Below are 127,686 nucleotides of genomic sequence, written 5' to 3' on the forward strand. Positions count from 1 at the left end.
GAGGCGGCTGAGACCCGCACCCCACCCCCCCACCCCCCACAGAGGAGGGTCTGTTGACTGAACTCTGGGGCTGCACCTATTTATGTCTGCAGAGCCTTTGAAGTCCTCGGGGAGAAGGGCAGGGCCTTTGGATGTGCCTGTGATCGGGAATATCCACCCCCTCTACGGCCAACGATCACCCCGGGAAGGCGGGGGGGCAGCGGGGCATCCCCCTGCACGGGCAGCCCTGGGCGGCAGGAGGGGCACGGCCGGGCTTCCCCGGGGCACGGGGCGCCGGTAGAGTCTGCAGGTTTGGGAGGCAGTGTTTCCTTCTGAACGCGTTCCCTGCCAGCTTCCACCCCACGTCACAAACGCGAGTCCCGCGTTTAGACACGCAGCTCTGTGAGCCGCCAGGCGCACTCGCGGGAGGGGCGCATCGGGGTGCCACGCTCCCTGGGAAGGCAGCCTCCCCGTGCCCTGACACGTCCCCAGGGCCGTGCGTTGGTGGCCGTGTCCCACCTGCGCCCTCCCACTGCCACGAAGTCCATCTGAGCTAGGGTGCGTGGTGTGGGGGTCCCGCGGAGCCACCCTGGCCCAGCCCGGGGCAAACCCATCCCTCGCGGGGGCTGAAGGGCACTTCGGGGGCCCGCAAAGCCCGGAGGACTGCTGGGGGAGGCGGGGAGGTGCCCCCATCCCTTGTCCCGCTTCCTGCCGGGGGAGCCGAGCCGTCCCGTCCATCCCGTCCCGTCCCGTCCCGTCCCGCGGCGCCGGTGCCTCTGTCTGTGCCGTATCCTGCTGAGTAACGCCGAGCCACAGCCATACATGGGGAAGAGCCGGGCGAGAGGCTTGCTCTCCTCCGTCAGACCTCTCCCTCGCTCAGTAAATAACATTCCTGCTAACGCTGGTATGTAGGAAACTTTCCAGCTCCCCGGCTAACGTCACTGCCGCGGCTCCACCGGCGGCTCCGCACCCGGCGGCACCGGGGCCCTGGGGTGCAGCGAGGGTCCCCCCTGGCCCACCGCTCCCGGCTGCGCCTCACGAGTGCCATCTTATCTGGGGGGAATGCGAATCTCTCAGACCACCTGCGGTTCGCCGTGCCCCATCAGCACTGATGAGGAGGTGCCTGAGATGAGCTCTCCAAACGCCTAATGCACCTCGGCTTGCCCTGCCTCCCCCAGCCCAGGCTGCACAGCCACCTCCTGCTGAGCTCCAGCTCCTCCTCTCCTGCTGCACCAGCTCCTGGAGTTATTCATGGAGTGAGAAAGAGCTGAAGAAAAGGTGGTGGGTGCACATGATGACCTGAGCACCCCCTTAGCGTGACCCTCATGTGCCTGCCCAGTGGGTGACTCAGGGATGATTCCCTTCCTCCTGCCCAGCCTGAGCTCATTCACAAATCATCTCCTTTGGTGAAGAGGCTTCCCTGTGTCACTCCAAGCCTTCACTGGACCCCAGCTGTGACCTACAGCTGTGCTACTGCCCTGTCCTGGTGTAAAGCACCCCCAAGGCTCTGCTGGGGTGGCCCTCTGTCACTGTCACCACGTGTGGCTCTTGCCTTTGCTGCTCTGTGCTTCAACGGCTGTGGTAGGCAACAACCATCCAACTTGAGGCTGGTGCAACACTGTCCTGGGACTTTCCATAGTGCTCTTTGCACTGCACTATGGCACTGGGCCAGTGCTGAGGTGTGATTTTGGTTGCTAATTAAGGCTCACAAAAAGAGAGTTTAGGTTTGTCCAAGAATTGCTTGGGATGATTTCGTGGTGCCAATTCAGTGAGTGATCCGTTCTCTGGGGCTGTCTTGAGGACCTGACAAGAGCCAGCTCAGGTTTGGCAGGTAGGCCTGCCTGGGGTTGTTCACCCCATGCATCAGCTGAACAGTGTGGGCAAAGCTCAAAACTGACCCCAGGCCCATGGCAGTGGTTGAGATGGTCTTGGCATGTGGAGCTGGCTTACAAAGTCCATGCAGGATTCATCCATGAGTATCCTCTAACCTTTGGGTTTTGGTTCCAGGTTTACCCCCACCTAGGATGCAAACATGCACAAATGCAAAGCTTTGGATCACCCCCAAATGCCTGGTTCTGAGCATCTGGGCTGATCCCTGGAAGCGAGTGCCAGAGCTTCCCTCCCCACTGCTGGCCCACAATTCAGGCAGGTCCCAGCAGTGCCTGATGCAGCTGTGTGCCCTCCTGTGTGCTCCCATGGTGCTGCTTCCTGCAGTGCCTGGCTGCCAGGAGCCAGGAGGGGAATTCTTCCTCTTGTTCCTCCGCAGCTGTGCGTTCCCCTGCGAGGACCCACCGTGCCAGCCGCCTCCTCTCTCACCAGGCTGCTGGCATGTGCCATCCAGGGAAATCACACCCTCTTCCCAAACTGATGCAATGAGACTTCCAGCTCATTTTATGGCCTCAAAGGGAACTCCAGGCTGTGTACAATTATATCACAGCCTCTTGTTCTTGGAAGAGGAGCCTGCTTGGTTATTCCTGCTGCACATCCAGGCAGAGACAGTAAAAAGGATGCTGGTAGCCCTAGGGAGCTGATGTGCTCCATGCACCACGGTGTGACAAGGTGCAATCTCCATGATGGAAAACAAGGAAAGGAGCCAAAGCCCCACGTCTCAGAGTGGAGATATCCCCACCATCCACCCCAGCCCTTCCCGGCAGCTCGGCAGAGGAAGCATGCTGAGTACTGCTGGGGATGGGCTGTTTCCTCCCCTGGGCTTTTCCTTCTCTTTCTTTGCCCTATTTAGGCATGTAAAGCTCAGTAGAGGAAAGCTTGGCCTGCATGGCACAGGGGCTGTGCAGAGCCGGGGGTGCTGGTGTGGGGCTGGCAGGGCTGTGGGGCCACTCTGCCTGCCCTCTTCTCTCTCCCTTTGGCCAGAGGTGCTGTGACACAGCCCCACACAGGTCTGACCCCACAGCAGCCCCAGGGCCACGGAGCATCCCTGGCTCCACGCTTGGAGCTCGCTTTGCATCCCACAGTGGGCAGGGGCTGGATCCTGTCCCGGTGCTTCTGTGCAGTAGCAGTAGGGATCTGGCCCTCTCCACTGGCCTCTCTGACAGCTTCTCCATGAGTAACAACACAAATGTGCCTCTCGCCTGTCCCTGGCGCTGGGCTGCTCACTGGGGTATCTGCAAGCTCTGCTCTCGCTTCCCTGTCTGTTTTACATCAGAGCAGCTCCCGTCTGTCTGTCTGTCTCCTCTCCCCACCCCCCACCCCATCCCCCCTGCAGCTTCCAGACTGTGTTAAATGCCCAAAAGGAGAAGCAAGCCCTGAAGGCAGGCTGTAGGCAAGTCTGGGGACAGGCAGCCTCCCCAGCACCACATCGCGAGGGCAACCCTGCCTCCCCACCAAGGTGACAATAAGGACATTTGCTAGCTGGCAAGTGCTGAGATCTAATCCAGCCCCTGTGTGCCAGGAAACCACCTGGGGACTTGCCAAGGGGGTGAAAAGTATCCACGGACTCCCCTGAACATGAAGGGGGGTATTATCAGAGAATACCCATGCCAGAGAAGGACTGGCCCTTCTCACAGCCATCCCACAGTGCATCCCCGCCCGGGCAGCTGGTGGGTAATACTGAGCCTGAAATTGAGTGGGAGGAAGGATCCACTTGGGATGAGAAAAAAGAGCTTCTCCCAGAAGGAGCAGAGTGGAGGCGAGAGCCCCTCGTGCTCCCCCCACTGCCAGGCGTTAGGGGACAGATGTTACAGCTGTGGGAATGACAGATGGACACACGGACAGTGGGATCCCAGAAACTTTGCACCAGCAGCCTAATTACATGTTTACTGTGGGTCTCCACAGTGAAATATTTGCCTTAAGAGCAGCTCCTGGAGCTGTGGGATTGTTCCGAGACACACTTGGCTGTTCATGTTGGAGAGGTGGGAGAAGCGCTGGGTTTGCATTGCCCCAGGAATGGAATCGATTGGGCAGAGCAATGCAGCTGGTGAGGGCAGCTGCGGGGGCTGTCTGACCCCACAGTGGGGGCTTCGTGGCTGGGAAGGGGGTTTGTGCTGAACTGCACTTACAACAAAGGGAAATGAAAAGAAAAGTATGGTATTTCCAGCTATCTCCTGAAAACGCAGTGGGCTGGCTGCCTGTGTCAGCACGCCTGCAGAGCCCTCCTGCCCCCCGAGCCCAGGCTGGAGAAGCAGGAAAACAGAGTGTTACCAGCAGGGAGGCGTTTAGAAGAAGTCAGAGATGAGGGTAGATGGTGGAAAATGCCCTGCTGTTTGGGGCCCTGGACCTGCACAACCTTGTGTCAGTGGCTGGTGCGACATGAGGAGCCCTCAGTGCTCTCATGTGGGAGGGCAAAGAGGGACCCCACAGCCTGGGCAACCACATAACCCAGAGTCATCGCTCTTCCCCAGGCTGACTGGCATGTTTGGGGGGCTCTGGAAACACTGGTCACTGGGACAGACCTGATGGGACATGGGACCTAAAGAACCTTTTTTCCAACAGACCCTTTGGGATGCTGGAATGGCTGATGATGCTTATTAGGCTTAATAAGTACTAATTATTAATAAAGATAATACTTTGACCATCTTTGTATAAAATGTGCTTTTTATCAGCTTTAAACTTCAAATCTCTTTAGAAAAAATAATCAGATTCACTAAGGCTGTGCTACAGATGGGGAAGCTGAGGCAAGGAGGGGACTGAGGCCAACACCATGTCTACCAGGCCAGCTGGCAGCACCAGGAGAGGGCTGATTTGCAGGGACAAGGATAGAGGCTTTCCTGGTGGCAGAAACCCTGAGGTTCTTGCCCTGCAGTGGGAACAGCACTGAGCTCAGGTCACAGCCTCTTCTCTTAAGCTCTTGGTCAGTGTGCATTTCAAAAACGCTCTGAAGTGCTGCTGCAGGCCAGCTGCAGGGACAAAGTCTTGGGGGGAAGATGTGGCCAGAGACTGGCTGCGATCCTGCAGAAGCCTGGTGATGCCAGCGAGATAATGAGAGGATATGTTAAACATTACTGCAGTCACAGGACTATTTATCTGACACGAACAGAGGCAGCCAGGAATCCTCCAGGGTGCACAGCTCAACTTAGACTCCATTAAAGTCCCTTTTATTCCCTACATCTTGGCTGACGTTAAAACGGCCCCTGAATTGCTCCTGTGGGACGCGGTTCCAGGCCTGGCATCAGGCTGCAGCTCACCCCAGCAGCAGCCCCAGCTCACAGACCCACTTAGCCCGGCTCCCCTGGACACCCAGGACTCCCCCAGCCTCGAGCAGGACAGCAACGGGCAGCTCCACGGGGCTGGGGGCTGCAGGTGTGGGCAGAGCATGCAGGATAGGGGCTGGTGCTCCCCTCTGATACCAGCCAGCCCTGGGCTTGTAGGGGTCCCAGCCTGACAGGGCTCTGTGGGATGGGGAGAAGGGCCCAAGCCAGGAGGGAGACACCAATGAGGCTGTTTTCACAGGAGCCAGGCTCAGGCTGCCTGTGTGCAGCCATCTTCCCTCCAGTGGAGCTGCCAGGAAAGGATCTTCCTATGCTCTGAGCTATTCTGGGGGATTTTTTTTCCCCCTATCTTGAAGTAGGAAAAAAGCCTGAAAGCTGTCCCAGAGCTCATGCTGTACCTGTGCAGGAGCACAGCAGGCTGAGCAGAGCCTCACACTAAAGAGTTTGTATTTCTGAACAAAGCCTAATGTGAACTCAAAATGTGTTTAGTTTTGGGGGAGAACATGCCAAAATGAGGCAATTCAGAAACTTTCCAAACATTTTTGGACCCCTGAGCTCCTGCTCCACACCTCCCCACCAGCTACTCCTGGATTTGAGGCCACAAAATGACGGTGAGCATTTTGGGAGAGCAGTGGGATGAAGATGCTTTACACTGCCACGATTCATGTGGCTGCGCTGGGTGCTGAGAGGATGCTCAGCGAGTGCAAAGGCCCACCACACCACCATCACCCACCTCTGGCCACTGCCTGCTGCTCACACAGGTGAGCAGGAGCCAGGAGCCATTCCCTGAGGAGGCCAATGAGGCAGGCAGAAGCCAGGGAATTTGGATTCAGAGTGGAACAGACAATTTCCAAGCCGTCACGTTGGTGCGTGGTGATGAGCCGGGGCTGCTTCAAAAGGAACCAGCTTTAAATGGATCAAGCCCCGAGCCAAAAGCGTAAACACAAGGAGGAAGTTTGGCTAAAGTTAAATCATGTTTTATTTAAAAATCTCCCTCTCTCTGTTGTAAGATGGAAACTCTCCATCTGAAAAGTGAAACTAAGATTGGAAACAGTCCGCAGTCATTAAGTTTATGCTGCTTTTTTTTTCCTCTCCGGCTTCTCAAGTAAAATATCAACTGGCTCCACTGTCAGGGACAGGAAACATTAGTAATAAGTTCATAGATTTACATTTTCCTCAGGGAAATACAGGAATATCAGAGATCAAAAGTTGGAGAAAGGAGTTATTTTTATACAGAGTGATTTGCAACCAGCATTCATTGGGGGGAGTAAATAAATTACAGGCTCTTCACTTTGGGGTTGTTTAAGTTCTTTTTCTTGAATGCTGTTCTTTTTAACTACTGTAGAGAGTCTGTCAGGAGACACTTCCCTGCCTGTGAAAAACCAGCAGAACACAGTGGCTGCCATTAGTTGTCACATGTGGATGTCACATAAGGGCCCACGGGCGGGTGGATGTCGGGGTGGCTCAGGGCAGGATGGGGTCAGGCTCGTGAGGACAACGCTGGGGAAATGGCTCTGCGAGTGCATTTTAGGGTGTACTCCCAGGAGCTGACACCGATGGGAGCAGCACTGGGGCCGTTTGGGCCTCATCTCTCACAGGCAATAAGAGGTGCCTGCCAGGAGCCAGGGCTGATTCAATCAGGCGATGGCTGTGGGCTCCCTGCTCCCCAGCCCAGCAGGGATGGCCCCACAGCTTTGCTGCTGCCCAGTCCTTCCTGCAGCCCGGCGGGTGACCTGTGGCATCCCTCCGAGTGCCTGCTCATCCCTGGCTCCTCAGCATGTCTGCTCCCTCCTAAGGATGCCTTAGTCTGGGTACCACTGCTGCTGTGTGCAGGGTCTGCTGCAGCAGCCCCTGCTTCCCTGGGAGCTGCACACCACAGGGACCAGGGCTCCCGCAGCCGTGTCACCCTCCGGGTCACCCGCTGGGGCTGGAGCCAGTCCCACTTGTGGTGGAGACACTGGAAATTTCGACCAGGCGTTTTGTCTGGTGTCATCAATTAAAGGTGAGGCACTCTCTGCCTGGGCAGGATAATGAATGATGGGTTTAAGTACAACTGGAAAAACAATAAAAAACTCTGTTAGGGTGACCCAGCTGTGAACAATGAACATTAAACAACTTCACGGCTAGCAGAGCTGCCGCAGCAACACTCAGCCCAGGCGTGTGATGGATTCCTGTTTGGAGTGCTCCTCGCAAAGCCACTCTCCATCCACCCCAGGCATGGAGGGCTGGGAACTGCTCTCTCCTTCTTCTGCTTAAAAATACATCCACATAAAACGTGCTTTAGGAATCCCTAAAGGTTCATTAATGTCACAAGCAGGGGAGGAGAAAAGAGTTGGAAGGCCTTGAAGTCCATGTCGGAAACACTCCAGAGAAAACTGTAAATGCTGCTGGGATGAACTGCAGGCTCTGGTGGATCAGTCGTGCTGGAAGACTATTTATTTTCCAGTCTATTTTAAACACTGGACTGTTTCAGATAAGAGTTGCCTGTGGTGGCAGACAGGATCGTGGGACTGGTGTACAGGAACTCGTGCCAGATTCATTTCTGGGGAGTATTTCCTCCCTGCCTTGATAAATCTGCCTTGTCTGCTGTACCAGGTTACTTCCTTTGGAGTTCTCTCTCCTTATTATTACTTATTAAAATTGCCTGCAAATAGCACTTGAGCTTCATGCAACATCCTGTATGAACAATTCATCCTTCTTGTTATCTCGAAGCTGGCAATTCCCACCAGGGCCAGAGAGGGTGAGTGGAAAAATGCCTTGAGAAGAAACAGAAACGGCCATCCCTTATTGCGAGGTTGCAGAAACCACACTGGGGGCTGCAGGAGATTAGTAGGGACTTCCCCTCTTCAGAGACAAAATCATGAAAGGAGGAAAGTGAGAATGAAGACGGCCACACCGATGAGCATCCTCCCTTGCTGCACTGGCACTAGGGTCCTGCGCTGGTGTCCAGAGTGGCCAGTGAGCCTCCCGCAACCTGACCTTGCAAACTCTCCCCCCTTTGCCTAGATCTTATCTACAAATTCACTCTCAGGTTACATGTCTTGTTCAGTGCAGGGCTTTTAACTCCCTGGACAGCGTGAGAGGTGACTGCAGACAGCAAACCTGCGTCTCCCCTCTGCGCTTCCCAACACGGCTGTGCAGGAGAGGCCCAGCTGGGGTCATTGGCTCCTAGACTTTGGAACTCCGCTGCATCCCTTTCTGCAGGGGAGAGATACAGTGTTTTGGTGACCCAGGGCTGTGTGGAGGAGGAAGATTTGGGGAGTCAAGCCGCTGGATGCTTGGTTTCTCCAAGCAGGATGCAAATGGCATTGGTGATGGGGTCCCTGCACTGGAGCTGCACTGGGGACAGCTCTCCTTGCTCTCATGACCTCCAGGGCTTTGTTCCAGTGGTACAATCTGTCGGGATGCACTCCCTGGCCCTCATCTCACACAGTCCTCCTGGAGCAGAAAAGTTAAGCTTGGCTCCTGCAAGGGCCAGGTACTGCCATCAGGAGAACTGTGCTTGTATGTAAGACCATTTCCACCCTGAACATCATTCACGAGCAACACAGAAACAGCTCCCCTGGCTCCATCCTGCCAAGGCTTCTCAGTCCTGGCCAGCACCCCCCAGCTCCCAGCCCAAGTCACCCCAGCACAAAGCAGCCTTTAATCCAATATGTGCCCTCCATCCCCGACCAGGGCACCGCAGCCTGGCTGGAGGATGGTGCTGCCCTGCGCATGTGGGCTTAATCACAGAGCATCTGCTTCCCATTGCAGCCGCCCAGGGCAGGTTTCCCCGCCCAGCCTCCTGCGAGGGTGCTAATTTTATACACGCAGCCCTCAGGAGAGCTGCAGGGCTGGGCAGCAGCGCAGGGGGACTGAGGCTCTGCCCCAGGCAGGGGAGCGGGGCGGAGGGGGCCAGAGCAGTGCAGAGGGGGAGAGGCTCCTCTTCCCACTGGGGTTAGGGCTGGAAGGAAGTCTCAGAGACGCTTGGCCTGGCCCAGCAGCGTGGAGTGGTGCCAGGGACTATTTTCAGAAATCTCACTTGTGGTAACATCCCAAACCCAGGGTAACGTTAGCCCAGTATTGCTGACACATGCTGACCTGTCTGAAAGCCAGAGAGCTTTGGGAGATGAGTGCTCACTGCTCAGAGGTGGGCAGTCCCAGCGCCAGGCAGGCAGCTTAACCAGCAGCTCCCAGCCACAGCTCGCAGGAACAGCAAAAGCTACTGGTGCCAAATGGTGGATGACTCCTCCAGACGTTTTGGAGAAGCCTCTGGAAAACAGCCTCTTCAAGGGAGCTCAATTTTGGCTTTCTAAATTGAGGCTCCCCACATTACTTTTGGAAGCATTGGCCGTTATTATTTTCCTTCTTTCTGTCTAATCACAGTATTTTCCTCAACACTCGGTGATAACAGGCACTTAGGAGGGCCCACACCACACCACACCACACCTCACCACACCACACCACATCACACCACAGCACACCACAGCACACCACAGCACACCACACCACACCGCACCACACCACACCACACCGCACCTCACCACCCTCTCCAGCTCCCACACTGCGAGGATCACCACTGCCACACCAAGCACTGGCACCACGCTCTACCCACAGACACACACAAGTGATGCCAAGCAGGAGGAAACCCTGCAGCGCCTTAGCAAGGGCAGGGGAGCGTGGCAAAGCCCGGCACAGTGGCAGGCAGCTGGTGTGGGAGCTCAGAGCCGCATGGTGCCGCGGGCTGCAGAGCAGCCAAGCGCCTGCCCGAGGGATGAGCACTGAGCAGGAGGTGGCTGTGGTGGTGTGGGAATAACCCCATCCCCACAGCCAGGGGCTGCTGACAGCAGCATGTTGCCTCCTGAGAGCACTTTGGGCTGTGCAAGGGAAACCTCAGAGTGCTTTGATCTGCACTGGGGCTCCTTGATGTAAAGCAGGGACCCAATGAAGGCAGCTGCTAATGGAAGAGGATAGGGACTGGCTGCCCCAGCAGACTGAGCAGCAAGGCAGGGCTGGTCTCATCAATAGGCACTGTGAGGGCACTCAAAATGCATATCCAGGCAGGGCTGGGCTGCACGGGGATCATGAGTCCCAGGGCTGTCTGGTTTAGGGGGTGCTTTTCCTCTGCCTCTGCCCTCGTAGAGCTGCCAAAGGCCATGGCAGACCTTCGTTATGTGAGGTTGGGGCCAGATCCTGCTTGGCAACACACCCCAGACTCAGCACTGGGAGCCTGGCTGGGGGCTGACAGACCTTGCAGTGTCTGCACCCCACTTAATGGGGGAAAATGAGTCATGGGAAGCGAAGCAGCCAAGCCTGGCACAGCTAAGGCAGCTCAAGCCTCTGCCTTAGTTAGAATGAAACCATGTTAGCAAGACCCCACACAGCACAACAGCAAAGGGGACCCTTGTGAGGAATCCTTCACAATACACTGGAAATCCTCCCTGCAGTGTTGCGCCCAGAAGACAGTTTAAATACCCATCAGCAGCAGCTCCCTGGGTTAGCAACTAGCTCTTCTCCACCCTGCACCAAGAGACAGCTAAACCCTGGACAAAAGACACCCAGCAAGCTTGTGGGCAAAACTCAGTCTGCAAACCCAGTCAGGTTTGGGCACTGCAAACCACCCCTGCAGAAAGTTTTCACACTAGAGCAGAGCGTCATGTGCAGGGCAGGTGATCCATGCCACCAGCTTGGGGTGGGATTGGAGCACTGCAAGTGAGAGCATCTTTGTGAGGTGCCTCTCACTGGCATGGTGCATATGGTCCCTATTTGTTTGACTTCTTTGCTTACTGGAACCATTTCAGCATATTTTACTGCAATTACTTTAAGTTTCCCCAGTGCAGATTGGGAGTGAAGCTCATGCTTCGGGAGATAAACTGCAGACCATTTGGCATCAAGGGAAGCTGTTAATTTGCCAGCAGCAGAGACAGGGGGAAAACGAAAATGAAGAGATAATTCATTCCCATCACAGCTTGGTTTTGAAATAAAATAGGGGCTGCAGGCTGGAGAGATGTAACTAGAGCTGGTTCAGTTCTGAGGCCAGGCCAGCAGAGAGAAACTCAGAGCCAGCAGAGCCCTGACCTGCAGTCTGCAGGGCCAGTGGGTGCTGTGGAGCTGCCGGTGAGGGTCCCCTGGGAAGGTGCTGGTCCTGCTGCCCCATCTCGTGTCTTGTCTTATCTGCTGAGCACCTCTGCTTCCTGTCCTGTGGAGAGCTTCTTACAGCTGCAGCTATGGCATGGTACTCCCCATTGTGCATGGAAAAGGTGCCTGTGGAGATGATGCGCCACAACTGAGGATGCAGAGTGGGTGCTGGAGCCAGAATGCTCCCAGTACTCTGTCCTGCCCTTGCTCAGTGCCAGGAAGTGTTTGTGCAGGTCCTCCCTCCTCCAAGACTCCTCCTGCAGGAGGGAAACAGCCCTGGGTACCCAGGAACTTGGGCTCAGGGCTCAGTACACTGGACTCACCATGCAGATCCCATCAAGATCCCTTGTCACCGGTGTGCACTGCAGCCCCTCTCTGTTCTGCTTATTGATGTTATCCTCCAGCCCTGAGCTGGAGCATATCGGGAAAACCTTTCTGCATCTGCCTTGCCTGTGCTCACAGCCTCCCCCATGCTCCCTCCCACCTTCCTTTATTTATTGGACAGCTATTTCCTTTCAGAGAGAGGTAGCCAGTATTATGAAATGGCAAAAGGGTTTGAATGAAAACAAGGTGTTTGCTTAAATTGTGGAAGATTTGGACTTTCCGATGGGTGATGGTGTGTCATGCCCCAGCCTTCCCTTCCTCCCCTGCAGCTGATGAGAACTGCAGTTCCTGTCCCTCAGACGTGTACCAGCCCGTTTTGGCTCCCTGGATACTCTGAAGGCTGTGAGAGAAACCAGTTGGCATCCACCACAGTGTCTGCATTTAAAACTATCCTTCAGGTCCTTGCCTGAGTCACAAGTACTAATAATTGTTAATTTTTCCAGTACATGGGAGCCCCACGTTGCTGCCCTCCAGCCCAGTGGAAGTGGTGATAGAAAGCTATTGCTGTGAACTGAGGTTTTGGGGGGGAAATTTGGATGATATTGATCACAGACAACAGCTGCCGTAACCAGGGCAGTAAACTTTCCTACCTCAGTACTTCTTTTGATCTAAAATAACTTGTGTGCTTAGGCTGCATCTTTCTGAAGTCTGAGCAATGGTTATTTTTTTATGGGGGAGGGAAAACTCCCAAGCCCAGGTCCTCCTGCAGCAACAAGGCACGAAAGGGGCATCTGGCTGATGGGTGTGCCAGGGAAGGAGGATGTGGGGTGGCCAAGGTGCCTGTGGCTGGTGCCCCACGGGGGCTGCAGTGGGATGAGGCGCCAAGCCCTAGTTGGAACTGAGGATGCTCTGACTGTCGTGGTAGAGGGATCTGGGGCATTGCGTCCCTGTGGGGTGCAGGACCCCACCGCCTTTGAAGCCAACAGAGTGGGCAGGATATGGGGAACACTTCCAAGTTCTGTGGTTCTACCCCAACCCGGCAGCTCTGCGCTGGCTGGGAGCTCCCTGCACCTCCAGGTTTGCTCTGCCACCACCTCGAATGGAAGCAGACACATTTCTGTATAGAGGAAGGGCTCCGTTTTGCTTCCTGCCCCTCTCACCGGTGAGTTGCCAGCGGGGGGGTGAGTAGGTGGGGGTGGAGGGGCAGGTCCCAGGCCGGCTCTTGGCCCCTCAGTCCCACACCAGCACTGACATCCTTCCCTGACACACATCGGTTTCCTGCACACGGCTCTCGCGCCACTTCCTACCCCGCTTCGGTTTCCACCGAGCCCTGCGTGTCACTGAGCGGAGGAGGGGGCAGGAAAAAGAGAACAACAGAAAAAGAAAAAAAAGGATAAAAATAGTAACTTTTCTTTCTGCCCCCACTGTGGACTGAAGCACAGGCTGGGCAGATGGTGTCTGTCTCTGCAGCTAGTCCCCCAGGAGCATCCCTGTCACCAGCTCACCCATCATGTCCAGTTGTGTGATGACGGGTCACATCCCTAGTTGTGGTTGTCTACGGTTTGACACCAAAACTCTTGTGTTCCCCTGATGAGCAACCTTGATTTCTGAGGTTGGTGAGAAGGGCAGGTGCTCTGCACCCCTGCACAGCCTCGAGCTGCTAGGACTGGGTGCTGCCAGCCCTGCCTTGGCTGTAGGGTGTCAGGGGGCCGTCCTGGCACAGCAGTGGGACCGCTCCCACGTCTTGCCCACCAAACCCTCTTTCTGCCTCATCGTGAAAGCGGGAAAAGCCATCAATGGCTCCAGCCCTGTCTTTAGAAAGTGGATTAGGGCCAGTGAATAGGAACTGTCTCTCTAATGAAGTGCTATTACCAACAGGCTAATTGAGTAATGACATAATGCAGGCCCTTGAAGCTCTTTATAACAGGCCATGACTCTGTGCTGCGACACGCCGCCACTTCCTCGCCTTGCCCCGCTCTGCCTCCAGCACATCGCCGGCAAAGGAGGTTTAATGTGCAGCACCGTCCTCCCTGGAGCTGCCACAGACAAAGTGTCGCCAGCATAACCCTGCGTGGAAAATGCGGAGGTGGAGGGGAACCCAGATTAATTAGCTCGGGAGACGCCAATCTCCTCACATGTGAAACGTGAGCTTTTTTATTGAGACAAGTAAAACAGGCCTCGCATTGCTTTCAGGGAGCCCAGTAAAACAGAAGGTGATCCATAAATATGTATGTTATGCTGGGTTTAAAATACTTTCTGATGATTTTCTAGGCAGATCTCCAACAAGTTACAGCACAGCATTGCTATTGTAAAGCCGTGGCACAGGCAGCTACCGCCGGCGCTTCGCATTGTGAGCAGGCGGCCGGTCGCTGCTCTGGGTGTGTGTTCGTCCCCAGGTGAAGGAACGAAGCGTAACGGCTTTATGGCTTTCCTTGGTAACTCGGTGCTGTGAGGCACTCAGGCTGTGGTGAGGGTGTCTCTGCAGAGGGGCTCATGGCTGCTTTGAGCTCTTTGCTCAGGGTCCCATCTGCCTGCACTGGCTGGGGACAGACTCCCACCCCATGACCTTGCACCCCCTGAGGGGACAGCACCAATGACCCCCAAACTTTTCCCCACAGTTGGGATGGGCTGGGAGTGAAAGAGGAGAAACAACTGTGTAACCCACAACACTGTCAAGCGTGTCCATTCCTCTGCAGTCTCCCACACCCCCATGGCTGCAGTCGGCCACTGCCATGACCTTTGTGCAGGGGACATCAATAGTTGTAGGGTGAAGCAGCCCTGGGAAGATGTTTCTCAACCCTATGGGGTTTCTCCTTGGCCCAGGAGAAGGCCAGCCTCTGCAGGGAAGATTTACAGCAGATGCAGGTGGCTGATGCTTTGCTGGGACATTGCCCCTTGTCTGGCCAGCATAGGGATAGGCAGGGAGATGCTCGTGGGCACCGTGGCTGGGGAGAGACAATGCCCTCAGAAAGCCAAGTGCAGCCATCAACAGACCCAGAGTGATGCTGCAATCCAGTGTGCCTGCATCTGCAGGCAGAAATCATCTTCATTTGAACCCTCCAGCCTCACATCCCTTCCCAGGGCTCCCTCTCTCCACATTAGCCATGCTTTGTCTCCATGGGAAGACTCGCACCTCCTCAGCTCCATGCTGTGAGTTCATCATCTGATTAAAGATTAATTTGAGATTATTGCTCCTGTCAATAGCCCAGAGCTGGAAAAACAATAGCTACACCTGCAGCTTGTTTGTGAACCCCCTCCTTATGGTGAGCTGTTAATGGACAGAGGCTTTCACCAGAACTGCCTGTTGACAGGGGCTCACTCAGCCCTGCACCAGCACCTGCTGCCCTTCTCCAGGCAAGGGTAAACACACCCATCTTCCAAGGCCTCCCACAGTCACAGGTATCTCTGTATTGTCCCTGCTGATAATCCATGAGCCATCCCAGCTTCTGCTGTGAAGCTCCAGTCATTCCCTTCCCCAAATCAGAAACAGCCGTCCAGCAACTGACTTTAATAATGGGCCTTTCCCTGGATCCTGCCTGGTTTCTGTTTGTTTATTCAGCTTTTTCTAGGTAAGGTAAGAGCCAAAAAAAGAATTAGGCTGCTACACTTTGTAGGGGCTGAGCTTTGGCTGCCTTCTCCAGGGGCTGCATGCTCAGATGCTGGAAACTCTCCTCTGGAGGCTGTGGGGGATCCAGGAGATCATGAAAAGAACGTTTCTATCAAACAGTTTTGTTGTGACAGGAGAAGAAAGAGGAAAAATTTTCCTACCTTATGGCCTGGAGGTTGGAGGAGGCAGTGGCAGGACTCTCCCCCACTCACAGCCAGCTCCCTGCCTCAGGGTGAGCTCTGCAGGAAGACCCCAGCTCAGCTGAGTGCGAGATGAGCTCAGCATATTCCTTGTGTTTAAGCTTTCCAGGCCTTCTTCTTTTTCCCTCTTTCCTCTTCCCAATACTGGGATGCCCCATGAGGAGTTTGTCAGGGACTTTGCACCCGGGCCAGGTATGCCTTGTGCCTATCCTCAAGGGAGATGGGGACAGAAAGGGGTAAAAAAAGGCAGCTTTTGGAACTGCAGCTTCCAAATCACCAAGCAGATGAAGCCTCTGCAAAGGTGGCTGTAATCCATCTGCTTCCCTTCTTGTCCCCTCTAGGATGCTCTAGATGTCCACAGGATGATTTCAAACAGTGGTGTAGAAGCCTTAAAGCTTTTTTTCAGCCCGTTATCTCCACGTGGGTCTGCCCCAGCTCTCTGCCCGGGGGGAACCCACAGCAGGGTGGGTTTCCAAACACCCTTAATTCGACATTAGGTCAGAGAGAGGGGGTGAAAGAAAAAAAAAAGCCCTAGTCCTCTCTGGGAAGAAAAGGCACTTTGTGGTTTTCTCAGAGCCTTTGAAAAGGCTCCAGGAGCCGAGGGGACGTACGTGCTTGTTTAAAGGTCCTGCGGAGGTCCGTGGAAATTAACCGGCAGAGTTCAAACGCGGGATGCCGTGTCCGCGCCGCCCGGGGAGCGCGGCAGCGCGGAGCCGGCACCGCCCGCACCCCGGCACCGCCGCCCCTGCCAGCGGGGGGGACCCCGCTACCTGCCGGGCGCTTGATTGAATCCCGGCTTTTACGAGCGCTGACACCGTAATCTGTTACAGATGGTCACACAAGGTGGTCACCAAATGGTTCCTCCTGTTAATCGCTGGCTGCACCGCTCCCCCCCCAACCGCACCTTCCCCCACGCAAAACTGCAGCCCGTGCTACCTGGATGAAACAGCCGGGCTGCGGGCAGTTGCTTTACAGTGTGTTTAGTTCCTGTGGCATTAAAACAGACTGGAGAAAATACTGGTGAGGTTTCACCACAAACCCTCTGGATCTATTGAGCAGCACTCGCTGCCCGGGCACGGGACCATGGCACTGTTGCCAGGGATGTCGTTCTGGAAGGAGGATTTCCTTCTAAAAATGGAATGAAAAAGCAGTTGCAACTCATCCTCAGGCCCAGCTGCTGAGTGCCGTTCTCCATCACAGAGCCCCAAAGGTGTGTGAGGGCAGAGAAAGGACAGAGGGGACTGCCAGCATCTGCAGCAGGTTTGAGCTGAACGAGAGGCTGTGCTTGTCGTTGGTCCCTGTCCTCTGCTCACTCCAACAGCCCTCAGTGTAGAAATAAGAACTATTTTTTGCAGGATGAAAGTGAGCAGCCAAGTTAGAAGAGGAACTGGGCCACATCCATCACCCTGCAGTGGGGCAGCAGCTGGTCCAGAGCTGGGCATGACAGGGAGGTCAGAGGCACTGCCCCACGCTGCAGCATGAGGCAGTGGGTCCCCCAGGCACAGGGTGCTTGGGCAGGGAAGGGAGCAGATGCACTGGCAGCCCAAGTGCCAGTGGGCTGTGCTTTTGTGATTCAGAACAGGCAGCATTTCTTTTTTCCAGTGTTTTAAGGCTGCATTTGTGTTTGAATGCCAGTGGGATTTGTCAGTGGAGCCTAGTCTGTCCTCCACCCGTTTTATACCTTCTCTCTGAAAGCCTTGCATCCCAGCCAGGCTCTGGACAAAGCCAGGAACACAACGGAGAGCAGGAAAGATTGCTAAGGAGGAGGTTTCTCACAACTCTCCTTGCCTGCCTAACCAATATCAGTGGAAGCCCATTGAGAGGGAGCTGGCAGGGTTCCCCGGTGGGTGCCAGTGCAGGGACGAAGCAACACTCTGAATAATGCAGGGAAGGTTCCCCAGGCAGTCAGGAGCCGGGATAGCACAGCCCCTGCGGCAGGGCACTAACGCTGAGCAGTAACCCAGAGATCTTGCATATCAGAGACACAAAGCCATGTGCTGGGCTGGTGGGAAGCCTGGGCTGGTGGGAAGCCTGCGCAGCCTCCCCGACAAGCAGGGCTCAGCGAGCTGCTGCTCCTTGCTTTACCCACTCCTCGACCCGTCTTTCCAACTCCTGCAGGTGGTCCCTTCTCAAAATTGGTCTCTTTTTTTTCCCTTTTTAACTATTTAGCTGCTTTTGCGGCTCCAGGATTTTATGGATGGAAAGCTGAAAGTAATTAGTGCCCCTCCCCCGCTTCCTGTTGGGAAAAGGAAGAAAAAAGCACACAAGAGCAAACCCAAAACTTCCTGCCCTGCTTAATAATCAAGTAATGAGTCCAACTCGGCTGGGAAAGTCAGTTTATACTGGGAGAGCTCTTAATTAAAGAAGGGCTGAGTAGGAGCTCTGCTCCCTTTTACAGCCACACACATCTTCCTGCTCCTATCAGCCCCTGGGAAGAGGCACAGGAGCCGAGCAGCAGTGGGCTGGTGCAGGGGGATGTGTACTGGAAGGGAAAGAGTGCTGGGAGGTGCACACTTTTATTCCCTCGTTAATGTACTGGAGATGGCATCGAGGAAATGTGGGGAGGGAGGGGAGAGAGACGCAATCCCAGCCCCTGGACAAGGCAGACAGCACGGGCAGCTGCACTGTCCCCAAAGCACTCAAGTTTGGAGGTGTCTAGGAAGGTGACAGGCAGGTGTTTTGGGGCTTCAGTATGGTAATGCTGGAGGCAGGTACCTGGGGTATCCCAGAGCACCTGCTCCCCCCTCCCCAGGCTGTGGGTGTGCAGGGGACAGCCCCACCTGCGCTTGATGGCTCTGCAGTGACAAGAGGATGTGTCACCGGTGCTGCCACACCACCCACCCCCAGGCTCAGCTCATTGAGGCACCCGGGGCTTTAGCATGGACCTGTTTCCCAGGGAGTGCCGAGGGACACAATCAGGTTACAGGTGCCCCCGTAGCCTTTTGGGGGAGTCAGCAGCCACTCGGGCAGGTTGAGAGGGAAAGGGTAAACCCTTACACTTCCTCACGTGAAGCCAGGGATACTCACTGCACCCCCAGCAGCCTGACCCCACACCCCCACCCTGCATCATTCACAGCCACCCCTTCCCCAGGAACTGACTCAGTCGGCCTTCCCCTGCATGAATATCACTTGCCCTTCATCTACAGCCAGGAGAGCAGAGCCCAGCAGCCTAACCCCACAGCACTCCACCCCACCAGCTGCAGGTTCACCCTAAGCACCCACAGAACCCTATTATAAATTAATCCTTTTATTGAATATCAATAAACTGTATATAATTATATAAAAAGTTTCATCAGTACAAAAATTGTGGCACAAAAATATAAATACCAGTGTACCTTTGAAATGTAAACATCCTCTTTGTAATGATTCCATGAAAACAATGTCCAAAGAAAGATGCATTCAGGAGGCACCTGTCAATACCCATAAATAGGGCTTTTGGCACACACCTGTCGATGGGCAGCCTTGGGACAGGCCACCATTGTATCGGCTGACAAGTGCCCGCTATTAGTCACAGTTCTCTTGAAAAGCAGTTGTTAAGAGTCATATTAACAGGTGCTTGAGTGCATAGCTGCTCTGTAAACAGGGTTGGTGTTTGAAATGGCTACCCATGCCTTTTATGGACACTGTTAATCTCGCAGGCATTGCAAATTGTCATTGTGCTGGGGAGAGGCAGCTGCTTCACAACTACTGGGATACTGTATTATTGCATAGTTACACCTTCTACAGGCGGCGTATATACACTCGGCCGGGTTAACATTTTGTCCTTCATTAAAAACAAAGATTGGTTCTTAAAAGTTACCAAGTGGTTATGGTAAGAAAACAAACAAACAAATCAAATGAAAAGCCACAAACCCCCCCCCCCCCAAGCTACATGGTGGCAACATTTGATCCCAGCAGCCAGGGTGCACATCCCACCCTGTGAGGGGCCAAGTGCCTCCAGCAAGAGGGGGGACTTGTATGGGGCTGTGTCCCATGAATTTCATACACTCATTTTGCCACCTCCACTCTGCAAAGGAGTCCGGTCCTGCACCCTTTCAGACACCGGGATGAGAGAAGGATGAGGCCTTCGCATTGCACAGGAGGCACCAAGCGAGGAGTGCGAGGGTCTCCAGGGCCAGAGGAGCTGCATCCGGCCCGGTGCACACTGCGATGGATGGAGGAAACTAACTCCTACAGAAACTAGTTATAATATAGGTATTTGTGTGGCGAGAGGCCTGGGGGAGCGAGTCCTCAGCGAGAGCCGGAGCAGCCTGTCTCCTCATGCTTGTGGAGCAGTGACATACGGGAGAAAGTCCGGGAGCAGGTTTTGCATTGGTACTTCTTTACATCTGAATGGGTCTGCAGGTGGGCTCGGAGATTAGAGCGATCAGCAAAGGCCCGGTTGCAGTGTGTACAGGAAAAGGGCTTTTCACCTATGGGACAAAGAGAAACGCTCCCAATTAACCAGTGCATCAACACATGGGGAATATCAAAGGAGGAGCCATTCATTAGCCCAAGTTTGTGAAGAGCACAGTGAAAAGAAGTGCTGGCTGTTTTTGTTTGGAGGGAAAGCCCAGGGAGGTACAGCCTGCACCTCGGCAAAGCCAGGGACTTGGGAATTTCCTACTCCCCGAAAAAAAACTCCTCTGTTATGAACCATGGAAAATGAATGCTGGAAACATCTGCAAGCAGCAAGGCAGTTGCACGTAGAGACGAAGACACGATACTCGTGTCTCCTGCCTGGAGCCAAGCAAACGGTTTGCAGAGAGGGAGGAAAGCCAAGCACTATGTGTTAATTATATCATAGCAGGCAGCGGCTGAAAGGCGCCAGCGCCAGGGCGAGTATAGCTATTTCCTCCGCCGATCCCCGCGCTCCCCCTTCTCCCGCCCGGCTCACATTGAAAAGCCTGGCCAGGGCAAATTCCTCCCAGAAAGACTCTTTTGGAGGAAACAAATGCGTATGCTCAATTTGGAAAGCACAATTAAGTCTTCCCAGCTTCCTTCAGCCATCATAAGAGGGTGTGAAATCAGTGCCAAGTAACAATTACACTGTCCCCACGGCCCCACAAAGGATGCTCCGGAGATGCATTGTACAGCGGGGTGGGCTGCAGCTGCGGCACCTGGACCCACACCAACAGGTGCAGGGGGTGCCCAGCCCTGCGCTCCCAGCACCTGCCCACGGGCCTGACCGAGCCTCCCCGGGGTGCTTTCAGCCCAGCCTAACGCTACTGAGCGGAGTGGCAGGTTGGAGGCCACGTGAGCCTGGGACCTGCCTGGGAGCCCTCGGTGCGGGCAGGGGAGGGAGGGATGCTTTGGGCATGGCATGGCATAGCCAGTGCTCCAGCAGTTTCCTAGCCCCAGCTTATGAAATTGAGCTGCAACGTGAGCTGTCACACTGCGGCCAGTGGGCCAGCTCTTGGGCAGGCACAGCACTAACAGCAGCAGCACAGATTTACGAGCTGAGCCTTGACCCCATGCTCAGTTCCAGACAAGAGGATATTTAAAGGACATTTTAGAGAGATGTGCCAAGTCGGGTTTGGGAAGCCCTTATCTTCCCAGATAACATCCAGCCCACCGATTTGCTGGGGGCTGTAGAGCTGGGAAGCTGGAGGTGATAAAGGAAGGGAGGGAGGGAGAGGGGCAAGAGCCAGCATTACCGGTGTGCGTCCGGATGTGGCCCTGCAGCAGCCAGGGCCGGGAGAAGGCCTTGCCGCACATCTTGCAGACGCAGGGCAGTGTGTGGCTCCGGATGTGCATCTTGAGAGCCCCCAGGCTCACATACTCCTTCTCACAGTACTTGCAGCTGAAGGATTTCCTGGCCTGGGCGTCGCAGTGCAATTGCTTATGCTTGGAGAGCCCGGCAAAGGTGGAGTAAGCCTTGGCACACTGGGCACAGCGGAAACGCTCGGCAGCTGCGGGGGCCGAGGCTGGGCTGGGGGGCCCCGAGCTCTTGCCTTCATCCTCCTCACTGGAGAGCGCAGTCAGGTCCAGGGCAGGGGCCGCACCAGCCGCTGCCTCACTGCCCGGGCCGCCCGGGAAGAGGCTGGAGAGAAGCCCCGCATCCCACACCAGCGGTGGGTAGTAAGCGCCGGGGCCGAGCACCTCGGGTGTGGGGATGACAGGCAGCGGGCAGGTCTCGTACAGCAGCGGAGTGGCCAGCACTGCGGGAGACAGCAACGCTCAGAGCGGGTCCGATACTTCCCGTGGGAACGGGGGTGAGGGGTCCCCGACCCACCCCCACCGGGCTCTGCATCTAAAACAGTGGGGTGCCCAGCCCCGACGGGCTTCACGCGACCTCCAGGGCCATGAGAACCAATCGCAGGCCACCCCACTCCCCACCCCAGAGCCAGAGGGGCAAAGGGACTCCAGCCCACCCCACAGGGGTCCAGAGCCCCAGCTCACCCCGAAGGATCCTACTCCATGGGGGCTCAGCACCCCTGTCCACCCTGCCGCGAGGGACGGAGCAAAGCGGGCCCGCGACCCTGCCCGCCCCCGTCACGGGGAGCTCCTCGCACACCCTTACCCACCCCGTGGGGCAGCCCCCGGCGCCTCTGCCCGCCCCAGGGTACCGGGAGCGGCCCCACATCCCGGGACACGGGGCGTCCTGCGCCCCGCCCCACCCGACGTGCACGGAATTGAAAAGAAAAATCGGTAGAACCCCTACAAAAAGTTACCCACCCGCTCCCGCGTGGGGACAGAGACGGATCTCCTGCCCGCACCGGAGCCCCCGCACCACCCCGCGGAGCGCCCACGTGCGTGGCCTGTCCCGCCGCACCCCGGCCCGTCCACGCACCGGCCTGGCTCTCCAGCTCGCTGTAGTTGGGCTTCTTGCTGGCCGAGAAGTGCTTCTTCACCAGAAAGGACCGCGGCATGGTGCAGCCTCGGTGCCGCCGCCTGCTGCGGGGCCGCCGCGCCGCGCCCGCTCATATGGGCCCGGGGCCGGGGCGGGGCCGTCCCGGGCGCCGGAGCCAATGGGCGGGGAGGGGCGGGGCGGGCGCGGGCGCCGCAGCCAATGGGCGTGCGGGGGCGGGGCGGGGCGGGCGCGCGGCAGGTGCCGGTGCCGCGGCGGGATGAACGCGTCCCGTGGGGCGGCCGCGATGCCCGCCCGGGCACCACCGCATCGCCTGCCCGGGCACCACCGCATCGCCTGGCCGGGCACCTCCTGCCCGAGCACCGCCTGTCCGGGCACCTCCGCACCGCCTGTCCGGGCACCACCGTACCTCCTGCCCGGGCACCTCCGCACCGCCTGTCCGGGCACCACCGCATCGCCCGCCCGGGCACCACCGCACCGCCTGTCCGGGCACCACTGCATCGCCTGCCCGGGCACCTCCTGCCCGAGCACCGCCTGTCCGGGCACCTCCGCACCGCCTGTCCGGGCACCACCGCACCGCCTGCCCGAGCACCTCTGCACCGCCTGCCCGGGCAACTCTGCACCGCCTGCCCGGGCACCACCGCACCGCCTGCCCGGGCACCTCCTGCCCAAGCACCGCCTGTCCGGGCACCTCCGCACCGCCTGTCCGGGCACCACCGCACCGCCTGCCCGAGCACCTCCGCACCGCCTGCCCGGGCACCACCGCATCGCCTGCCCGGGCACCACCGCACCGCCTGTCCGGGCACCACCGCATCGCCTGCCCGGGCACCTCCTGCCCGAGCACCGCCTGTCCGGGCACCACCGCACCGCCTGCCCGAGCACCTCCGCACCGCCTGCCCGGGCACCACCGCATCTCCTGCCCGGGCACCGCCTGCCCGGACACCGCCTGGCCGGGCACCGCCTGCCCGGGCACCGCCGCACCAGCCGCCGCCGATGATGATGAACGAGGCATTTCTGGAGCGTTTCCCAGTGCCGCGCTCCCCACGGGGACCAGCCGATGCTCCGGCGGGACGTAGGGCAGGGAGCCGTGCGACAGACCCTTGGCCGCACAGCCCGAGCCGGGGAGATCTACAGCAGCGCCCTGCCGTGATGGGTATCCCCGGTTTCCCCACGCGGGGCTGTCTTTCTCCTGCTCCAGCTCTGGGGACGGCGGGGCAGGTTTGGACAAGCCTCCACCTTGCCCCGCGGGCCCGAAGCCGTGCTGGGACACAGCCCCGCGCCGGGAGCACGCTTCGCCGCAGGTCATGGATCTTCTGAGAAGGGGCAACGACTTGCGAGGGAGGGGAATGGACTCAGCATAGCCCCTGCTGGCCCCAGGCAGGGGTCAGGAGCACCTGCCCGGACATGCTTCTCCCTTCTGCTGGGCAGGTTTCAGGCTGCAAACTGCCCTCTGTTTTTCCTCCCTCTTGTCTTCTCCTAACTCCTTCCCCATAGGTATGACACTGTGGGTCAAACAGCCCCAGTGAGGCACATGCTCCTTTTGGCTTTCTGCTCCCCACGGGACACGTACTGATAGGGAGGTGCCCAGGTCTTGTTAGTGGGTGTTGGGGGAGAGATTGTGCAGAGCTGGAGCGATCCTCTCCTCCTGGCAGTTAAAAAGACCAACGCAGTCTTCCAGCTCGCCTCATCCCTCCAGCTCATGCAGGGATTTCCCCACTGGAAGGGCTCAGGGCATGGATCCAGCCACCTGCTGCAGGAGCTGCCTCAGCTCTGGGCCAAGACAGCTGTCTGCAGCGGGCGGCTGTGGGAGAAGGAGGAACAGGACCTGCTGGGAATGCCTCTTTGCTCCCAGCCAGAGCCCAGCCCTGCCACTTGAAAAAGGGCCCGTGGTGCTGGGCCGTGCGTGACTCAGCCGTCACACAGCACTCCACCAGCCCCCACTGACCACAGGTTACTGTTTAGCCACAACCCGCATGAAATGCAGAAGTGGGGAGCAAAGCTTTACACTGCCACAGCTGCAGTGCTTGGGACTGAGCTCACTCTCAGTCTTTCCCCAGGGCAGGAACAGCTTGGAAAGGTTGTCCTGCCAGCCACACACAGTCCTGCAGAGTCCTGACACGTTTGCAAAGTCTTCCCCTGCAGCCACGTGCTCTGGAGCTGGGTCCATCCCTCCTTTGCTGCTGGACTGCTGCTGGCTTTCAGCAGGTGTTTATCTGCACAAGTCACCTCTGATCAGCCTGAAGTTCAGGGGGATATATACCCCCAAAGGCTCTGGGGGGTTGCAAATCCCAGTGGCCAGGTCCACCCCGTTTCTGACAGGAGCCTGGAGGCACAGGACCCCGCAGCACTGGGGCTGGCAGCCTGGGTGCTGCCGCAGGTGCCTTGCCAGTGCCCCCCCTGCACTCCTCCACCTGCCGCGGATGTGGTTGCACTGGGGACACTGGTACGAGGAACCCGACTAGGTGGTTTTCTGTCAAGAAGCAAAGCCTGCTCCTCTGTTCATTCTCAGATGTTAGTAATCAGATCGGTTCCAACCACTGAGCGTGGAAAAACCGTGCATGTGCTAAAGGAAAAACTAAGATCAGGGAGGGAGTGACCTGAGCTGCCTGTGCCCGTGAGCCAGCAAGCTACGGGACAGACAGCAGGAGACCAGAGGGGAGAGGAAGTTCTGCAATGATTCACAGACTGGAAATGGCAGTGGTTTCTCAGTCCTCCCATCCTGCACCAGGGCACTGGGCTCTGACAGCTGATGAGCCTCAGAGTGGTCAGGACAGCCCTGCCACCAGCTGGTGGCACAGCTCCAGCCCCAACCCACGTGGACAGGCCCAAGGAGCTCACAGGCACATGTTCACCACCTGCAGAGCAGTAAATCTGCCACAAATTCTTCTTTTTACCTTCTTTGGCCTTATGGCTACACGAGGCATTTCAAACATCCTCTTGCAGAGCAAAGCTCCTGCTGCTGAGACTGTGACAGGGCGAAGGGAAGTTCTGGCCGTGAGGTGTGGGGATGAGGTGTACACCTTCTCTGCAAGACCAGGTAAGCTCCCTGAACACCCCTGCAGGCCCCTGAGCCCTGTGGAGGAGAACTGGGACGAGCAGGGGGCCAGGAGGTTTGAGCTCCATTCTCACCAAAATGCAAGACCTCCCTCTGGTGTTGGCACACCCAGGACAGCCACTGCTCCAGCTGCTGCAGTGCCCTGGGGGGGTTATTCCCCCCATGCTCAGGTTATGGAAATGAACTTCATTTCATAGGGGTTTGAAAACAGCTTCCAGACACTCCACTGTATTATTTTTTTAAAGGTCATTGACGTACTAAGTAAGAACAGAACAAACATGAGAACTAGAAGAGAGAGTCAGGGTTGTAGTGATGACACTTGTTTTCACTAACCATTGAGTATTTTCTGGAGTTTTGGGGAAGGAAAAGGAAGTTTTCACAGTGGTTTCGACAGTCCTCGCTTGTATCACCTGGAGAGTAGTGTAGTTTATCCCTGAAAAATGAGTTCCTTTTGAAGAACAAAGCACACGGACCAATATAACTCTGACATGAGGCTTTGCAGAAGGAAAACAAACAAAAACCCACCCCCAAAACAAGCAAATGCCCCGTTGTCTCTTTTAGTACATTTAAACCAAAGAAAAGCTTTAGGACTGTGAGCACGTCCCTCATTTGCTGTTCCTGACTTAACATAGCTGTGGCTTTGTGTGAGAGGTTAATCCTTCTTACGCCTGTCTTACCAGTGAACATCCGTGAATCTGCCCAAAGGCCTCCAAGCAAATTTGCTGTGCCTTTGTCGACTAGGCGGCATGAGGACCCTGAACATACAATTAATGCTTTATTATAGACAAGATCCTTTGCAGAATCTCATCCTCCCAGTGCAAGGAGACCAGAGGGGATTTATTGCTGTAATTCCAGATGAAGGGTTGGCTTTGTGTTAGGCAGTTCTTGCTGCCAACAATTTATCAGACCTATTAAGCCCAGGTTTTGACTGCAGTGACATCGATTTTAAAAAAATAGCTTAGCTGAATGTTTGTCTCTTCCCATTCTGTCCCTCTGTGCTAATCATCCTCCTGAGGTGACTCCCTGTGCCAGACACTGGGAATTTCACAGGTCCGAGGTGGCTCAATTGCATTATCACCAACAATGGGCACTTGAGATCTGCTGAAGCTACAAGATCAGCTGCTGATGAGGCGAGAGCACCTCTGGCAGAGTACTGCACTCTTCTGCAGTAACATGCCACTGGACTCAGAAGCCCAAACAAGCTTGCTCTGTAAAAAAGCTTCTACTCTAGGAGGTCCTATCCCTTGGACTAGATGATCTTTTGAGGTCCTTTCCAACATTTGAGATTCTTGAGATTCCTGAGATTGAGATTCATCGTGAGTCTCTACACAAAAACATGACAAATCAAGGTGTGCCAGTCAGCAACTAAGCACCACCAGCCACTCACCCACTGTGCCCCTCAGAAGGATGGGGGAGAGTCAGGGAAAAAAATGTGAAACTTGTGGGTTGAAATAAGAATAGCTTAGTAAGTGAAATAAAACAGGATACAGTAATAATACTAACTGTAATGACAATAAAGACAGGAAAAAGAGAGAGAAATAAAACCCAAGGACAAGTGATGTCCAAGGCAATTGCTCCGCACCTGCTGACTGATGCCCCAGCAGTGATCTGGCCCACTTCAGTCAGCTCCCCCGTTTCTGTACTGGGCATAACATCCTATGGTATAGAATAGCTCTGTGGCTGGTTGGGGTCAGCTGTCCTGGCCATGCTCCCTCCCAGCTGCTTCTGCACCTCCTCACTTCCAGAGCATGGGAAATTTAAAAGTCCTTCACTTAGAATAAACTCTACTTAGCAACAACTAAACCATCAGTGTGTTACCAACATTATTCTCACAGGAACTCCAAAAAGACAGCCCTGTACCACCTACTGGGGAGAAAATTAACTCTGTCCCATCTAAAAACCACGACACAAAAAACGTTCCACTTAAGGAAAAACTTCTTTACTGTAGGGGTAAAAGCTACAGGCTGCCCAGGGAGGGTGTGGAGGCTCCTTCTCTGGAGGTTTTCAAAACCCATCAGGACACGTTGCTGTGTGACCTGATCTAGGTGAACCTGCTTTAGCAGGCGGTGGGACTGGATGATCTCTAGAGGTCCCTTTCAACTCCCATCATTCTGTGATAAGGCTGTACACAGAGCACAGGGGCCTCTCAACAAAATGCCTTTCTCAATCACCTGGCAAGTGTCAGTGTGTAAACATGTTTGTGTTTGTTAAGTTGATGAAGTCAGCTGCATAGAGACACAAAGCTGTCTAGCGCTGGAGTAAGTGGAAGCCTAAGGCTATGTTTCACTCCAAGCAGTTCCATAGATGTTCCTCACAGCAGAGAAAGTAGTGCTGGGTCAAGCAGGTGCCAGGACATGGCTTCCATTCACACACCTACACAGGCAAAGTTCAAGAACTCTCATGTGCTTTGCAATTGGTATTTTTGGTCTGTGCCTTCTGTGAAATAGTTGCCAAGTAATAAATTGATGCAACACAAACCCAGGTCATGTAATCAAGGAATGGGCCTGCACAGATAGGGTACAACTGCTTAGCACAAGCCATTTCTGACAGGTGTCTGCTGCCAGCCCACCTTCACCTCCTCCTGTGGAGATAGCTACACTGGGGACAAAACATGGAAACCTGACAGCCAGAGGAGTCAAAGCTATGGGACTTGGAAGGATTTCATCAGAAAAGCCCCCCTGGACAGTCATACTTTTCCAATTTAACAAGAAACTCCAAGAGATTTCTTTCTCTGGCTTATAGGAGCACTCACACACAAGACTGAACCTGCAGAGGATTCTGTCCAGCTCTCCAGAACTTGCTCTGAACTTGATCCAAACCACTTTTCATAACCTTCAGGGTCCAGTGTTTGAATATAAGGCTGCAACCCACACATACAAGATATTTAATGGAAGCCAAAAGTCAAAGTGTTTGCATTTCTCAATGTCTACTGTGCTCCCTGCAGTGTTGCACATGAAGTGTTGTCAGGGAGGTGCTGAAATAAAACATCTGGAGCACAAGGAAGAAATGACACAAGCTGACACAAAGATGGGATTTTATAAATTAAATGAACTTTATTTCTAACTTGTCTCCAAAAGTCAGAAACATGACAAAGTAATTGCTCAGAAGCTTCTAACTGCTCCTTAAAGATTTCATCAGAATTGCATGGAAGTGCACTTAGAACAGTAGCAGAAATCTAGATTCCGGTCAGTGGGTGTCACCAAACTGCATTCTAGCCAGAACCCAGCAATCCCCATCCAATCACTTATGCATTGTAATCTCTTTGCAGATCAAACATTAAAAAACAACCACCCCCAAACACAGTACTTTTTCCCACACTACCATGAGATCTCTTTTATTTCGCCCCTCAAGACTGAGCTTCCAGTCACCAAGCAGATCCTTACAGATCCATAACAGCCCAACACAAGTCAGGGAAAACATACTAAAACCAAGTTCAACTGAAATATGGTAGAAGTCTGGCTGGACACAAAGTTTAATCAAGAGGTTTTAGCTGAGGTGTGTTTCCCTGTTTTAAGGGTAAGGCTATGCTGCAGTCTGCAGAGTGCAACGATATTGAGTTCAGTGGTCAAGTAAATTACTTAGTACTCAATTCAGTGGTGGTGCAGGTCCACTGCTCCAATTCAGCATGCTTAAATTAGACTAAACATCTCAACACTACTGTGATTTACAAGTTCTCTCTTGGATCATTAGATCTCAGCATCTTGACTGTGCAGTTGATGAAAACATTCAACTAAAAGTGAAGCTCTCTAGTAAAAGTGAATATAGAGAATCCCTTCACCACATACTGGAATTGTCACCCTGCTTTCTGGGTTGCATTTTACTGTTTCTTTGAAAGCTATACCTGCATACTATACATAGTAATATTATCTGGAAAACAATCTAAGTACAGCATCAGCTACTTAAGTAACATTTAAATGAAGAACAGGAAACCAAAGCACTCATTAAAATCTGTAATGCTATGCAAGTGCTAGGAATTACTGGTAAGTTTTCACAGCAGCTTGCCTTGAGAGATGGAAAAACCAGGAATATATATGATCATTTTAGTTTAAATGGAAAGCAGAGGTACTGAAAAAAACCCCTTCTGAACTCCCCTATCAGCATAAGGCTTAAAATCACTAAAAAACTAGTTTCAAACCCACCAATTTAATCATACACCCAGCAAACAGAATTTATATTTGCCAAGATAGTTTAAAAAACAATGATTTTTAACTAAGACCAATTATGGACAAAGTATGTAAGAAAACAATAATCATGCAGAAAACTAAAATATTTTGAACTAGCTGCTTACCCAGGTGCAAAGACTTGCTAAGGAAGCTTGCAGTTTGCAGACTCATACTGAAGACATGTTTTCCATTGAGCTGAGAGGCTGCCTATAAGAATTTAAACACTGGGAAACATTATGAAGTCACAGGCATCATAAGTCACTTGAAATGAGAGCTGGTTTGACAACTACAGTTAGCACCTAGAGATCTCACTAAAGGAAAACAGCTACAAATACATCTCTCCTATTATCATTCTAAATATGTAAATGAGACTGGGAAGGTATTTATTAACTAGTTCAGGCCATTCCATTTGGAATGTTTTTGTTTTTGGACAGTCTAAACAAACACAACTGCAAAAGAAATCAAGAAATAGGCATAGGGAAAACAGAATTGTCTCTTCCATCTCAACCTACAACTAAGCTTTGTGTGAAGCAAGGCTGACAGGGTTGAATGGCACAGACCATGTTAACAAAGGACTGAGTGGTACAGAAATATCAAACCAGGATTGGAAACCGAGACAGGGATTAAAGTGTTCCATATTTCTGGATGCCTGAGTTCATCTTGGGATGTACAGGGAGAAGTGGGAGGATGCTGGGCATTTCCCCCTCATGGAAGCTTGGTTTTACAGTTAATCTTCTAGTTGGTTCATTTATCCCGCAAAGAACGCATCAAAACCTGTGCCATCATATCATCTTCATCAGCATCATAATCCTATGAACAGAGGGTACAGAAGTTCTTTTAGTGCCAAGTTGGTTAACACAACACCAAACAAGAACAGAAAGAAAAGGCTGCTTTGTCCTTTGACTTCTCAGTAATCCAGTTTCTCTCACGACACCACGTGCGTGGACGAGATTTCACCGCAGTGGCTACATCAAGAGCTGGGGTTCAGGAGTCCCCAGGCTGTGCTCTAAGGGTCAGGAAACACCTACCACAAAAGTATCATATGAAAAGCGATGTCGTCTTTGGAGGTGCTCCATGAAGTTAGCACTCCTGTAATTTGGATCTCCCCATGGCATTGAGGCACAAATTGGGCAAACCTTCAAGAAAAACAACAAAAAAAAGCCAATTAAAGCCCAAGTTAACGAGCTTCAAGCTTTACAGTAGGAAGGGCAGGACAGAGACAGCACGTGAGATCAAAGCCTGAGGTTTGTGACAATCACTGTTCTATTTGCAAAGTCATGTCAAATGGTTTGCTGGGATGTTTAATACAGTAACAGCCTCAGATAACCCTGAATTTCATTTATGTCTTACAGCAGCTCTGCAGAGAGAGACTTGGGAGTGCTGGTTGATAAACATGAGCCAGCAACGTGCCCTCGTGGCCAAGTAGGCCAATGGTATTCTGGGATGCATCAAGAAGAGTGTGGGCAGCAGGTCGAGGGAGGTTCTGCTTCCCCTCTCCTCTGCCCTGGTGAGGCCTCATCTGGAGCCCCGTGTCCAGTTCTGGGCTCCCCAGCTCAAGAGGGACAGGGAACTGCTGGAGAGAGTCCAGTGCAGGGCCACCAAGATGATCAGGGGATGGAACATCTTCCTTATGAGGAAAGGCTGTAGGACCTGGGGCTGTTTAGTCTGGATGAGACTGTGGGGGATCTTATTAATATTTACAAATATCTAAAGGGTGGGTGTCAGGAGGTTGGGGCAGCACTTGTTTTCTGTTGTATCTAGTGACAGGACAAAGGGTAATTGAAAGAAGCTGGAAAACAAAAAGTTCCATTTAAACATAAAAGGAAAAACTATTTCCCTGTGAGGTGAGGGTGCCCTGGCCCAGGCTGCCCAGGGAGGGTGTGGAGGCTCCTTCTTTGGAGGTCTCCAAAACCCGCCTGGACATGTTCCTGTGCGACCTGATCTAGGTGGGACCTGCTTCAGCAGGGGGGTTGGGCTGGATGATCTCCTTTCCAATCCCTACCATTCTGTTATTCTATGATCTCTGAGATGGCATGGCTTACTCTTTTCCATACATTCTGAAAATCACAAATGACTACAGCTGTTTGCTTTATAAGGTTTCAGCCTTTAGTTTTCTGTAACAGAAGTTTCCTTGACCTCTTTTGCAAAGATCACTTTTCTCCAGGAAGCAAAAAAGGAACTTTTTTCCTCAACAATTGGAACTCCACAAAACTTTCCAGAAAAAAACCCTGAAGTTTCAAATTCAGTTCCATGTTTTGCAGTTCCTCTTATATGAGAGAGGGTACCAGCAGATAAAGATTACTAGAACGTTATACTATCTTTTCAGAAGCACTGGTCCCAATGGTTTATGGCATTTTCTTGCTGGAAACAGGAGAGGGGGGAAATTAGAGGTCTGACACATTTATTTTGAATTTGTATGTTATTAATTTGGTTTGTTTCTGTGACTAATTAACTTTGAATGTCTGTCATTTGTCAAACATGAAAGGAGGATGTGACTTGCAGCAGGAATGTAAACTAGTTACCTCCAGAGAATGTACTGAAAACCAACACCAACATTATGTAAAAGTTAAATGCATGAACAGCATACTCACATTTGACTTGAACAGGAATAGTTATAAACATGTACTTAACTTCAAGAGTCTAATTCATTGTTTCAAAGGGATTTAAGACTAGACTTCATTGCAATTCTTGCACCAAGACTTTTTATTACCACTTGTTTTGCATCCATGCTGTGAAATGTTTTGCAGTGCTCAACTAGTCCTTCTTGGTCAAAGTTTTTCTCGCTGCAATATGGACAAGGAAAAGTGAAGCGATTTGGGAAGTTCCTGGTTGAGGAGAGACAAAAAAAAAGATCATTTATCACTGTAAGAAAGTTGAATCCTGAAGTTCTTATTTTTAATACTCAAAGTTTCCCTACCAGCTTTTAAAAATACAAGTTGTTCAAAGCAATGATCTTAGTCTATGCAGTTAAGCCAGCTCATTTCAACAAGCTTGTAAATTCTGATGACAGCTTAAGAAACTGTTGATATCATCTCTGTTTACACACAAGATATTCCTTCAGATGTTACAGAGGCCAGTTATCACCTTTATTTTTTAACTCACCACCCAGTATGCTACAATGCAGATGAGTGCACTGCAGTCAATTCCCTTTGCTGTAAGTTACTACAATAAGAGAAGGAAAGAGAATGGCTTTATTCAACACAAAAAAATCACTACTCTTTCTGAGTACCCTGATCTTAAAGGTGTCCTCTGCATGGACTAAGTAGAAGCAGAACATCCTTCCTGTGCTTAGTTAGGTGTAGGATTAGGCTTAGTTTTCAACTCTGTAAAACGATTAGAACAATAAACACCCAAACTGAGCAAAGCAGTAATGTCAGCTCTTACTTCAGCTTTTGTTTTGTGATTAAAAAGGCAAGTATTTCCAGAGGAGAGGTAGTTACCTGGTGTTGTGAAGTGGCTCTTTAGTTACAGCTTTTACCCCTTCCATTATATAATTCTGGTACTTTGAACAGGAAGCCGCGTGGCTCCGCATCTTGGAGAGATACATCTGTGCAGGCAACAATTGCGAGGTTACTTTAAGCTACTTGCAATTACTTGTACACTTGCAAGCAGAAAGAGTAAACATGTAAAACAAAGTAGCTTTACGCAGACAGTTTTAAAGGAGGAAAAGCCAAACACTTCAGCTGGTGAGGTGAGAAAGTCTCTAAGTATAAATTAATTAACCTGTAACTTTCCTGCATGTAGCATTTTACAAACACAACACTGCTCAGGACAGCTCACTTTCCTTAGCCTATCCTATAGTATAAAGCCACTTTACCTACTCACTGAGGGGAAGAGAGTGAACAGAAGAGAATCTGGCTTTTAGTACAGATCTTGGAGTGGACTATTAATTGTTCAATCCAATTAATGAAAATGCATATTTACAGTAGGAAAACCAGCTATTCAAGGCACTACAGCTCCCTGTCAGCTAGAATGAAGACTGAACAGTCAGTCTATGGAATGCACCACATATACAAGATAACTTCCACTCAGAACTATTCCAAATGAAGCAAATAATTCTATGTCTAAGAGCAAAAGTCATTGTCTAAACCCCACATCCAGTGTTTCACTCCAGTGTTCCTTCCACAGAGACATGCTCACAAAGCAACTTCAGAAGCATCCTTTTACTATAATCCTAAAGTTAGTATATTTCCTTTAAAATTCACTTCCCAAAGAGGTAACAAAAAAAAGTGGAAAGCATATCAACATTCAGGTGCTGCCTGTATTTTGTCTCTTCAGCACTTATCAGACCAAATACTCTGACCTGATTCTGCAGAAAGTCAAAGACCAAGCACTTTCTTTCCCTCTAAGCAGTATGGCCAAGCAGGTACACCTCATGCACTTAATTGCCAAGTACTTTCATACTTTTTTATTGCAGCCATTGCAAGTGGTTTCGGTCGTTTCAATTTGCTTTTCCAAGTCCAGGGCTCTGCTGCCAGGTGACAGAGTGCTGCGGCAGACCCCACAAACTGGCTTTTTCAGCTTCAGACATTCCTGCAGGCATGGAGTGCAAAAGCTAGTGGGGAGCAGGGGCGGGGGAGAAAGAAAAACAGTAGGTAGTGAGCACAGCCCTCCTGGTCACCCAGTATAAACATCCAGAGCCCTTCCATGCCTTCTGCCCTAAGTGATAACTGAGTCTCAAGAACTGATATCTAATAAAACAGTTGCCTGTTGGCATCTGCGCGTGAAGGGAGGAGTAGGATTCGCGTTTGTCATGCTCAGTGTCACTGGCTTTTGGACAGTGCTCTGCTGCCTCCCCTTACACTGGTTTCCAGAGGGAAAGGAAACGAAAGTGAAAGAATATCATCTGCTTTTCTTTTTTGGCTGCGGATCTTTTGTTTTCCGGTGTGAAAGCCCCAGACCACCTGTGAAATGCTGCTGAAGAGCAGAGCTGCCTGTGAGGCACCTTTATCCCTCAGGGAGCGCCGGCCGACAGCATCACTGCCCAACGGCAACCACCCCTCACCGCTGCCGGCCCGCTCCCGAGGGGAAGGGGACGGCGAGGCTCAACCGAGCCGCGTTTCCCTCCCAAGGCCTCGCAGCCCCCGGCACCCGCGGGCCTGAGCGCGGCTCCAGCTCCGCTCCCGCCGCCAGGGCCCCAAACCCTCCCGTCACCGCCGCCTCAGGCCCCGCAGCCTGCCCGGCCCGCGCCGCGCCGCCGGCAGCCGCTCACACGTGTCCGCAGGGCACGCGCACCGGGCTCTCGTACACCTCCAGGCACACGGGGCAGGTGAAGCGCGACAGCGGGTCGAGCCGCCGCTCCGGGGAGCGCGAGGAGCCGCCGGTGCCGCCGGCCACCGCCATCTTCCCAGCGCCGCGCCCGCCCCGCCCCGCGCGCAGCCGCAGCCCCGCCGCGCGGCCCCGCCCCCAGCGCCGCCTCCGCCGGGCCGGCGGGCGCAGGGTGGCCGGGCCGGGGCTGCGGGCGGCGGGAGCGGCCGTGCCGGGACGCGGGCAGCGGGCAGCGGGCGGCGCGGCCGCCCCGGGCACCCAACGCGGCGGGAGGCGGCCGCCCCTCGTCCCCCCGTGACGTCACGCGAGGAAGCGGTCCCGGCGGCAGGAGGCGGGGCCTCGCCCTCGCCCCGCCCCCCCGCCATCTACTTCCGGGGCGCCGCTGTCAGCCGCTTCTCCCGCTGGCCACCGGCAGCCGCCGGGCCGGTGCCGGGAGGCCGAGCCGTGGTGCGGGCGAGCCCCGCGCTGCCCGGCCGCCCGCCCTTCGGGGCCCGTAGCGCCTGACTGGGACGCCGCGGCTGCGTGTGGAGGGCCGAGGGGGTCGGCGGTCCGCATCCGGGTCACCGGACGCTTCCGGCGGAGCGGCGGCGGGTCCCGGGTGCGGCCCGGCGCGGAGCGGTGAGGGACGGGCCGGGGACTCACGGCGGGGGCGGGCCCCGGCGCAGCGCGGAGGGCGCAAGGCAGGGGGCGGCGGGTTGGCCGGGGGCGGCGGCTGCGGCGGGCGCCGCGTGCCTGGAGCGGAGTGAGGCTGGAGGAAGCCCCAGAGGGGCCGGCCTGGGCTCGGCGGTCAGCGGGGGCCGCTCAGGCCGGGAAGGCGGAGGCGGGCCCGGGGCCGTGCCCACGGCTCCTCGCGCCGGCTGGTCTGGTCTCGCTCTCTCGGCCGGGCCGGTCGTTTCGGCAACAAGTGTCTCCGTGAGAACCGAGGAGCCAAATGGCTTCAGGCGGCTGTTAATTTGTGTGCTGCTCCGTCTTACTCTCTGTTTTATGGGCTGAAATTCCTCAGCGATGCGATGTGCTCATGTGCTGTTAAATAGTCTTTTGTGTTCGCGATAATTTTTCCTTCAGCCTGGCGTTTCTGCTTTTGAGCGTGGGTTAGGTGGAGGTTGTGCCTGTCCCGTGTCTCTCCCTTGCTGCTGTAAAGGTTTTTCTGTCGCTATGCCCAGCCAAGCAGGCCAGGGGAGGCAGAGTGAGCAGTTGATGCTCTCAGCTGAAGTTGTAACCCAGGAGATGGATAGAAACGTGTTCTAAAACGAGTTTTATCTGTGTGAAGGTTTTCATGGAGCCTTGTAAACCACGGCTGTTGCTGTTGGGAGCCTGCCTCGCTTCTGCAAGCTCAGTATGCAGGGGAACAACTCTGTCCAGGCTTCCTGGGGTGTTTGGTTTGATGTATTTTGCATTTCAGCTGCATGAGCTCTGACTTGTGTACAAACCACAAGTCAGAGTTGGAGCTGGCGGTAGCTTTGAGTGTCACCGGCCTTGATGAAGGACTTTCCTTTCATGTGGGGACTTTCCTAATCCTGATGACTTATACGTGTCACCAGGCGCTTTTATTTAGCAGTTACTAGCAGTGGAGATGGAAGAACTGTAATGCTTAATCCAAGTCTTTGTCAGCACGAGATTTTTACCTTGTCCTGGGAGTGTATTAGTGATGTGTCAGACAAAGACCTTTCTCTTTCTCGTGGAGCCCTTCTTGCTAAGGAACAGGCATTCTGTTGGGTGTGTCTGTAAGCTTCATCTTGCTTAATTTATGGAGGAAAGATCTCGGGGAGAGAGAAGGGTTTACTCCTGCCCCTTATGCTGAGATGTTAATTTAGAACTCCACATTTCCTGTCATTCACAGCTTGTCTCTTGACATCAGTGCAATTTCTGGTTGTGGAAAAACTGAGAGCAGTGTGCCTTTGGGCAGAAACTGAACTGCTAGTTAACTTCTCCCACACCATATTGACATCAAGTGCAGCCTTTCATCAAGCAATACTAACTACTAGGGGTGTTTGTTTGTTTGTTTTCCTGCCCTCTTGGTTGTTGGTTTGTGGATTGGGGTTTTTTTCCGCTGTGTTTCTTCATTGTGGCTCCCTTCCTTTGGTTAATTTTGCTCTTAACAGTGATTTTCATTTTACCAAGACTGTGTGGGGTCATTGATCAATCTTCTAGCAGCTGCAATTAACATTGAGTGGAAAGTCTTTTCTGAAGTGCTGTTTCAGACTGACTATAACCTAAACAGTGCATAGATTTGCCCTCCCCTTGCTTCACAGTTGGAAAGTCCTTAAGGGCTGGACTGTGTTTTTATGTAAAAACCAAAGGCTATGATCTGCTTTTTTTATCTTTCTTGCAAATTCCTCAAGCAGTTGAGATAGAGTCCCTTGGCCTGTTAATTACCTTGGGCTTTTTGAAGTAGCATTATGAGGCTTCTCTTGTCCCCAGCATTTTCTCTGCAGCGTGTGAGCTCAGTGAGGTGAAAATGTAGATCAGTATATGCATAAAAGCAACTATCCCCACAAACCAAAGCGTGTTTGATGTAAATACAGGAAGATTTTGCTCTCTTCTAATAAAGCAGCTAAAAATGGCAGGTGTAGCTTCTTTTTTCTGTATTTTAATGGAAAGATTACAATCTTGTCTGCAGCTGCCAGCGTTCACCTGAAACTTTGGCTGTAGCTTGCAGTGATCAGAGGAGCGTGCTCTGTCCCGGCCCAGGGATGGCCTGGGTATGTCCTCAGGTGGAATGAGAGCAGCAGTCAAAAGCCTAGAAAATATTACAAATAGAAAGGTGAAGTTAATTAATTTGCTTGGTCTGGGGGCAGTCCTGTGCCACTAAGGGGGGAGAAAAAAAGGATTCTAGAGGCTTTCCCAAGTTGAGCAAAATGAAACTTCTTTGTGGTTTTATTTTAATGTATTTATGTCTCTGTGCAGGGCAAAAAAAAAAACCCCAACCTGCCAGAGATTGAAACAGTGTTTGTGTGAGTTGTTCAAACTGAAAGGGCAAAAGAAAATGCAGAGAAGAGACTCTAAAAACTTCTGCTTCTCCTTTCAGTCTTTTGCTGTGAGGTGCTTTTGTCTTGGTTCCTTAAGCTAGGGAACTGTTAGTCTGGGCTTCAGCCTACACCAGCTTTTTCCTATCAAGCTGCCCGTGCCTGGCTCGATGTAGGTTTGTTGTGCTGTTTTAGGTGGCTAACTGGCAGCGGAGTGCAGAATGAGGATGAAAAGCAGGACAGCAGCTTTTCGATAGACTCTTGTGCTTTTTAAGAAACCTAAAGAAGTTGTTCTGGGAGCTGCTGCTCTGTGAACCATTTTATAGACTCCTGTGAAGCAGATAGATGCTGTGGACATCTGGGATTTATGCAACTGTGATGACTTGTCTGTGTTTTCAATTTCTATTCCAGAAGAGTTGCCATTACTGAAGATTCTTAATGCCAGATAATCAACCTACTCCCGAATAACCATGACAGAGACGAGGTAGCTGCTCAAGTGTGAGAGAAAAAACTGATTTCAATGGATACAAAATACAAAGACGATTTATTTAGGAAGTATGTACAGTTTCACGAATGCAAACTGAGTGCCTCTGACAACAAGCAGCGTCCTATTAATGATGAGTATTTGCGGGTGGCAGCGGCAGCCTTACTTTGCCTTCCCAAAATTGATCCCTTTTATAGATTCCGGTTGATAAAATTTTACGAGATGGCTGAAAGCTCCCTGAGATCTGTGAAATCCTCAAGTTTACATTCTCTCCATAATGCGTTCAGCATGCTCGAGACAGTTGGAATTAACCTCTTCCTTTACCCCTGGAAAAAGGAGTTCAAAATTATTAAGGTAAGACGTTTTATCCCTGGTCCTAGTGAGAGCATGAGTTGGTTTTCTTTATTGTAACACATTTCATGTATTTCTTTTAAAGACTTCTTGTTTTTGTTCCACCCATTAGCATGGTGTACATATTTGTCTATACACAGAAGCCATAGGAAAGTTTCTGTGCAAAACAGGTGAAGTTTGTGCTGGTGAGAGTATCCTGAGAGCAGAAGTACAAGTACTATTTGCATTTGTAGTGTAATCATAAAAGAGAGGAAGACCTTATTTGAGGTTTTTGTTCAGCCTGCCCTGCTACAGTGACTTCATTTCTACTTGGGAGATGCTTTCGCTGGGGTGAGCAGTCAAGTTGTGTTGCAATGGCTATTAATGGACCACAAGTGCTAACAACCAGAACACGCTTTCAAGTAGATGCTTTGCTGAAGTCCCCACAAATTACATGACAGCGGTAAAGGAACATCTCTGAAAGAACTATTTCTAGGATATTTTTTTAACCTGTTTGTCAGTTCCCAATTCATGAACTTTTGATTTTAATGTGCTTTCAAATTATTTATCTATGCCAGGATCTCAGAGGGAAAAGTAGGAACTTGTCTATTTCCCAGATTGGGTGCTGGAGGTCAGGTAGTGGATTCTCTGCTTTTGATTTTTCTGTTTTATCTTTTCCCTGTTCTTACATGCTTATTCGAAACCACTGCAGCATTTCAGTAATGAGTGCTGCAGGTGACTTACAGGAACAATTTTGAGACTTGAAAGCTGGATAAAGACCCTGCTGCTATAGATGTCTAAAGTCACTTGCAGGTTGTCTGCACTACTGATGGCTATTTGTTTTTCTTAAAAAGACAGTATTTCACGATTTAGCAGAGAATTTGAACATTATTAGAACATTTGAGAGTCCTCTCTTTCTCCAAAGGGAAACTACCCATCTTCAAGATCTCTCCATAAATCGTCTTCATCATCACCTTTAAGTTCTGGCCTTTGAAATGTTGTCTGATCCATCGAGGATATCTCTTGATGCACTGCCAATATTGACTTTGGTTGTGCACTGTGGATGCAGTGTCTGTTCTATACAAAGGTGTGATGCAGGCAGGCTACTTTTGCTTGCAATCCAAACCAGTTTGAACTGAGTTGAGAACGTACCTCAGGTATGCCAGATGCTAAAGGATATTTGGACTCGCACAAACTCTTTAGGGTGTTTTTTGTTTTAGTGGAAGTTCTTGACCTAATATAAAATTAAATTAAACAGACATTTGAAACTACATAGTAATAGTGCACAGAAAAGTGTGCACCTCAAGGATATGTAAAGCTGAACTGAAGAGGGCTTTGGTACTCCCACAGTAATTCCAAGTTCCTGTTATCTCTAGCTAACCTCTGTCCAGGGGCAATAGATGAAACCTCTGCCTATTTGTCTTTGCTGGTAGACATGCAAACATGTCTGGAACAGATAAAAGTTAATGTCAGTGTATACCATGGTGATTTAAATCAACAGGGAGGACATTATGCTAATCAGGATTTCAATTTGAACGAAAACTCTCCTACTCTGAATTTGCTTCATGCGGAATTTCCATGTGCTGAACGGGAGGGATGCAGAAATGGAGTTCATCTTGCCATGGGAGTTGCATGTGTTCACTGTTGTTATTACTCTAATTAATTATATAATATCTGTCACTGAATTATCTGAACATCTAGTGCACCACTGAATTTGTAACCCAGTTTTCCTTTTATTTCCCCCCCACCCTCCTTAGACCTACACTGGACCCTTTGTTTATTATGTAAAGTCTGCTCTAACTGAAGATGATGTAAGGCAGATTTTGAACTACATGGGCTATGTCCAAGAACTGGGAACAATGTATAAGCTCAAAGAGCAGGTTGATGCCATTCAAGTGAAAATGGTTTCATTTGAGCTCTTTTTGGCCAAAGTGGAATGTGAGCAGCTTCTTGAAATTCACTTGCAAGTGAAGGATAAAGGTTATTCCGAGATTGATGTCATAAATGAACGAAAAAATAGCAATGAAGATGTTAGAGGCTGCTCAGAAGCCATGAAACAGCGTGCAGAGTGCAAAAACTTAAACACTTCCATGGCACGAATGGTACTCCAGAAATCAGCAAGTGAACGGGCTTCTAAAGATTATTTCAAGCCAAAGGTGAGCAAGCCTTCTAAATCAGTGGACACGTATGATAATTATTGGGAAAGTAAGAAACCACCTTTGATGAGTTCGCTGAGTCTCAGGAAAGAACCAATTTTAGTTGATGCGGAAGATGACATTAAAGATGAAATTATCCGTCCGTCACCCTCTCTCCTGACAATGTCAAGCTCCCCACATGGGTGTTCAGATGAATTCTTACCAACTTCATCTCATCATAATGGCATGCTAAGAACAAATGTCCCTTACAGCTCCTATTTTTCTGCTCAGGAGGACTTAGATTTATATACTGATCCCGATTCTAGAAGTATGTTAAATTTTAAAAGACAAGAAGCTATTAAGCCTGATGTGTGGCTGTTAAAAAATGATGCCAACCCTGTTTACCACAAACGCACCCATCTAGCCAAAGAGACAGCTTCCCTCAAGTGCCAAAACTGTGGCATACCTTGTGGCACTTCTGTTTGCCAAAAGTGTGACAGTCTGTTCACCTCTCGGCAGGAATACCCAGCAGTGAAACAGAGCACCTATTCAATCAAACCACTTCCAAACGATGGCTTGTCTCCTGTGTCTGCTTTAAGGGAGAAGTCTCAGTACACATCACAGACTCAGAGTCAAGAGAGAGCTGCTCAATTCAGTTCAAAGCCCAAACCTTCGGGCACCTCGCGCTGCGGCTTTTGTAACCGATCCGGAGCTGCCAACACTTGCACCTTCTGCTCAAAAGTCTCATGTGACACTTGCCTCAATGCTTACTATTATGATCCCTGCTGCAGAAAGAGTGAGCTCCACAGATTCATGCCTAACAATCAGTTAAACTATAAATCGTCCCAGCTGTCCCACGTAGTTTATAGATAGACTCCATTAGTCTGTTTTGGAGGGGAAGCGAAGGGGGAGGGGAAAGGGCTATCCAAACTAGTGTTCTGACTCCACTGCTAAGAAAATACACTGACCTCTTACCAAAACAACACATCCAAATATTTGGAACCACAGCTCGGTGATCAGGTGCCAGTTCTTGATTATTTTTTGTTTTGTGGCTTCACGGATGCTGCAGATACATTAGATTTCATGCTGCTATAATTTAGGTAACTCCTAAATGATCATCACTTTTCAATTTAAATGGGGGAGAAGAGCACATTTTTCTTTAAAACTGGGCAGCTGCTGTATTTTAGACAAGTGACATCACACCTTTCTATTGCACTGCAGTCATCTCCTTGCCCAAATAAAACCATGCAAGGCTTGAAAATCTAGCAATTAAGATGCTCATTTTCTATGAGTGTTGAAACCACTGCCAGTTTTTGATAAAGTGTGACTTAAAAATGTGCAAGAAATAGGTGAATGGCTTGTTTTGCCAACAAGGACTATTTTTTGAAGCGTGTCTGCATTTCCCAATCTCCAAAATGCAAACACCACAGCATCTCTTCCTTTCATCTTTATGTTTCTTCCTTCTCCCCTTATCTCCTGGTTGTTTATCTCAAGCTTATATAATCTGCATCTGGACAATACGTGCTTTATTTTCTGGTGTTGCCAATATCATCCTACTGGTTTTTACTGTATGGTGTTTGAAAAAGGTGAACCTGTATTCATGCCACTTAAATTATGCCTAGAGTGTTGTCCTTCCAGATGAGTACTGATTTTCTTTACTTTCTGTTGCACATGTATTAAGTACTGTTCTTTGTACTGTAAATAGGTAATTTGGAAACAGTTTATTTTTAATAAATATTTAATATGTTGAGTTCTTAAAGTGGTAGAATCATTATAACTATGAAGTCTCTGGGTTATTTGTTCAGGTGAATTTTTGTTTTTCCTTGTACTGTATTTCATAGCTTATTATAGTCACTGTGGCAGGCTGATGTTCTTGGCTCTGATCGATTCTTGGTTTTTAATCTGACATTTTTCCCCTCTGATAAGGCTGCCATAAGTCTAAGTGGAGTCTTGTCTAAGAACTGCAGGATTTTGGTTGTCGGTGCACGCTTTTCCTTTGTGGTTTTGGAAATTGTAGGTATCAATGTTAGGTTTGCTTCCAAATTCACTGCAAAATCTGTAGTGTAGTCCAGCAAGTAAAGCACTGGCCTGGTTAAAAATCAGAGCTCATTGTGACTCCTGTTAAAGTAAACTCATCAGTTATGGGTGTCAGTCAGCTGATAATGTTTATCTGTATTGCTGTAGCACATAGGAACCCTAGCTGAGAACCAGGACTCTATTGTGCTAGGCTCTGTACAGTTTGACCCCCTCAAACAACACTTGGTTATGAATAGGCTTTAGTTTTTTATTAAAATGGGACCCATGAGAATCCTTCTGACTTCCTTATTCCAACTAGGTGGTTAGAACAAAGTATCAGGCAACCTATTCTGATGTGCAGAATTACATGTGTTTAAAATATCTGTAAAGACCTCTAGCTGAGATGTAAACTATGTAGTCCACTTTGCACTAAAATTACTCACTTAGGGTTTTTTTTTTTAAACACTGTTAGAGTCTAGGCTTCTAAACTTAAATGTCCATTGATCCCTGTGTGACAGAAACATGCATGAATGATCATTTGTCTCACGTTTTTTTGGGTGGGGGGAGGGCTTGAGGTAGGTAGCGGGGGAAACTATATAGGCTAACGTTGTAAAATAGCTGAAATCATTTTAGCCATAAATGGGTGTCAGAAGTATAATGGAAATAAGATGAAAACTGAGTCTTACAGAGGGCTGAGAACAATAAGTTACTGTACAGTTTGCACTAAGAAACAAAGTGACTGGTGTGTGTTTAGCAATCAGGGAAGTTTCAGAACAGAGTGACTGCAACTGGCAACTGAAGGCAATGTTAGGGGCGAGTGTTGCCTTGCTGACCCTGAAGGTTGGGGTGGATATTGTTTAGGTGAATGATTTCAAGGTTTTCAAAGTCTTGTATGTTTTTTTTTTTAATATAAATATATATATATATATATAAATATGACACAAATGTAGATACATTCTGTATATAGTGAAGAATTTAAAACCAATTTTACTATGAAAATGCAGTCGAAGGGTGATTTTCAGTTTGGTGGTTATTTTGTTTTTGTTCACCTTCAGAAGTGTCATGCCTGTTTGGCTGCTATACAATGTTACCTTCTAGTTCACTAGTTCAATTTCCATATGGCCACTCACACTACAGTGAATAACTAAAACTGTGATGCCACGTAATTTCTACGGTGAACATAGCAGGGACTAGACTTGCTTTGAAAAAGGAAAGTCCTGTGTATATATGTCATGGAATACTGTAGTACAAAACTGTGTTGAATTGAAGTGATACCATGCTCTATTTTTGTGTATCTTACTGTATGAGGTTGCTGTGATTGATACAGTAAAATATATGCTAATTTAAAATGCAGGTGTTTTGCATCTGATTTGTTTAAATTAATTTATGTTTTGAAGGAATTTAAAAATAAAGTGGCCTTTAAGAAAAGGCTGAACTCTTTTCTTAAAGTTGAGTGCATGTAGCTGTCTGTTTCACCGCTGCCTTTCGCATGCAGAAATGAGTTGGTGCACAAAGGTCACCTTGGGAGCAAAACGGGCAAGAGTGTCTGTATGGTGAGCCTCAGCTTTCTGAAACTGGATGTACTGCCTGCAGAATGCAGAGCTTTGTGAAAAAAAACATTTCTTTTTCAAGTCTTAGCAGCATGACTCAGTTTGTTCCATAAGAGCATGTAAAAGCCAATATGTCAGCAATCTGCAGCAGACAGACTAACGTGGGGTAGGGAGCAGGTTTCGGGTGCGATGTGAAGGTAACCTACAGTGATTTCCAGCTTCAACTCTGTGTCATATGCACTTCTTCTAACTAGCTTCCTGATGTAAGCTGCATCTCGCAGATGTGTGATAATCCAATGTGCTTTTTGGCACCTGGGTTAGCCCTTCTGACTCCTCTTTCATGCTGCCTAGCTCTGGAGTGGGATAATTTCTCCAGTTCCAAACCAGATTATGTTTGTTTTGTTTGTGCTAAAGCATGTTAGGTGAATGCTTAAAACACCCAAAGTGCCATTTCTACAAGTCCTCTAATCTTGCCATCCATTGAGGTCCCCACAGGTGTCAGAAGTGATTACAAAAACCAGACTCAAGGTAACTAAAATATGTCATATACTGCTATGCTTCTTGTGCTGATGTATTTCTTTATGTTGTCTTCTTGTCTGACATTTCTGATTACAGACCTGTATGTGTGTCTGCTGTGTCTTTTGCTCTCAGCAGAAGTGTAAAGGTTCAATACACTGTCAAGTGGTTCAGGTTTGACAGTTGGAACCTACAGCTCCTTAAATGTATTTTTTCTGGAAGGCAACTGTGATTACAAGCATTTAGTGCATGTTGCTAATTATGCTGTAGAATCTTTTTTTTTTTCAGGGGAAAAGATTCACCTTTCCAGTATTTGTTTAGAAACGGGAGCTAATCTGAGCATGGTGATAACTGATATGTTGCCAGAGTGACTGAGAGAAAAGCAGGAGGTGACTGAAAATTAAGGTAACATGTCGATATACCTGTTTTGTCTCTAACTTAGTTACTTCTCTCAAATCAGTGGGAGTTAATTAGGCATTTTAGCAAGGCCATTACTGTGGTATCTAAGCAGCAACTGAGTTGGGCTGCAAATGTTCCTGACTGTTATTTGTGAAGGGTGTATCGTGCTTCCTTCTGAAAGTCATGGGATGTGGTCATGTTTGTCTAAAGACTGTAAGTATGTAAATGTCTTGGGGTTCTTCCATAATATTAAGTAGACTTGGACATTGCAGTTAGTTTTAATTACCTTTTTCTCCGGTTGATCGTATTCCCCTAGATTCGCCTTGCCAGTCTGAAAACGTAGGGGCAGGGAATCTGTAATTAAGTAGCTTTCTCGTTCTGTACTCCTACACCTCTGCTGTGCAAAACAAACTCCCAAGGCAACCTTTTGCATTGAGCCACCATATGAAAATGAAAAGATTAGTGCATCAGCTCTTCCTCAGGACACAGGACAAGAAGGCAAAAGGTTAAAGTGTGTGATATGGCAGCACCTCTTTTAACTCTAAAATCCTGCAGACGTGCCAGATAATTGAAGCTCTTCCATCTGAGGAGAGGTGTAGGAGAGCCAGAGAGCAGCTGCTTTGTTTGACACGCTTGCTGTACAGATTTCAATGTGCTAATGTGTGGAAAGCAAGGCTGTTCCTTGCAATACTGAAAGTTCTCTGCATTGAAAATATCTTAGCATATTTTTTATTGTGTGTAGGGTCCTCTGTTCAGAATCTAAAGCCTTGTGACAAGGAAGCCCATGTAGCCCGAGGCAGACAGTGAGCTGATGGGCAGCTTGCTGCAGCCAGACTCTGCTCAGGTCAGAAAAGGCAGTTGGAATAGCAGGCTGGCCATGTAGAGCTGTGGGGAGGATTGACCCATAACCAGGAATTTACGGCATGTCAGGGTGCCTGAAGTGGAGCAATCCTTGAAATTCCTTGGTTTCACCTCTCCCTGCACTGCTTTTGCTGCTTTCCCAGTGCAAGATAAGCTATGGAAGCTCTGGCATTGCTATGAGTTGTTGTTTATTTGAGAAGAGTTGCTTTGCTGCCCTGAGCATTGCAAAAGAAAGGACCTCATCTCCTTAGGGGTCCCTGCAAGCAGGGGAGACTGACTTGCTCAGAGACAGTGGGATGCTGCCGGTTGGTTTCTGACATTTCATAAGGCAGATTTACTTCAAGTTTTTTTCCAAATTCAGGCAAAATGCTTCCCCCATCTGAGCTGTGCTGCCACAGAAGCCTTCCCAGAGAGCTGGGTTTGCTGTCTCCTTACCCTGGGAAACAGCATTGGCAGAGCCTACGACTACTACTGCACCACCCTGACAATCATCTGCCCCTGCTCCCCATCCTTCCTCAACTGGCAGCAGTGGCTCTGGCAAAGGGGCTATGGAAATCTTCCTGTCACCCAGCAGCTTCCTATGTTGCCTCTGCTAAAAGCCAGGCACGGACTTCCACTGAACTTGGAAAGGCTTTGTGCAGGAAAGAGGTGGGCAGGTGGAACTGTTCCAGATAAAAATGAAACAACCTGCTCTGGTGAGGTTTTTTTTCCTTAGAATCAAGAAGAAATTTCTCTTCCAGCATTCAGAATCTGTGAGGCACTGAAGTCATATTGCAGGGAACTTCAGATGAGATTAGAGATTGGTTTAATTACTGATATTTCTTACTGATGTGATCTTCTCTTAGTGCTCCAGATCCTGAATATAAATAGTGGTGCTCCTGGTGCTTCTATTCAGTCTGGGCTCTATCATAGCAGTTTCTGCTTTGAGATGAGAGTATGAAATACCTTCTGCCTTGGGTGATACCACCCATTTGTTTTTTCCTCTCTTGTACTGAGCTTTTAGTTCATTGTGTGGTTCACTGCATTGAAGACAATGTCAAAACTCCAAGGAGCTTTAAGTAGTGCAGGATCAGACCTGCAGTGTGTGGCTGACAACTTGCATGTAGCAGCTGCTTCTGCTGTGGTGGGTGTGGGGCTGTCATGCTTCCTGCTTTAGAAATCATTCTCATGATAGTCATACTGTTCTGAGATTTTTTTTTTTTTTCATCATCAACCTGCTTTAAAAAAAGGAAAAGAAAAATCAGCCCACAACTGTGCATCAACTCCTGAGTGAAAAAATGTTGCTTTCCCCTCAGAGTAAGTAAAATCTAGCTTGTATCTTTGCATGCAACATGCTCTAATTTAACTGCCTGTCCTGGTTTTGGCCTGGATAGAGTTAAATAATTGCTGTCTGGGGTTAAACCATGACACTGCCTTACCTATATTTTTCACAGACCAGTCTTCTAAAGCATGGCCAGTGGCGGTGAACTCTCTTCACCAAAGCAGTGGTTTCTGCACGTCTCTCCATCATTGCACTTGTGTAAACCCTGCTCTGCACTTTACTTTCCACTTAGGCAAAACTGAGCTTCTGTAGTGACCCAGTTGTGGATCTTTGCCAGTGGCATGTGTAAAACCCCAGATCCTACTAAATGAACTGTTAATCAAAATAGATGCTACTGACAAGTCTGCAAAGGAACAGCCTGTTTACATGTCTTAGTGCACTTACACTAAGTAGTGTATTGGTGGTGAACCTTCCCACAAGGCAGCTCTGTGATGGAGAGGCAAGGCCTCTTCCTCTCCTGTGTGGTCTGCTGTGTGTGTCCTGTGCTCTGCTGGGAGTGCTGGGGGTGTGTGGTCCCACAGTGGAGCCACAGAGGCTGGTGGAAGCTCACCAGCCAAAACCAAGAATCTGTGTGGTCCCTGAAAGGGTACAGAAGAACCCTGTTGAATACCCACGTCAGCACAGGGCTGGAGGATCTGAAGAGTCGAGTCCTGGCACAAAAACTCCCTCTGCATTCCTCAGTGGAGCATGGCAGGGTGGGAATGCTGAATGCAACCCCTAGAAATAGCTGCATCACTGTTTCTCAGCAGTTGCTGAGACTAGAAGCCAACAGACCCCTGACAGCACTTTGCCATCTTGGTTGGGATGTATATGTAGGGTTATCTAACTCTGAAGTCGTGGGCTTTTTGTTTGGCTAGGTTTATTGGACATATTCTCAATTGCAGCCAAGCATGCTGTAATTCATCCCACAGAGAGAGTTGTGTTGTGACCCCAAAGGGAAGGGGGAGGGAATCATCAGAGTGCTGCTGGTGGCTCTCTCCATGCCTGGCAGCACCAGTGCTGGGCTCTGCCCAACCAGGAGGGTGGCTGTACGGATTTACTGGCTGCAGCTAGCACGAATTGACGCGGTGGCAGAAGCAGAAGGGGACAAGGATGCCATCTGCCACATCACCTGTTCCAAGCCTGTTTCCTCAGGCTGTGTTGCTGGGGTTAGCCATAAGCCTTTCTGTCTGGAGGGGTCAGCTCAGCACGACTGTGAAACACCTCCCCAGGAACTCAATTTCCTGTGGAAAGAGCTGATGGGGGTGGCTCATGTATGATCCTGGAATGTGCACCGAGGGGAGAGTGCCATCTCCATCTCTTTTTGCTTTATGCTTGGTTCCTGGCCCTAAAACCACAAACCTGCTCTACCATCTTTTCACACAGTACTAAATGAGGAGATGTATTCTTATCTCTGTAACAAGCCTGTTTTATAAGCTGGCTTTGGGCCACCTCAGCAGAAACCAGTGGGCTGTATGCATATGCTCTGCCTCTCCTTTTTAGGGGAGAGTGGGGAGTGGGGCTTTATCCCCCACGCTCTGCCTCTCACTCCAGGAGAAGTAAAGCCCCTCTTAGGGCAGCTACTGTTATATCTTTTCTTATGATTAAATTCTCTTATTCTCCAGACCTTAATGAGAGAAGTTTCTCTGAGAGATATTCCTAATGCCAGGAAGGGGAATGAGCATGTGTGTGCATTTTCTACTCTGCTTTGCTGTGAAGTCATGTGAAACAGCCATAGATGGCACTCTGGTATTGGTTACTGCTTGTTTTTGTGCTGGGAGGACAGAGAATGTTGAGACTCAGTCTTGAGAGAGTAAGATCAATTTGGCCAGCTTCTCAGAGAAGATATACAGTTAGCTTCTGCATCAAGCACATGGTGTGAACAAGGTAGGAAGGGTAGAAATTCAGTTTACAATGAAGCCTAGTGACAGAACAGCATCATATTATAGGAACACTGTTTCCTGCTCTACAGATTTTTATAGACAGTGCTTCCATGTAGATAATCTGGCATTTGAAGTCTTGCTTTAATAAGGATTTAGGGAATCTTTGGTTGCCCAGATGGATTGTTGAGTCTCCTTCTCTGGAGATGTTCAAAACCTTCCTGTACAAGTTCCCTTGTGACCTACTCTAGGTGATCCTGCTCTGGCAGTGGAGTTGGACTGGATCGTCTTTTGAGGTCCCTTCCAGTCCTTGATATTCTGAGATTCTTTGAATCTCTATACGTCATTTAAGGGGAAGTGTTATTCAGTGTCTGCCCAGGCTTTCTGTGCACTAAGAAGCTACAGGAGGCCACGGTGCCCTACAATACCAAAGGGACAGGCTGCAGTGCCTGGGCTGCTCAGGGGTTTGGCTGCCCTGGTGCTGCTCTAGCACAGGACTGGAGAGGTATTAGCTGAGCAGAGGGTACCTTTAGGCTCTGTGTCCCACTCCTAGGTGGAGCGTTTCAGCCTGAGAGCACAAAACCTCTTCATATAACTCAGTAATAGAGAGATGATTTAGAATGGATGAGTACTTGAGGTTAGGAGGGGTGTCTTGTGTGGCCTCTGTCCTTCTGGGGAGGATTTTGCATCTTCAGACTTCAAACTTCACAGGTGTTTTAAGTGCACTGTGAGTCTCAGGGATCTCTTTCTTTCCTTGTCTTACTGTTGCATTTCACTATTCAGGTGAGAAGCCCTGACTGATATGAAACTGCCAGGCTCTGTGAAGCCTGCCATGCCTAGGTTTTCAAAACTGCCATTCACTTGGACTGTTTTAGTAACTTCTGCCTCTTTGGGGAATCAAAGCCTGATTCACTTTCCACTGCGACTCCTCATGTCTTGGACTATTTAGAGACACGTAAAAAATTAAGTCTCTTCTGGCAGTGTTGAAGCCTTTGGCGTTTGAATCTTTAATATAAGGAGTTCTCTTGCTTAGAGAATAGTTCATTTTAATACTGTGAAACAGAGCATGATAACTGTGCTGCTGTATATGCTACAGTGAGCATTATGTGCTGCTTAATAAAATGATGCTGCTGTCCAAGAACTTTCATAATGAAAGAGGGAATGTGCAGTAGTCAGACATTAGTAACTCACTCCTAAAACCTTTGGCACAAATTTGTCTTTAGTGGGATTCTGTTGCCTGCAGCTGGAGTTAAATTCTTTCTTCCTGGTTCAGTACTGACTCCTTAAAATACAGCCTGTGAATTGGTAAGCAGAAGCAAGGTTGAGGCACAAAGACATGGTGTGTGCCCATCATTGTGCTTGCGTTTAGCTGGAGTACAATGGGAAGCTGAGGAAGCTTCTCCATGAAGTCATTTTTGAGATGTGTTAAAACACCGTGAGATCTACAAACATAATTTGAGGGAAAGAAAGATGAGACACCCTTGGAAGCAACATACAGCTGCAGAAGTGCAAAGTGTCCAGGACTTTGCCACCAAGAGCTCTACCTGTTAGGAATGATCAAAAGCAAACATTCTTTGTTGTAGTACAAGCCTAGGGTATACTCCACTGTGTTTTGGTTCTTAGCTGTTCTGAGTTTGTAGTCTCAGGGCAGGTTGTAGGCATCTTCTGGTACTTTTTAGTGCTTGATTTATAAATCCTGTTTTTCTTTTCATTGCACTACTTTTCAACAGTCTCAAAGCCTGTTGGCAAAATTACTTTTACTGAGCTCAAGTAGGGTGCTCACATGTCTTGGGAGTGAATGTAGGTTTGACACTGATTTAATTCTGCTTTTTCTGCCTGCAGCTTATCACTCGAGCTCTCCAATGAAGGACTTTATTTCCTCAGTCAAATATTTTCCATATGACTAGACACCAGCTAGCGGCAGTGATTTTTCTGTCAGTGCTCAACACTGCAGATTTCCTGTTCAGAAATTGTATGGCCACATGAAAAGCAGTCTTAAAATCAAGCACTGGATTTGTTCAATGACAGAGTAGAATGATGTGATGGGGTATTTTTAATTCCATGGCACTTAAAATTTATCAAAATTTGTCATTTTTCCCCACTGAAGCTTCAAGTCACACCGAGGTTCATTCCCTGTCAGCAGACACCTTCCCTGTCAAACTGAAAGTCATGTCCCAGTTTCTCCATTTGTACTCCCTGGGACATGGTGCTTGTGAGAGGCACCAGCTCAGCTGCTGGGAATATCAAGATTTCACCCACCTCCCTGATGGGCTGTAGCTGAAAGCTTTTCCCTTATGCACCAATGTCATGACAGCAGGCAGCTTTGCCTCAGAAGCAGCTTTGATAAGCAAAGCCCAGTTTCCAGTTCTGTTCATCCAACAGCCCCCCCCCATCACCAGCAAACAAAGAGACTTTTAAATGAGTTTGTGGTTGTGGAAAGTTGTCTGCTAGAAACCTGATTGAGACACCAAACTAGCTTATGCAGCAGTTGCCAAGGGCTCTGCCTGTTAATCATGACTGACACAGTTTTATATTGAAAACAAAGCCTGACACCACAGTCTTGGTGCTGGTTTTGTGCTAGTGGAGGACCACTGAATAAAATATGGTTAAACCTGATCTGTACAACAGGGAAAGGAACTGAAGGTGCAGAATTAATATTAGATAAAACCACAGGTGTGAAAGGCTCATTAAAAACTATCAGGCTACGGAGTAAAGAAATGTGGGAAAGAAATGACACCAGTGCCAAAGAGAAGTATGGGTAGGAAGATAAGGGGAGAAAGTTATTGGCCTGACAGTCCTTGAGAGAAAAAATTGGATTAAAAATTGAGCCTGATAACGAAGTGGTATCTAATGCAAAACTGACTTTTCCTTGAAATGCTAGTTTTACATTCTAATACAGAAAAGCTAGTTGGTAGCAAAGGAAGTTGATAGATTTCAAAGGGAATATTAATTAGGAATAAATTGAAAGATAAAGATGTATTTTAATTGATGCATTTCTAATGGAAATTAATCTGCCATGTGTTTTCCTAAAATAAAATAACTTGAAGGCAGCATGTGTTCAAAGTAGACTTTGAACATCGGAGAAGAGTAAAACAAAAGTTAAAGGAATTCGGAGTGTGAAGTGGCACCTGCTCGGCTGTGCCGTGCCGTCTGGTGTGGGGCTGGTGGCTTCGTCTGCCCCAGAGAGCTCTGCCTGCAGCCCTTCCTAGCACTGCTGCTCTTGGGGCTGGAAACACAAAGGAGAAGTTGATGGAAGTTCTCAGATCTTTCCATGATGTTTTGAGTGACAAGATACTGATTCTTTTGTAGCTTTTCAGGATAGGAGTTAGCACAAGCTGTATGCCAAGGAGAGCGGTACCTCCTAGTGTCTTGGTCAGACTGGGAGCTAGCTTGCAGTTCTTGGGGGAAGAGCTGGTAGGACTGAGATGAACACAAATATGTGGCTTTCAAAGAAGAAAGGAGATGGTACTTGGGGCATCTGTGCATGACATGAGACTGGAAAGGAAGGAGATTAACCAGAAAACTGATTGTTGTTCACATGTTTGCCTCTTTCTTTGATTTCATGTTACAACCCTTTGTCACCTCCTATATATCGTTTCTTTGGTGTCACTTAGAGCTGTGTTTGATTTATGCCAGTTGAAAAATCTATTCCATTATTGTTAAGGATGAAGTCTTATTCACCAGTACAGAGGTTATATTTCTTGTCAGATCATTTTGCATATATGGATCTTTTTACAAAACCACAGCACCCAGGTCTATAAACTGAAGTCTGATGTCCAGCATCCTTGTGCTCCCTTGGTGGCCTCTGGAAGACCTAAAAGGGCTGAGAAAATCAGCACTTTGGAGTTGCTAATGAAGCAGAGAGCTCTGCAGAATAGTTTAGTGAAGTGACAGACCTAAGAGGATTTTAAAGTACTGAATCTTTCCTTTCCTGGACCAAACCTAAATTCTTGACACCAATACACGTTAGTGCCAGTAGAATTCTGCTCCTGTTGCACCCATGTTGAAGACCATGAGGCATGCACTGGTCTGCCAGTGCTAGGTGCATCAATTCCACTTTGCAATGCAAATGTGAGACGTGCTGAATGTGAATGGATCTGTCTGCATGCTTGCAGAGATTTTGCAGAAAATGAGACTTTTGGGCCTAATGGATTCAGTGTATTGTAGGAGCTTAAAAGCCTGCCAGTCTTCTGTTTTGTTGGGAAAGCAGGCAGGTATGTGACATAAAGGAGGCACCACAGTCGAAGGACACAAGGAATGGCTGAGCTAACAAATGCTCTTTGATCTCAGCACTTCTGTTCCCCTTGAAATAACTTCATGAAATACAGGCCCTTTGCAGCCTCCCCACAGGTCAGCACTTATCATTGCTGTGAAACAAGAGCTGGAAGAGTGTTCTCTGAACTGATATTTAAAGGCCACTGTCAGCTCCCCCCTGTTGTGACTGGGGTAACTACAGTCTCTGTGGATGGTTCTTAGTTGTCTGAGTGCTACCTACTGGTATTTGAGTTTTATGCCCTGTCCTTTCCAGGCTTTTGTCTGATTCTAGGCAAGGTCTTTATGGCAGGGAACAGCAGAGAGGGAGCGCTCTGGTTGCTGTGCTGGCTGTTTTCTCCTGGTGGTACTGCCGTCAAGTGGGATCCAGCCCTGAGATGCTCCTGGGGATGCTTTTACAGTGTCCTGTCAAGGTTGTGGAGCTGAGCAAGGCTAGTTTAAGAGAGAGCCTGGGAAAGGATCTTAAGAGTTAAACTCTGGCCAGCTGGACTTCAAGTAGCAGGCAGCATTCAAAGCACACCAGTGGGATGTGAGAAGCCAGAATATGCAGGCACTGGGAATTGTGGGTGGCATTGAAAAGCCAAATACAGGAACAGAAACATAGATTTTAATATATATTTCCATTACAGTCACAAGCACAAATTGTGAGGGGGGGAAGTGCATCTCAGGAGCAACATATGTGTTATCTCATGCCTCCATCTAAGTATACAAGCATGGGATTAATGTCTATTTAACATAAAGCTGAAAGTTTGGTGTACAGATGGTAGGAAGTTGGGCAACAGTATGTGCAGCTTATAGCATAGATCTATCTGAAATGAATGCCATCACCTAACGTTGTTTCTCACAAAATGTTATCCTTCAGATCTGTCCCTAACTCACCTGCAGAGATGCTGAGCTGCCTCATCAGCACAGGCATACTCAGGAAATTGTAGGCCAGGGAGCCTGACCTTGGTCAGGCTAGGTAAGGATCTAGTGATGATAAAATGAGATGATAACACAAAGCAGTGGGAGAAATAGGAGTTGATAGAAATCAGCCAGTGTGGCTAAATCTTGTCAGATGAATGTAATGGGGTTTCTTCCCCCCACTTTTAAAGTGACAATGCAGTGAGCAGAGTTACACACGGGAAGCTGTGGACATAGGCATCTGTAAGACACTTGACACAGCAAAGCACAACAGACTGATGAGTAGAATTAGTAGGTACAAAATGTGCCTGGGAGCTACCAAAGGAGTAAATGTGACTGGCATGCTGAAGATGTCATTGTGTGCAGATTTTAGTCTTGCACAGACAGGTAATAAGCAGAATCTCATACTACACAGTGTGTGAGGGAAATAGTGCTGTTTGCAGGTGGGGACACTGGCCCAGTGAGGTGACACAGTTCACCAGAAGGGAGAGAGCAGAACTGGAAGTAATGCTTTCCAGTTTAGTTTCATTAGTGTGGTTAACTCAGACTGTTCTGGTATATGCCTGCTCTAGCCAAATAATTGTGAGATTCTGAGAGAGGGGATGAGGCTTTACAGAGAGCCTCACTCAACATTCAGGCAATTTTGCTTCAGAATTTTCTTCTTTGCCTGTTTATGGTGTTTTAGTTTGGTTTCATGCGTATGACCAAGCCCATCTTGAAAGAGAACTTACCTTTCAGTCTGCTGTTATTGAGGTCAAATGTTAGGAACATGCTTTTAGGGAAATATCTTTAACCTAATTGATTATCTTGTAGCTCTGCCTTTGCCAAAGCTTAGAATGCTGTCTGCTTTATGAATGCAATTGGAGTCAGGGCTTTTATTCTCTGCCCTGTTTGCTCTCTCAAATTAAATGCTCTTGTGGTCTGAGTGGAAGCCAGGAGTGGTAGTGTGCAACATTTCAGCTGCAGCTGGCTGGCTTGGAGACCTCTCAATTGGTCTTCACACATTTTCTGCCAAGTGGGGACAACAGTGCTTCACTATGATGCCCTGCTCACTCATGGCAGCGGAGCTGGGAAGCAACTTACAAAGTATCTGCTGCATTTAGTCCCTTAGAGCCTCTCTGTAAGGGGCAGCCACTTGAGCAGAATCCAAAGCCCTCTCTTCAGTTCCACACTTTTTTTAGTGGATCAGGTCTGTGTTTTCCATTGTATTTAAAATTACTCTTCCAGTTCCCTGGTTTTTAGCTGAAATCATCCCTATGTTGTCCTTCATGGGCTCTATTACTTCACAAATGATCCTTTTAACTCATCACTGCTTATTTTTGTAGACCTTTATAACAGACTTGGTAATTCTGTGAGATGTTGCTCTGTCACTTACTGAAGACTGTACATTTCTTTCCAAATATTTTTGTTGATTGTCTTCAATGAATCTTTTGTGGCAGCTGCTGATGTTCCTTTAAGATTTCCTGTGGCAGACCTGACTAAAAGATGCCCATAGCTTTGGGGTTTTGCATTCCCAGGCCAGTCATGTCAGTGTTATCCATCCTGTTGAGTGCTTAGCAGTAAAGGAGTTTAATAGTAGGGCTTTCAGAAGGGGTTAAATATCAGCTCTCAGTGAAAGGTTTTATCTCCAATGTAAGGAAGCACAAGTGAGGATTTGTGCTGAGCTAACTTTTCATCTCAATTTTGGCTGCCAAAGCTTCATGTCACCCTGAGAGCTGAAAGAGGTGCATTGTCAGTGTTGCATGATGGAGGTAACAAGGTAGAGTTTCAGTCCCTTGCCTCAAGTTACAGAGCAGTCCAGCAGCAGAGCTTGGAGCTGGCTGTTCTGGTGGATGTGTATAGCAAGGTCTGTAGCTTGCTGTGCAATGGGCAGGACAATGCAAAGGCTGGAAGACACACCTTTGTTCAGGAAAACAACTTCCCAATGCAGGCTGAAGAGTGCTGGGAAAGGGATTTATCAAGTAGTTCTGTGGAGGTGATAAATGTTATTGAGACCTGAGGGAGTGCAACCTCTAACTTTGAGAATGATTAGGGAAATCAATGTCAAGACAATGTTTTCTGATTTTGTAAAGCTCCACCTTGGTTTCGACTGGTGGGCAGTGTTGCCCCCCCATCTGATCTCTGTGGACTTCTGTGCCTTGAAAAATGTGCAACTTTTTTTCTGTCCTTTGAGCAAGTTTTTTTAAGGATGGAATTTATTTAGAGACTGGAAGCAGGGGCTTCCAGAGGTCTAAGCCAGCTGTCTCCATGGGTAGGTCATTAGCCCACTGCCAGACACATTTTCTTTGTGTTTGATCAGTACAGGCATTTACTTCAGTTGCAGCACAGGAACAGTATGTGAGTAGGTAAATAATTGTTTAGAATGGCTTATTTAGTCTCACATGACCTTTTTTGCTCATACAAAGTGCTGACAAAAGAACAAGTCCTCCTAAGGGTTACTGTTTCCTTCAACTCCCACCTGAAGCTTCTCAGTTTGGGCTGAGGTTGTGCTGATGGCTGTGTATGGAGAACACCAACCAAGGACAGGAGTGAATCCCTAGCAAGGATGTTGAGCAAGATGCACCCTTTGGTTCTGAGATTTCGCAGCATTGTGCTCTATCTGTGGCTGGTGAGTGGATAAGCTTGTTCATCTGCACTTCAAGACCTTTCTGCCCTGCTTATGGCTGTTTGGTTGCTGCTCCTCATGCTCAGAATAGGTCTGTCTCTTAGGGAAATCCCCTTCCTCCAGCCGCTGGAGCTGGCCTAAAGGGTGAAGATAGTGTTTGCATCAGGTGCTGAGCCTCTTTCTGCCTGCAGATATCCTCAGTATTGGGCACAGCTGTTTGGACAGTACTCTGAGTCATTAATCCAGGTGAGTACTGAGATAGTTTCCTCCTGATTGTCTCACACTCCCTTATTCCATGAATACATCCATAGACTAATTTTTCATTGGACTGAAGGACAAGGCTCCTTTCAGCTCCTTGACAACACAGGAGGCAGCAGCATTCGGCCTGGGCCGCACCGCTGGCTGACTCCTAATGCTCCTGACTGTCCTGGCACTGAGACCCTTTCATGGGGCTGTGCTATCTCTAGTCCCTCTCACATTCCTTACTCTTCCCCCTTTCACACAGGAGTTTGAATTTTCATCTTCTACTGATATACTGAAGTGACCTGTCAGGGCTTGTCTGTTCCCGTGCATGTTCCCTCTGCCTCCTTGGGCTGTCTCCCTGAGCCTCTTGCTTCACAGGTGAGCAACTGTGGAGCACAACAGTCCTAATCCTCCTCTCCATCCCACTGCCCTGCTGCTCACTTGCCTGGGAGATGATGGAAAGGACTTGTGTCCTAAACACCATGAAGGGCAAGGCCACTCCCAGCATCTCCACCTTCCCTGGCTACATGAAGTGATTATTCAAGCTCCTCTCTCTCTCGTGAATAATTTTGATGTAATGTTTTTTGAGTACAATATCCTCAGAGCTGTTTTGCCGCTTGAGCCCTGGATCCTTGCTCCCTGTCACTTTATTTTTGCCTCTCTTGGCTTGATTATTGATGAGAGTAATTTGTGGTACGTGCTGCTTTATTCAGCAGAAACAAACCAGGGGTACAGGAGAGAAAAATATTCCCATCCTCATTGTAGGAGATTCAGCAACGTGCTTTCAAGTCTCTGCACACATGTACTGTCATTGATTCATGTTTCTGTGGACAGCTCTGTCATTTGCATACAAACAACTGTGATTCTTCCAGGCTTTACTAAGCCTCAGGCTGCAGCTGGGCTTCCTGTTCATGCTATGGAACATGTTCCCAATCTGTATCTGTCACTGCTACTTAATGAAAAAGCAAAGCATCTCTTCACTTGCAAGCTCCTCTAATGGTTCAATTTTAATTTGCCTGTTGCTGACTGATTTTCTGTTTAGGCTGTGATAAATAAAAATTAAACATTCAGAACAGATCTCTAGCTAGTGATGTCAACACATTTTGCAAATCTGAATTATGCCTGACAACATCCCTGCAATCTGCTTGCTTCTGAGAGGGAAAGGGAGGCAACCAGAGGTGACCAAGGAAACTGAGCATCCTAATGCTGGAAGCAAGTATATTGCTGCCAGCACAGGATCACTGGGCATGGTCCAGTTAACATCAGTGTGTACCAGCCAAGGGCTGCTCTGGGTTACTAAGGACATCAATTGAAAGCTCTGGAAAATCTAGTTGTAATGATTTCAGGCAATCCCATCCATGACTGTCTGCTCTGTCCCTCTACCAAATGTGGATGCCACCACAACAGAAACTGCAGGAAGCAGCAGACTCTTGTACCTCTGCCTCTCTAGTCCAAGCCATGGGTTTCAGTATAAACCTCTCACAGCTGAAACACCTGACTTTGCAAAGCAAAGGTTAAGTGTGGCAGAATTTCTTCTTTCTTGTTTTGCACTGAGGGTCCTCTCATTTGACAGATGTCTGTAAGGCTTTGTTCCTAGAAGTCACTGGAATGGAAATGAAATGTTTCACTGGATGTTTAGATGTGCCACTGCTATTGTGGTGTGTGCAAGTGATGCATTTGCAGAGTTATCTATTCCTGACATCAGTGTTCAGTGTGCTGAAAGGGTGTTAATGTTCAAACTCAAGCATTTCATGCTGAAGGAGAATTGTAGTTTCATGTGCTACTCAATACCTGAGTTTCTAACACTTCTGGTGTTACACTTCAATAAGTGTTGTGTCCTTACAGTTTTCTAATAGAAATGACAGTCTCTTTTTAAAACTGAAATGTGTGATTAGGAGAACTGTATGGGTTTAAGTTCAAGCTGTAGGCTGCACCTTTCATTGCCTGTAAAGGTCACTCATGTAAATAGGAATAGCTATTTGTAAGCAGTGTTGTCTGCCTACAATTTGGGTTTCATGGACATTTTGCCTGAGTGTTGATACTGTATTCAGTACTGCCATTGCCAGAGGCCTTTAAAATGGATGTAACCATGTCTGTTTCCATAAAAAAGGAAGATAAACACCATGACTTAACACTGAGGGTGGAAAATCGGGATTCAAGACTCAAACCAAGGAGATGATTAGGGATTAATTAAATGCCATTGCTAATCAGGAACAGGCCACTTACAAACCTCCTCCACCCTTGGAAATCCATGGGTTTCAGGATAGTCTCAGTCTCATGATTGTCTGTCACGATGTAGTCTGTCCTGCCTCTTAGTCCATCAGTGCATTTATCAGCGATGGAAGTGCTCACAGAGGGTACTGGATAACCTCATCTAATTTTAAAATGAAACACTTTTACCACCAGAGCTCTAAAATCCAATAAACTCATAATTAACCTCCCAACTGTAGTGCTGTAAAAGTCCTGCATGGAAATCTGAACTCCACCAGCCCTTTGCTTCTCTAAAACAAAAGACAAACACACTGAAAGGACCAATAGCCTTTGGGAATGTGGGAGGCCTGTGCCATAAAACTGGCACTTGCAGTCCACAGCAATGGAACAAGGAAAAGCCTGACAGCATTTTTTTATGGCTGAAGCAGCTTGTGAATGCATGGAGCATATCCACAGAGGTTTCTGTTCAAAAGACAGAAGCCAAAATCTCAGCCTCAATCATCAGAGCAGCCAGCACAGACTGGAAGAGCTATTTGATTCACTCTCCCAGGAGCACAGCCCGTACAGGAGCCTGTCTGGCCACAGCTCCCTCTCAAACCTTCACCAGTGCCAGCACAACCATCCTGCCATGGGACACAGGCTGGTTTGACCATGAAGGGCAGATGTTCCCACTGAACAGCAGCATCAACCCCAGGAGTCAACTGTGGCCTCTGAGCTGGGGCTGAGTTCCAGGCTGAGGCTGGAGAACTGCCACGAGTTGCTCACTAAATACAGGAGGGGTGAGGCCATAGGGGCACCCAGTGGGGACATAACTTGGGTCCAGTTGAAGGCATCATCCCTGCATGACAGTGACTCTGTTTCACTTTGTTTACATGGTCTGTGATGGAGGAAGAACAAGACAGGAACAAGGGTATAAAAGTTTGAGCTGTAGAGGCAAAGCACACAGTTCTTCCTGCCTTCTTAGCAACCTGGTATAGCTAGGCCTGCCTGGTCATGGCAGGTGTTTGAGACTTTTGTGTTATTGAAGAAATTAATGGCTAATTAAAAAATCTTTAGCTAGATTAGTAGCAGATGTTTCAGAAAGCTCTGTTAAAACATCTGTCCAGCTGCCTCAGCAAAATCCAGTCTGATAATGCAGAATCCTACTGGTCTTCAGTTTGACAAAGTTTTCAAGTGTTCATTTTTGTATCAAGTTGATGTAAATATTTAAAGATTTATCAGATTAATAAGACTTCACAATAACTCCAGAAGCACTCCTTTACTTCACAGTTACAAGCAGTGGTTTTTTATACACAGCAGCAGCAGCGTCTGAAGATGGATGACAGCTCTCACTTTGATTGTCAATTATGTGTTTTTACTATTTGACAGATAATTTTGTCATGGTGATTTACTCTTCCTCATAATTAGATGTAGCAATTAGAATATCTTGTATATTATGCTGGAATTTTCTTCTAATGATGCTGTCACTGGATGGTCTCTCAGACACCTGTTCCACAGCAGAGCAAGCATGGGAATTAACTCTCCACCACACTGATCCTTTTCCTTCCTTTCCCTTTTCACTTTCTTTTCTCCCTCTCTCTTTCCTTTCTCCCTTTCCTCCTTTCCCTCCCATCCTTCCCTCCCATCCCTCTCTTCTTTCCTTCCCCTTTAAATCATTTTAGACTCCTACTATTGGGGAACTTCCACTGTTTTCCAAGGATACCCCCTATCCCCAGTTGATGTTTGTTTGTCTTATCTTTATCTAAGTTCCTGCCTTACAGATCTAATCAGCTGGCTTGCTGCCTTTTGCTGGGCAGCAGCATTCCTCCTCTTTTGTCTCAGAAAGCAGATGCTCTGCCATGTCCTTTTGGTACCCCAAGGAATGCTTTTTCATTTCGCCATCAGTACAAAAAACAAATGGCCAGGGATGGAAGAAACATACAGAGAACTGAGAACCTGGCAACACTGGCAGCACTGCCCATGTATCCTCTTGTCCTTGGCTTCTTAAAAACAGCTTTCCCTGCTGACTATCACAGAGCACACACTGCAGTTAGGAGGACAGGTCCCAGCCAGACCAAATACTGGGTCAGTATTTGGCATCAAGTGTGCAGAAGGGAGTCATGGCTATGTGTCTGTGTAACTGTAAACACACATCTCCATAGTGAATGCTCGTGTGTCCAAGTGCCCAGTTTGCATGGAAAAAGTTGTAGTATGTACATACAAATTAGTTGCACAGTGATGTAGTTGAAATGATTGAATGCACTGGTATGCTTACAAATTCTTGCACTCAGTGTCTTCCAGCACAGGGGCAGAACCATGGGGGAAAGAAGCCCAAACACAACCAGACTAGGGGCTCTCAAAGTCTCATCTCCTCCTTATTGCCAAGACTGTCAGAGTTGTGCTGCCAGCACTTTCATGGGGTGCTCCCAAGAAGGGTCCTGGATCCGGTGGCGAGTAGTTTCTAAAAGGCAGAGAGGTGTAAGTTTCAGGTTACTTCCCACCATCTGGACTGCAGAAATGTGAAGCTGAAGCTGGGCAAAAGACACAGCTCTGTGAAGCACCTCTGATAGATGGCAGCTGGGCTGCACTGTCCCTTCACCTGGTGCAAAAGTGATCCCTGCATCCTCGCTGAGCCGGCTGGGGAGCGGGCCGGCAGCGCCCTGCCCCGAAGGGCTGAGCACCATATAACATTTCACTGGTGCAGCTACAAAACAACTTCCATAGATTTTGTCACTGTGTGTAGAGCTGGTTAAAAGCTTTAGGAGATGAGCTGTCTTGTTCTTCAGCTATAATGTGACTCTTTGGGTTCTCTGGGCAGACAAATGTGGCACATGCACTCAGGTCTGTGCATTTTCCTCCCCTACCACCTTCCCTTGGCTGATAACCATTCTGAAAAGCCACAGTAACTTGATCTCATTTGTTTGTTTCCATTTTCATGTTCTTTGCAGGAAAAAGAGCCCATAAGGTTTCTTTCAAATGTGAAAGCTGGAACACTTGCTCCTAGGTCTGAAGGCTGATGTCCTGGCTCACCAGTGAGCATGTGAGTTCCCTGTCCCTGTGCTCACTGCCATTCCTCTCAGTTTTCTGCAATTATGCTGTAAATTCTGTCATTGTATACTTTAAACCCTAAATATTTAATTACACTGAAAGGCTTGTTTTCTTTGGTTAGCACAGGCTTACAAAAGCATCTAGAGAAAGTATCTTCCCACAGGGAAGCTGTTCTTGATGGAAGAACAGGATTAAACAGGCATTTAGGGAGTTAAACCCTGGTCTCTTTTTGAGGTGTAGCTGGAACCAGACTTTATGCCAACAGGATTTGCTGTAGGAATCCATCTCAACTGGTGTAAATGGGCTCCAGTGGATTAGGAGCAGAAACAAGTATTTACAGTCTTGAGATTTAACACAGGCAGAGTAGACATCATCAGGATGTGACCCAAGAGGAATCAAAAACAAGCCTTCAAATGTGACCCATGGGGCAGAGAGGGAGAGACAGCAAAAAATGAAACAGGATTACAGTCCCAATACTATGATTGATATTGGTGTTGAAAGGGGAGCAGGGCTCTGAGTTGCCTGCCTAATCACAGGCTGTAACCTGCTTGGCAAGTCTTCCCCACTTTAGACTGTCCTGGCTGGCAGCCAGAAATGTTCAGTCTGGGATGTGACACTGTGTAGGTTAGACATACCCCTTCTGTTGTCTTTGTAATGCTGCCAGTGTTCTGTGGTCATTTCTGTTGTTCAGGCTCCTTGTTCCTTTGTAGGGGAACTGGTAGCTTGAATATTCATTCTTTCTTTCTGGAGGATTTTTAAGGGGAGAAGGAGGAAGAAGAGAGAGACTGAAAAGATGGCTGAGATAACGTGGGCTATACCAAAATCTCTAGGATTCACGGCAAAAAATGACCCTTCAGGTCCATTTTGATTTCTAGAATCAATGTGTTGGTTAAATCCCAGTTCAGAAGTACTCCTTTAAGGACTTGCTCTGTGCCTCGAGTGTTGCCATGTTGAAAGGTCCTGGTAGGTCTGGTTTTAAGCACAGCTCACCACGAGCTTAGGCTTTAAGAAAAAACTCTTCCATGAGCAGTTTAGTTTCCTACAGGTTTGCTTTTCTGTCTCATCTACTCTGTACCTCTGGCTCCTCCATCTTGCTTGGGAAATGTCTTGCAGACAAGGAGGGATGCAGCAAGCAAGGGGCTGTGGCTGCTGCTTGATGAGCTGCCTGCCCCATGCATCTCCACTGAGCTTTCTCACCTTCTCAGCCAGCTCCTTTGGGTCTTTCCCCACTGCACAAACCAAGCGGGAACTGAATTATCTGAAAGGCTTAAATCCCTCTGCCAGATCTGTGTGAGAACAGCTGATGAATGAAGTGCTGTTGGGGAGAAGTGATGTTGGTGAGGAAAGACAAACTGACATGGAGGTCTGTTTCCCAAGGAAGCTACTCTGAAAAAGTAAAGCGGTTGTGTGAATGTGTGCACAAAGTTTAGTAACTATTTGCAGTCCCTGAGCACAGCACAGTGTGGAAAGTGATGCTGCTTGAGCTTGTGGCTCTGCTGAGGACTGTCTGTGTCCCTTGGCATGTCGTTGAGTGTTGTGCCTTGGCTCTGTCCTGAAAGGGAGCATATGGGGCACATTCACTGCTGCATGTTGGGCTCTTTGGGTTAACTCTGTCTATGTGGAGGCGACTGCACAATGGGACCTCAAACTTGGCTGAGGCCTTTGTGTTTCTGGAACACAAGCAACTAACTTTTGGTTTATAACAATCTCAGTGTGTATCTATTTACATAGCTGTTTAGTCCATAACTGCTTCCCATGAAGGCTCACTCCAAAGCATGTAGGGCACGTAAGGCTATTGCTGTGCATTTCTCCAGCTTTGGGGTTCCTTTTTTAAGCAATCCTGGCAATGTTTGAAGCTCTAAAGATGAGCACTGGGGTTTTTGAGAGTATTCACATTTCTAACTGGCAGCTAAGGGAAAGCCCTTGCTGTGGAGAGAATTAACAAAATGCGTGGTTAAGTGATGGTCTCGACTCGTGTCTTGTCAAGCAGAGACAGGTCAAATGATTCGGGTGGAAAACAAAGCGCAGCTCCGATTGGCAACAGGCTGAGCAGAACAACCCCCCCTCCTTGTCTCCACCACTGAGCATGTCCTTGGAGCACCTCGCAGCACAGCATGGGCTGATGCCCGGAGCCCACACGGACCCTTGGGGAGAGGTGAGTTACGGGCCTGTGCCCTTGAGGGAGTGAGGGGAGGGAAAACCGAGGCTGCGGGATGCTGCTTTAACCTACACTCTCCGTGCTTTTAGTTTCTCTCGCCATGAAAAGAGCGTCTCGGAGGCCGGTCAGGGGTGTGCGGCTGGGGAGGAGGGAGCCGGCTGCGAGAGGGGAAAGGCAGATGCCCGGGATGGCCGGGAGGGCAGAGCCCGGGAAGCGTGAAGCCCCAGGAGGGCAGAGCCTGGTGAGGGTGAACCGGGTGAGGGTGAGCCAGGTGAGGGCAGAGCCGGGTGAGGGTGAGCCCGGTGAGGGCAGAGCCGGGTGAGGGCAGAGCCGGGTGAGGGTGAGCCGGGTGAGGGCAGAGCCAGGTGAGGGTGAGCCGGGTGAGGGCAGAGCCGGGTGAGGGTGAGCACGGTGAGGGCAGAGCCGGGTGAGGGTGAGCCGGGTGAGGGCAGAGCCGGGTGAGGGTGAACCGGGTGAGGGTGAGCCGGGTGAGGGTGAGCCGGGTGAGGGTGAGCCGGGTGAGGGCAGAGCCGGGTGAGGGTGAGCCCGGTGAGGGCAGAGCCGGGTGAGGGCAGAGCCGGGTGAGGGTGAGCCCGGTGAGGGCAGAGCCGGGTGAGGGTGAGCCCGGTGAGGGCAGAGCCGGGTGAGGGTGAGCCGGGTGAGGGTGAGCCCGGTGAGGGCAGAGCCGGGTGAGGGTGAGCCGGGTGAGGGTGAGCCGGGTGAGGGTGAGCCCGGTGAGGGCAGAGCCGGGTGAGGGCAGAGCCGGGTGAGGGTGAGCCCGGTGAGGGCAGAGCCGGGTGAGGGTGAGCCCGGTGAGGGCAGAGCCGGGTGAGGGTGAGCCGGGTGAGGGTGAGCCCGGTGAGGGTGAGCCGGGTGAGGGCAGAGCCGGGTGAGGGTGAGCCCGGTGAGGGCAGAGCCGGGTGAGGGTGAGCCCGGTGAGGGCAGAGCCGGGTGAGGGTGAGCCGGGTGAGGGCAGAGCCGGGTGAGGGTGAGCCGGGTGAGGGCAGAGCCGGGTGAGGGTGAGCCGGGTGAGGGTGAGCCGGGTGAGGGCAGAGCCGGGTGAGGGTGAGCCCGGTGAGGGTGAGCCCGGTGAGGGTGAGCCGGGTGAGGGTGAGCCGGGTGAGAGTGAGCCGGGTGAGGGTGAGCCGGGTGAGGGTGAGCCGCGTGAGGGTGAGCCCGGTGAGGGCAGAGCCGGGTGAGGGTGAGCCGGGTGAGGGTGAGCCGGGTGAGGGCAGAGCCAGGTGAGGGTGAGCCCGGTGAGGGCAGAGCCGGGTGAGGGTGAGCCGGGTGAGGGTGAGCCGGGTGAGGGCAGAGCCGGGTGAGGGTGAGCCCGGTGAGGGTGAGCCGGGTGAGGGTGAGCCGGGTGAGGGTGAGCCGGGTGAGGGCAGAGCCGGGTGAGGGTGAGCCGGGTGAGGGTGAGCCCGGTGAGGGCAGAGCCGGGTGAGGGCAGAGCCGGGTGAGGGTGAGCCGGGTGAGGGTGAGCCGGGTGAGGGCAGAGCCGGGTGAGGGTGAGCCGGGTGAGGGTGAGCCCGGTGAGGGCAGAGCCGGGTGAGGGCAGAGCCGGGTGAGGGTGAGCCGGGTGAGGGCAGAGCCGGGTGAGGGTGAGCCGGGTGAGGGTGAGCCGGGTGAGGGTGAGCCGGGTGAGGGCAGAGCCGGGTGAGGGTGAGCCGGGTGAGGGTGAGCCGGGTGAGCGCACGGAGCTGTCCGCTGCCGGCGGTGCTGGGCCGCGGTGGCCGCCGCCGTTGCGCTGCCGCGGGCGCGGAACCTGCGCGCCCCGGTCCCCCCTCACGGAGCTGCGCCGGTAAGTTTCTGTCGGCGGAGAGCGGAGCGGGTTCCTTCAGGAAAGGTAAGGGCGGCCCGGGCGCGGGAGAGATGCATCCCGGGGAGCGATACAGTGCCCGCCGGGCAGCCCCGGTCCTGAGTTGGGGAGCACACGGTCCCCGTGGGTGTCCCCGAGTGCAGGGGGACAGGGAGCCCCCGCCGCTAGCTGTGTCCCCGAGTGCAGGGGGACAGCGAGCCCCCGCCACTAGCTGTGTCCCCGAGTGCAGGGGGACAGGGAGCCCCCGCCGCTAGCTGTGTCCCGGGGCTGGGGGAGCATGGCACCGGGGCAGTGCGGGTCCCGAGGCGGGTGCAGGGAGCGGCCGTGCCAGTGCTGGGAGCGACTCTGGGGCACGTGTGCCAGGAACACATCTCCGTGAGGGCTTCAAGGTGCTCCTGTGCGTGGGGCACACCCTCTTCAAGGGGCTTGCAAGAGTCCTGGCTGGCTAGCACAGGGAGGTGGACAGGAGGCTTGTTTTGTCTGTAAGCATTGAGGATTGGCAACCTTGGCTAAGGAGAACTCTGCGATCTACAAAGTGATTTTGGGTCAGGGACCAAGGGCTGCCTTTCCTTACACTGTAGTCTGTCCTCCAGATGCTGAGCAGTCACTCAGCTGTGCTCCTTTGCTCTTCTGTGACTTTTTAAATGCTTGCTTTATTTGCTAGGCAGGCAGCAGTGTCTAAGCTTTCCCTGTGCTAGGAACTGCAGAAATCGATTCCTGCCATTTACTATTGAAAGAGACTGGAGGTCAGCTGAGTTTCCAGGCTCATCAGGTTTCCTTCTCCTCTCCAAGAAAGGCTCTGGCTTTGTGGCACGTCCAAGTCTGGAGATGAAGAGTAAAACTGACACACAAAATGAAATTTGTGGGTTTCAGGTGGAGGGAGCACATGCGATCCAGCCAGCCCAGCCATGCTGGTGCCCTCCCAGGTGCCAGCCATGGACATGGGGTGTAGGTTTAGGTCTGATCCTTCCTGTGAACATAAGGATAGGGTCTGAGATGTAAAACTTGAAGGTGTCCTGGTAATGTACCAGTGACAGCAGCTGCTTGGAAAACTTCATCTCATTTTGAGGTCTGATTAAATTGAGGGGAAAGGAGCTTTCAGTCTGTCTCTTCTCAGAACAGAGTCTGAGCAACGGAGCTTAAATCAAATTCAACAGCAGCCTTTTATGTCCAACGACTACGTGGCCAAGCAGTCTGATTCTAAAGGACTGTGTTGTGCTGACCAGGTAACCCCTGATGAGACATTCTCATCTGAAGTCCCTCCCAGGGCAGTTGTGAATTTATTCTTGATGGAGCATAATCATGTTTAAAAAATGGTTTTGAGTTGGAAGAAAACTTTATCAGCTGTTTCTGTCTGAAACTAGTGTGAAAGTGATTAGTACCTGCATGGATACTGCTGCAGCTTGTGACCCTCCACTAAACACAGCAGCAGAGGGGGAGGCTTGTGCCAGCTCTCCATATTTCTACAAAACTGATTTGCTGCCTGTGTGCCAATGACATCAGCACATCTATCAGTGCAAAAGGTGCCTTTGTATCATTTTCTGTATTACAGTGAGAGGTGTGGTTTACAAATAGCTCAAGCACAACCATAAAAATAAGGCCTACCCCAAGTAACATCAGAAATAGGATTTCCTCACTTTTTACCAGCTTGATCTCACAGGACACCTGAAGCTCCCTTGATGTATTGCAGGATGGAGACCTGCCAGAGGTCTGAAGGAAATAAAGTCCTGCAAGCTTTGCCAGTTCTCTCCTTCCCTTGCTGCGTGTGTGTGTGCACGCTGAGAAGCAGGAACAATTCCTTCCAGACTGTTAGTGCTGAGCTTCACCCTGTCTTGTCACTAGTGCAGCTGTGAGACCACAGGCTCTCCTTTTTCTTAGGCTACATATCCTTCACACGTGTGCTTTGCAGAAGCATCTCAGAGGTGGTAGAGTGCATGTGCTGTGTTGGGGATGTCTACTTCCAAAGGGCTCTTGAGGAAGAATACAATAAGGCCCAGGGGAGAGCTATGTGTTATGAGAATTTCAGGAATGATTTGCTCAGCCCTAAATAAAGGTTGTTTCCAATTAGATTAGTGAAGGATGTCACTTGGTCTGGCATGGGGAGGTACAAATCACCTGCCTCTATACCATGGATGCTCTTTACCCTCCAAAGAGCACAGGGGAGTAAGAGTCACTTTCTCCAGACCTTCTGAAGAGAAACTTAGAAGCTGATGAATATGTAGCAAAATCTCCTCCCTCCTTCCCTTTCCACATCCCCAACGTCATACTGTGCATCTAATAACTTAATTTAACCTTAGCATCAATTAAAATGCTTTGGCACACAAGGAAGGGAGAGGTGGGCTCCTAAGGACATTCATCATAGAAAGCACATTAAGATTGGATTTTTGTTAGCTGTGAAATTAAATACTCTGAAGCAGCTTTGTCACCCTGACAATTATGAATATGCATCAGAGTGATGTTCTTACCCTGCCCTGCCTACTTCTGCATGTGCTGCTGAGGAGGAAAGCCCATTTCCTCACAAACCTTTTAGAGGTTGGCCTGAAAAAGGGAGAAGCTGGGCTCCAACCTTTTCTGCTTCCTTGTGATGGAGAAATCTCCTCAGAGAACTTTTCTACCGTGTCCCATCAGCTCTACCTGCTCCTCTCAGTTAAATCCTTAGATCCCCTAGTTGTCTGTCTTGCAGCAGGATAACTGTCTTCCACTAAAGCCCAGATTTGCCATCAACTGCTTTTTTGCCAAGATAAAATGACTCACAGGATTTTGAACAAAAGCTGAACATAAGCCCCATTTATTTTGCTGCCCTTCATGAGTCACTGCACGGTGTGGTGACACCTGTAAGTGTGAGCAAGTGTGAGCAGGTGGTGAGCTGAGCAACCCCAGTTACTCTGAGATACTATTGGTGTTGTGCAAGTACAAGATTAGGCAGTGAATTGCTTCACTGGGAATCCAGTGCAGGCTGAGGATAGGTGTGCAGCTTCCCGAGTTAGTATTAGCTGGGGTAATTTCCCGCCTAAACCCTATTCCCTCTAAGCAGATCTTGGCTGCTCAGACTCCAGCCCTGCTTGCCCTGATAATGATGTTGTGTAGACACTTACAGGAATGGCCAGGGAGTTTGCACTCTGTCCAGAGCAAATGGAAAGCCCAAGTGAGTGGCTGGTGGTTAGTGACTTACAGCCTAATCCTGAGCAGCATCTGCTGCTGTTGAGCCACACTGACGGGGCTCCCTTCTCTGCACTGCAGCCAGGCAAGAGGCATAGGCAGAGGGTTGGAGGGATGCAAAGCAAGCACCTTGTGAGTTGGGTTTGCTAAGAAAAGCAATTTGTTGCAGCTGAACTATATCCTGCAAATGAGGACATTGCAATGTGTGAGAGTGGTCCAGGGCTACTACCCCAGTACCAAAGCAGAACTGAGCACACAACATCCACCAACCAGGACAGCGTAAGGAAAAGCAGGTGAGGGGAGTGTGCACCTGCAGTGTCTGCTGGGCTGGCAAGGAGAAGTCCTTCAAAGTCAGATCACTGCTCTGACACCAACACCATGTTATTTAAAGTAGGAAGCCTCTAAGATGCAAATGTTAATACTTTCCTTACATAATTTAGCAGGCAGTTACGAAAAGGTAGTGAATTTTTAGGGCTGAGCATCGAAACTGTATGTACATAACTCCAAGCAAGGATGTATGAGAAGCTGCTGGTTTGTACACCAATAGTATCTCAGAGTAACTGGGGTTGCTCAGCTCACCACCTGCTCACACTTGCTCACACTTACAGGTGTCAACAACGTTCTGTTAACAAGACATTTGATCTGCACAAGTAGCAAACTAGCTGTGTGGCTGTCAGCCTGTCTGGGCACAGGTGCTAGCAGGCTCTTCCAAGCTGGTAGGTAAGAGCTGGGGGATAGTTTCCTAGTTAAAGAGCAGGCTGTTGCTAAATGGATGCTTTGTTTTGCACAACAAAAGACTGGAAAAATCCCAGGTGTGGTGATCATTTCTCTGAAGTGAAATATTGTGGCAGGAAACTCCTTTGTGCTGGGAAGCCCAAACAGAAGTGATTAGACCTGTGTGTGTTAGGCTGTGGTTAGGCTGTGTGTGTCTGCCTTCTCAATGTCCATACAGTGCCACAGACCAGACTTTCCACCCCAGGCAAGAGGATGAGACATTTCAGTATCTCTTTGTCATCACCAAAAGCCAATAAATGAGTTGGGGAAGGAGGTAAGTGTGCTGCACAGCTTCCCGAGGGCCTGTCTCTGTTTAGCAGGATGATGTAAATGGAGCTTAATTTAAAATCACATTTGCATCAAGCTGTCAAACTGGTAACCTGGGCAAAACATGTCTCAATTATGTGGGAGTCTGCTAGCAGCCCAAGGGCTTTGGCCATGTCTGCTAGAGCAAGGAGCCAAAACCTGGCTTACTGTTGCTTCCTTCAGTGCATGACACCTTTTTCTGTGCAGCACACACTTGCTGGGACTGTTTTGCACAGACCAGTTCTCTTTCTACCATTTTCTATTCATAAGGGGAGCAGGAACAATCCAGAGAGGCCAGAGGTTTGAGTGAATAGAGAGTCACGGATGACCATTGCAACTGCCATTGGTTAAATTCACCATCATCCTGCCTGGCCTGCAGAGGCAACTCCATCCTACTCACGGGATGTAGGCACCAAATGTAAAAATCTTTGTTTGCTTAACATCAGGCGTTTGAGACAGGCTCACTGAAAAGCAGCAAATGGGCCTAGGTGAGCTGCAAACATCCCATAAGTTGTGTGCCCACCAACCCAAGAACACCATGAAATAGGCCAGAGGAATGCTGGTCTGTTGGTATTTGGCCTCGTGGGCTGGGAAGATAGAGAATGAAGAGCTATTGTCTGCATCTCTTGGCAGTTTAACACTAATTAATGTCTTAAAATCCATTTAGGCTCAAAGCTAATTTGCACATTGCTTCAAGTAATTATCTCCATCCATCCAAGTGCAGCCTGGGACATGAGGAGGGCACTTCCACCTGGGTACAGATAACAAGGGGAGTTGCTCTGTTTGTGAGTCCATGTCAGCAAAACCCAAGGAAAGAAGGGCCCTGTCTCCCACAGCCTCTGCCTGTGCCATAGCTCCTGAGCCCCCTCACACAGGCAGAGGCCAGGCAGGGATCTGTGCTGGGGATATCAGTGTTATTCACCTCCTCCCTGTAATGGCCCCGTGAAGACCAGGCTGAGGGGCAGGAAGGAGCAGCCCTTTGCCCCTCATGAGGCCCCAGCCCCTGACCCCTCCCCAGCCCCTGCTCCCTGGCAGGGCACTGCCTTTGCTTGTCCGGCAGTGTGCAGACAGAGACCTTGGGGAAGGAGGCAGGAATACTGCATGCATTAAACATCCCAGCAAGCAAGCTAACAGCTATTGAAACATATAACTAAATCACTATTTTCTCTCTCCTCTGCCTCTATTTTTTTCCCTTCACCTGAGCAAAATATTTTTGCATTTATTTGTTATCAGCAAAGGGAGTGACTGTACTGAAACACTCTGCTGTTCTGCTCTACTACCCCCTATCAACTTCCTGGGCACTTGAGAGCATTTGCTTCAGCTGCACAAAATAACAGGGAGACTAATTAGGCTGATAAAAGCCAATGACAGAGTCAGGCACCCTGAGAAAGGGAGTGACTTTGTACTACAGTTTCTTTGGGTTTTGTTGACACACGTCTTCACCCTCAGCCTCTTCACTGCCTGCACTGCTGATAGTGTGCATCACATTTAGTTACAGCTGAAGAGGGAAAGTCCCAGCCAGCAGCAAGGATGATCAGGCTGACAACTCCCTTCTGCCTCCAGCTGTGGGGTCTCCTGGGCTGGGTTTTGATGAACAGCTTGTTGCAAGTTCCTTCATCTGCACGGGCCCTTCTCAGCACACACAGCACACGTTGCACAGAGCAGGCAATTGATGTGGGGCCAGGGTGGCACATGAACAGGTCTTGGCTGCATTGCAAAGGGAGTTTAGGCCACATTTCTCTGCTGATGTGGAGATGGGGGGTGGAGGAGCCACGTGACCCTGGGGCAGGTGAAGGACTTTGCAGAACATGAAGCACACAGCTCCCAGCAGCCGGTCCCCATGTGCAACCATGCAGTGCCCACTGCAGCCAGCACGTGGCAAGGTGTGCAGAGACAATACAGACCCAAAGGCTGATGCCAGTCACTCAAATCTATAACTGAAGACACAATAATCAAGTGAGATCAGCAGTCTGATCCCCTCCCAGCCCCCTGCCCTACGGTCAGTTTGAGCTGTACCAGTGTGGGCAAAGCCTCCTCCACCTGGGTGCCACACAGTGTCAGGAGCCTTTCACAGAGCTGCCCTCCCTGGGAACCAAGGGGGCTGAGCATTCCACCAGCAGCCAGAATTCACTCTCACTTGTATTTGTTTCTTGCTCTGCAGATGGGAAATGCATCCAACACCTCAGTGTTTGTCTCCACCTTATCGGAGAGAGAAGACCTGATTTTTGGCACACTGTATTTAGTCTTTGGTAAGGAAAGACAGCATGTTATACCCCTCTCCTTGCTGTGGGCAGCCCAGATCCTTGCCTCCAGAGATGTTCAGGCCTTTTGCCATCACTGATGCTTCCAAAAGTGTTCAGTCATTAGCAGAATCATCAAGCTGGCCTTTTCCACATTAGCCCTCCCCACATTACCCAAAACGATGATGTGGCCAAAGCTTGGTGCCTGCATTCCCCTCTCAGGGAAACTGCAAGTACCACTTACATCTTTTACTCTTTGGAAAGCTGAACAACCTCTGAGGAACATGCTGTAACTCCCACTGCAGCCACCCCATGTGAGATGGACAGGGACTCTCTGGTAGCATTGCTGGTTTCATGAATGCTGAAGTTGATTTAGACCTCCAGCTGGCCTTTGCTTTCAGCAGAAGGTGCTGGTGAATGTCTTGTGATTTGGGGTTAGTGGTACTGAAAGCCAGCAGGCAAATCTGGGGGGCTGGAACATGATCTGAGATGGCTTAGCCCTGTTTGATGGAGGCCATAAGTGAACAATGGGCAAAGAAAAGCCTTCCAACTTTTTGAGTCCTCAGCAAGTTGTCTCCCACATGCTAGAAGAGTTTTTCGTGCCTGCAAAATGGGGAACCCAAGGAATGCTCAGGCCACTGGGAATGGCAGCAGTCCTATAGGCACTTACAGCTCCTGGGAGTCAGTAAAGCTAATAAAGTGTACTTAGAACAGATGTGAGACTGGCTCTGTGGGAAAAAAGCCTCATGAGGCTGGTAAGAAGGACAAACATCTCAATAGTCTACCCTCCAGCGACTCCAGAGCCTCCAAAGCTCGGTATTTGGCCAGATCCCCTTCTGAGGACACTGAAACCTCTTCAATGAAGCACAATTACGTAATTATAAAAAGAGAGAAAGCCCTTGTTATAAAATTTTAATCACCACTGTTGTTTTAAATGCACTAATAGCAAACAAAGAGCCTTCTTTTGTTTAGTCTGCTTTTTCCTTGATCTTCATAATGCCTTTCTTCTTGTTTATTTTGTTACCATGATATTGGACAACACAGAATCACAGGAGTGACATTGCCAGGAAGAAATTAAAAAGGCACAGGGGCCCAGCAGCTTGGCCTCACTTCAGAAGAGCAATCACACAAAGCTCCTGTTATTTATCTAGCTGGAAGGAAGTGCCCCCCTTGCTCTATCCAGCTGGAAGAAGTGGCTCTGGCCAGATCCTGCACCCGGAGCCCATTGCAGTCTCATCCCACCACTGCCCTCCTACCGAACATCTCTGTAGGATCTCAGGAAGGGGAAGAGATCAGATTCGATGTAAAGCAGCTCCAGATGTGCTTACAGAGCTTTGTGGGTCCCACGGGCTCCCCTGCTCGGCCCGCTCCAGAGAGGGAAGCCCAGAGCCCTTTCCACCCTCTGTAGACATCTGCGGTCTTTGCTTCCAAACATCTCAAGATGCTCCTGGCTCCTTTCCCAGCTCTGTCTCACACAGCACTATTCCTCTGCTTTCTCCACAGGCATCATGTCCCTCTCTGGGAACTCACTGCTCTTGCTGGTGGCCTATCAGAAGAGGTCTGTGCTGAAGCCTGCCGAGTTCTTCATTGTCAACTTGGCCGTCAGTGATCTGAGCATGACGGTGACGCTCTTCCCCTTGGCTACCTCCTCCTTCTTTGCACACAGGTACCTGTGGAAGCAGCTCTGCACTGGCTGATGGCCCCAGCTGCAGTTTGCAACCCTTGTCTCGAAGTGAGGAGATCCCTGAGGGAGGTTGTGAGGGACCCAAGAGGTCAGGCTGGTGGTGCTGGGGCACTGTGGAGCCTCACAGACATTGGTCCCTCAGGAGGGTGCTTTGCTGGTCCCTCTCCCTCCAGTTTCTCATGCAGGTCTGCTGCAAAAGGGGTTTGGTGGTGGGTTTCCAAGCTGGCACCCATGCTGTGTGCCTCATGGATCTGGATGCTCAGGGAACAAATGAAGGGCAAGATCATGCCCGTGTTTTCCTGGGCAGTCAGTCAGGTGCTGGTACCTGTGCAGCCCTTCGCAGCCACCCCATGCACAGGCAGCTCTGCTTCTGGTGTGGGACTGGCAGCTGCAGCCCCACTGCCAGGAGAGTGGATGGAAAACACCCGACCTTCTCCCAGAGCAGGGACCACAGGAAACATTCTCTCACAGGGAGATGGCAGGGGCTGGAGCCTGCTGCCCCATGCAGAGGCAAGAGCTGGGCTCAGCACAGGCTTTCCCTTGCAGGTGGCTGTTCACCCAGGCAGTCTGCACCCTCTACGCCTTCTGTGGGGTCCTGTTCGGGCTGGGCAGCCTCACCAGCCTGACGGTGCTCAGCGCCGTTTGCTGCCTGAAGGTCTGTTACCCAGCATATGGTAGGTGCTGGGATGGGTTATCTGATCTGTGCTTCTACTCACTCCGTTAACAGAACCCTTTTTCTTCCTTCTCTTACGGGCCAGGTCCACCTCTTCTGGGAAGGCTCTGCCCAAGGGCAGCATGTTCCCAGTTAACACACCAGTGCAGCAGCAGACTCTGAAGGCTTTTATCGCTTCTGTGTTCCTTTCCCTCCACCTGCACTGGGGGCTCCAGAGTCCCCACACCCTGTGTCCCCGTGCCCATGCCCTGTGCACGTGTCTCAGCCATCCCCTGCCTCACTCCAGGGCTCAGCAGCATCATCCACAAAAGTACCAAGGGGTTGTCCTCCCTCAGAAAAGTCTCAGCTGCTGTATCACAGCAGGACAGAGGGTTTCAAACGTTCATGCAGAGCCTTGAGCTTAGGCCATGGCAGACTCTGCATCTGGGAAGCCACAAGCTGCGGCAGCACAAGGAAGAGACACTTTCCCTGGTGCCCGGTGGGAGAGCCAGGGGCCAAGTGTATTTAATTCACTGAAATAATTAATACAGGAGGGCTGTGTGTGCAGTGTTGTAGCTCGCTTCTGTAGCTCTATTTTCACCTGGACTCATCTTTAGAGCTAATGTGTTGTCAGCTTGGGCACCAGCTCTTTGCACAGGGCACACAGGGCAGACAGCACCTGAGAGAAGCTGAGGGGGCTTCAGGAAAGCCCCCTACACCTTTACAGCTCCTCCTGTTTGGAGCTGCTTCTGCATTTCCTCAGCTCAGCTGCTAGCCCTCCATCTTGCATATATCTCCAGAACAGACATTGTGTTAAAGACCAAAAATAGAAATGCAAAGCCAAAGATCTTGGTTTGATTTGCAGCCCAGCACCCGAGGGTGCACCCTCACCCCTCTCCCCTCTCCCCTGCCCCGAGCCTGCGGCTGCTGCCACCCATGTGCTTTGTCCCCAGCAGCTGTCAGTACCTCAAGGACAATGCAGAGGCAGAGTCTTCTTGGTTGTGTGCCAGCACAACAGCCCGGGAGTCGCTAAAAAGCTGGAAGGAAAGATAAAGATCAAAGTTGGCTGTTAAAAGGCAGCGCAGGTACCGGTGCTTTTGCCTGTGCAGTTCAGCTCTCTGGGTTAGAGACTGTGTGTGGCAGTCTGGCACTTAAATGTGTCTCCTCGTGAGGAAATGCCTAATCTCCATGTGCTTTTAATTGCTCAGTCTCAAGGAAAAATGTTCCTCCTATGTATGGGTGAAGGTTTAGCACTTTCTACTCAGTGCTTAGAAGATCAGGGAGGTTTAGAATTGATGGGGGATGGGAAAAACAGGGGAAAAAAACCACTTCCCTCAGTGCTTCAGTCTGCCAGAGAGGAAAAGGCCCCTGAGAGGACAGTGCTTGGGATGGCTTTGGGCAGTCCCTGCCCCGTGCCCAGTGCTGCAGCCTGGCTGCCTGCGGGGCCGTGCCTGCAGCCGCATCCAGCAGCTCCTCCCGGGGCCACGGGAGGCTGCCCGGCTCCTGCAGCCGCTCGCTGCGAGGGCTGTGGCAGACCCTTACGTGTCTGCGGGCTCGTCGCTGCAGCTGCCCGATGCCCGAGCTCTGCCCGCTCCGTGCTGTGAGCAGCCGCGGCTGCCCTGCCCTGCCCCAGCAGCAGCCAGCCCTGGCCCCGGAGCTGCAGGCAGCTGGGGGTTGGGAGCCCGTCTCCCCGCTCTGCCGTGCCATTGAGAAACCATCCTCACGCCGATCCCTCTGCCACAGGCAACAAGTTCTCGCCGTGCCACGCCGGAGTGCTGCTGCTGTGCGTCTGGGCGTACGCCCTGCTGTTTGCCACGGCGCCGCTAGCCGAGTGGGGCAGCTACGGCCCCGAGCCCTACGGGACGGCCTGCTGCATCGCCTGGAAAGCCTCGAGCAGGGAGGCCACGCTCTACATCCTCGCCCTCTTCATCTTCTGCTACCTCCTCCCCTGCCTGCTCATCCTCGTGTCCTACTCGCTGATCCTCTGGACGGTGCGGGTGTCCCGCAGAGCCGTCAGCCAGCACGTGTCCCCGCAGCGCAGAGCCCGCAGCGTGCACAGCCTCATCGTGAAGGTAAGGCAGGGTCAGGGAGGCCCCGGTGTGTCCCCTGCCCAACCCCTGGGCCGGGGAACACAACCTCTGCCAGGGTGTCTGCCACCCCCAGGGAGTTCTCCAGGAACATAGAAACATAAGATCATAGAATCGCAGAATCATTTTGGTTGGAAAAGACCTTTAAGATCAAGTCCAACCACCAACCTCACTGTTGATAGCAGTGTGGGTAATAACACATTTCTCCTCGTTTAAAGCCATCAGGTGGAGGTGTTTTCACTTTGGAAAAGATCCTAAAAGGAGCTTGCATGAGTCATTGTTCCCCAGACTACAAGCTAATACTATAATTTACCAAGCATATGTCAAAAAAGAGTGGATACCCTTTAAAAAAGAAAAAAGCCAACACAAAGGCAGTTTGCAAGCCTGACCTCGAAGCAAACACTTGTGACTGCTCAGAGGAGGAGGCTCTGAGCACAAGCTATTTCCAGCACCTCTCAGTCAGTCTGCACACCAGCACACAGATGCTGGAGGGTTTCTGGGCTCTGCCAAAAGGCTGCTGGAGTCATTGCTGGCCTAGTCCCAGCTAGGTGCTTTGTTCCTGTTGGCCGTGGTGGGCTGAGGCAGCTCCTGACTTTCCCAGGTGGGCCAGGCTGTGAGTGGCCTGAGGTGAGTGCAGGTTTCTGTGCCCATCAGGGGATGTGCTGAGCTGCTGCTCTGATGTGACCACCCCCCAATGGTCCAGAAGGCTGAGCGCCTTTCCCTGGGGCTGTGACCGACTGCTGGGGTCCTGTGGCACGGCTGAATTCTGGTGGGCACCAGCATCCCATGTGTGCTGCAGGAGGCTCACAGCTCCTCCATCTCCACCCCCTTCTCTTCCAGCTGAGCATCGCTGTGTGCCTGGGCTTTCTGGCTGCCTGGACCCCTTACGCCATCGTTGCCCTGTGGGCAGTCCTGGGCGATGCCAGCCAGATGCCAGCCCTGGCCTTTGTGCTGTCAGCTCTCTTTGCCAAGTCCTCAACGCTCTACAACCCCCTGGTGTACCTGCTCTTCAAGCCCAACTTCCAGCAGTTCCTCTCCAAGGACGTGGTGCTCCTCCAGGCCATCCGCACCCTCCTGTGCTGCGGCTGCCCGAGCGCCACGCTCCAGCCCTTCCCGTCCCCGGGCCCCTGGGACCCCCCTGGGCCTTGCAGGAACTGCAGTGATGCTTTTGAGTGTTTCAGTAAGTACCCCAAGTGCTACGCCCTGCCCCGGGCGCCCGGCAGCTCACCCCGCCGTGCTCCCCTGGCTCTCCTGGCCGATGGAGCCGCTGGCCAGCCGGGGCTGAAGGGGACGGTGCAGGTGATGGTGCTGGTCACACGGAAGAGGTCAGGCCTGGGCACTGCCAGTGTGATGGGGGAAGCTCTGCCACCGGGCATCACAAAAGACCTCCTCTGAGCCCAGCTGTGCCCACTGCGTCCTGCCAGCACGCTGGAAGGCGAACCAAACACAACATTTCTCTCACCTCCATATCTGATGGGTCCCCAGCTTGTTCTGCACGTGAAGTGACAAGAAGACTGAAGACCAGCCTTGCTTCCCGTTTTGGTTTGGCTCTTGCAACTCTGAGCCATCTTTGCACTTGGGGAAAAAAAATATAGATCCTCAGTGCCTAAAATCTGCCCAGAGTGCAAGTCCAGGGCACAGTTTCTCCTGCAGATTTGCTCTTTGGGCCCTTGGCCTTTGTCTTTCCATCCTGGTGCTCTGATGACCAAGTAGGAACTTGGTTGTCTTAAGAAACTGTGCCTGGCAGGGAGGCTCTGAGAGGCATCCCACCTCCAGTGCCTGCTCCTCCAGCCCCTGCTGACCGGGGCCCTCCCTGCTACAGCTACCTCACTTGGGATTATGAAGCATCTCTATATACCTCTCCAGAGACTCCTCTCTGTGCAGATCACATTACCCTACTCCCTCAATCTGAACACAAACACACCACTGCCTATAGATCAAAAGGGGAGCTTGTCTGTAGAGGAAGGATTTGGGGTTAAAACAATCCCAGTGTGAGTACTAGCAGTCCCAGGTTGTGCTGCAGTCCCAGGTTGGGCTCTCCAGGCAGGGAACGGTAAATCTGTGGCTGAGCACCATCCCGAGGATGAGGCTGTGACCACAGGTAGTTTGTACCATCTGCCTGGGCAACAGCGTCCCACGGGCTTGTAGTTGGCATTTGGAAGTCAGTGTGGGCAGGTCACCCACAGGAGGAGTCTGGGATGGGAAGGACCAAGAGGCTGTAAAAGGGCCCAGTGCAAAGCCACCAACAGAATCATCCCATGTTCTGGGCTGTGGCAGGCACAGGGCAGGCCAGGCCTGACGCTGGCAGCCCCACAGCAGAGCTCCCCTGAGGCTGAGCTCAAGGGGTCCTGTCTCACCCCAGCATCAAGGGGCTCAGTGCCCACCCTGAGGCACAGCGGGAGCTGGTTTTGCTTTACAGGGGCTGAAGAGCACAGCCAGGGTGCTGAGAGAGCTTGGCTGTGCCCCAAAAGGTTGAGATGTGTTCAAGATAATGGAGAAGAGTCAGTAGCAGAGGTGTGAAATGCAGGCAACCCATTCCTTGTGGGAGCACTTGGTGGTAATGGCCAAAACCACAGCAAGACCCATCGCCAGAGCTGCAGCATGAGCCCAGGGATGTGCTCCATGGGAACAGTGACCTGTTCTCTGCACCCAGCGCTGGGAAGCAGCCACTGCCCCCGATAACCCCTCTGCCTGTGCTCTGCCAGCCCCACTATCCCCATAAGCCCTGCCTGTAAGCAAAGCCCAGCTCTCCCTCCTCCCTCTGCTCTCCACATGCAGATGGTGCTATTTTTAGCAGCTTCTCCCAGAACCTGGAGGTATTGCTGCCTTCTCTTAGTGCAGATACGGCAGCCGCCTCTCTCCCCAGGACACGGCACTTCACCAGAGCCCCGCGGAGCTGCAGGGGTGGGCAGGAGTGCAGAGGGGCACTTCTGCTCCCAGGGGCTGGTGGCAGATGCTCCCCCCAGTCATTTCAGCTACAAATTGGGTGCTGCTGAGCCTGAGCATTAAGAACATTGAGGTGTTTTGCCTCAGTGCTGTGGCCCACACAGGCAGCCCCTGCCCTCTGCGTGTGCACAGCTCTGATCAGCACAGGAGAGCACGGCAGTCATGGCACTGGCTTTCATCCCCTGGTCATTTCCACTTAGCCACATTAACTCCTTCCCCATGCCAGGAGAGGGTTGTGGGTACCTCAGGGTGCACTCACACCTTCCAGGGAAGGTTCTGCCCAGGTGTGGTACCTCTGGGTGCAGGCAGTTGGGGCAGGGCAGCATTTGTGTACAAAGGCCAAGTGATCATGGAGAGGCTGCTCAGGGACCGACGCTCCTGCCTTCACTCCCTGCTCCTGCTATGCAGAAAACCCCCATCCCACCCAAAGATGTGCAGTATGTGCAAAATGCTGCACACTAAGGCAAATGAGGGCAGCCAGGGAAGAGAGAGGCTGAAGTATCTGAGGTGGGTGCAGGTTTGTAGGAGGGCAGCTCACTGCCTGGCCCAGGGCATGGCTGCTCGGCCCCTTCCCGCCCCACAGCTCGGGACATGCTCCCTGTGTCCCATCCTGGGCACTGTGGCACTCCAGGAAATCACAAGCACTAGGTGTCATTGTGTCCCAGAAACTGCACATCTCAGAAGTAAATTCCCTCGTGCAAAGCCAGCGTTTGACTTGGTTCAGTTCCAGTGGAGCAGCGATGCTCAGGGACAGACGGCACACGGCCGCCAGGGCTTGGGGATGGGGGCCAAGGCCTGCAGAGGGCATGGCCCATGGGCTGAGGCACAGGGACTTGGGGCAGGGAAATCTGTTCTGGGCTGATTTCCCACCAGAGGACACGAGCACGAAGGGCTGCTGCCATCTCCTGGGCACTCTCAGGGCATGGCCACCCCTGGGGCCCAAGGCTGTGACCCTGGCCAGGCTGGGGCTCGGGGCTGCCATGGGCCGTGTGGACACTGACATAGCGCTGGGTCCCTGCTTTGCTTACCACCCTCTTGGCCTGCTGCTTCATCCCCTGCCAGCTAAAAAACACCACAGTCTAAGAACCACCTAAAGAGAGACAGGAAAAAAAGTAACCTGCAAATGGCCCAGGTCCTTTGTTACTGCAGGAAAAGCCCCGACCAGCTCCTTCATCGTTAGTTTGGTGTGAGGACGTGTAACACTGCGAGCAAGTAGTAGTGAGTGTGCTTCAGTCTACATCCATGGAGATGCTCCTGCTGCTGAGCCCAGGCAGCCACTCAGCAAACCCCAATCACCATGCACTAAGGTCAGGTCCAGATCCAGGTAAGCACGTCCCGGGGCTGCCCCTGGTTCAGGTATTCCTATGGACCAGGCTGGACCCACCCCCAGGGCACAGCCCAGCTGGGGCCAGTGTGATCATTGTCTCCAGCTGGGAATGTGCCACCAGCTGCAACCAATTACCCAAGGACAGGAGACACCCTTGAAAGGACAGTTCCCGGGGTGGGATGTGAGTTTGGGCTGTGATGGAGGTGGTGGCTGCTGGTGAGGTGAGTTTGGGGAGGTGGTGGCTGCTGGGGAGGTGAGTTTGGGGAGGTGAGGGCTGCTGGGGAGGTGAGCCTGGGGCTGTGATGGGAATGGTGGCCTTGCCCCCTGGGGCTGAAGTAGGGCTTGTGCTGGCTGTGGTTGGGCAGGGTTTGGGAGGGGGATGCTGGTTATGAGAATTGGTTTCTTCAGCTTTTGGTGCTGCTGCAGTTCTGAGCTGAGGGGGAAGGGGGGGCTGCAGGGCTGTGTGGCTTCTCTGGCAGAGCCTGGTTCTTGTGCAGAGAGCAATGCAGGGCTGCCCTGGGTTGGGTTTGGTGCCTGGGCAGATGTGCCAGGGTTGCTGTGTGTCCTGCTCTGTGCTGGCTGAGTGAGGGTGCTTGTGCCTTTTTCTAGTGATGGCTTCATTTTCAAATAGCCATCATATTCCAAGCTCAATCAACATGAGGCTGAAGATGCTTAGGCACAGATGCATATGCTTTGTTGACCTATTCATAAGCAATGTGTAGTTACCAAAAGACCCAGCCTGAGCTAACAAACCTGCAGCAAGAAATGTTTCTCAAGGAGAGAGAGTCCTTCCCAAGGTAAACTGAGGCCAGTGACTGCCATAAAGCAGTTACAAAAGGTACTGGGTTGATTTTCTGTCCAAATCTCCAACATTTCACATCTATCAGTGTCATAAAATCACTTTGGTACTAACCTGACTGTCTAGGGCAATAGCCCTCAGAGGTCTGTGTTCCCTCTGACAGCACTGCAGGGCCCTGGGCTATGCTGATTGCTCACTGTGACTGTTAATAATCTAAAAAGCAGCAGCACCTCAAGAGTCCTTTTGTGGGGGCACAGGCATGCTCCTCAAATCCCTGCTGTGTCACTCTGGCCAGTAAAATGGGAGTCTTACATAAATGGAGGAGAGAGCAATTGTTCTGCCACTTCCCTCTGCCTGGCTGAGGGCTCAGCTAAAGGTAGCAGCAGAGAGATTGGGAACAAATATGAGCCTTTGGAGAAAAAATAAGCCCTCTGAGTTTAATTTCTGTTAACTCTGGTTAATAAGGAGGTGCCTTGTAGCCAGGGTATGTCAACCCAGACATCCCCAGGGCCCACTGTGAGCTGTGACCCACGGCAACAGGGGATGGCTCAGGAGCCTGAGGGCACAGGAGCACACTCCAAGGTGGCAGGGAGGCCACATCTCCCAGGAAAGGCAAAATGGGGAGTAAGGGCCTGTCAAGGAAAGTCAGCAAAACTATAACTGACTGAAAATCAATCATTGACATAAGGTTAGAAATTTGTTCTGGTGGCTCCAAACTGTGGAGGTTAATGTGTAATTTGAGGGGAAAATGAATTAACTCCAAGTTGTGACAAGTGTCTCAAGTTCGTGCTACTGTAGTTGCTTTCAAACACACACACATCTCCCCTGCCATTCTGCCAGCTTCAGTGCCTCAGAGTGATTTCCTTACCTCTGGCCATGGTGGTGAACTGAGTGTATCCAGATGGTTCTGGCTGCTGTTGGCTCCCTGGGAGCAGGACCGGCCTCTCCAGCAGCTCCATGTTCGGGCAGGTCCCACACATGCTCATCCAACTCTGTTCATATTTAAAGTGCTGAAGATCTCATCAGATTAAATCAGAGCTGCCCTCAGCTGTCACCACTGTTCCAAGTAACAGCCAATGTCTGATCCAATCCAGACCCTTCATACCTCCAAAATCAGCAGTTGAGCAAAGGCCATGGTGCAGCATCCCCTCTGTGTCTGTGCTCTGTCTGTGTCATCTCCTATGGCCCTGTTCTTGAAGGCTGAGCCAACCTCAGCCTGTGCCACTCACCTTTAAACACAACCCCCCAGCTGAAAGCCTCCTCTCTGGCATGGGTGACCTCACCTACAACCTACATCATTGCTGTGCAAAGGCTGTTTAACAATCAAAGTTCAGAGCTCTGGTCTTTCCACAGGTTGTGCTCCTGAAGGGCAGATAATGGTTATTGCTTTCAGGCCTTTTACAGCAGTGTTTAGATCAGGCTGTAGAAACAGCCCATATGTGCTTTAATGTTTAAAATAAATGAGTGTCTCTTGGTGTGGCTGAGTTAAAAATAACATCTTCATGATGATGAAACCACGGCAGGGAAGCCTGGAGGTGTTTGCTGGTGTTTGGCTGGTGACTCATGAGCTGGGGCTGCCTCCTGGGCACCCAGGGCAGCCACGGGCTCAAAGGAGGTGTGTGTTGTGTGTAAAGCAGCCTGTGGTGCAGCTCTGGCTGCCACACGCTGCCTGTGTGCCCACAGACCTGCCAGCTGTGGGGATGGGTGTCTGCAGGGAGGAAGCGCTGCAGCCTCATCCTGCGCTCCCTCTCGTCAGGGTCACCCCCAGCGTCTCTCTGGCTGAGCGGTGGCCGATGGCCCCTGCCCAGGGATGGGGCATTGAGGGAATGACTGTGCTCGGTGCTGTCCCCATGGGGCATGTGAGGGATGGGGGCAGCAGGGGCATCTCCTCCCTGCCTGGCACAAGCTGTCAGGCTGCCCCTAGTTTTAGTAGCCTTGACAATCAAGCAGTTCAGGGGGAGCTTTGCAAGGGGATTTTGGCTCTCAGGGAATCCGAGGCACAGAGCAGGCCAGTGAGCTGGCAGGGCTGCCCGAGCAGAGCCGTTTGCTCTCCTGACAGCACGCTGGGCATCTGCCTCCTCCTTGCACTGCCGGCCCGAGGGAAGGGCTCTGTGCTGGCCCTGTGCTGGCCATGGCAGCAGAGCTGCTGCTGCGGTCGGGAGCGTCTCTGCTGAGCCCGTCCCTTCAGCAGGCAGCGCTGGTGAGCTGGGGAAATGCCCACCCCGGGGCCGGGCCGTGGGGACAGGGGGCTGGGCTCAGCCCTGCCGGGGGCCGCTGCTGTTCCCTGCTGGGGGCGGTGGGTTTGGCTGTCAGCAGCCACGGACCCTTGTCATGTAACACAGGGCTGCGGGATGGAAAAATAACCAAAGCTGTGTGCTGGGTTTCCCCATCTCTCCTCTGGGCGGGCTCCCCCAGCTGAGAGAAACAGCCCCTGGGCTGGCACAGCTCGGGGCTCTGCAGTTAGCAATAGCTGCATTGTCCTTCCTCCTGGTTCCATATTTCAGAGAGCAGGAAAAAAATCAAGTTTACACTTGGTGTCATCTGCAATTGTGCAAGTTGGGATGGTGCTGCTAGAACTTGTGCAACAAGGATTAGGGTTTAATATTGGCCTGATAAAATAGGAAATGAGCTAAAGTAACTGCAGGACGAGTCAATAAGGAGATGGGGCATTTGTCATTGCAAAGCACCTGGCTCAGGTGAAGAAATCCAGACTGAGAACTGTCACTGAAAAGTCAATGTGCTGATAAATGAATATGAGACCTGGTCACTCAAATAACGGTAAAAACTTCTGTTGGTGCCAGAAAAAGTAAGTCAGTACTATGAGAACAAAGCTGTCTTAACTCCAAGCTTTGACGAATGTATTCTTTTCTTAAGCTTCAGGAAAATTGCTTTTAAATGAAACCATCCGAATTTTCTTCAGTGCAATTGCTCCGCAGTGGTTCCGGGTCAGTGTGTGCGATGCCCGGCAGAGGGCAGGGCGGCACCGCAGCGCGGTGATGCCGCAGGGACCCGGCTCACCGGGGAACGACTCCAGTTCGCCAATGCTTTATATTTCCATGCGATTGTGGCACAACACTAAGCCCAGTGTAAGCGCATCTAGATCAATGTCTCCCAGCGACATGAGAGGCTCCTAGAGCCCTTCCAGCCAGCTCCTGGGCTTCTGTGTGCAAGCTGAGAAACTGAGTAAGGCTGATGGGTAACTAAAATGTAATTCCACTGTTTACAAGGGTGGGGGGGAAAAAGTCTCATTTTTGCACAGATCCTTTCTTAGGGACCAAGCAAGTACTGGCTGCTTTCTGGTCAGTACCAGAAGTTGAGTTTGTGCCTCATCCAGGGCCAAGCCAGGGTGTGTTTCAGCTCTGGGATTAGCACAGAGGTTCTTGGAACTCCAGGGCAGGGAGAAGGGAACCCTGTGTCCAGATGAGTTACTTTGCAAAAACTGCTCAGACAACACAGGTTTAGGATTCTCAATACATTCTCCAATTTTTATTCCCCCCAGCAGGCAAGCAGTTCAGTAAAAACCTTAGTACCAAAACCAGGCCAAAAAATAGAAGCCTCACACTTTCAGAACCAAACATGTGCACCTGCAGCTCTGCTTTATGTGCAGAGCTACACTCTCCCTTCTCCCGTGGGTATGCAAGTGCTGCATGGGGGATGTGGGAGGGCAGTGGGAGCAGACTGCTCCACTGAAACCACCCAAATGTGGCTCTGTGGCACTGAGCAGGTGGACAGGACAAAGGGGAAAGGCAAAGGGTCCTGAAATGGAGCAAACAGGAGGGAAAAAACACCTTAAAGAGGCCAGAGGAGCCGAGTGGCACATCCCAACTGTCGGTGCTTCAGCCATGTCACTGCTGACCTTTCTCTACCTCCATTAGGGTTTGTACACTCTTCTTCCTCGTGTACAAGCTGCTGCTGGTTCCACTTTACAGTCCCACTGGTGAATTCTGGAGTGTTAGGGACACTTTGTGAATCAGGCAAAACAAAAGCTGCTGTTTTCTAAGATTTGAAGCCGAAGTGCCAGCAAGGAGCAACTGCCAGTTACTGAAACCCCAGTGCAACTGGCTTTAGCCAAAGAGAAAAAAATACATCAAAGCTGCCATTTCAAATGCAGTTCTGCACCATGTCACACAATTCCCCTCTTCCCCCAAACCATGTTATAATCACTGCTGTGGATCAGGTACCTCAGTATATATAAACAAAATAATCCCATAAAATAGAAACCAAGGATTTAAGTGACAAACCCACCAGTTCCCAGAGGTGCTTCCTTCCATGTGCAACATGTGCTTTTTGTCAGGGTGTGCATCTTCTTTGCACTCACAATGTGCATATTCCAAAGTTATACATTTAATCCAGTGAGATTCCCTTACTAGTGCTGAGACAGTCACAGTGTAAACTGTCAAGACTCTCCATGCTGTGAAGGAATAGATATATATGTATAAAAAGTAAAGTGCAATTCATTCTGGTTTGCAGAGTCATACAATGGCTCTGTGCTCCACATACATTTACAATGGATTTTGTAATAGGGAGACCTCCCCCCTCCATTAGACAATGTCTCCATTTCATGGCAGATGTTTCTGCTTTGCAGCAGCTGCAGGACATCTGCTCTGCCTTAAAATCTGCACCAAAGGGTCTTCATTCAGCCCAGTGTCTGATGCTAGTGGGTTCCCATCACTGAGCTGTGACATCAAGCACAGATCTGTGTTTTATACCTAAACACGTAGCACAACACATGCCAGAAATTGCAAAGCTCGCTGTTAGCTTTCCAGTTTTTCTGCAGTCAGACTCTTGGTACTTAAATCCTCTTTCTAATGCTCTAGTGATCACCTCCTCACACTCCTGCCCCTCCACTAGAGTAGCTCTTGCTCGTCGTCCTCGGAGCCGGAGGGTCCCTGTCGGACCTCTTCGTACCATTTGTTGGTGAGGGTTTTCATCTGGATGCGCCCGTGATGCAGGTCCTGAGGCAAAGGCAAACCAGGACAGTGGGTTATTTAACTACAACACTACCTGTGTGCTGGAGCAGAAGAGAGAGGCTAGTTTAACATATTAGGAAGCCACCCACTCGTGGCCTGGCAGCAGGCAGAGCAGTTCAGTCTCCTCACAGCAAATATTTATCCAGTGTTCAGTCAGCAATTATTTCCACAGATGATATTTTTGATGATGGGTGTTTTAACCTGTGTTTTCTAGACAGTCTTGCTCTGTGGATCTCAACAATCCTAACGCTGTCTGGATGGTCTGGCTCTGAACGTCCCTCCTCTCTGCGTGTTCCCAGGGACAGTGGGAGGCCTGTGGCCTGCTTTGGTGATTCACATACTTATTTTTCTAGCCTTTGGCTGCAATCTGGATGGCAGCCTGTGCCTTTGGCCACCATCTACAAATCAGCTGCTTACTCTGGTTTCTTGATTCCTTTTTGGTTTTGTAAAAAAAATGCCTCTAGCTTCTGTGGGAAAGTGCTGAAAGCATTCTTTTGACAAGAAAGGTACAAAATGAGAGGCAAAATTGTACATTTCTGCAGGCTAGGAAGAGGGAATGTGCATACTTTACACAAAATGATCAACTCCACAGCAAAAATGCTTAATTCTGTGGCAAACTGGAAAACCAGTGAATTATGTAGCCAAGGAGTGTCAGGTTTCTGAGGCCTAGGAGTGAAAATGGCATAGCATTTACACCTCTTGGAGCCACTCAGTGTTAAGTTACGTGTTCAGTCAGGTGTCATTTTGCATTCACAGCTTCTAAGGCTTGGTCTGCCAGTGAAGAAGCCACAAAGGTGAAGGTCACAACACTGCTGCATATTTTCAAGACAAAACCTGCACTCTGCAGAAAAGTCACAGCTCCAGAATTCACAGGACCACGTACACTAACAGGAAGGAACTCTGTGATAGCACTTTAACAGTTCTGCATGAGTGGCAGCAGCTTTTTTAGCAGCAGTTCTAACTAGTAACTCCTGATACCCCTCACAGTACTCTGTAAGATTAAAGCTGAGTTCAATAAATCCATCCACCTTTTAAAGTCGAATTGTGGTGGCCCTAAGAGATGCTCATTTAATTCAACCTGCAATTTTACAGTGCAGCTTTTCATTACAGCTGCTCTACATATGCACAGGTGAGAGATAGATGGCTTCCTCTTCCTAACGCAGAAGTTGCATGGCTACACTATGAGCCTTGAGTGCACAGAGTGAAATGACAACTAACTCTACCACAGTTTCTTTTCTTCAAGAAAACAAGAAAGCCTTACTTCTTGTGTGAGTCTTCTGGTGAAGAAAGGATTCAAATACTTGGCATCAAACCACATAAATCCTTTGAGGTCCTGGCGTTTGATGTACTGAGCCTCATACTCCTCCTCTGTGAGCTCTGACAAATGCTCGGATTCTATGGTATTTCCCTAGAAAGATCACAAACACTGGAATGAGCTGAGAAATGTGGCAGTCACCCCTCCAGCTAGCTTCAGCCCCCGGCGTTGTCCTCTCTTTCCTCACAACCAACTCCTATGCTAGAAGAATATGTGAATTATCATTCCAGCCTACCAGGGCTTGTGGCTGCTTGGATCTCTCCAGCTGTTGATTCCCAGAGCCAGCCATTTAGTTTCCCTTTTCATGCTGAAAGGTAAAAAGCCTCAAATGTTCCACATTTTGTGTTGCTAAGAAAAGATCCCTAGTGTGCAGGTTTTCTCTTGTGAGCTGGACAATGATTTTATCCAGCAAGCAACACTGAAGTCATTGTCTCACCGAAAACATCGGGTGTGTATCAGAACACACCCTATCCCTGTGCTCTTCCTATACACACCTCTCTAAGAGGACAGCAGACTGCAAGCTTTTAGAAACCTCACAACAAGAGCATCTGTTTTTCAGACCCTGCATCTATTGTTCCAAGGTCTGGGGAACACCAGGCAAATGCTCTGGGATACTGTATGTACTGCAGCCTTTTACACACAAGGTTTCAGACTGGTTGTTAGTTTCCTTCAGTACTCTTGCTTAGCCAGGACTTGCTTTAAAATAAAACCCAGGTAGAGGGGTGCTGTTGTTACCACCTTCTTATGGCCTTTGCTTTGGCTTTTTCAAAACAATTCCCATCTGCTTTTATGATTAATGCATGACTCACACTATACTAGCTACTTTCACTCTGCACATGACTCAGTCTTGGATCATCTGCTTTATGCTTTTGCAGGGGTTACTCTAATTTGTATGGATCAATTTACAATTAGGTTGGGAGACTGTTTCTCCCCCCTTTGCCCAAACAGTTATTTTGTGTAAACACTAACCAAGTTCTGTCTTTGTGGTATTTTTACATTATATTGCTTGCCTTTTTTTCCACTGCTTTCATTTTACTTTTAGGTAAAAAATAATGTGCTAGTCTTGCAAAATGTAACAATTAAAAGACCCCAAATCACACCAAAACATAACAGGGATCCTCTGCATAAAAAACCAAACAAACCATCTTCTCTGTCTTGCTAAGATTAATGTCCTTCTTGTTCCTCTTGCGTGCTTTGGAGTCCTCAATGTCAATCAGTCTGATGAGGGGCATGGTTCCTCCCCCCAGCAGCAGAATGGTGAACAGAACTATGATGATGGTTGTTGTCCCAATAAGCTGCCGCTTCTCAATTGGTTCCAAACCCAAATGGAGGCTGAGGGCATACGGAATTGCACCACGTAAACCTTATCAGAGAGAACAGAGTCAGTCAACAGTGACACTGCTCCTCTGCACCCTCATAACTCAGCTTTTACAATCCTATAACATGTCTGTTTATCTGTCATTCAGTTATCACCCTAAAATCATCCTGAGCTCATCAGACATTGCTGTTCAAATAGTGAAGCTGCTGGATCCAGAAAGAGAAGTCGTTTCTTTACAGAAAAGTTTTAGTGGGGATCACAACTGCACAGTCCTCCAGCACGAAGGGAAAGAGAACACATCTATTGCACTTGGGTTTGAGAACAATGCAAATGTGGAGTTTTCCTCCACAGATGGCAAATCAATTCTTCCCAGAGTAACTCACACAATGAGAAACTACTTTTTCCAGTTGTCCATACTTGGAGGTTTAACTTACCACTAAACCACATGATAAACATCATTTTGGGAGTGATTTTGTGATCACGGAAAAAGTTGAGTAGGTAGGAAAGTGGGAAAATATTCACTGCTCTACCAAACAGAACAAGTACCTGAAAAACAGAAATAAAAGGCCATTTGATTTGCTGTGTTCACATAGGCCCCAGCTGCATCTGGTTGGTACAGGGTAAGGCAAATACTCTTTCCACGTACAAGCCTTGCAAGTAGACGTGCTGCTAAACTGCCATGAAGGGATCTCTCAGCATAGGTCAATGTGGAATTTAGCTTTTTAAACATTTTGTGTGTCTAACTGAAACTAAACTAGACTTGTCACTGACAGAGACCAGACACTACTTTACTTTATAATAAATAAATGGAACCCAAGAGGCATTCCAGAGAGACCAAGAATTACTTGGGGTAAAAGTTCTCCTCAGTTCAGTCACTTCAGCTCCTTTAATCACTCCCTTGGCACAGCAGCTAAGAGGCAGCAAGATATTTCTATTGGCTCCCCATAGACCAGCTCCCTAAAGAAAAAGACCAGAAGCCAAACAAATAGCATGTAATCCAGTTCCTCAGCACTTCCCTGGGTATGGTTATAAAATACACCACACACGGAAGCAATACTTTGGGGGGGGAATGCGCCATGATTTAGTGGCAGACAATTAACAAATACAGTGAAAACTTTAACTCAGGAAAGCAAAGGTTTTCACAACAGCTTTGCATTTCAGCTCCACCACAAACAGAGTTCAATAAGGTAAATATCCTAGATTAGTCAGCAGGATCCCTGAAGGGCTGTGCTGTTTTGCTTTATGAGTCACTGCTAAGTTATGCAATTTGCATTATGCCCATGAGGACAATGGTACCTAGAAGGAAGTGGCACACCTTAGATATATATTAGATAAGGAAGTTGGGTGCTATGCAGTAAGAGCAGTTCCCTATGCTGATATCACTATGTGTAAACTACAGATTACAATTCTTCCCTTGAACCAGGGACTGAAATGTGCTGGTGTACGTCACTGTACAGCACTGCAAATGGATTCACATTTCCCTCTCTTGACTCTGCAACACAGAAGGTACTTTTCATGCCTACATTAAACAATTATAATAGCAACAGATGTAGGTAACCCCCATGTGAAACCTAATTCAAAATGCCACAACATAAAATTACATTGAAATACAGAATGAAAGAAAAAGAACCGAGAACGGAGTCACAGACTCGATTCTGATTAAGGACTGTCTCTGAACAAGGTGAGCTCAGAGTGAAGAGGTGATGTAAGGACTGAAATTGTTTATGTAGAGACACCACCACAATATATGGGAGAGAAAGACTCAACAGCTGCAGTGCTGGAGGTGAAATGGAGCAGTTTGATACTGGTTTGCACAGCAGTTTGCTATGAAATGCCCATTCACACAAACCCCTCACATGAAGCTCAAGATACGTATAAACTCAGGATTGTTTCTGGAATAAAGTGGCATGTATCATAACCTCAACACCTTTTGGGATCTATGTTAATAAATCCACTAGAGTTGAAACAAGCAAGGTTCTTTTCCTTGTTTGTAATAATCTTATACAGAAGGGCTTTGAAATAACAGCACACTGGAATTCCTTAAAGAAGACTCATCATTTGTACACCAAAGTGCTGTGAACAGGAATAATTTCATGCTATTAGTGAGGGTTAAATTCATACAATATATACAAGTATTTTCATAAACCCCTATAAAACATAACAACCATTCTAAAATATTTTAGCTTCCTGTGTTTTCCCCCCTCCCCAATACTGAAACCACATCTACACATGCATGCAAGAAAGTAAATACCTACTATGCACCAGATGACAAAGGACATTTCAAACTTGTGAGGAAAACTAAAAATGGACAGGCCCAGAAATGCAAAAACACACGTTTCTGAAAAAGAGAAATCACTTCTTAAATACATAATTCTACAAAACCTTTTCTACCCCTACTGTAAGTTACTACATATGGTATAGGAAATAACATTTCCTGACTTCAATGCACAAAATAGGCACAGATACCATTATGCAAAAGGCCAGACTCTTTCACTTGCTGACAGAGGACAGCACCTCAGTCTGTGTGTGCAGGCTTTTTTCCAGCTGTAAAGGACTAATGAGTATGAACAAAGCCAGCAAAACCTTGTTCTGAAGACTGTGGAGTTTTTTATCTGAGGAATACAGGACAAGCTGCAGAACTCAAGCTACAGGACCAACCACTAATGACTTCTGTAGCTTTGAATCAGATTCTATATCAAACCAAATGCCAGGCACAAGCTCATATATTGCAAGTTGGACATTATACTAAAGTGCTAAATTCCTTAAATCCTTCTAACCAGCAGCAGTTCGTGGCTTTCTTTGCAATACAATACTGCCCTGTATGACCTACCAACCTTTGTATACTCCAACAACCTCTAGAGGTGATGTTTGCAGATCTGAAACAGAATCACCACTGCACAGTGACTACAGCAATCCAAATACTCCCACAGCACCACCTGATCCCCATCAGAGAACCACAGAGTCAAGATTTGTTCCTCAGTTCACAGCCGTCCTAGCCAGGTAGGCTCCTTAGCATAAAGGCAGTGAAAAGGAGGATGACAGACAGTGGCAACACCTGAGTTGCTGTTTGGTTATGCTTTGGGTGCTGACTGCTCACATTTGCATGTTCAAAACCTGCTGCAAATGTGTACAAAATTGCACAGCATCTTAAATAACTCCTTTATGGTGACTTGAATGAATACATGGAGTGTTTTAGCATTTGTCATAGATTAAGACCAAACCCTGATGAGCTACTGGTGCTGAAGTAATGACTGGCTAAGTTCAGTTTGCAGCAAGGCCACTCCCTGACCATGTTCCAAATGCATCTTCCTGCAAGCAACAGGGAATGCATCCAAGCCATCCCCTAAAACCCTAAAGGGATGTATTTGTAATACAGAATCATGTCATTTCTTCAAGATTGGCTTGTAGAAGGCAAAGGAAAGGCTATGGGACTTTGAGCTGCTTGTGTCACAACTTCCAGGAACTTCTCAGTTTTGTGAGGCTGCTTTTTTGCAAGTAGCTTTTAATATGCAAAATCATTAAAAAAATACTGCTAAAAATCCACCACCTGAAACTAAAACTCCACCAGAGGAATATAGGAGCCAGAGACCTCTATTTGGTTATCAGTCTTGTGGCAAATCTCAGCAGGAGCCTGCAGGATGGCAGAGAGAGATTTACTGTGTGTTTTATCCAGCATGGCAGGAAAGGTGACTTTGACTGCCTTCCAGCCTCCAGTACAAGGAATTCTTCCCTTAAAGACGTGTACCACTGACACACAAATGGCTAGAAGAAAATTGCCCCCTCTGCTGCTCCCATCAGAATCACCATTTCAGGCAAATAAAATGTTAAAACAATGAACATCAGCTATTAATAGCAGGTAGCACCTACCACACATGAAAGCAACAGTTCTGAGTGTCTGCTGCATTAAAATCTGAGTAACTGGGGACAAGTTGTGGTGCGTGTAGTGAGACATCACGATGCCAGAGAAGAGGATTGCCATGATACCTGTAGATAAAAATGTGGCAGTCAACAGTAGAAGAATAGCTTGCACTCTGCAAATATTTGTATTTATAGCCCTTACTAACACAAAAGTTATGATGCAATAAGTAGGGTTTCTGTTACCACTGCTATTGATACTGGGCTGGTTCCACTGCTCACATGCAATAGCAGGAGGTTCAGTATAGGTCACTTGGAAGCTGGAATAAATCCCTGTCACTTTTTCCCATAAGAGTGAGGGAAATAAAAAGCCAATTCTTAAGTGGCTTTCCTGCTTCTCACTCTCCTAACAGGGAGAAAGGTGAGATCAAAAGAAGAATACATACAATTTGAGAACAGCAGGGCTGGAGGACTGCATGACTCGGTTTTCCCAGAAAGGGTGTCATTCTCTCCTACCTGCTGATCAGCCAGGTCCAGTCACTTCACCAGAAGCAGAATGAAACCAACAGGGCACAGGTGTGAAAGCACTGCAGTATGGTGCACCACATCTAATGCCACAAAACATCAAGAATGGAATAGCACACACAGGTGTACTCCCAAGTTCTTACCAATCTGATAATTCAGAAAAGCTATGGAGATGTAAGAATTCAGGGAAAAAACTGCCTTTGTTGGAATAATTTAGGTTGGAAAAGACATTTAAGATCATCAACTATAAGAAAGGTACAGACTGATACACTGGGCCTGCAAGGAATGCTATAGTGCAGAACATCCCTTGCCTCCAGCAGAAATGGTCACTAAACCATCTGCTGTAAGTCACTACAGACATTAATCCCAGCTGTCACCTATAGGAAAAAACATCAAATTGTCCATCATGGAGTTCAGTTGTCCCATAGATGTGCACAGCTTGGACAGAGGAACAGACCTGCTCTCACAGGCCACAAGAGCTACCTCAGATTTTACTGTATTTCACAAATCTTTGATTTGTGTTAGGGATTTTTTTCCATTTACCTTCCTCCCCAGCTCTTGGTTACTTATGGGAAGAATCTGAATGTCAACCTATTTTGCTAATTGCTGAAGACATATCACACACACTGTCAGTTGTTCACTGTTCATAGGGAGATGCGTATCTTAAAAGAAGTTTTAAGCATCTCCACGGCTGCCACACTGACTTAGGCCTGCAAAGGATGTCATTTGAGATGATGGTTAGGACTGTGGGAAAAATTTAGCCATCCACTTGAACAACTACAGTATTCCTTCTGAGGAAATAACTGACCAAAATTGACAATACAACCTACAGGAAAACAATGCAGTCCCTGTCTCAAAAGGACAGGATGACATGTGGGAGTATTCCTGTTTTGCCCAAAACAAGGGAAGTTTAAAAGAGTGGAGGCACTTGGCTGGAGCTACATGCCCAGGAGTGGCCTAGATGTACACAACTGGAACGATCAGAACAGTTGAGGTACAATCAAAAGAATCCTTTGTTTGAAACACAGAGGTGACCTGACAAAGACCATTCAAAGTTAATCTTTCCTGAGAAGTCATTCTTGAAAGCACTTGAGCCAATTAAAGAGGTTGTCTTTACAAACAGAATGACACAGAACCTCTATCATCCTCAGAGTAACCAGCTAGGAATCTTACTGTAAACTCTATTTCCTTGTATACCAACATGGAGATGGTTATATAATGCAATGGCACTGCAATTCTGTAGTATTTTGTTGTCATTTGATATTAGTAAGCAATATAAACTAGAAATAGAAATGTGCTGAAACCCCCCAGAAAAATCTCACAGGGCAAAACTTGTTTTTACAGCAATACAAATATTTTCACATATCAAACTGCTTGCTCAGGTTTCATATAACTTCATTCCCCTGCCTATGTGTTGGCCTATACACACACACAGAGTAGTTCTGGATGCAAGGGAGCAGAATGGAATGTTTGCATTAGGATTACACATTTCAGTTGTGTAACTACCATGATTATAGGCCATCTTCATATACATAAAAAAATACAACTCCAGTGACATCACTGAAGGCTTGCTGATACTGCCTGATCCACCCCAAAGTATTCATATTAGCTCAAGCACATTTTCAGAAAGTCTGACTTCATACCTCCATCTCATTTACAAGAAATCTAGTCCTGCTACTACTCCTCACAAATCTGTAGCATGGCCCAAACTGTAGAGCAAATGTTACCTTTTAATGTACTTAAAACTTAACCACCCTCCACAACCCAAGAAAAAACAGAGGAAGAAAAAAGAAGCAGGTAGATTTCCTAGCTATTTGTATCCTACTAACTACTGCATCCCATCCCACTTTTCTTTGAGAAACAAGATGAGAAGCTGATTGCCTTAAAAAAAACCACTGAAATCAGAAAGGTCAGAGACACTGGGCATCCAGCAGAACTGGATCCTGTCACTGTACTTGATTCTACAGAATGATTGAAGAAGTTCACCTGTAAGCCTCTCCTCAGGGCCTTCAGCAAAACTTCTACCAAATATTCAGAGATACATACAACAGTCAGTGGTTTCAGCTGATTTCCTCAAGGGCACTGAAGGACAGGCAGAAAAACATCTACCAGGCTGGACATCATCTAAGCTAGCTGACACGGGTGAGACCTACAGCATGCAGCTGAAATTTCAGTTCTCTGTTAGGCAGAAGTAACTGGGGGGAATACGTGGATTTACATTGGCTAAGTAATGCTTATGAAAACTGCAGTTACCTTTTCTATACTTCTATGCCAGGAAGTAGAGGTTAAGTACTTCTTTAAAGTCAAAGAGCACAGGTTAAATGAGAAAACATGTAAAAAACCAGGGCCGCTCTTAGACACAAATAATATCTACAGCCTAAATTTATCCAAGAAACTTGCACATACTCATTTTGCTACTCACCTGAGAGTGAGATACCTTCTGCAAGTCCATAAGGAAGGTAAGCAAAGATAATCATCATTCCAAACTCCAGGGAAGGTGTTTTCCTTAAATCAATGTGCTTTAGCACGTGCACAGGGCAACGTTATGGAAAAAGTAAATCACAAACAAATCACAGAAAAAAATCAAATCTGTGTCATTCCACGACAAAACAATGCCTGTGCTTCATGCACTTCACCTACTCAATAGCTCACCCAAGTCTGCACGTTGGCCTTTGACTCAAGTAAGGAAAGAGCAAGAGTTTCTTACAAGGAGTGTTTCTTTTGGAAGCTACCGCTGGTGCAAGTCTACAGAATGGACAGACCTAGAGACAGGAAAGGTCTGCTCCTGATGTACCTACACAATACTGATATCAACGTGCCAGATTGTTTGTTTGGATCTAGAAGGGCCATTTCCTCTGTTTGGTCACTAGACTTCTAGTTATTTTCAAGTGGATATGACAGATTTGCAGTAACAGTGAGGAATATTCCTTCAATCACATCCTTGCCTTAGTGCTTAAAAAAACTCCACCTAACACCTTTGTTAAAATTCAGAGTTTTAAATGCCTGTGACAAGAAGTTCCCATTCCTGCTGGGTCGTGAACCAGCAAGAACCTTCAACTATTATTTATCTGTTGCCAACTAATAAGAGATGTCATTTGCTGCACTGAAATGTTACGTGCTCAGGGTAAATCTAATACTTGGAGGCACAAATAACTCTAACAGGGCAAATAAGCTGCTTTTTTCTTTGTCTTAATATCATTTTGATATCAGTGAAAACACTGTTGAACATCTGCCTGCCACTTTTATTGTGATGTGTGGAATAATTTAAAAGTTCATGAGAGCAGGCTAATGAACCAAGAGAGGAAATATGTCTGTATTTAACCAAACTCTCTGATCTTCTTGTTTACAAACAAAGTGCTAACAGTGTCCCAGATGACATGAATAGCTTCTGTACAAGCCCAGCACAAAGAATAGTGAAGTCAGTGTTAACATTAAACAAGGTCTGAAAAGTAACAAAGGTGTCTGACTTAGAACAAATATCCTTCCTTATCTTAGCAGAGAAGCTTCTGGGTTGTTTAGCAACCAATTCATGGAAGTGGAAGAGGCAAAACAGAACTCAGTGTAAATCCAGCTAGAACAGTGTCTGTATTCAGCTGCCTGAATATGACACAGAGGGACAAATGAGCTGCTCTGAATCAAAAGCCCTCAGGAAAAGCAGCTTCTTTTTAAATTTTAATTAACTGATTTATGTATGTAAAAAAGGACCCATATGTTGGTAAAAACAGAACAGTACTGGGATGGAATTAATACATTTTGAATCTACAAAACAATTCCTAAAGGCTGCAGCACTCCACAGCATGTAATGTCAGCCACCACACAGCACTGCAGAACTTCATTATGTTCATTAAAATTTGATGCAACTTTTTAATACCCACCCATGCACACTAACATAAAACCAAAATGAGCAAGAGAAAATCCTCAGCCAACAAAATAAGAAATATCCCCCATGAAAAGCTTGTAAAGATGGGAAAGAAAAGTACTGTAAGAATATTGAAAGTCACCAATTTATACCTGTGTATCACCAAATTAAAAAAGGATATTAATGCAGAAATAAGACCAGTAAGTGTGCCAAGTGCTGCAGAGCCAAAGAACATCTTAAGAAAGTATCCCAGTGCCTGTAGAAAGGTTTCCCATCCACTTACATCTGACATATTTTCTCTTGTCAAACCTTCTGCTGTGCTAGATATAATGAGAAAAATAAAGAAGAAATGGTTATAAATGCTAAGCCTGGATCCAAAAATACCAAATACCTTTTGATAACAACAACAAAGACATCCATTCCTTTGTTGCTACCACTCTTAAAAGGCTTTTATTTTGATACATACAACAAGAGGAACGTCAAAAGATGTTAAATCAAGTCTTAGTGAAATCCCCAAAGGGAAACCTAATTCTGCTAAAAATCTGGAAATGCAGCAGTGCTCTTGTGAAGAATCCCCAGAATGGGGTAACCAGGCTATGGTAATGCCCAGTATCGTGAAGCAGTTTTCAAAGACTGAGAAGGAAAAGAAAACACATTTTGCTGTGTAAAAAACTCAGGGCATGAGAAAGAAGAGAGACAGATCATGTGATCCTCAGAGAAGAACACATGAACAGGAAGAACTCTCATAAAATATTTAGGTGTAGATGAGAGAAGAAGGTCACTGAAGGAAAACAAAGCAGCTCTTAGGAGAAAAGAGGAGAAAATTCTTTGTATTTCAGGAATGTATTTCATAGAATTTCAGGCAGAGAAGACATGGATTCCAACTAATGTTCTTTTTGACTGCTGTGACCATAAACAAACAGTGACTGTATGAAAAGCAATTAGTTAACTGAAAAATTGACACTACTACCTTCTTAGTGTATTTACTTTTCCTATATACAGTCATAGACACATCTATTGACTTCAGCAGTAACATCAAGATATATCAATGGTTTTTTTTACTCTTTCAGCCCCAAAGAATTATCATGGGCAAAGGACAAGACTGTTGGCAGTTCTTCTTCTCTGTGATAACCACAATACAAAACTATGCATGGATGTTGATACATTCCCCCACCCCTGACTGAAGGCAGACTCGACATAAGCCAGCGCTACAGGAGACACAGATGCATATTTGGCAAGGTAAATATTCTTTTTGCAAGTCTGAAAAGACACACATTGGTTTTCTGTTGTCAGAACCCTCAGAAGGAAAGATGGCTGGTAAATGTATAGACTTAGAAAGCAACCAGTTATTTTGGGTCAATGGGACGAGGCACTGAGGTAATAAGACATCCATTGACTGTCTTCTGCCCGTGCAGTTTATGTTCTGGGTTGCTTTTAACAAAGAAGGATCATACAAAAATTCAGTTCTACATTAGAAATACATGATTCATTCCAAATGGAGATGGAAGAATTACTGCCATTTGAAGTACTAATTACCAGAAAACAATATGGTTGGTTGTTTTTTGAGGGTTGGACTAGATGATCTTTCGAGGTCCTTTACAACTCTTAAGATTCTGTGTGATTCTGTGTGGTTGGTGTTTTCATATACACACGGAGTTCAAGTGCACTTACTTGGTCAAGACAATAGAGACTGCATCATTGAGAATGCTTTCTCCAAAAACCAACATGTTCAGTACAGGATCCACATTGAGGGCATTGAAAATGGCAATAGTAGCCACAGGGTCAACTGCAGATATTAAAGAGCCGAATGCAAAACTGGGAGAACACATAACAAAAAAGAAAACTAGATGAAAGAAAAATTTGTAACTAGTAAACTTACATGAATCATGAGTAACAAAGACATTATGTGTTACAGTTTCCACACAGGGAAAAGTTATGGTGTCCTCCTATTCATAAGATTCTGAAGTAACAACAGGGAAGTTTCTATTTTCCATCTACTGATATACCAATTGGAGAAGTTGTTTCCCAGCTGGAAGAGATGTTGCAGAAATAACTCCCAGCTCTAAACAACAGTATCAATGTCTCATTCCAACTAAATAAGAAAAAAAATCAGAGGAAGGGGAAACCACACAACTTTACAGAGACAGTCCAAACCATGCACAGCAACACCTGTTCAGTACTAAATAACAGCATTTACAGAGAACTGCTGAAACTTCATTACTTTCTAATCCAAAGATGGGACTGCTCAGCTGTGTAAAGCCAAACACTGGAACCAAGTAAGGAAGACTTTTGCTGTTCATGCATGTTTCATTTGTGTTTCTTGTTTGCCGCCCATTTTATTTATGGATTTTAACAGAAAACTGCTTACCTGTCTGTCATGTTGAGTTTATAAATTACATCTGCCTGAAAGAACAGTTAAAATGTTAAAAGAAAAATCACAATCAACTGTGGTTCTCTACTGATACTAAAATGAAACTACTAAAAAACTAGATCTAAATAGTGTATATATATATATAAAATATAGACATTTACATAACTATTCAACAAAATTCATAAATCATTATCATGAAACAAAATCACAGTAGTGATGTTACCCAGTCTAACACTGTCCTCCAACTGTAACCTACTGCTGAAGTTCTGGTCACCAAAAACCAGGGAAGACCAGATGACACTGGAATAAATACAGGTGAGTACAGTAACTACAGCATTCAAAGGAATGTAAATCTGAGAGGCAAAGTGCAAAGTATGGATTGCCTGGCCTACCAGAGTGGAGAGAAAACAGAATTATCTATGTTAACAAAGAGGGAAACACCAAAGCAGAGAAGCAAAAATACCAACTCCAACCACTGACAGGAGAACAAGTACATTTAATACTGGGAATCAGAAGATGGCTCTAGAGAGGACAGGTTCTGTAATAGCCTCCCAATAGGAAGACTAGGAAAGCAAAAAGTCTTAATTGCTTTTAACATGGAGCAGACTATGCCTGCAGAAAGGGCTATACAACATTGCCTCTGTGACAACAGAGAACTGGACTTTGTGACCCAGGGATTCATTTTCACTATGTTTCTCTGCTCTTGAAAAATGGACTTTCAAAGAGCAAGCTGGATGAAGGTAAGTATTTCTAAGCAGCTACTCTTACCTGGCCCAGGAAATAAATTCCTCCACCTACAATGAAAGCTGATATTGCAGTGCCAAACACAGCAAACAGAGTGATGGAACCGATGTTCTGAAAAAAATTACCCTGAAACACAATAATGAAGTAAGTAAATTAGTGAATATGATCTGAGGGAAAAGTAATAGTTTGGTTCCAGGTACCCTAGGGTATAAATCCACACCATCTGCCTAAAGAGCCTGCTCTCTTGAGGTCAACAGCAAATCGCTCTGATACCCAGGACAGGATGTCAGGCTGGTACCCTAACAGCAAACCAACTCTCAGACAAACAGTTGGATATTCAGCAGCATTTTGACGTATTCCCCACCTGACAGAACTGTAAATTAATCCATCTGTTGTAGCCTGTGAAAAAGGCTTACAAATGTCCCAGTTGCCAGGCCACTTCCTAGGTTGTAACTTTGTACAAAAACGTCTTTAGTGTTAGTATCACTTCGGGGTATCCCTACTGCCCACTGCTCAGTCCCTGTCCTCCTGCAGCAGCCAGGGAGGACCAGAACTGCCTCAAGACAGGACTAGTGCTGTGAGAAACATCCACACAAACAGGCTCCCAGGCAGAATGTGAAAACCCTTGTAAACATTTTCCTTTTCTTTAGCTATGGAGTGACCCCACTTTTCCCACTTCTGATTTTACTACTCCTCATTTTGCCTCCTTCACATCAGCCCTTGTGCAGCTCTGATGAGGTAAGGAATGTCTCCAGCCAAGGAAACACACCCCTGTGCAGTCCCTAACAGCTTGCCAACACTCAGTTCACAATAACAAGCTACATTCCCTTCATTCTGGGTTGAAGAGGCTTAAATTTTGCATTCCCAATTGCCTGATGATCCATATGATGGAATTTAATGCAATTATTCCAAACTGATGAAGACAACTAAAAGCAGAATGTACTCCAAGCAAGATCCCAACATGTAAAATGAGTGTCTGTCAGGGGCTAACCTTGTGTAATGAATATCCAGACTCAAATATAATAGGTGGAAGCAAAAGCAGAAAAAACATATTTGGACGAAACATTTCTTCTTCCTGCAAAACAAAAATGAAGCAAAATTTCAAGGACATCATAATTATTTACATAGTACCAATTCTTCCAAAAGGAAAATGATTTAAATAATAACAAAAAAAGTTGGGAAATGAAAATGGCATTAATGATTCTCCCTTCTTACAACAAAACAAAAGGCTGAAGAATAGCAAACTACTCCAGGGCTGCTACTTCTACTGAGATTGGTTTATCTAGTGATAGACATTTAGGTTGTATTTATTTATATTTACTATCTTCAAATAAGCTGCAGAGAAAACAGATTATTTATAACAAAGGAAAAAGCTTTCTTTTTCAACAAAAGTGTTCCTGATTTACCTTACAGTTTTACCTCAAAATCTGTAAGGACTGTCAAGTGACCTCTTGGCCACTGGTCTGAATATACTCTAGGTTAACTGAGAGAGAGTACAGTTTCACCAGAAAATTTATCACCTGACAAGAAATCAGGTCACCACCTTAGTACATTTGCAAGTGAACAGGCTTGCTTTATCACAGAATGGTGAGGGTTGGAAGGGCCCTCTAGAGATCATCCAGTCCAACCTCCTGCTAAAGCAGGTTCCCCTCAATCAGGTCACACAGGAACATGTCCAGGTGGGTTTAGAAACGCCCAGAGGAGACTCCACTCCCTCCCTGGGCAGCCTGTGAATGCGGCACCACTGTGAAGAGTTCAGCTTGATTCTTCTTGGCAAATGTAATTTATGTGTGTAATTTAATGGTACTATAGTTCCTTTTAACCATCAGAGTGATCTAAATTAACCACATCATGAAGGTGTTCTTTTTTGGTGACTTTACTCTGTGCTGCCTGTCTCATCACTGGCTAACACTGGCACCCAAACTCGCACCCCGTGTTTCTTCCATTGGCCGACTAAGCACAGGAGGCAAATTAATCACAGCTGAATGTGCCTCTCTTTACTCACCAGGCTCTCTCCTGGTCCCCACAGTTCTGAATACAGCAGAACTTGTCACTTTCCTAAGCACCAATTAGTTTATTCAAATCCAGGCTAAACAGCCGCTTGACTGTTGTGTTAAAACACTGGCTTTCACAGAAGTACTCATCTCTTTAAAGTCTCATTTCTGTCAGTACCAGTGATAATCATCTTAAAGGATTTGGGGGACTTAGAAAATCAAACTCATCCTTTATGCTGAAATGCTGTACTCCATTATCCTGCATGCACAACTTTCATGATGGCTAATGCCTTGTTTCTACCAACACAGTAACTGTGCTAGAACAAAAATCCCCACACACCTGATTCCTTACACTTGTTTAAAAGCCCTGAAAGAAGAGCTGGAATAAGAGGCAAGAAATGATGAAAAGGAACAACTCTATTAGTGCTGCATTGAAGCAGAGACCAGGAAAGTACAATGTGAGGATGAATTATCAGCCATGCTAACCAGCAGGAATCACCAGCAAGTACAAGGTCCACTGAAGACTCAGTAAGTGGTGATAGAAAGAAATAACTTTACAAAGTTTTAGGGCTGGGATATGATCCAAAATTTGCTTTGGACATGGATATAGCCTGCAGTTAAATACTCTATTTTTTTTACATATCAGATAAACACAATTTAAGATGTTTCAAGCTCTGAAAAAAATCATTTCCTAAAGTACACAATAGCTATTGATGACAACATTTGACATCTGAAATTGTGACAGCCTATATTAAAACCTAAGCTTTAATACAGTGAAAGTAACTTAAATAAGCAAACAGTAACAGTGTGATATCTGTGACTCTTTAACTTAGCTGGTAAGGTTAGCAACTGGTCACAGCACCCCCAGTGCTTCCCAAGATTTCACCAATGCTTACCAGAAACAAACTACATCATTCGTTAGTTAGGATCAATACTTCCCATGTTTATAGAATCAGTGCTCAAATCAGAGCATACTTTAAGCTTTCTTTTTCCTTCCTACATGTGTGATCCTCTTCATGTTATTTTACTTAACCAATACAAAGCTATTTTAAAATGCTGATTTTGTGGCTGTTTAACTGACTCTCAATTTTAAGTCTAATCCAGTTGATAAAAATCGAGAATGAAATAACACCAATTAGTGCACCACCCACTGTTTCTAGTAAGTAAATACATACCAATGAAATATCACAACATGACTCTTGAACTATGCAATTGCTTAAATAAATGTATAGAGAATTAGTGTAGTTTCTGACAAAAAAAAGAAGTACAATATGTAATTTCAAAGTTGCATCTGATTCACAGTCTATGCATTTGAAGCTATTTCAGTGAAGGAGGGAAAAAAGAATCTTTCTTTAGATTTGGTACTGTAAAAATGATTACCCAGAGAAAAAAATAACCTACTGTGTAGAAGACATTCAGCAAGATCAGGAATTTCAATTTGGTGTATTATTGTTACTAAAAACCCCTAATCTTTGGCAAAAAGTATAATGTACATAAGTTTCTGGAAATTATATCTAACGAAAGTGATATTACAAACAGTCTTATTTTAAACATTTAAGGATTGTTATACAGTTAAAAATTAATTGCTTCAATTATACCTTCCAGTTGGCCAGCTTTTGAGCCTCTATGATTTTTATAAATGCTCCCATAAGGATACCTAGGAGAGAATGAGATAATAATCTGAAATAGTCACAAAACACATTACTGTTTCCACTAACAGTTTATCAACTTTCAGTCAACAAAGTTTTAAAAGTGAAAACAAGGCTAAAGATGAAGCAGCACGTCTTTCATTCCTAAATCACAAGAACACAAAGTGGTTTTGGGCCCAATCTACAACAGCTTCCAAATTGTTACATAATCACATAGCTTCCCTACAAAAGATTTATCACTTGGGATATCTAAATACTGAACACACATATTGAGTGCTGTGTTCATTGGTTCATAAAGGCAACTGGTTATACTCAAAAATGCTTCTCATCTAAGCTGCATTAAAACCAAATTCCAATTTTCTTGCTAAAGAAGATATCTGTGTGATAGCACAAAATCTTTACGTCACTTCGATGCTATTTGCAGCGTAAACACAGCTCCAGTGAAATCAGTCTTCTCCACAGAAGTTAATCTTGCCTCAATGAAATCACAGCACTTACAGGCAATGAAGCAGGCAACAAATTCTGATCAGGGTGGAGACACTGTCAGAACCATTTCCCAAATGAATTACATATCTTTTAAGTCATGTAGAAATACTAATTTGAGTATAAAATAACTTTATCAAGAGTGCTGCAAACTCAGTGGTTAAACGTTACCACACTCCTTCCTTCTCGACATTTTTACAGATAGGACAGAACACTCCAAACTAGCAAGATTTCTTCTGGAAGTCATGAAAATCATTCACAAACTGTCAATAATTGCTCTCAAGGAGTGACAAGGAATTTGTCTTTTGATAGATTTCAGATCTGTGTTTCTGTATAGTTGTGTTTTTTTGTTTACAGAATGGAGACTTGATAGACAAATACTGGGATGCAAAAGTGAAGTATGATGAATGAAAGGTAAAAAGTGGCCAAGAAGCTTAAAGTATGCTTTCTTGTAACTCATGTGTTTCTACCCTCACACTGTTGCTATGAAAAGAGCCTTACAAACAGCATCACATGGTTTACTCCTGATGGATGTGTCATACACACAAAGCCTTGAGGCTTAAGCCTTCTTTCATACAAAAGTATGCGAAGGCATCAGTCCCAGAGGATAGAAATAATTGTTCCATGAAGTGGTTCATATGGAAAGGAAGAGTAAAACATCAATGAAGGAACATCAAAGGTTTGCTTTTCTTTGAAGGAGGGCAGTCTGCAGATACAGGCACTCACATGCTATATAAACACAAACCTCAATACTAAGCCAGGCTTTCCATTCTGGCATGGAAGCTGTGTCAGAATCATAGAGTCGTCAGGGTTGGAAAAGACCTTTCAGATCATCAAGTCCAACCACCCTCACACTGCCAGGCCCATCACTAAATTAACCATATTCCTCAGTACTTTTATCTACGTGTGTTTTGAGTATCTCTAGGGATGGTGACTCCACCACCTCCCTGGGCAGCCTATTCCAATGCTTAAGCCTCGAACTAGAACATTTCTATGTTTTGCAGAGCAGCAACACTGTCTTCAGCTGGTACAGACAGTACTTGTATCACTTAACAAGAAGTTTCTGAGGGGAAAAAACATACTACAACAACCAGAGCCTATATATCTGAAGGCACAGGCTCCAGAAAGTGTACTTCCCAAACAAACCTTCAGTATTTTATGAATTAGTATTTAGAGCCCTCACATAAAACCATGTTTAGAGGGGTTATAAAAAAAAGATAATCCCTTAACTCACTTTCTGGTCAAGTGGAAGAGCTCCAGTGCAACTCTGTGAAATTGGACTCCTGTGAGTAGGCCAACCACAGCCTGTGGGCTACAAGCTGGACATCCCTATCCTATGAGCTCAAGAGACTTAATGAAAAGGCTGGTCTCAATCTGCTTTTTAGAGGTAATCACAGACTGACCCTAACAACAGTGTCACAGACAGCTGAGGTATTTCATAAGATCAAAAGTTAAATGAACAACAATATAAATGTAAGGCAATAGCAGAGGTTAAGGGAAAAGGATGAGCCAGAGTCATACAATTTACACCTTTTTATAGCACAAATTACTTCTAGCTGCATATTACACACAATAATACTACTAAAATAAGATTATGCTAAGCAAAGCCATGAAATAGAGCTGCACAAAATATCACCAAGAGGGTTTAATAGCAGCAGAATCAAAATTTTACACTGATTTTTAAAATCGATCCCATGCATCTTTACAAACTGCTGTTCTTCTATTAGTAGATTGATGAACACAGTTTTTATTCATCAGGTTTCATCTATTAAATCAGGAAGATCAGTTTTGTCAAGGAGCTAATTGGAAAGCTATGAGTCTAAGAGTTAACCTAACCCTCACTCTTTAATGTTATAGGAGTTTTCTTAATATGATCAGCCTTTCTTTTTCCTGAGAGCATGTTAAAACTAGGTAAAAAAAGCAAAGAAAAGAAAACTTTTCTGGCAACTATTTTTACCAGCAAAATTCCAGTAACTTTTAAGGTGAATGCACTCCAGCCCTGTCCACAAGGAAAGTATCTCCCAGAAACTGTAAAACATAAGCTTCTGAGCAGCTTAGACAATGGAGGGAGAAACAGTAGTGAAAATCATACTTCTCTTCCCTGCTGCCATTTTTCTTAGTCTTCAATAACTGCCTGAAAACCTCTGCTTAATTCACAAGTCAGAACAGAACCCACCTCACTTCTGGCACTACTAGCAAAACTGGATACTTGAAACTCAAGCTGTGCTCTTGCAGCTGTGTAGACCATTACTAGTAACAGAGGTTCACTGACCAGCAATTAACTGGCAATTCCAATGATTATACAGATACCACGTCCTGTCAACAGAGCTGATGGTAGCTTAAACACAACTGAGTCAATAAATAAATAAGGCTTAAGTGACACAGGACATCTGTTAGCTGGGCTGCTACTGAGTATAACACTCCCTTGACTTAGCATAATTGCATTTGCTGGTATCATCTGATGTGGTTTGGGATGTAGATAAGCTGTGATTCACACTGAAAACCAAACTGTTCAAGTTTCCTGTTTCCACTCTGTGTGAAAATACAAGAGATGCACTGCTGCTCCTTCTCACCCATCCTGAGTAGCAGTGATGCCCCAGCAAGAAAACCTATGAGTTTTGTTGGGATTGACAGAAGCACACAGAACACAGCAGCAGAGCTAAAATCCTTGTCCTGCTGTTGAGATGCCAAGAACAAAAAACAGAAAGAGAAGAATGTCCATGCCTCTGCTGCTCTCTGCAAAGCTCAGCACTTGATCTTTGTTAAGGGTGGCATTCTTACAGTTTAAGTCATAGCAAGAGCTCTTGTCCTGGTACTACAAGAATAGTTATCTGGCAGTCCAGGCAAGTTTTCAGGATACAATTACAGTCCCCAGTTAGATGAAAATCACAGACATGATTCAACTGAAACCAATACACAGGCATGTACCACTTCAAAGGGAAGGCCAGACTCCTGCTGCCAGCGAGTGCTGCAATATCCCATCCTACAATGCAGGACGCTGTCAAAGTACTTAAGTAGTGACATCCCTACAATGCCTCTGTATGTCATTGTACTGGGCCAACCTCTGCACATAAGCTCATTTCTTGGTTTCTTCCATGAATTAATTCTGTGACTTGGTTGTTTTCTTCACTGTTCTAGTGATGGTTAGCACACAATAGAGCATCATTTCAAGTAGAGACTACTGAGAGTCCCCAAATTAACACAAACTCAATAGAAAAACGTTATGATTACTCACCTAAAGAAACAACAGCCACACTCTCTGGTAAAAAATGAAGTCTGTATTTTATCAGTAAATGCACCAATATGATGCAGATAGCTGTGTAGGGGAAAAAAAAGGAAATTGTAGAATTAGGAGTGTTAAAAGAGAATAAAATGTACTTTTAAGCAGTATTTCTAAGATATAGGCAGCAAAACTTCTCCTAATGATTTAACAGAAATCCACTAATACACTAATCTTAGTTCAAACCTAATTCTTCCTGAAGCACATAAAGGGATCTACAAATGACAGAAAATAACTAAGGCAAATGTTAAGACTTAAATTGTCTTCTAAAAATACCACTATTGCTACTTTTAGTGCCTGATTGAGCTTACAAGGAAATCTTCCCTGAGCAATAGCTGTAAAAACCATCAGTTAAACAAAATACATTATTTTAATGAAGTTTGTGGTAAAAAAAAATTATATTTTTTAATAAAACATATATATATATGGCCCCAATTAAAAATCTCAAGGCCACACACTTTCATATCTGAGTTCCTCCGAGCAGATGGGCTTTACCCAAACAAATCATCAGAGTAAGAAAAATTAGAAGAGATCTCTCAAGGTCATCTAGTCCAACCTTCTGCTCAAAGCAGGGCTAACTTCAAAGAAGGTTGCTCAGGGCCTTGTCAGGTCCAAACATCACTGAAGAAGTCACAGTCTCTCTCAACTCCAGTTCCAGTGCTTAAAACTCATAGTGAAGAATTTTCCTCTCTGTCCAATCCACATTTCCCTTGTTGTAAGCTCTGATTGGTGCTTCTTGTTCTTTTGTGCACCTCCCATTCAGCAGGGCCATGAGGCTGTAGAATGGGTAACCATTTAAATATCCTGATACTCACAACAAGCATCAACCGAATTCTTACCCAAATCAGCAAGAGACATTTACTGTTGAGCACTGCTAAATATTAAACCAGTAAGGGGAACGGACTAGTGTCAAAATAAACCAGATTTGGCTTGAAGTTTAAAAACAACAGAATTTCAATCTGATGCAACTTACTGGTTTTTAAAAATTCAGTTTTGCACTGTAGTAATACATTTCAGCCAGTGTGGAGAAGGTCTATGTCTCACAACAAAAACTAAGGCTATGCTAATACAAAAATCCCATCGGAGCCGTTACACTATGTAAAAGCAAATTACATATGTAAAGGCAAATCACGAAGGATCTACAGCAGATCCAGATACCAGCCGTGGATGTAGCTGGAAGGTATCACTTGATGCTTCAGGACTGCTGCAGACAGATTCTTATCTATAAGAATCAAATAATCCTGGATTATTAAATTCCTAACAATTTTGATCTGAATATTCCCTGCATTGAAAGCACCACAATTCCTCTCCTGTTTTAATTTATTTCAGCACAGGGTCAAACAAGGAAACGACATCTGGCCAGCATGTCTGTAATACATGTATTTTGCTCTGTTTGCTAACAAATCATTCTGCAGTGGCCTGGGATACAAGCAGGATTACTGCCCGTGTTTTGTCAGAAAGCAACTGAAACTCAAGCATAATCAATAGCATTTTGTGTACGAGAATCAAACTGTGGCCTGTTAATCGTGGCAGAGGCCATTTTAAACTGTGTATCTGGCAAACCTAGTCATAACTGCAATGGGAATCTTCATTCTCCTCACACTGTGCCTTCTAAGTGTCTGTGACTCTCACCCCATTTCAGTGTGGGCAGCACAATGCCAGGATGCACTACTACAGCACATATTTTGAGCTTGGGAATGAACTAGTGTCTTGGAACTGCTCTTGGTGATTTGGTTTAACAGCTCCTTCTAGTTAACTAAGAATCAAGCAGCCACTGACAGAACGTTCAGAAGAGAGCTTCACATTTACAGCCTGAAACGGTAAAAAAATGGTTCACAAGTAGTTCTGAGCACTGCCATGGTTTCCTGGATCACAGCATCTGTGAACTTCTGAGGTCTACAACAACATCCATATTCACTATATATGCCACAAAAATGATAAAAAATGATAAAAATGGCTCTGCTCTCCAATACAGTATTATTGAAGGGCTGTCACCTTGGTGCCTTTGTGCAACTTGTTATGGCCACAACACTGTAACTGTCACTTGTTATCTCGCACACTCAGTTCATACACAACATGGTGTGCATGTGCATAGGAACAGATGGATGGAACTATGAACTGAGCAAAGGCTCATGGAACACCAGCAATATTTGCTCAGCCACTGGCATATAATTTGTTCATGGCCAAAACTGTGGGTTCAGAGTGATGAGCAAGGATGGCTCCATTCATGAAGACCTGGCAGAGCTCCCTTCCCCACCTACCTACTCCACTCCACCAATCTTTATGATATCGATCAACCACTTCTCAAAACACCTGAGTTTGCAGTGCAATGCTTTAATGCAGACTCAAACTGGTGTTTACTTCAAAATGCTGTACTAGAAACTGCAGCAGGTCAGAAGCCAACTAACAAGTAACTCAGACATTTGGCTGCCAACTGCAGACTATGGGAGCAATAACTCCATCATGTATCTCCAACAAAGATTTTATTCGCCTGTTAATTTGTATTATCAAGTTTTGTATCAATTTCTTGCCTGTTAAACATGAAAAATAAGCATCCAGTAAAGACATCTAGGATTAATGCATATACTGCTCTTTAAGATAGATCCATCTTAATGAACATTATGGATTTCCAGTGAACTCCAAGGCAAGCACTAACATGTTTTCTATTTAGCAGATCTAATCACCAGCTTCTTTCTACTAGCTTTTGACTACTTTGGTTTGGCAATAAAACAAAAAGCAACCATAGCTATCAAGAAATAACTCCCACCACCATAAACATTATGGCACCTTGGTACATTCTTTAGCTGTTGTCACCCATTCCTTGTGCAAGACTAGTCAGTTTCTCTCTGGCAGCATTATCATCTACTCCAGGCACAAACCAGGAATGTAAAAACAACTGGGCGAGAGGCTGGAAAACGCAGTGTTCTGGGAAGGCTAGAGGCCATCTGAGTGTCCCCTTAAGGAAGGGTACAGTAAAAGCATGTAACAGGCGAATTTGTGGATTGCATGAACATGTCAGAATAGAGGTATGACTTTGAAAGTGGTGTTTGAACAGACAAATTAGCCAGAGAAATCTGGGGTCAGAGACTAATCTATGTTACTTCAGGCACTTTAAATTTGGGGCTTAGCTTTGACACACCACAGCTCAGAACCATTCTGCTCCTGGGTCTATTCCAGTTTAGAACATTTTGTAGGTCATTTTACAGCTCACAACATCCAGATTTAAGAGTATAGTATATGCATTCAATTTCATCCTTCCCACACTACTAAATCAGAGATTATGAATGGAAATAACTACAAACAATAAGCTTTTATACTGGCTTTACTTTGTTCAGGGAACTCTCCTGTCCTGAGGGTGTTTTTAAGATCCATTAAGTTATCAGACTGGTGTAAACAGGCTGGAACACAGACAAAAAAATACAGCTCTGTTCTTAAGTCCTAGGAATATCATTTTACCCTGAATGGCCCTTTTAAAATCCAAGAGACACACACATTTAGAAACTTTAATCTTAGAGGTCTTCTGTTCTACTACATTTTACTTTGCTCTTCCTTTTTTCTTGTTCAAATTATCATGTATCATTGACCTCTGGGAAAATGTTAACCCTCTTTGAAAACAAACAGATACTGTACAAATCATCAGAAGCCTTCTACTTTTTGCTGCAACTAACAGTAGTTATTCATAGGAGACCATTTTTTTTTCTCCCAGCCCAAATGATTTGCAGAAGTGTCTGCATTGCTGTCAACTCCATACCTATTATTTTCTCATTTTGCTATTGAGAGGAATAACTTAGAAGACCAAGTGGCTTGTTCTGTCACAGAAAAGTCTGTCAGTGTAGCTTGCTTTGGAGGAACCAAGCACAGAAACACACAAGGGAAAACAGACAAACCCTTAGCCCTCTGTGAAAGTTTTGTTATTGTTACAGTTTTGACTGCAGCATTGCTCTAAGCAGATGGTGAGAGATACTATATTCTATTAAAGAGAACAGCACAGACTTATAGAAAAGTTGGGCATCCATCTGCCATTCCAAATGTCTATATATGTACAATGTTAATACAGTTATGCCAGTCTGTGTGTGACTGACACACTCTTTTAGCAATGCAAGAGAGTATGGATACTGAACTTTAGCACTTGTGCATGTAAACCTGTCTGCCTTCTACTAGCTTATTTAACAAAATATCTGAGGGCTTCTCAGAAGTGCTAGAAGTATTTAAATAGGCATCTACCTATCACACTGTCCTCAAAGACAGCTGCAAGTGCCATGGAGTATTCTGACAGTGTCTTTTTCATACATGAACACATGCCACAGGCTTGATAAAGAAGGTGAAGACAATTAAACTTCTTGTTTGCACTTTGAGAGCATGGTGAAAGGTTTGCAGCAGTCCTCAGCTTTCGTTTGGGAGGTTCAGGGAGCTATATACCCAACTTCCTAAATCCCTGTGCCTGTACAATACTCTACTTCATAGAGAGGAAAACAGAAGAGAAATAAAATACTATGATTTTGAAAGCTGGCCTATGTCCTCAGAGTATGATTAAGAGACATTAAAAGACATTCAGTTCATAATTCACCTAAAACAAGAAGACTAAAAAAAATCGTCATGCCACTAGATTGCTCCTCTTGCTGTGCTTGGACTCCAGTCTGAACAGGAAGGATAGGTTTAGCAGGTGTAGGTACCACCAGTTTGGTAGTAGCTGCCAGGGTAGTGTGGAGGGTGACATTGATGACTTCATGGGTGGCATTTGCAGACCTGTCAGGATAACATAATATGTGATTATACTGGATACGAGGAGCACGACAAAGGCTTAGCCCACTAAAGATACACACACATGAAACAACCAGCGGATCACACTGAATATGTACTAGTGACCAACATGTTACGGTTGCTTATTAAAAGTAGTCTCTGATCTCAGACAAATACTGGAAGTTCATCATCACGATGCTGATTATTGATGACTTCCTTCACACACTGCAGACAACAAATATCCTGCACTGCAGCCTGGGATGCAGGTGAAAACCCAGCACAGTGAGCCAACTAGCCCACTTAGCCTGTCGAGAGTACCAAACCGACTGTGCCAGTCCAGTGGTCCCCGCAGAGACTGCGGGACGGCACCTGCCAGCTCGGACAGCTCTCGGTGCCGCGCAGGGCCGCTTCAGGGCTGCCCCCGCTCCCGTGGGCTCCTCCTGCCCCTCTCCCGGGCCCCGCGCTGCAGCCTCAGCCCAGCAGGAGGCACAGCCCGGCGGAGTCTCCCCACTCCTCCGCCGGCCGCCCCGCAGCCCTCGGCTCCGGCACCGCGCTGAGCGGAGGGGTCGGTGCCCCGGGCCCGAGGGCACAGCCCGCGCGCAAGCAAGCGCCGCTGAGGGGAGAGGCGCCCCGGCAGCCGCACGGCAGCGAGGCCCTGCCGCGGCCGCCCCGCTGTCCCGCCGGCACAGCCCGGAGGAGGAGACCGACCCCTCCCGCCGCCCACCCGGCCGCGCACTCACTCCGCCATCTTGCCGGCCGCCGGCTCAAACCTCCCCCCGCGCGCCTGCGGGGCCGCCCCGCACCCGCCACTTCCGGCGCGACGCGCTGGCGGCCGCCGCCGCGAGCTCGGCGATCGCTGCGGGGCCGGGCTGCGGGGCCGGGCTGCGGGGCCGGCAGCTCAGCGATCGGCGCGGGGCCGGGCTGCGGGGCCGGCAGGACGCGTGCGTGCGGGGCGCCGGCCGGCCGGGGGCCGCGTGAGAGCGGGGGCGGCCCCGCGCTGTCATGGCCCAGCGGCCCGGGCTGCGGTCACCTTCCTGCGTGGCACCAGCTGTCGCTGTCTGGCACCATGGCCCTCAGCCGCCATTGCCCAGAGACCCCTTGTCCCTCAGCCGTCGCTGCCTGGCACCATGGCCCTCAGCCGCCATCACCCAGTGGCCCCTTGTCCCTCAGCCATCGTGGCTTTTTAAATAAGACATGTTCATCCCAAAGCTCCCGTAACCTTTTTCTGTGGGCTGAGCAGACCTGAGTAAGCGCACAGCGGTTCCATGGTCAGCTTTCACTGCTCAACCACAGACTGAGCACCTAACCTTGCAGAAACTGAAAGCATCAAACTAGCGTTTATCCAGTTACCACCAAACAGAATCAGAAACTAAAAGGAGAAGTATCAGTGTTTCCCTTGAGAACATAGAATGGTAGGGGTTGTGACTTGCAGAAAAAGACTCTATAATTCAGAGTTATAAAGAAGGTAAAGCTCCACATCAGTTGGAAGGGACCTTTAGAGATCATCTAGTCCAACCCTCTCTCTGAAATGAAGTTGTTCTGCAGATTTCCGTGGGTTTTAGCTCATAATAACTTGTGGGGTTTTTTTTAATTTGCTTTTATGATGCAGAACCACTGCAGCAGTGTCAGCTGGGGAGAAGGACATGGCTACACTCCCACGTAACCTTCACCTATTGCGATGGGCTCTTGCAGTTGTGACCAGAGTGATGTTCGGTTCTGTGCCACGCTGGTGCTGAACAAAAGAAAATCTTCAATCTTTGCTAGTCACTGGGGTTTTGCTTGGTGTGAAGGGGAGGTCATCTGGCCTAAGAATGAAGGCCAGAAAGTTTTGCTGGTTTGCTTTTTCATTGCTTTTGTTTTGTTCTGGTGTTTTTTGCGTTTGGCCTTGGTGGGGTTGGGGTTTTTTTTCAGTTGTTTTTGTTCCTTAAATCTTTCAAGGGGCATGATCAGGAAACTCCATGCTTGTTTTGTTTTACTGGCCTTGTAGGCATCATGTGCTTTTAATCATGAGAGATTGATGTAGAAAAGGGATGACTGCAGATGTAACTCTTCAGGATGTGAGATGACCTTCTCCTCACTGTGCCTGTTGGCCCTGGCCAAAGGGGAACCACGGATGGGTGTTGGAGGCCGTGGGAAGGGTTCAGGAAGGGATGTGGAAGGAAGGAGGACTGAGCCAGGAAAGTAGAGGCTTGAGAACCTAGAGAAATACAAACCCAGGACTGAACCTTACAAAAGCTAGGATCTGAAGGGAAAAAAAAAGATAAGTAAAAGTACAAGGATCCCAGGGACCCCTGTAGGAGAGTGGAGCAGCTGGAGGGATCAAGGGCTGCTGGGGCAAGCAACTATGTGTGAAGAGGAAACCCCAGGTACCAGGAGGTACAGTCTGTCAGCCACTGCAGATCCTAACATTTCTACTGAAATGAAATATCATCCCACAGTGCACTGTGTGAAGTAATCACAAGTGATACCAAATGATAACATCTAAAATATTCTGTACTGTATGAAGAGATTGTGATTTTTGTGTCTCATCCTCTGACTCATCAGGAGGAAATACTGCTGTGTGCTTGACCAGTTGTTGCCACTGTGAAGGGGTAAGTCAGACTTACTACCACAGAGATAACCACTGCACCAAACACCAGTCTAACATTGCTGCACAGATGGTATTCCAAGGACTCGGTTGCAACACAAAGTAATCATTTTGGCAGGAGGCCTTTCAGCCTGCTTCTCACTTCTGGTTTTCTGATGCACAGCTACTGAGCATCTGTTGACTAATGCATGCACTGAATGTTGCTTTTAATAGAGCCAGGAATTTCACAGTTGTTTAAGCTCATCTAGGATGATGTGGCTGTAGGTAACATAGTGTTTAGTTTTAATTCTTAAATTATACAGAGCAGCTTAAATAGATGGCTACGTGGAACACTGAGGGTAGGCTGAGATGAGTAAGTGATCAGCTTGAAGTGTAGGTGAAGGTGGTGATTTATCGACCTGGAAGTTTGTTCTCTCATACAAGAGCCATGGGCCCTAAAGAGCAAGAGCATGCCAGATTTACTCTGGGGAGTCGGTTCAGCAGTGGTGGTAGTCTTTGGCCTTGGAGAGGGCTGGGTTAGGTTTTTAGATTATCTCTAAACACTGTGATCTCAGGTGGGTCGAAGAGTCACCCTCGACAGTCCCTGTGAAATAGAGAGCACTGGACTTCCTCCTGCAGCGCTGGGTAGTTAGTGGGAAGAGGCTGCCGTATGTCACAGGGAAGGTGACTGTGCTTCACCTAGTTTACTGTAAAACTATCCTACAAGTATTTAGCTATTCCAGTCACCTTCATAGCTTGTCTTTATAGTAAAAATTAAATATTTTGCAGGGTGTGGAGAGGGGTTCAGCTCTAAGCTCACTTGGACCAGAAACTGATTCTGGTATGAAATATGATATGGGCCAAGAATCAAGATGAGCAAAGACATCAGACAAAATCAGCAGTGGTGTTAAAATGTCAGTGTATGTAGGCTGTGTGTGAGGACACACCATGCCTATGGCACCAAAGTGACAACAGAGTATTGGATGCTTACAAAAGACTTGCCTTTTGGGGGCTTCATCACCCCTCAGGATCAGCACCATCACAGCTCCTGAAAGTGCTGTCTGGATGGAATGTGAATGCTGGGGAGGTGTGTTGGCCTGAAAACGGCCACTGTGCAAAAAGACCATCTCCTGCTATTCACTTCTGGCTATTTTCCTGCACTCCTATATGAGACTGCAAGAGAGAGAACTGATTATACTTTAAAAAGGAGGATGGATGATCTTGTTATCAAACTCAGGATGTTTGCTTACTATACAGGTGAGGGTTAAGCATGCTGCTAAGATGGTAAGGAAAGAGTCAGCCATGTAATTTGCTTGCTTTATTGCTTTTAGGCAGATAGGAAGGATTCTTTTAGGCTGACTGGTGAAATGCTGAAAATTGTTTTAAACCCTTCACTGTATAGATTCTTTTTTATATCTTCTTAATGTGTCTTAGTATATAGAGAGTCTTATTCTCTTGTTCTTTAGATATATGCAGTAGGCATCTGCCTGTGTGCATACATACACACACACTTATATCTATAAATATAAACAAATATCTAGAGGAACAAATTCCCAGGCACAAATTCTCAGTAGATAATGTCTCTTCCGTTGCTTTGGTATTTGGTGCTTGAAACTATTGGATGCCTGGTGGTTTGTTTGCTTTTTATTTCATGTGTTGTCTGTTTTGACATGCTAAATCTAGAGTGTGTCCAGGAGGAAACAGTGATAGAGAGAAGCACATTGCATGGCTGCAGTCAGTGCCCAGCAAGGTGTGCTGCTGTAGCCAGTCACCAGTGGTTGTGATCGATCTGAAATGCAAACAAATAGCATCAGCCCTTGGAAACAGAGACCTAAAGGGCATGGGGAGGGAATGTTCCCAAGGACGCTGTCATGTCACCCACTGGCACTGCTAGTCAAATACTGAATACACAGACTGAGGACACTGAACTCCTCCCTTGCCTTGGACATTGGCACCAGGTGGTTGTTCCTGCTGGCTTGTGCCTCGCTACACACCAACAACCGCTCCACCGAGTCCACAGAGCTTGGCGGCTTCCCAACAGATAGGCTGCACTGGGGGAATGGTTCAGATACTGACAGGTGGGGCCAGGAGGTGCTCCCTCAGAGGAGTTGTCTTCTCTTGATTTTGCTTTTAAACAGTGGATTTTTTTGGACTGAGAACTCAGATATTTCATGTGTTTCAGCTGGTGCTGAGCTTGTGTGCCATGACTCATCCGAGCTTGCTCTCGCAGCAGTGTGTGATGGGCCTTCTGTCTCAACATGCGACTTTCCCAGCATGAATGGGTTATGCTTAGTGACAGGCTTCGGCAGGAGGCAGTTGCTACTTTACAAATGCCTAATCTGAGGCACAGAGAGACTCGGAAAATGTCCCTGAAACAGACAGCAAGCCAAGGGTTGAGCTGGGAAGCACATCTCACAGGTCCCCCTGCCACCTGCCCTCTGACTAACCCTGTATCTTGAGACCCACAAAGACCAGGGAAATCTGCTCCCACTTTTTCACCCAAACAGGTTTCTGTTTGTTTACTGGCACAGACAGCTCTCACTAACACCACTGACTTATTTGACTTTTCTGGCCACAGCTGACAACCAGCCAGACAGGCTGACCACACCATGGGCTGCAGCCCAGCACGATGCAGCTCCATGGTTGTGTCTTCTGTCAGGTCCAGGGATGCAGCCACACTACATCAGGCCAGCAGGTCCTGCAGGCTCCTGGATCTTCTTTCCAGTAGTGGCCTCCGAATGCTGCTGCTGCATGCTCAGAAAATGAGGTGAGAGAAGGCAGTGATGACAAAGCACTGCTCTTTTCTATTTTTTCTTGTATGTCTTCCTCAAGTCAATCTAGCTTCAAATTTAAAGGGCTGTTCAATGCTTCTTTTCTAGCCTCATGCACCCTGCCACATCTGTGATTTTTGGAATGTATCTATGTATTTGGTGCATGTATATCCATGCCAGAATTTGATGGCACTTTGCAAATCCCCACCAAGAGGGGATGTCAGACAAAGAAGATGCCAGCAGTAGAAACTATCATTTGTAAACTAAAAAAAAACCCCAAACTAAATATCTAAGAATTGAAAAATCAATTATGATCAGGCTAGAATTAGAATTTTAAAAGGCAACATGTCCCTCTTCCCCTACAAATAGCCAGCAGAGGCCATCAGTAGACATCTTGAGAGATCTCTCTAGAGAGCAAGCAGATGCGATCCTGCTCTCAGTAGCCTCTCCAGCCACATTTCAGTACATTGAAAATGTGGAAACTTACAGATCTGCAGCTTTCTCTGGCAACCTGTCTCCTGCTTGCACTGGGTTGGGAGCAGAGCAGTCTCCTTTTCTGTTCTGGACCTGGTTGCCACCAGCTTCCTTGGATGCAGGTCCATGAGCACTGAGTCCCCTTTGCCCTCCGTGGCCAGGCAGCAGCTGCTCGCCAGGCGGAAGCCATTCATCACCCAGGAGGTGAAACCTGAATACCAGCTGCAGGAAGCTTGGCCTTGCCTCTCCCCTGCTTTCCGCCCTCCCACAGCAGTCCCTCACTGCCTGCCCCTCAGCCAGAGGTGGCTTTTAATGCTGAATACCTTTTTGTTGTAGGCAGTGTTTAGGTATTCTTTGGATTACATTCTTGTTGGTATATAAATAAAAAGTTCTTCCTCCTTCCTTATTACAGACTGACGTGAAAGACCTCCTGTCAGTAGGGACTAACAAATCTTTTTGACAACTCAGATAAACAGAGTATTTTGTTAGCTGGATTACAGTTACTGGTGGCAGCCCCAAATGAGTCCAAGTATCTGTTGTACTGGTAAAAGCATCTGCTGTGACATGTCTATAAACAAATGGCAATGGGAAAAGAGAACAACTGTACAAACAACTGTATTTCTCGCTCACGGCAGTAGCCTGGAGCTGCTGGGCACTCCCAGGACTTGTTGTCTCATGCTCACACGAGCAGCTTGCTCTTGAGCTGCCTCCAAAACCTGCCAGCCCTTGCAGAAGGCAATGCAGGGCCTTTTCCAAGAAGGATGCCAGGCTTCCCTGGCCTTTGCCAGTAATGGGATGGCACAAGCAAAGGCAGCTGGAACACAGGGAGGGAGCTAGAGTGGGCACTCCAAAGTGTGATTTATGACTGTGCACACAGCTGGGTCTTCCCAACCTCCAGCCTGCCCTGATGCAGCCAGAAAGACAGAGATCTCTGCCCAGTGCTGTTTAGCAGATTGTTGGGAATCCAAGCAGTAGGACTTGGAGTTTTTGGTAGGCTCCTCTATGGTGCCTCTACTGTGAGAGACAAGTTTCACAGCTGAAATGATGCAAGTATCCAGTTCATTATTCAGCAAAGTGATAGCAAAGAGAAAAAGAATAATGGACACGTGCTGACTCCTGCTCTGACTAGTAGCCACACTTTCATTTGTGTCTCCTCTCCATCAGAGTCAGCTGCTGGTGGTTTATGGGCATTCCTCTGAAGTGTCTCCCTAGAAGACTGTTCTGCTGCTTCTGTTATCTCTGTAATCCCTCATTAGGACAGCACTTGCTGTGTTGATAAAACACAGCTCCTGTTCACACCTACTCCACAAATCACTTCTGACATACAACACGTGGGCCCCATATCATAGGGGCATTGCTTCTCACTTATGGCCTGTCTTGCTCTGGATAGAGCAACATCGCTCCTGCAGCCTGGAGCAGAGGTAAGGGGAGAAGTACACACTGAGAAGTGAAAAGGCAACATTTACAAAGATTGGACGCTGGCAAGAATGGTCCATAGGAAAACTATCCCATAGGAAAGAGGGGATATATAACAAAAGGAAGAGAAGGGATGAATAGAAAGAAATCTATCTAGCTGTGAAGAGCTGGTAAACACCCAGCCAGTTGCTCCTTCTCCTCCAGTGAGATGGGAGGAGGGAACTGGAGGGCACAAATGAGAAAAAAAACAGTGAGTTGAGATAAAGACAGTTTAATAAGTGAAGGAAAACCACATGAGCAAGCGAAGCAAAGAAGGAATTCATTTCACTGATTCCATCAGCACAGAGGTGTTTGGCTGTTCCCGGGTTACTTGGGAAGGCAAACGTCATAACCTTGAATATCCCCCCTTCCTCCTCCTGTCCCTGAGCTTTTACTGCTGAGCATGACATCCTAAGGCATCCCTTTGGTCACTGAGGGTCAGCTGTCCCACTGTGTGGCCCCCACAGCTTCTCACCCCCCAGCCTCCTTGCTGCAGGGGTGGAGTGGGAGAAAGAAAAGGCCTTGATACCATGCCAGCCTTGCCCAGCAGTAGGTTAAACACTGGGGCATAATCAACACTGGTTTAGTCACAAACCAAAACATAGCGCCAGACCAGCACCTCTGAAGAAATCCCACTCCACCCCAGCCAGCCCCAGCCTGGCAGCGCTGGAGGAAGAAGCTGGTGAAAAAAAAGGCCAAGAGCTAAGGGCAAGGGAGTTATTTCTTTCCTTGGAAAGGCCATTCTTCTTGGATCCTCCTCATGTTCCAAGAAGATGTCAGCTCTGGCAGCCTCCTTTCATCCCTGCAATGACATTTCCAATAGATCCATCCACTCCTCTCTGTCTCATCGATCCAGCCACGGCACATGGATTGAAGCGGGTGCCTTGCCCATTGCCATGGTGCTGCTGCCCATGTCTCTCCCTGGCTATGGGTCAAGATGAAGCTCTAAACCTGCAGCTCTTCCTTGTCTCAAAGCCAAGAGAAAGTCTAAGGGTCAGGCCTTTGGCTGATACTGTGATGAACTTCAGAGACACTGCCAGAAAAATGGTTGCATGGTCTCTGAGTTTCAACTGAGATGTAGATAAGATCTGATCCTTCTGCCCCAGTGAAGCGGTGCTGGCTCAAAGTGGTCAGTGCCGTTCTAAACCTAGAAATCTGCAGCACTAGTGAAAATGTTAACAAAAAGCTGTTTGTTTAGTTTAAAATACCCTTACAAACTAAACAGCTTAAGTCCAGGTTGTGTACAATGAACTGCACACCGTATTTTTTTCTTTGTCTTGGTTTATTTGAGAAACACGGGCCCATGGCAAAGCCAAGCCTGGTTTGTTGTTGTAACTAGGCGCTGTTCTAAGCAAACTCGCCTGCTAGCTGCAGAGAGCTCTTGTGAATAGTTAATGGAGGTTGCATAAGACCAGAAACTCTTTGAACCTTGCTGAAACCAGCAGTCATGCTGGTAGTGCAGGGAGTACCTCTCTTCCTTGTGAATTGTGAGGTGGTGATTGTCCAGGGACATGGAGCAGTCAAGGCCAGCAGACCCATTAGGTCATCATGTCTGGTCACCTCAGTATCATTTGTCAAACCCTGTAATGAGCCCCATAGCTTGTGTTTCAGGAAGGCAGGATATGTGGATGACATCAGTTCCACTGAATTACAATGCTTCAACTGAGTGACAGCAAGAAGTAAGGAAACTATCACTTCCACTTTTGTTCTTACAAAATTGAGCCTGTCTTTTAATTGGAATGTTTCTGGCTGCAGTTACATCATGTAGTCACTCAGGTTGTTCAAAAACAGCAAATATGAGCCCTGGGTTTTGATTAAATCGCAGTTTAGATGATGGTATTGTGTTTTGCTACAGTTTCCACTGGTTTTTTTCTGTGCTAGCAGGTGATGCTCTGCCTTTCCTGCCCTGCCCTGCATCCAGGGTCATTCTGCACTGTCAGCTGCAGACCCTGGTGTAGGCTTGGTCTGAGATCTTGAGCTCAGAGGAAATACCAGAGCACGCTCAACCTGATGGTGCATCTCAACCCTTGTTGCTGTTCTTCAGAGGGACACACAGCACATACACAGCCACACATGTGAAGCCAACCCCAAATTTGGCTGGCAGGACAAATGGTGCCATGTCACGATATGCAGGTTAGCACAAATAACCTCATCACACCAGAAACGTGGTGTCTGTTGGGAAATGTTCTGCCTCTGTCAAGGTCCATGCTGACATGACTGCTGTCTGTCCCTGTGGGTGAGCAGGAATGCTGCTGTGGGCTGTGGGGATTGGGGCTGTTGCCTTTCTTTGTGGTTTTCCTGGGCAGATGGTTTCTACATGCTCAGCAAATCCATTGCTCTCGAAAGGTGCTGATCCATCACACACACGTAGGCAACTGCACAGCACCTCCACAACAAATCTGATGCTTCCAGAAGGTGTTGGTCTTGCAGCACATTCACTGTGTGATGGACAGAAAAATGCTGTACTTCTTCATGATTTTTGCTATGTGGCAGCACAGCTGAGGCTGCTGTACAGCACTGCCATCCAGCCTGCAAATCCCAGCCTGCTGTAAATAACGCCTCTCTCCAGGTACAACATCTAGGCTTAGAAAGACCATGTATCTGGGGAAATGCATGTAGGCAGCAAGCTCGCCTAGGGGCATGGCATGGTGGCAGTTCGGAAGTAAGTCACTTCCAGGTGCCTTGGAATCCCTTGCACCGAGGGCATTCAATCAATACCTATTTCATACCTGTAAGCAGGGTTCTGCTTATGTCAACAGCTGATGCTTCACAGCATTAGCTGTTTACAAAAATGAACTGCTCTGCAGAGCAAGATATGCAGTGGAGTAAAGATGTATTTAGATCAGATTTTTGTGACTGATGCTGTGTAAATCTCCAAGGCCACTTGAGAGATACTTTGTCCTTGAATTCTGTGGAGAAAGAAGGACAAGGGATTTGCATGTGGCACCTCTGGGCTTTGTGTGAAGGTCATCAGAGGGATGACTGTGGTGAGTGTTTTCCAGAAGACAGTGTGTGAGCAGTGGTGCAGGTGCTGCATTGCACAGGTGTGTGCCTTGCCCTTGCTGGCAGCTCAGCTCTTTGATGCTGGCCTTGTACTGTTGAAATCACTCATTTGTTTTCTTTTGCTCAAGCTGATACCCTGGGAATAGGCAGTGCCGAGCCCTTTCCTTCACCCTGGGCTTCTGCAAGCAGTGCTGGCTGTAGAGCCCTGAACACTGGGGAGCCTGGGGCGGTCTGTGTTTATAGTTTGCGGCCCCATATTCAGAGTCCTGCTGGTGTAGCTGTTACAAGTAAGCCTACATTCAAACCAACTGGCCCCGTGTTTCTCTTTCCACTCCATGCTGGGGAATTTCTGGTTGTTAATTTTTTCAGAAGCACCCAGCAAAGCTGAGTAATGCAGGGAAGCAGCCTCAGGCTGCCTGAGCCTGGAGGAAGTTACACATTCCGCGTTCAAGAAAATGTATGCAAATAGCTTTTCCAAGGCTTCTCATCACCATCCTCGTTGAAAGCAATTAAACCTCCCTCAGAGTGACACTTCCATGCAAAGAAACTTACAGAACCTCGCCAAACTCCATCACAGCCAAATAAATCATTGGAGGCAACGATTCTGGGCTCTGAACTGTTGTTATCCAGATGAGGCATAAATCAGTTGCAGCAGCAAGAGCAGCGGCTGTTTTTAGAGCTGGTAAAGGTCTCTTTAGCTTGACTTCACCTTTTCTTCCTGCTTTTGCAAAGGCTTCAGCATCAGATATTTATAGAGCGACAGCAGGAGTCCCACTGCAAACAGGAACCAATCAAGCATGAAAGAAAATCATTAGGATTTCCTCAGAATAAAATAATTGTAGTAAAGGTGCAAATGCTCCTTCAGGGAAAAATAAAAGCGTAGGGCACAAATGGTGCCAGTGCGAAAAGCAGGTGGTAATTAAGCCTAGAGGAGAGGGAATCCGAAAGGGCGGCATTGATGGCTCTAGCAGATCGCTCTCACGGGCTGAGCTGCTTCCTGAGCCTTGATTCAGCACGTGCCGCGGCCCTGCTGAAGCTGATGACTTTTAAATGGATATATCGTGGGTTATCAGAGGGGAAAGGGAGTGTGGCTGAAGCAGGCGCCTATCTCACCCGGCACCGACACGCAGTGTGGCTGTGTTACCCGGCTCATGTCAGCACCATGTCAGTGCTCCACAGAGGAGGAAAACAGACAGAGTATGGTCCTGCCTGGTGCCCACCACCATGCAGCTGGCAGCTCCCACAGAGCTGTGCAGTGGCTGTGACGGGGAGCTCTTCCCACAGCTATGTTACAGCTCATCACAGCAAACATTTAGCCAGGCAGTCACTGCTCGGGGATTGCTGCTGGAGCTGGCACGTGCAGGCAAGCATGGGACAGCAGGGCCAACTCTCCAGCCCTGTGATTTTCGTAGACACCTGGTAAACAAACACCCAAGGTCCTGTTGGCTGCGGAGCACAAAGCAAGCCTTCCTTCCCCTCATCAGATCAAGACGAGCAGGAATCACTTTGTGCAATGTCCATTGCACTGCCTCTAAGCAACAATCACCAGAACACAGCCTGACCTTGCTATGATTTTTAAGAGAAGTGAAAGGCTGCACACGTTTTAGGAAAGTCCTACAAGCCCTTTCCTTGTACATCAAAAGGCAAATGATTACAGAGCAATGCCTGGGTGGTCAAGAGATTCAGCTCTTTGCCTTTCTAATTAAAGATTTAGCCCAGTTAATCAAAATCCAAGCTGGGAGGAAGGTTAAGATGGGTGGAAGCCTTTATACATTGCTCCAGCAAAATATCCAAATATAGCCACAGAATCAATTAGGATTCAGCTGTGTAGCTGGAAGTGCAAGGAGGTGTCCAGAACGGAGCCGTTTTGTAGGGTCAGCTGAGTAGTTTGGCACTGCTCAGCAATTAAGTGGAAATGGTTAAAATCCCCTCGGCTGTAGCTATTGAAGGTAATGGGCTTTTTTTTGCTTCACATCAGAAGAGTTTGTGTGCTATATTTGAAACACTGTATTTAATGTAGCTGTGGAAGTTTCTTATTCACCATGCAACGGTCTTCCCCGCTTGGGAATCCAATTAAGCCGCTGGCTTTTGCGAGTTAATTTTGCATTATGTAATTATGAGTTAATAGAAAGCAATTTCCTCCGAAATGTTCTTTTGTTCCTGGTTGTCCTTGTCTCCAGATTTCCAGAAGGCAGTCACATTTCTACGTGGTGTAAGGTTCTGAAGTCTTTTTTACAGGTGGCTACAATAGAGGCAGAATTCCATCCCTTTCTTGCCTCCACTGTTAGTTTTGAAATCCAGCTATGTGTCTGAAAGATCCAGATGTTTCTTTTGCATCCCTGTCACCTGGAAAGAGTTAGGCAGACTTTCATTTCTTTGTCTTCACTGCCCTTTCTTCTGCTTTTGCCCCTCATCCTTGCAATCCCTCACAGACCAGGGAAGAGCAGCACTCTTCCACACCATCCACAAGCAAGGCTGGACTCAGTGACCTCCTGGTATGTTGAAAACAGCCTGTTTATTTTCTGAATCTCATACAATTTGGGCTATTTGGCAATAATTTAGCCCAGCCATCGTCACATTTTTTTTAAGAGGGATGTTTTAAAGTCATATTTTAAAATCTGGATCAATTACTTACAGTAAATTACACAATAATTTTATCTCTGGTCTGTTGAAGTTTCCTGCCTTGGGAAATTTTGGAAAGTACAGCCTGATGTGTTCCCTTAGCAGAATATTTAGATCTCAAAGGCATTTTATGAGTGATTGCACAAGTCCACTTTGATGGGGATAGATCATCAGCATTCAGAGGTGGGCTGACGCAGAGGCAACAGAATCAATTATATCTCTGCAAAGTGCCATGACAAGTCTAATATTTTAGCCTGTTTTTCTGACACAGCCACCTTCCAAGTGAACATGGAGCTCTGCAAAATGGTTTTTGTCAATCTTGGCTCCTTTAGGGAGCTATGACACATCTGTTGACTGTGGTAGAATGAGCCATCCCTATGGTTAGGCACACGTACAGGTGCTATTAAGATCTGAGTACTAATAGCCTTGTTAGAAAGTAGAGTCACTGGCATAATCTGAGGACTGGTCTACAGCAATCCTGCTGGCAAGGAGCACCTTGCAGCATTCAGTGGAGTTTTTCCATCTTAATAAACAAATATCTGCCTTTGGTTTCCTCTCTGTTACTCCTGACACATAGATGTGAGATAAAATAGTAGCGCCCATGGGTGGCAGTGGTCTGACACCCAGCTGAAAATGCCAGGGCCACTTAGGTGTGCTCTCATTGCCAAACTCCGTACACACCCTGTTGTGTCTTTCTGAAAACCTGCTGCATCAATAATTATGTCTATCATCTGCCCCAAAGCATACTGTATGCTAAGAGAGTATTTATTATATACCCTGTGTCTGTGGATGTACACATAGAAAGTATTTACATTCTTACTATACATGCATCCTCTGTGTCCTGCTCTTACTCAAGATATGACTCTGTGTTGACTTTAAATGGAGCTGGAGCAAGCCTTACATTGCAAAGAGACTTCAAGTGAAAAACAGAGGGAGCACGTTGCTTTTACAAAGCCGAGAGCTGGTCAACATCCAGTCCATCCCAAGCCTCCATCTCTATCTGAGCAACACAACTCAGGTTCCTACTTCACTCACAAACTGTCAGGCAGCAAAGAATCCAGGGAATATCTAAAGTAAACAGCACTGTCGAGCAGCCGGAGGGCTGACAGTGTGCAATGCTGACTGTCCTCACCTTTATAAATGAGGCGTTTTCCTAATCACAGGATAGAGTCTGTTCTGGAAAGTCTCTGCCATTGGGGCTGAAGGGACCAGAAGCTCCAGAGACTGTGAGAAAGACCACAAAACACTACTGAGGGCTGTGACATCCTTGCTACAATCTATCCTTTGTCAAAGTGGCAGAACAAAGATTATCCTCCCAGACTGGATAGTCCACGTCAAGCCTCTGTGCAGTGACAATAAAGGATGTGAAGTC

The 127,686-nt window shown here is 48.2% G+C and overlaps 5 protein-coding genes across 6 annotated transcripts; 2 read left to right on the plus strand and 3 right to left on the minus strand.

Annotated features, from left to right (window-relative positions):
• Positions 1 to 18,626: 18,626 nt before the first annotated feature.
• SNAI1 (snail family transcriptional repressor 1) lies at positions 18,627 to 22,258 on the minus strand. Its single transcript, XM_062009068.1, has 3 exons — positions 22,168 to 22,258; positions 21,032 to 21,535; positions 18,627 to 19,807 (listed from the first exon to the last, which is right to left on the minus strand). The coding sequence occupies exons 1-3, from the start codon at positions 22,244 to 22,246 to the stop codon at positions 19,626 to 19,628; spliced, it is 765 nt and encodes a 254-aa protein (XP_061865052.1). The 5' UTR covers positions 22,247 to 22,258; the 3' UTR covers positions 18,627 to 19,625.
• Positions 22,259 to 28,268: 6,010 nt separating this feature from the next.
• Positions 28,269 to 34,764, minus strand: RNF114 (ring finger protein 114). Its single transcript, XM_062009355.1, has 6 exons — positions 34,616 to 34,764; positions 33,808 to 33,958; positions 32,844 to 32,950; positions 32,114 to 32,228; positions 30,432 to 30,539; positions 28,269 to 30,213 (listed from the first exon to the last, which is right to left on the minus strand). The coding sequence occupies exons 1-6, from the start codon at positions 34,744 to 34,746 to the stop codon at positions 30,148 to 30,150; spliced, it is 678 nt and encodes a 225-aa protein (XP_061865339.1). The 5' UTR covers positions 34,747 to 34,764; the 3' UTR covers positions 28,269 to 30,147.
• A 322-nt stretch (positions 34,765 to 35,086) lies between these two features.
• SPATA2 (spermatogenesis associated 2) lies at positions 35,087 to 100,560 on the plus strand. 2 transcript variants are annotated; one of them, XM_062009354.1, is made up of 9 exons: positions 38,398 to 38,475; positions 44,957 to 45,073; positions 62,270 to 62,361; positions 64,360 to 64,524; positions 72,747 to 72,834; positions 74,329 to 74,491; positions 76,905 to 77,233; positions 99,233 to 99,401; positions 100,078 to 100,560. In XM_062009354.1, the coding sequence occupies exons 4-8, from the start codon at positions 64,456 to 64,458 to the stop codon at positions 99,340 to 99,342; spliced, it is 759 nt and encodes a 252-aa protein (XP_061865338.1). In that variant the 5' UTR covers positions 38,398 to 38,475; positions 44,957 to 45,073; positions 62,270 to 62,361; positions 64,360 to 64,455; the 3' UTR covers positions 99,343 to 99,401; positions 100,078 to 100,560. The 2 variants fall into 2 exon arrangements, with proteins under 2 accessions (XP_061865337.1, XP_061865338.1); XM_062009353.1 differs by lacking the exons at positions 44,957 to 45,073; positions 62,270 to 62,361; positions 64,360 to 64,524; ... (3 more) ...; positions 99,233 to 99,401; positions 100,078 to 100,560 and adding exons at positions 35,087 to 35,289; positions 40,209 to 43,951 and having other exon boundaries at positions 38,049 to 38,475.
• LOC133626959 (uncharacterized) lies at positions 77,959 to 78,929 on the plus strand. Its single transcript, XM_062009357.1, has one exon. The coding sequence runs from the start codon at positions 78,035 to 78,037 to the stop codon at positions 78,641 to 78,643; it is 609 nt and encodes a 202-aa protein (XP_061865341.1). The 5' UTR covers positions 77,959 to 78,034; the 3' UTR covers positions 78,644 to 78,929.
• On the minus strand, positions 85,793 to 114,246 carry SLC9A8 (solute carrier family 9 member A8). The gene is made up of 16 exons (XM_062009351.1): positions 114,164 to 114,246; positions 113,251 to 113,429; positions 108,639 to 108,719; positions 104,870 to 104,928; positions 102,269 to 102,352; positions 101,302 to 101,403; positions 100,531 to 100,565; positions 99,834 to 99,977; positions 98,344 to 98,482; positions 96,726 to 96,831; positions 93,791 to 93,907; positions 92,179 to 92,261; positions 90,358 to 90,469; positions 89,748 to 89,968; positions 88,552 to 88,698; positions 85,793 to 87,275 (listed from the first exon to the last, which is right to left on the minus strand). Exons 1-16 carry the CDS (start codon positions 114,169 to 114,171, stop codon positions 87,168 to 87,170), a joined length of 1,725 nt encoding a protein of 574 aa, XP_061865335.1. The 5' UTR covers positions 114,172 to 114,246; the 3' UTR covers positions 85,793 to 87,167.
• Between the last annotated feature and the right edge of the window lie 13,440 nt (positions 114,247 to 127,686).

Source organism: Colius striatus, chromosome 16 (genome assembly GCF_028858725.1).
Source record: "Colius striatus isolate bColStr4 chromosome 16, bColStr4.1.hap1, whole genome shotgun sequence".
In the NCBI taxonomy this organism is placed as follows: Eukaryota; Metazoa; Chordata; class Aves; order Coliiformes; family Coliidae; genus Colius; species Colius striatus.

What these genes read in the sequence shown, in the direction of transcription:
- SNAI1 (XM_062009068.1), bottom strand. Translation starts at nt 22,246, where the DNA reads ATGCCGCGGTCCTTTCTGGTGAAGAAGCACTTCTCGGCCAGCAAGAAG. An exon ending in CGAGCTGGAGAGCCAGGCCG is followed by an intron (nt 21,536 to 22,167) that starts GTGCGTGGACGG and finishes TGTCTCCCGCAG; the next exon opens with TGCTGGCCACTCCGCTGCTG. An exon ending in CCACATCCGGACGCACACCG is followed by an intron (nt 19,808 to 21,031) that starts GTAATGCTGGCT and finishes TTTGTCCCATAG; the next exon opens with GTGAAAAGCCCTTTTCCTGT.
- RNF114 (XM_062009355.1), bottom strand. Translation starts at nt 34,746, where the DNA reads ATGGCGGTGGCCGGCGGCACCGGCGGCTCCTCGCGCTCCCCGGAGCGG. An exon ending in GAGCCACTTCACAACACCAG is followed by an intron (nt 32,229 to 32,843) that starts GTAACTACCTCT and finishes CTCCTCAACCAG; the next exon opens with GAACTTCCCAAATCGCTTCA. An exon ending in TTTCATATGATACTTTTGTG is followed by an intron (nt 30,214 to 30,431) that starts GTAGGTGTTTCC and finishes CTCTGTTCATAG; the next exon opens with GATTATGATGCTGATGAAGA.
- SPATA2 (XM_062009353.1), top strand. Translation starts at nt 38,158, where the DNA reads ATGGATACAAAATACAAAGACGATTTATTTAGGAAGTATGTACAGTTT. An exon ending in AGGAGTTCAAAATTATTAAG is followed by an intron (nt 38,476 to 40,208) that starts GTAAGACGTTTT and finishes CACCCTCCTTAG; the next exon opens with ACCTACACTGGACCCTTTGT.
- LOC133626959 (XM_062009357.1), top strand. Translation starts at nt 78,035, where the DNA reads ATGTGTGCTGCAGGAGGCTCACAGCTCCTCCATCTCCACCCCCTTCTC.
- SLC9A8 (XM_062009351.1), bottom strand. An exon ending in CTGGATATTCATTACACAAG is followed by an intron (nt 101,404 to 102,268) that starts GTTAGCCCCTGA and finishes ATTGTGTTTCAG; the next exon opens with GGTAATTTTTTTCAGAACAT. An exon ending in GAATTTATTTCCTGGGCCAG is followed by an intron (nt 100,566 to 101,301) that starts GTAAGAGTAGCT and finishes CTGTTCTTTCAG; the next exon opens with GCAGATGTAATTTATAAACT.